This window comes from Chiroxiphia lanceolata, chromosome 3 (genome assembly GCF_009829145.1).
Source record: "Chiroxiphia lanceolata isolate bChiLan1 chromosome 3, bChiLan1.pri, whole genome shotgun sequence".
Taxonomy (NCBI): domain Eukaryota; kingdom Metazoa; phylum Chordata; class Aves; order Passeriformes; family Pipridae; genus Chiroxiphia; species Chiroxiphia lanceolata.
In genome coordinates, this window is record NC_045639.1 from 108,996,471 (window position 1) to 109,140,649 (window position 144,179).

Below are 144,179 nucleotides of genomic sequence, written 5' to 3' on the forward strand. Positions count from 1 at the left end.
AACATATATGTGTCTTTTAAAATGTCTTTTAAAAGGTCATCTAGTGTTAATATGACCATTAAATACAGGGAACAAAGACTCAGTTCTTCAGACACTGACATGTACTAGAACAAACAAAAGGAACACAGAAAACAATAGAATCACTGATTACATACTTAGCCTTAGGAAGGTCAGCAACATAAAAACAAAACAACTTTCATTCCAGAAACTATTTCCAGCTTTATTGGCTTTGGATCATGTAGCTACAGGGGGTTTTTCCTATTGATTTTTGTCTCAGCTTGGGCTGTGGACTAGGAGTCAGATGGCTAACCTGCTAGGCAAACCTATAACTGCACTCTGCACAGTTCCATTCTACATCTTTTCCTAGATGTGAAGGTTAGTGACTATAGAATTTGTTTTCTATTCCTCTGTTCTATGGGACTACCACAGAGCCCTGGGCTGGTAGATTGTTGGTTATTTCTTGGGAAAAGTTTCAAATTTTAATTTCTTTTATTAACCATTTCAATATTTCTTCCTTCTACCTGGCTTGAATACTTATACCCCAATGGGGTCTTTATGGGCTTTGCAGCACCTAGGGCAATACAGCTTTTTGGCAGCTAGTAAGAGCTATGGACTCTCCGCCTGCCTTTCCTTCTGCATGTCATATTAGTATAAGCTAGTGTAATTGACTGTAGCTGGCATATGTTTCCAATGTTGTTTAGTTGGCACAGTGAAGGGACTTCCTGAAGAAAAGCGAATTTTTCCATAGTGTTTTCAAGTCTGCCCATGTAAACTTTTAATTGCCTGGAACCTGTATGTTGGAGCAAGGCTCTGACCAACAGGCAAGCAGATCTCACAGTGTTCTAACAGATGTAGATGAGCAGAGACTGCCAAGTGAGTGTATTTGCATCTATTGAGTTAACTGAAAGCATAATTTTCAGCAGAAAAGGCTATTTACAGTTTACATAGCTGTAGGCTTAGGACAATTTTATTGCCTTTTAGATGATTTTTTTTTTTAAGTCAACACCTCTGTAAACTTTTGGTTAGGTGGTGTCTTAGAGTGGAACAGGGCATTATCATTGAAAAATGCTTTGTTCCTTTTAAATGTGCCTTCCCTCTTTTCTCTCTTTTAATTCAGTATCTGAAACTAACTAAGCCAATCTTCTGCGTTCCTGCCGAGCTTCATCTGACGAGGTCAGCAGTCTTGTTCTCCGCATATTTTTTTGCACAACAGGGGTACTCACAATATAGTGCAACACCCCCAGTAAGAGTGATGCTACATGGATTCCTAAAAAGAAAAGCGTGTGTGACAATTTGGCTTGAATTCTTTGAACACATTGCTGGATTGTTAATGCATGGGAAAAGGGTGGTCGTAGAATCCGTCAGCATTTCACAACTGCTCCTGGTCCCACATTACACTACAGAGTGATTTCTTTAATAAGTCAGAGAGCACATTACAAAGGGTAAATGCATTGAATTGGATTAAAAGCTGCCTTGTAAAGAGGAAGTATTTTGTTCTGGAAAAGAGCGGACAATTCAGGAGGACAACCAGTAGTGTCAGGGTTGCCACAGCAAAGCTTAGTATTAATAACACTGATGATGATGCATATTAATAATAATACTTTGCACTTCTATAGCACTTTGATTTTTTCAGAGTGCTTTAGAAACATCTAATTAATCATTATCTAATTAAGAATGACTTTGAAAGGGGCTGGGGGGCGTGTATGACAATATTTAAAATGTGCCTTTGTTTGATAATGGCACAAAATAGTAGGAGGGCAGCAGCCACAAAGGCACAGAGCACACGCATTCAAAATGTTTTGGATAGATGAGGTTTATGGTCTGATAATTGGCTTATGCAGTTCAGCATAGAGAAGTATAAAGTAATGAGAGAAGGGAGGATCAAAACTATCCACAGAGACTATAGCCTAAAATGAAGCACAATACAAACCAAGAATAGACTTGAACGTGATAATGGATAATGCAGTAAATCCCTTTCTACAGTGTTTGGCAGAAGCGGAAAAGGCCTTGGGATTTACATTGTATATATAATCAGTGTCTTTTTCTGTTAAATAGGGCAGTAACGAGACTACATTAGGAATATTGTGCATTTCTGCTCTTCTCAAGCCAAATTCCCTATGAATTTACCTGCCGCACAGTTCTCATCAGAATTACAGAGGCCATAATTTGACCTCATATTGTTAATGTTGATCTTACTGCTAAAGAAATTCAGGGCCAAGTCTAGATGTCATTTAGCTATAGATCAAGCTCATGGGCAGAGAAACAAGTCAGCATCCGCAGATGCTGATATCAGTGCCCCATTCATCTCCTAACACAGTGAACTGCTGCCTGTTTGGAGGGACTAAAGGAGTTCCTTCACATCACTGCAAATGCAGAATTTTCTTCCTTCTGTAAGATTATGCTGACTGCTAGAAAGGGACATGATCATACATGGAGCCAACACAGTATAAAACCAAGCATGATAGCTGATTCACGACTATGTAACTTGATATTCAAAGTCACTGCAAACCAAATGACACTTAAGTTTGGAAGAGTAGATGACTGCCTCCCTCACTTTCATCTCCCCACACCAAGGTCCCTGAAATCCCTCTGAATATTGCAGGAACATTTGGTATTTGTAGGAGACAGCATATCTAATGAGTATCGGCTGAATCAACTCTACTTATATTATAGGAAGGACATTGCTGATAATAAAAAGGTGCAGCAAAGGCCATGCAAAATGATTATGGGTCTGAGTGCAGAAGTTATGAAGGAAGACTGGTTTATAGTAGAGAAAAAGAGGCTATCTTGGAAGTATATGTGACTCTGAAAGGATCAGATAAATACTAGCAAACTGATTAGAATAGTAATTAATTTCTCTAAAATACCGAAGTTTTTGTTCAACATGTGCAGGGGAAGAAGCTTTCACGAGGAGAAATGTAGACAGAGATGTTGGTGCAAAAGAAACACATAGAAAAAACAGCAATTAAACACAGCGCAAGCATACTCGGGAGAGCAGTCCCACATGAAATGAGCATTGTGACTCAGTTTGATGAAGAAAAAGGATCCAGTTTCTGAGCAAAAAACGCGTGATATGTGCGAGTTTTTCCGTTACACTCTCCAACTATCTCACACTTGTGTAGTTTAATTCCCACTTCTAGTCATGTATGCAATTAAAGAATTTATACCCTGGAGAAAGAGTGGTGTCAGGTGGCTCTACCCACAGCAGAAGTATTGTGTAGATGTAATTGCAGCTACCAAGGGACTCTCATATATCTCAAACTCAGTTTTCCCTCAGCAGGTTACAATTACTCTTATCCTATTTGTACTTCTGCAGGGCATTGGTGGAAGTGGAGTCTTAATGTATCAGGTTACCTGCAATAAATGGTTCTAAGCACTCCAGGTCATATTCAAAACCTTTAGAACAAAAGACCATAAGCCTGAAGAGCTGCCAAAGCCACAGGGAGAGAACAGGGGAGATGAAGGGCATTGTCCAAGTCCTCAAGATGAAGTGCTTCCAGCAAGTTTGAGGAAATAAATCACAGACTATTAGAGAAGAATGCAAAAAAAAAATCTTGAAATTTTGTTTTCAGTCTTATGTGAGATAAAATTAATTCTTAAAGAAGTCTAGTAATCAATTTGACTCTGAGAATGTGAACCTCTGCCAAAAAGACAATGCAACCCAACTCGTGGGCTGAGAAAAATATTGTTTGATAGGAAAAGTAAAAGCAGCCTGTGCAAGCAAAGCAAAACAAGGAATGACTTCTCCCTTCCCATGGACAGACATGGTGTTCAGCCATCCGCAGGACAACAGGGCTCCATTACACATTACGGTGACTTGGGAAAACAAACACCACCACTCTGAATGTTCTTCCTTCTTCCTCCCCTCAGCTTTACACCCTGGGGTCTGGGATATCCCTTGGGTCAGCTGGCATCAGCTGTCCTGGCTGTGTCCCTCCCGGCTCCTTGTGCAACCACAGCTGCCCTTAGCAGGGCAGCCTGAGAAGCAGAGAAGACTTTGATGTTGTGTAAGCACAATTCAGCAATAGATAAAACATTGGTGCATTAACAGGGTTTTAGTCACAGCACCATGAGCTACTATGAAAAAAGTTAATATCCCACCCAAAACCTGTTCATAGCCTCAGTTTCTATGGCCCACGCTTCTTTTAGCTCGTCTTCCCCATTTTCTTTACAAGGTTAGTCAATGTTATTTCCTCTGAATAAAACATAGTTAATTTTTTTTTCCTCAATGAAACTTTATTTAGAAAAAAAGTAATTATAGAAAAATAAAAACAATTTTATAACTCAACATGATTCTATAAATATATTTTAATTTGTATATTTGTATATTTAATCTTTAGGAGTATCCCCCCCCCAAAAAATCCTAGAATCCAAATGTTAATAAAGAGCTAAAACATCCTCTTTGCAAAACATATAGCAAGAAGTGAGAGACAGAAAAAAATTAATGAAAAGTCAGCAAGTTCAAATTCTTTACATTCTTCACATTCTTCTTTCACAGTAAATGGGTAGATTAAAGGAAATTTTTATGCAAGCTTTTTAGAAAAAAAAAACCCTGCTAATGTCAAGTAAATGAATTTGGGGCTGTCAAAGAAAATTTGATAATATGGTTTCTAGATGATTCATTTGTTAATGTGCAAAGTATGAATAGAGTCTCTAACCCAAGTGTGTGTCCACAAATTTGACATGCACCTGGCATCAAAGGACATCCTGACAGAACAACTTAAAGTTCTCATCTCTAAGAATAAAATTAAATTAAATTAAAAAATACATAGCAATTACCACACTGAGAAATTCAGAGGGAGAAAAAAAATGCATTAACTTTTCAACTAGACAAGATCTTAGAAAAATATGACAACTCGTACTGTCTACGATGCAGGCAATGTCATTTATCAAATCCAGGTAAAATGATAGTGAAGGCAAGAATTCAGACTTGCATTTAACTTTGTGTTATTTTATTAGACTTCATCCATTTTGCATTGTTATTGGACCATATCAAAAGCAAATTTAGCATTAAAATTGATTTTTTCTCAACATAAAAAAAAAAAGAGGAGTTTGTAATGAACAGTTCAGGTGTGGAGTCTAATATTACAAAATATGAACTTCCAAGGAAGAATATTTTAATGCAGTTAAAAGTAAAAGCGTCTTTCTCATTATGGCAGACATACAGTGACAGAGGTATTGTATACTGTGCTAACATATTAAAATACAAACCAACTTTTCTGTGTCAGTGGAAAGGTGGAGGTTTAATATGTTTGTCAGCTTAGATACATACACATACATGAAGTGCTTACACCTACAAAAAAAAACTTTTCCCCCCTGTCATTTTCATCTTTTTTTCTTCCTAGTTTCAGTAAAATTAGTCAAGGTCCAGACAATAAACAGCTTAGTTAAAAAAATATGTAGGCCATTAATCTTAAGATTCAGCTAAACCTCTGTGGGCTTTCCTGAATTTCCCAGGAGAATTTTTAAAACCTCACGTTTGTAAGACCTCAAATTCTAACCCTGTTAATTTAAGCCAGTCAGCGAAGAAAAGACATAAATAGTTCACTCCTCCATATCCCTTCTCATCTCTCACACTTAACTGGTCTAACAAAACTGGGGAAGAAAGGCACAGGTAGTATCAGAGGGAAGAAACAGTGGTGTTTTAAAAAGCATTACAGAACGGAAAACATAGTGGTGGAAAATACCTCATAGCCAGAAGACAAGACACAAATATGGCCTTTCAGCAAGAGAGACTGAGGATAAGCCTGCAGACTAGATAAAAACCTTCACCCTAAAACAATGAAGGAAATAGCCTAAGGTGTAGAGAGACAGGAAATATACTGAATTGGTTGGTTGTGAGGTAGCTGTGGTCTGCTGGTGTCAGAAAAGACTTTGTGCCATGTCAACTCCAACAGAGCTTTGCTGCATCATTACTGTAACAAAAGAGATGCATTCACAGAAACTGATATTCAGATGCCTGGCTTACTGGGTGATCAAGAACAAATAGTTAAACTGCAACCTTTGTCATCAATTTTGAACAGTGAGGAAAAAAAAGGTTACGGTTTATGATCTATTAAGAGTGGCATGGTTCAAATATAGAGTAATAGGCTGCTCCTAGTTCTAAACTGTGTTACATAAAACCATAAAAAACAATTTTCTGTCTCTGTTCATTTATATACTAGCATGTGGTCTCTTTATTTGTCTTTCATCATTTTCTGTGTATCATTCTTCTTTTAAAGTGGAAATAAAATCACTGATTTAAGAACCTAACCTTTTACTGAAGACTTGCAGCCCAGAATTCAGCTCTTGAAAAAACTCTAGATTTATACATTTGAGTATGACATGTTTTAAGGGGATTTTAATTTGGTTTCATCATGTGATCTTATTTCACTCTTCACACATATCCTGCATTCCTAGTAGCTGTATGGAGGCAAAGAATGAAATACTGACTCGAGGGAGAAAAAAAGTGTTTTCAGATTATATCTCAAATGAAAAGGAATCAAAGTGACAGATATTGAAGTTGTCATGGAGGCCACAAGCTTCAGAGAAGAACATTTTCACATTAGCAGTGGCCAGAATATGAAAAAAACTCCCAATTACCTTTTGAACTTTTTATACTCAACATTTGTTTTCCTGATGTTCACTGAAATAGACAATTGAGCTGAAATTAGGAAGCTCTTTCAGAAGTTTGACTCCTATAACTGTTTTACATGGCTGTGTTAGTGTCCCTCTGGCTTTCCACTGAATCCCAACAACTTAGTTCCTTTGTTTATAAAATGTTACATGTGCCAAAAGATGCACTGTTTTGTTCTAATGCGACAAGTAGCAAATGACAGTGCTCTGGGGAATTCCAAAGAAAAGGAAAACAAGCACAAAATGCTAATGTGCTTCTACATTGCTTTTCCGGATTAGAGGATCTGCCACAGATATTTTGACTACTATTGCACTGTAGATAATTTTGATAGAATTATATGCTTATAGAATAATTTGATTTGGAGAGGATGTCTGGGGATCTTTGGATCCAACCCCCAGTATAAAACAGGGCGAAATTAGAGTACGTAGAAGAGCACTTCCACCAGCTGAGTATTGAGCATCTCTGAGGGCAGAGATTTCGCAGCATCTTTGGGCATCCTGCTCCAATATTTGCCTATCCTTATGTAAATGTTATTCTTCATAAATCAAATTATCTGTAGTTGCATCTTCCGTCCTGTGCTACTTGTTCTTTTACCACACTCTGAAAGGAACCTGACTCCATCTTCTCTGCGGGTTGTGGAAGACAGCAATTAGATCCCCACCATCCCCTTTAGATTTCTCTTCCCCAGGTTAAGCAAGCCAACTTAATCAGCCTCATTTCCCCTGTCATGTTCCACACCATAATATTCCTAACCATCTTAATGACTCTTCACTAAACAATTTACAGTTTGTTAATATCTCTTTGAGTGGGAGCCCAAAAAGATCATAATCTTTTTTTCATGTGAAATGTTTCATGTGACAAGGCGACAGAGAAGTAAGAAACATCTTCCAAATAGTGGTTCTGTACCAGGCATCTTGACTTCAGGAACAGATTCATAGAAATGTAGAGCTCCCAATTTAAGAAAAAGATAAGCTAAAATGGCATTAGAATGTGCTCTCATTATTGAGGTGAGAGGGAGCAGCCCTCCAACATTACAGTTTTAGCTGCTCAAAGACATGTATGCTGAAAACTTCTGTAATCTTTGATCCAGAAGAGTAGAACAGCAGAGTAACTTAAGTTTTAACAGCTAAATTGAGTAAAGGAATTAAATATTGCCTAAACTGGACCATTTATAAATCTGACCATAGGTGGCATCAACAGAATGAAAGTTAAAACAATCCAAATTCAGAGAGATGCAGTTTCGCAGTTCAGCATGAGAGGTACAGAACTGCATTGTGTTGTGAAACGATGTACAAATGCCTCTTTTTTCTAATAGATAGTCCTACACATCAGGTTTTCTGCAGTAAACAGAGACATTAAATGGGTTAGAGACCAAACGATGCAAGCACTCTGTCAAAAATCATTCTGCTGATGAAACTTCCCAGAAGATGGAGTTTCTGTTTCATTTGAGTGTCAGTAATTTGTTCTGTAATTTCTCATTACAAAAATGCATGAGGTCAGTGCCCAACCATTGTTTTAAGGGAAAATCTTAAAAAAACCCCACCACTTGTTTTCAATTTGCATCAGTATCCAGATTCTGTAGTCTCTACACTGTGTTTATTTTAACCCTACTGACTACTCTGTAGCTTCCAACCACTTGCAGCTAAACACGCTCCTGATTAGATGCTCCACACATTGGCTTCATCTCAACAATGTATTCCTCTGGCTTGCCCTGGGTGTGCATGTGTGGGCAGAGGGGAGGACAGGCAATGAAAATTGGACAGTTTTAACACACCATTAGAGCATCCAAGCCTGAAGTCATAGTGTTTAACACTTGGAATGGGATGGTCGAGTAAAATACTATCATTTTTATCTGGAATCTGGGAATAAAGCCAACCCAGATAAAACAGAAAAAAACCCAAGCCCTAACTAATCCGACAGCTGTGGCAAAGCATATTGATAGCAAATGCCAAGCAGGCCAAAAATTCAAATGCTGTATTGCAAATGGAATATGCTTATACTGCACATTGATGATGTATGTAGGCAGCTGAATAGGTGTGGTGTGTAAATGAGTGGCAGGTACACATTTCAGGGACCACACCTGTAATAACATCACGTTCTCTCAAGGATGCCTGCAAGTACATTACTACAGTTCCAGTTTGGATTTGCAAACTTTTTTGGATATGGGCATTTGAAAGGATTTCCTTGTCTCCTTTATGTGGATAACAAAACTCAAAGGACATGCTTGGAAACCTAGAGGGGGTGTTCCAGATTTCGTGATCAAAAATTGTCATGCTGCTCTTCTACAAGACAGAGTTGCACGGTTCAGGCAATTTTTCAGAAAAGACATTTTATTTGGAATAAGTTCTCTGACACAGAGACTTCTGTATACACTGAAACAACTTCGGAGCTAATGCAAGATAAACAAAGGATATTGGTGTACTCTCTTGCAATATTATGAGATCCTGACACTGCCAACAAGGCAGTCAACACCAGCCCCAGTGGAAGAGAGATCCTTGTGACACTAAGTGTGAGGCTGTAAAGAAAATCTTAGTTTATGATTTGTGGAAGAGAGCCTGGGATTAAGATGCTCTGGTCACACATGGAATGAATAAATTTGAAAGAATAAATGAAACAGGTAAGCCAACTTCAGAGTTCAGCCTATGGTAACTAGTATTTTGACTAACACAGCAGTCTGAGGACTCATAATAAGATAATTTCTCTTCATCAGAAATAAACTGTGCATTTTATTTTCTAAGTGTGAAATCCCAAAAGGGACTCAGATAGGCTTTATATTATTACTTGGGTGAGAAAACTGATATGGGTGTCTTTGGTTTACCTGTAATTGGTTTTAGATATGCTTGTACTTCATCGCACTTAATATATCAGCTTATTCTTTCATTTATAATCTTGTTTTATATAGAGTATGCCAAAACCAGAAAACTAAAAGAGTGGGTTGAATTTGTGTTTGGAATTTCCCCAGATTTCTCTTTCACTGAGAGTTTCATAATGTTATTTCTTTTTAATTATAGTCCAGCAACCACCTCTTAGGACCTAAACCTGTTAAAGTGGAGGTTCTTTCAGCTGAGAGGGGGTATGTAGGCTTGAATATGCCTATTGCAAAGAAATCACTTCATCCAGCCTAGTCACCTACCAATTTCAGATTAATTACCAGTTTGTTCTACTGTCTTGCATGGCAGCTTCCATGTCTCCCTGTGGGGAACTACTCCATCTTTTCATAGTTGTCATTGTTACGTAGACTTTCCTGCCACATATTCTAATTTCTTTTTCCTTTGCATTCCCCAAAAGGACTCACAGCTGTACCTCTGTTTGAATCTCCTTTTGTAGTTTCTTACCCCACATCTGTTTTTTCAGTATTTCTATGAAGCTTGTTCTGTATCCTCTGTGACTTTGACAGTATCACCTCTGCCTGATCTGTCATCCCGAAGCTCACAGCCCTAAAGCATCCCCATACCTTCCACCTTCCAGCCAAATATATGATCCCATCTATAATTATCTCATTTAATGAGGCTTCTGCCAGTTTTCAGTTGATATGGCAATTTCCAAAGGAAAGAGGTTTCAATTAATTTTTTATAGTTTTGTACTTGCTGATCTTATTTATTTTGAAATGTAATTTTAACCAGAAAAATTACATCTGATCCTACTTTGACATCACTGAAGCTTCACCTATTTCATGGATATATTGTGGGCATGAACAGAAACAGCAAAATACATGGTCATTTATTAGGAAGCTCTCTTTTGGCCTGCAGTGAGTCTATTCTGGAGCTGTCTGGAACTGTCTCTGTTCAACAAGGGGCAGCCCCTCTAGTCTCTTCTCACAAAGTCCAACCATGCAGTCTCCCCTCTACCAAAACCTTGCCACAGACAGCTACCACAAGGTCTCATTACAGTGTTGGCAACATTTTGACTGTCAGTAAAACACATGGGGACCCAGGAGGATTCAGTAGGGTGATCCTAGTACTCTAGACCTTCAAGAGATAATCTTTCTAGTTCAAGATGTAAGGAAAGTCAGAACCCATTTTTTTTTCAAAGAGTTATAAAAGATTATGTTTTGTTCTTTTTTGTGTACTCATATTTTCCCTGGAAAACCATAAAGAATGTGATGATGGCACTTGTTTTCCTTTATTTATTTGCAGCATGCAGCATTGTGCACCAATAAAAGTCTGTGCCTGGGCAGCAAAGAGAAGTCTGCCAAGTCCCTGGATGCGATGGCAAAGGATGAGGAGCCCTTCCAAGAGGAAAAAAGATGAAACTGGAAATGGCTGAAGGATAACAGAAAATTTGAGGGATGACAGGGACAAAAAAAGTAACTGAGGCACACCAGGATCTCACCATGGGAGATATTATTGTGGACTTTCAGTACTTAAAGGGGGACTATAAGATAGATGAGGATAAACTTTTTAGCAGGACCCATTGCAAAAGGACAGGGGGTAATGATTTTATACTAAAAGAGGGTAGATTTAGATTAGATACAAGGAAAAAGTATTTTACAATAAGAGCAGTAGAAAATTGGAATAGGTTTCCCAGAGAAGTGGTAGATGCCCCATCTTTGGAAATGTTTAATGTTGAGTTGGGTGAGGCTCTGAGCAACCTGGTCTAGTTGATGTCCCTGCTCATTGCCAGGGGGTTGGACTAGATGATCTTTAAAGGTCCCTTCCAACCCAAACTGTTCTATGATTCTAAGATGAAAGACTTATTTCCTGTTCCGTTGTACTGGATTTATCTGTCAAAACTATGAGGGGTGGCCTCTGTGACAACAGGCCAAGAGGCTGCCTTGTGCTGTACAGCTGGGCCCATCAGCTCTACTAAAGACCCACTGCAGGACACAGATAAGTCTCTTGTGAAGTTTGTAGCATCTCTGTGAAAACATACTTAGGAAGGATAATCAAATGCCAGAGGAAGAGGAAACCTCTGCACTGTGTGAGCAGTGGAGATGGGGAGCAAACAAGCAGCTGGGTAGGTGCTGGACTGCAAGCCAAGTCCAGCCCAGGGGATCTGTAAAACTTTAGAGGAGGTAGCACAGCTTAACATCTTCTTAGCCTTTTCTGGGTTCTTGTTGTTGGCAGATCCATCTTAATGCCTGAGGTTGTATCATGACCAAACAATGTGAACCACTCCTGGCTGCATTTGCACATCTTGATGAAGCCTATGTTTACTCATGAAAAGAGAATCCCTGCTGTGGATAGTTTGAACAGATCTCATAAGGCAAATGGAAGGGCACAGTTTTAAATTGCTATCTCTTTTTTTTATTTCAAATAATTGAAATTCACCTCTTTATTTTATGTCCCATTTGGTTTTAACCCTCAGAGGTAATACCTACTGACACTCATGATCTGAGCCTGACTTTTCTCATTTGTTGACTCAAGTTGCCCATACATGAAAATTTAAGATAATTTGAGGATTTCTAGGGTATCCTGTCTGGTCTTCAGCTGTCAGGCCAGTCTTGTTTCTCTAGGTCTTGTATGTACTTGATGCTGTCCTCATTAAGTCTAGGACATTGCAAAATACACTAGGCACACATATTTGGGAACCAAGCTAAGCTTTGAGTGTCCTTTTTAGGATGGTTCTTCAAATTATATAAATTCACTGTTGAAAGTAGAAGAAAACTGGAAACAAAATAATTTCCAATGATGCAATAATATAGTAGGTCCCAAAACACATTTTATGTCTTGCTATGTATAATTGCATAATACTATGTAAGGTTTCAGTATTCACTTACAAGTTAAACAACCAGGTGCAACCCATTTGACCTCAGGTAGATAACTGCAATGCAGAGAGTTACATTTGGACCACTGCTGTCTGTATCATCAAAGAGGTACATATGCACATTATCCTAATAATATTTAGTCTTCCTAAATATACATTAAACGAGCCTGATGGTCACTGCTGAAAGCAACTATTGCATAATCAACAGATTGACTACAGAGGGAGTAAAGGGAGACAACTGTCAGTATGTAAAGTTAAATGTGGTGAATGCCATATCTAAAGGTTCTGAAAAATGTAAGCTCACTGTCTTAAGAATTTATGCAGATCCAAGTTTCTACAATTGATTTGTTTTAAGAAGGAGGGAAACGCTCACTGACTACGGTTTGTTGCTCTCGTTTGCTCTGCAATTTTCCAAAATGAGAAACAAAATGAGAAAAACAGAGCTTGTCTAGCAGTACTTCATGATCTAATTGAAAGTGTTCAGGGAAGGAATATGATAAATATAGAGAAGCCAACGACCAAGGTGAGTTCCCAAGATAAGACTGAAATATAGAAATTTGAGTCCTTGATATTGAGCTCTGAAAGATGCCAAACATACTTCCAACAGAAAACACCAAGGGATAAGAAGTTACTCAAGATTTTATATTAAAGTTTCAAGAGGTGTCATTTCACTAACACTGGAACATTTTTCATTGACAAGTTGGTGAGAAAAACATTGACTTCTTTTTCTTTTCTTTTCTTTGCTCTGCACTGCTTATGAACATATTACATTGGCCTTTAGGAAAAATAAAGCTATACTTGGGATTTTTTGCTCACTATTTTATTCAGACTTATGCAGAAAAAAAAGTAAAAAATCTACCAAACCATTATATTAAAATAGTTTATAAAGACATAGCACAAGGCATTTGAATATTATGAGAACAATGGACATTTTCTGTATACGTAAAATATTTTTTTAAAAAATCTGAATATTTTGTCTTCAGGCTGATTAGACTTTAGGTTCATTAAAAAAGTAGACAAATACCATATTCAAGATTATTAGTTCTGAATGCAGAAAGCATTTTCTTCTATGCCTATGAGGTACATTGTGGAAATCACAGTTTGATTTGATGAGGAAACTTTCCATTGCTCATTCAACCCTTAGGACAATTTCAGCTTCTCTGCTGCAGTCATTGGCACCTTAAAGGTTTTATTAAATAATTTACTGTTTATACGTGTTTTATCAGACTTGATCAAAACAAACCTAATCCTTGCTCACATTAGCTTTACTGTGTGTCTACATTTGGGTGAAATGCCTTATATCTGCTCCAGAATTTTCTACCTAACAGTATGTAAGCCTGGGAATAAGGAATGCACTGTTTGCAGCAATTTTATATTCAAGAAACTCACCCGCCACACAAGTGACATGTGCCAGTGAATTTAATTCTTTAGATTGCTTAATACAGAAATAATTGTTAGTGTTTTACAGTATTTGGACTGTGACTGGTTATCTACCAGAGGGATTGCTGACTTAAAGTTTACAACCTGCTTTTTCCTACCATGTGATTCATTTAATCATAAACTTAGTATGATTTTTCTGACTCTAGGCACAATACAGCAAAATATGTAAGAACAGATTTAACTGTAAGTATGCAAATGTTTCCACAGACTCCAAGTTAAGCATATATTTAAGTGGTCTGCTGTCTCAGAGCCTAAGTAAATCTTGATTCTTGATCTAAAATTTGCTTTTCATACACATCTGTGAGCTTCAATTCATGCAATTCTTAAAGAATAAAAAGTTCAGCTACAAAAGTTACCAACAAAAGGTAATTCACCATTGTTTGAAATTCACAAATATGTTTGCTAATCATTTTTTCAGTATTTGCCCATGTCTGTTCAAATGTCTGGGTTTTGGCTTTTCATCTATTTCAGGAATATTTTAAGCAAGCTATGCAAAAATCTTTTTTTTTTTTTTGTGTTAGTCTGGCATAATGCAGGAAGGTTGAAGGTTCTTCTTTTCTTTTCCTTTTTTTATTTTGTTATGCCTTCATGTAAGCTGTGGAAAGCTTAAATCACTTAAACTTCCTTCTAGGTGTCTCCGTTTTTCATCTAGGACTCTCTGTTTTTCAAAGAGTTCATTCAGATGTAGCTTATATTTCAGGTGTGTTGTTAGCAAAGATGCCTTTGTTCATATAAATGTCACTGCTTTACTAGATCGGGTAAATCTCTAGCTGTTTATATTTCTTTTAACATGAGTAGCTAGAGGCTTTCCATCCCAACATTACCTAATGAGCTGCTCTGGTTTTTCCTTTTTACTGTGTCCTTACTGAAATACAAGCACCTTCAATATTAATTGAAGAAATGGCATGTGTGTAGAAGCTTACATCACAATTGCAAAGCTTAATTTTTTATGATTTTAAAATAGCCACTCATCCCTGACTTCAGATTAAAATACTAGCATTAAAGGATTTTAGCCTTCAAAGGCGGTATAATTTAATCTAAATATTCTACCAACATATAATGAAACCACTGTAAATACTCTCTGGTGATTGCCCTGTCTTTCCATTTCCAGTGCTGTGTCTGAGGATACATAAAATGACCTCTTACCTGAGAGAGAAATGAAATGCAATGGAAAAACTAACAAATAGGAAGCATTTGTTAATGAACAGGAAAAATGTTCCCTTTATAAATATACAAACTGGCATAAATCACATATCTAATTCTCTTCATTTTTGATTGGAGAACTAATAAACAGAAAAGATCAGTACAAAGTATTTCAAGTTATTGTATGAATAGGTTAACACCAGTACCACCTACTCTCAATAATTAACCTGCAATGGGGTATTTTAAGTTTGCTGCTTTTTCTCTTGATTTACAATGAAAAGTTTTACATTCCAAACATACTGTTAATAAAATAAACAAATATTGAGTACTCCAGAAAGCTATCACAAGGGTTGTCAGCTACACGGAAACCTGTGAGCCTTTATAAATGTCCATCATATGAAATGTGATTGTTCTATTTCTGTTATGCAGAAAGGCCAAAAAAGAGGAACTTCTTTATTTTTCTTAAAACATTCATTGATTTATATACTTCTATCATGACTTTTCTCAGTCCTATTTTCTGACTGCTCTATTTTATTTTATTTTTCACTAATATGACCAGAAGACCGCAGTATCCAGGATGAGGGAAATTATAATTTATACAATGCTGTGAAATTATCTTCAGGACTGTTTTATATCCTAGTCCTTACTATAGGACAACATGTGATATTTTGTTTTGGCTATGCCTTCTCTCAACAGATCTCCCCATGGGGTCTGCAGGAGTTTGTTAACAGAGCCTTCCCCTCCTGTTCTCATTTCAGCAGTTTCAGTCATTTGCTGCTCTCATGTCTCCTTTAGCTATTTATCTTCAGTGAACAGTGAGAGAAGAAGAACAAGGATGGGAAAAAAAGTCCAGCAGCAGCCCCCAGATACAGCCATTCCATCACCTCTGTCCTCCTCTACATGGTGATTGGCCAAAACACTCAACTCACCCGGGGTTTGTCCTACATCTCCCTGCAGTACCTCCGCTGCAGTGACAAGGGAAGGTGCACGGCAACAACAATATGTTGAGCAGGGAGAGGAGGAAGAAGACATCTGGCTTTGAAATATGAGGTGAGAGAAGTGGAGAGAGAGAGCAATGGGGGTTTTGTGAGGTGACGGAAGTCTGACAAGCACATGGAGAAACCACGGTAACAAGATTGTTCCAGGACTCGATGTGAATCACAAAGCTACTGAAATGACAGAAGGTTTATTTGTTTGGGGAGTTAGAGTTTATTTTTAACTCATAATTACTTCAAATTATTCTCTTTTTTCAGTTGGATTTGAAATTTAATTTACATTTGTAATACCTAAACAAACACTCCTGAACATTGAATTCTTCATTTCTTTCCAGTGAAATAATTGCATCACATTCAAGTGTTGTCATTTTACACAGTTCATCTCTTCACTAGCTCATTAATAACTGATATATCAAACTATGCAGAACATGGTGGTTTTCATCAGGAACCTCTATATTCAAGAGTAGGGACAAAGTTTAACTCACCAAATGTTTTGCCTGCCTAAAAGTGGAATACGTGGTCCAAACTAGTCACCGAGGCTCCCTTGAGAGGGTGGATCACCATGAAGCACTTCCACAGGGTGAGACGTCTCATCCTGGATAAAATGATTTGTCCCTTGTTTTCTGCCACTTAAGCAGTTTCTGGCACGTAAGTGCAATTCACCTCTAATGTATTAGGGCTACTTCATTTCCTTGAAAGCCTCCTTCAAGGGGTTTCATAAAAGGCTTGTTGAAATTCCAAATTAGTTATAATAACCACCTTCATGTGCATATGATTTAGTTCAAACACTTGGAAGCCAGAGATGTGTGATTTTCTTTTATGGCAGACGTATTTCTTCAGCTTTACCATTTTATACCAATCAAGGTGTTCTGTAAACAAAATAAATCTTCATTTATAATTCGAATTTTCTTTTCATACTGAAGCAAATCTGAAACTTACAATTTCTAACACTTTTTTAAAAGGTGCTTATAATTTCTCCATCAAACTCCTCAGCTGGAGTTGATTAATTTAATGAGGGATTATGTCTATTTTGACAGCATTTTCTTTAAATTCCTTCAGCATGTCATCTAGTCTTGATACCTTGTCACCCTCCAGCACCTCTCCAGAACTTTAACCACTGCTGCCACTTCCTTTTATTGACTCCAAAAGTTATTTTAGGGTATGTATTTTTCCATCATGCTTAGTGATGAAGACAGTCTGAAAGAAATGTAATTATTTCTTGACAACGCTACCATCTTTAAGCGCATTAATTTATGATAGTGAGTATCAGAGTGGAGTGCAGGTTGAGGAGGAGGAAAGGAAGTGGGAATCCAGATCCATTCCTCTTGAGCATTTGAAGATATGCTGGAACTTCATTGCCAGCAGGTCGAGGGAGGTGATCCTGCACCTCTCCTCAGCCCTGGTGAGGCCACATGTGGAATGTTGTGCCCAGTTCTGGGCTCAGAACAAGAAAGATAAGTAGCTACTGGAGAATGTTCAGTGGAGGATAGCAAAGATGATCAAGGGACTGAAGCATCTCCCATTTTATTATTGGTTTGGAACCAACTCAAGCATGTGTGAGGGGGTAGGGCTCAAGTAGCCCACATGGCAGCCTCATGGGGCAGCCCCGTAGCTGCTGTCAGTCAAAAGGGCAGCCTGGGAGCCTGCTCACCCCATGCCCCCTGCTACCTCTAACCCAGCTTCTGAGTGGCTACACCACCCTTCTCTCCAGCCTGGAGGCATAGGTTGGTCAGTCAGAAGTCCCATCTGGGAGGACTGGACATAGGAACCAAAGCTCATAAGTACAGGAGCACATGGCCTCCATCTCCCTGTCTCTCTCCTGGGACCTGCCTCCACCATGTGAAGCTGGACTTCCATAGGACTCTTCGGTGGTAGGTATTTTTTTTCTTATTCTTCTCTTAATTTTTTTCTTTCTCTTTCTTTACTTCTGTATCTTCTCTTAACATTTTTCTTTCTTTAATCTTTTAATCTCTTTTCTTACTTAATATGTTGGGTAACTTAAAACCAGTGGGTTGGATTTTGCTAAGCTGTGTGGGCTAGCATGTGCTAAGTCGATGCTTTGTGGAGTGCTTTGTTTTGGTTGTATGTTACCCTTTTAAACTTTTGCCAAGATCCTTATTTTCTCCCATATTTCATGAGTAAGAGTATCTCCTGAGAAAATGTGTGCAGGTATTAAAGAACCAGAGGCTCTGCAAAAGTTCAGTGGGTGAATTTTTTGAGCCTTGTATATTTTTAGAAGTAAAAAGCTTGGGTGAGCTTGTGGCTCCAGGGTCTTACGTGAGAGAAGGCTGAGAGACTTGGGCCTGTTCAGCCTCGAGGAGACAACCGAGAGAGGACCTCATCAGTGAATACAAATATCTGAAGTGAAGGTGCCAAGAGAATGGAGACAGGCTCTTCTTGGTGGTGCCAAGCAATACGTGGTTCAAAAGTAGAAAAATTATTTGGGGGGCGGAGGGGCAGTTTAAAGTGCATGGAATAACATGTAGTCTCTGCAGCTGACCAGGACAGTGCCTGTGTGGTCTGTGATGCAGCACAGAGGCATTTTCATAGACTAATGGAATCATAGAATTGTTTGAGTTGGAAGGGACCTTAAAGATCATCTCATTCCAACCCCCCTGCCTTGGACAGAGACACCTTCCACTAGACCAACTTGCTCATACCTCTGTCCAGCCTGGCCTTGAACACTTCAAGGATGGGGCATCCAGAACTTCTCTGGGAAACCTCTTCCAGTGCCTCACCACCCTCACAATAAGGAATTTCTCCCCAATATCTAATCTAAGCCTACCATCTGCCAGTTTAAAGCCATTTCCCCTTGTCCTATCACTACATGCCCTTATCAAAAGTCTCTCTTTAGTTTTATTGTAGGACCCCCTTAGGCAGTGGAAGGCTACTCTAAGGTTTCCAGTTCAGAGTGTTTGCCTGTGCAAAGGCTGTAGGGACAGAGTTGAAAGGCTCTATAAGGTGCAGAGTGCCAAAACTGGATGCTCAAAACATTGCAATAGGCTGTTATTTATGAAGAGGCACAATGTACCAGGATCTGACAAACAAGGGCCGCCTAGGAGTACATTCAATGTGCTAATTTCTGGTTGAGATAAAGAAATATGAAGAACAAAAATCTATTTTTTTTACAGATATTTAAGGGCAATATAGGGGTTTTTATGTCATTGCCACACATCATGAAATTATTTCAAGACTGTGTAATTAGAATCTCCCATGTTGTCATTTATTGTCATTTTCCCTACTGTATTCCTAATTCACACTTCCACAGTTCCTTTGTTATTCTTCATTGTATTTTCTCTCTGATTTTATCAGTAGAACACTCTTGGATTTCAAAGGGGGAGGAGATATACTGTAAAATAGAAATAAACAGTTCAATGGAATATCTCTAATTCAGGATTTATAAATAACAAGACTATGTTTGCATTTGGTATTTTCATGGATAAAAGCAAAATACTGCAAAGGGATTTCCCTCACATTTTTCTAACATGTGCTCAATTAGCCTCATTGATTTAGAGATAAATGTCCAAGAGAAACATCTCTCGTTTTATTCCAGAGTTAAACTGTCAGTCTAAAATACAATCTCTCCACAGTCAGATTAAATTAAAAGATACTACAGCAGTCCCAGAAACTTAAGTAGATTTGAAGCAAAAAGAAAATACAGCATAAGTTAAATTTCATAAAGCTTCATCAGCTCTCAGGATTTTTTTCTTTCTCCTCCTTCTCCTTCTTTAATCCTTACAATAAAGGAGATCCTCTAACTATAGATTTATCACAGATGACAAAATTGTGAAAGACAATCATAATTTCTGACACTTCATTCCCATTCCTTCCTCTTAGACCTAGCATAAAATTTCCAGACAAGTTTTGTAATGACCTAGCAGGTGCTGGTTGTGCAGCTCCAGGTAGTGTCACAATTCAGACCCACAATGTACTGATAGCTTTCCACCAAGAGTTATAACATTACTTTGGTGACTTGCTGTGATTTGCAGTCTGCCATTGCTGTATGTATTTTTACAATAATGCTTCATAAATACACTGCTGCCTCAGCATCTGATAACTGAACCATTCCCCATAGATGCACTATGGAAAATACTTCATGTTTAAATTATTGTGAGATATTGTCCCTTCTTATCTCCCAGATACATTATCCCTACAAATACTATAAATGCTGTAGCAAAAGTTTTATCTGTTCTAATTAGCATGTATGGAGGAATGAAAACCTGCATAATTGCATTTTGTTCCTCCTGAGTATTTAATTCACTATATGTCCACTGGAAAGGAAAAAAAAATCTTTAGCCTGGAAATTATCAGAATGGTGATCAATCAACATTTTTAAAGATTAAAAGTAGGAGTGGGAAGAGCTGGTTAGCCAAGGCAACGTTTAGGAGGATGGAGAACCTTGTATCTGCAGCTTGTGGATTCAAACCCAGTTTGTTAGCGGAATCTGAAATGTTTATCAAAACCACAGCTTGCAATATCAAAAAAATACCTTTTGATCAAATATCCTAACTTTACATAAAAATTACCTCTTTATCCCTGCACTACAAACACCTTTGCTTGATCAAATTCATGTGCCTGAAAAATGCATGAATACATTCAATGGATCAGAGAATCCATCCTTGCCAAAAATATATATATTTTTTTTTTAAGAACCACTGGACCTGTAATATCAGGCATTCTCTTTGCATTGCTGGATTTGTGCAGTGTGGCCCACTTCATGAACTAGACCAGCTACTTTGCCACCTCAGTTTTCAGTCTATTCTATGTTGTCTTAGTTTTTCAATATTCTTGTATAAACAGATACACATCTGCTGCACATAATGTTCTTTCTAGTTCAAGTCTCCCTCACCAGTCCCAATCAGTGTTTCAGTATTTATGCTTAAAGGGTCATGCTACTTTTTTGACAACAGAATGCTGTTCAGTCTTTTGTTGACTACTTTGCTCTCTTGTTTTCTTTTCAGTATCCTTTTTTTCATGACACGAGTTAATTATGGTCAATGCTTTAAGAATGATCAAGAACATGACAGCTACCAAGTGCAACTCATTTCATGAGCTTTCTAATCCATAGGCAATTAAAATCACCCGAGATTTCCCTGACTGGAAGGCCCCTGGGTAATGAGCTTTTTTCACCCACTCATGCTCAGAAATGCTTGTTCATTGGAGATGAACATGGCACCCACCTACCTCAGAGCTAATTTACGTAGGTGGTGAAAGTGTTACTTCAAGTTTAGAAGCAGATACAAGCATTTGTTTTTCCAATACAGCATTTTCACGGCAATGTGTAATGATTTGCTAGTTTTTAATACATCATTTTGCCTCAACAGCTGTTCTTCATATCATAATTTTGCATTTGATTATCCTCCACTTTAAATACCAAATAAAAATAGAAGTTGGTAATAAATCATACTTTTCCAGTATTGCTGAATGATATGGTATAGGCTTGTATTTATCACTTGTATTGCACTAATACAAAGCCACAAAGCCTGGAATCGGGGCCCTTCTGTGCTGGATGCCTGCCATATATTTAATAAAAAAATGTAATTCCCTGCCCCAGAGAGACTACTTTCTAAACATAGAGTTGGATAGAACATGTGGGAAAAACCAAAAGTAGACAAGGCAATAGTGAAACAATCATTTTTCATATTGCAAAATTGGAAGTGTTATACTACACAGCAATTTAAATCTGTTTTCCTGTGTGGCAAAGGTAATCTTTTTTTCTAGTTTCAATAACTATCTTTTTTTCTGTTAGTTAAAAATATTTATATCAATCTTATTTTGTTTGATTTAATAATTTCTAAACCACTTTCACTGAAGTACAAAAGGGTGTTGAGCTTCTTTGTTTATATATGAAACAGCAATAATCACTCTTTGGTATTATTCTAATTAGCTAGATTTTCTCATGGAGGATAATAAATGCATACTAACTCAGGACAATTAGAAAGATGCTAATAAATGCAGCATCATGGTTCCTTGCAGAATGCAAACCCGGCACCAATATGTAACCAAGTTGTTTGCAAAGAAAATTACCACATTTCAGGAGCTAGAACCTAAAGCTCTCATTGGGATGATTTCAGGAGACAGGGACTCATTATGCTTGTCACTCAGTATTCATACAGTTACAATTTTGTCCCTTCAATTGATGCTAAACTGCAGAGAAAAAGAAAGTTATCAATATTTAAAAAAAAAAATAAAAAAAAAGGCAAAGCTGTTGAATCAGGAAATTTGAAAGTGCTGGGACTAATTCATAGCTGGCAAAACACAGCAAAAATCCTTGAGCTGCCGTGGAATTGCAATATCTTCTCTTTGAAATGTATCTGACACTGAATGTAAAATAAACAACTAAAAAATCTGGAAATGAGACAGAAAAATACACATCAGATGATGAGACAGTAGACTGTTTATTTTTTTTCTTTTGCTTCTTCCTCAGATCACCTTTGCTTCCAACAAGCTGTAATGCTGAGGATAGCCCAAGGAGGAAGACAGCAGTGACATTCTGTCCCATACAAGCTCAGTGGTCCCTTCTGCACCTACTTCTTCATCCAGCTCAGCAGGGAGCTGCTGAAAGGTTTGCCCTATCCTCTACAAACATGTAAGGGTCCACTATACAGCCCACAGAATCCAGTAGAAATGCTCCTGCAGGGTTCAATACTCCCTGGATCAGACAATAAGAAATAATCTAAGTACAGATACCTTTTAAAATATAAGAGATTAAATTATTCTATTTGTGTGTGATTCAAAAGAAACCCTATGCCATCAAAAGACGTCTTCTAAATTCAGCATGAATCCTTTTTTCATTTGTCATATCCACAGAGCAAGGACAACAATTCTGCTGGATTTCAAAATTAAGCCTTTGGGACCAAACACTGCTGTCTTTCTCCATGAGAAGTCCCCATGGCTTTCAGTCCATCATCATGTCCAATACCCAAGACAAGCAATTAAGAACGCGAAACAGTTTAAAACTAAGGCACAAGTTATAAAACTGCAGTATACCTTTGAGATCCAGGCAAAATATTTGTTATTGTAACTTTCTCATCTTGCCAAAATATTTGTTATCTCAGAGGCAGCATTTTTCAAATTCGCACTCAATGGTATCCATAAGGTAGTCCCACTGGTGTCAAGCTGGCACCTCAATAACAAATGCAGTAATACTCTGGGAATCCAGAATAGGACTATAATAAACATGTAGTCCCAGAACACAATAAAACCAAGAAGAGCTCCAGGTGGTGCTAAGAAATATGTATTTATGTTACAAATATAAGGCCTGATCCCCTTGTCTTCTCTAAGCTTAAAAAAAAACTCTCAGATTTTTCATTTAATACAGAACATTTCCTAATCACAGTGGTATTTTTTAATTGCAGAAATAATTTGATCCTTATTTTTCGTTATGATCTTATAAATAACAGAGTTCTCAATTTAGCAATTCTTTCTTACACTAAGGAGCTGCCTACCAAAATAATTCCAGTTTTTTTCTGTCAGAGTGCTTACAGATATATGAGTTTGTTAACTTACAGTTTCTAGAGCTGGGGCACATTTTAAATGAAATTGATAAAGGAGAAAATTCCAACTAACCTAATAATGTGAGAGAAACTCTGAATCATAGAGAGGGTAGCTTAGGAGGAGGTAGGAGGTGAGGCAGCCCTGATTTTGCGTGCAGCATATCATCTGAGGTGTCCAAAGCAATCACTGCTATTTTTTGTTTAAAAGCAGCAGTAAAACTCTACTTTCAGAAATGGTCCATGCAAATTTAAGGAAGTGACTTACTTGTTTATTTGCATCACTGGCTAAAGAGCAGATTTCCCTGCAGGCTATAAACCCATACATTTGTGTCCTTCTTAAAATCCCATCACTTTCAGATGGGATTGACAGATCAGCATGGATTAAGTGTCCTTGACTGTCAGAGCAACATGGTCTTCCTCCTCTTGTGTCTCATCTATGGGAAAGGGAAGAAATACATGCAGAAACTAAAGGCACTCTGGAAATTTCCAAAGAAAAAGAGTTCTGGAGTGGCCTCTGTTGTATGCCCTCTCCTTCATTTTGTACCAGCACCGATCAATGGTCTCATTGCCTGCTGTAATTCCCTGCAGTCATTACTTTACAGGTGAGTAATTTATGGCTTCGTAAAGGGCTCTGGGATGTTTGATTATGTCAAAGGTGCTATTGAAGTTCAGATTGTAGTTGTATCCTAAATAGGACAAGATTACCACTGGGATTTATGTCATTACTTTCACTAATTATTTACAACTTGGTGCCAATCACACTATAGATGCACTTGCAGCAAAAGAAGAGATGATTCTGTATAGGTGAATACAAATCCTATGAGGTGGTAAACTGTCCAAAATAGTGCATGGCATTGACCTCCAGTGGCAGAAGCAATGATAGGCAGGACAAGGCAATCCAACATCAAAGACAATAAACTGAGCTCTCAACTGAAAGGGTTAATTTTGTGCTAATTTCTCAGTTGTCATCCGACCCAAGCTCCCTGTCTCATGGCAGTGTGGGATAAGGGATGGGACAGACTATTCCAGAGCCACAGTACCAAAGGGCGACTGGAGAATAACTTAAGAACTGCTGTGTAAATTTTTGCCTATTGGTAAAGTATAGCAACTGTGGGCAGAAGTCTCCTTTTTAAGAAGGGCAGAAATTCCAGCTAAGGCCTCCCAGCTAAAGTGGCAAATAAAAAGAAAATGAGACACGATTATTCCCTACAGGAGGAAAGTTCTTATCCCTGTAGAGTCTTCAGTCAGAGTAGGAAAGCTCATACCACATGGTAATAGTTTTCCAACGTGTCTGTAAGCGGACTGGGTCCCTGGGGATTACAAGTGCAACTACATCCTTCGATCCAGCCCCAGTGACAGAGACAGGGGAAAGCAGTAAAATTTTCTTTTTAGTGGCAGATACTGCAATGATGTAAGAACTTCTTTCCCTCAGAGGGCTCACATTAGCATTTTCTCTCAGTCCTGAGAGTAAATCATACCATTTAGTCACAGTGTACAGCAAGACTCTAACATCCCCTTTCTGAGCTCTCACACCCTCACCTTCACCTTTCCTGTCTGATGAGAGAATCTCAACTTTGTTAAGTGAGCCACAAACACCACTCCACTCTTTTCAGTGGGCCTTCCTGTCTTCTACTGGGCCTACACTACCCCACTTTTATGGAGCTTTTATTTCTCTATCCATAGGAGGGACATAGTACAAATAAGTATCCAGAGGGACTCTCAGCAATAGCACCATCACCGGGGACAGATTCACAAAGTGACTTAAGCATCATGATACCAACACTGTGGTATTTAATAATCAACCACTGTGCTCCAAGACTCAACAGAGCTTAAGAAATATCTTAATCTTCCCTTTCATTATTTAGCTAATAGTCATTTGATATTTGGTAGCTCATGATTTGCTGAAAACAAATCCCTTCAGTGTGGAGGGGAGAGGAATTCTACTTTGTTTATTCTGCATATTGCCTAGCCCCTACTTTCAATTGTGAGAACATGTTTTGAGGGATTAGTTATTGGATTTGGAAGAATTATTAGTTTCCACTTTCTGACTGAAGAAAAGAAAAATCTTCTCGGCTACTAAAAATTAGAGGGTGATGTTGAATGCATAAGGCAGGTCTTCTGTGCCAAAATGTAAGTATAGAGGGTACTGGATATTACATTAAAATCTCTGTGAAGAATCAGATGAGAAGAGCTGGAAAGGAACACATTGGACTTTTGTTAATATTTGTTAAATCTTACTTACTTTCTTAACAATTCATGTCCTCCTGCACATAGGGGACAGGATACCCTTATTTCTGTACAACAATTAGGGAACTATACTTGAGAAGACCGTGGAGTTCCAGGCTGCAATGTGAAATACCTAGACAATGTCCTTGGATGATCAAAGATCCAAAAGCAAAGAATGAAAAACTAAACTTGCCACATGATGACGAATGTGTTTCTAAGACATGCTACAGGTCAGCATCAATGAAATGCAGAGGCAGAGGAAAGCATTCTGTTGTTTTTCCAGACAATGCATTGACCAGTTATGTTTGCCTTGGCCATCAGATCTCAGTACTGATTATTATCTAACTAATAAATATCAGCTTATTTGGGAAAGCGCATGTCCATTGCTAGAAATTATAATTGGATGCACTAATAAACCAGAGGACTGACACTCCTTTCAGAGCTTAGCCAAGTGAAAATCATACACAAAATAAGACAAGAATAAGGGAGACAGAGCTTAAGGAGCCATCAGGACACAGAAAAATGCAGTGGAGCAGAACCATCTTTTCTCGTGAAACAAATCCACACCTGTCAGACAGATTCTGATCAATGCCTGGGTCCACTTTCAAAAGAGTCCTATGATAAGAAAGGTATCTATATCATAGAATCATAGATTATCCTAGAATAAATGACCTACAAGGATCATCAAAGTCCAGTTCCTGGCCCTGCACAGCACTGAGCAAATTTTAAAAAAACTCCTTGTCAGAAAGATATGTTCTTCCTCCTCTACCATGTCATGACTATTGCTACATTTACTGCTTGTTTGTTTGAACAGCAAATTACCAGTATCTACAAGAGAATCAAATATCAAAGATTCATTGCCTCCTTCATTAGTCAGGCATGGGCTGTGTCTACACAATGTTTTCGTGGCAGAAGCCGTGTCAGCGAACTCACCCCCTGAGCCAGCTGTGATTTGGGAGCCAGAAGGCATATTTATCACCCAGTCGAGCCTGAGAGAATGTACCCTGCCTCCTGCAGGACTTATCAGCTTGAGTACACCCCAATCTGAACAACTGTGTCCAGCTACCACCAAGCGCGACCAGAGGCCATCCATGACCTCCTGCAAAATACCCCCCGATGCAACTCCTGAGACCCTTGGACCAAAAGGTAAGAAGTGGGAGGTAACTAAAAGCAGTGCTGCTGGAGGAAAAATTTGGCCAGCTGGAATAGCACTAGGACCTATAAATGTTTTCTAGCTGACCATAGAGTGCTTGTATGGATTTGACAGGGAGACACGGAGGAACGATGCGGGTGCCAAGAAGGCAAGACTGCTGTTTTGATACCACTGCCTATAGGGCAATACCCTAACTGGAAACATCGCTCTCAAATGCTGAAAATAACAGGCTGAAAGGATCTGGAACTCCAGGGATTCTTCTCAGCATCATTTGCTGCCCTGATTAAACCAGATGGACAGCACAGGCAAGTTGTAACTGCAAACGTGTTAAAAGCACTGACATATTCCAACCAGTCCCATAGAGCTGTGCTTATAGAGGAATAATGTTTCATAGTCAAAAAACTGTTTCTCTGCCAGTTTTGGAAGGCTCAGTAACAGCTAGGGAAGAGGTGGAGGTGGCTGTCATTCATTGTTATGATTCAGAGTCACAGAACCTTGAATGATTATAGATTAGCAGAGAAAAATTACTGATGGGCATGTATTTTCACCCAACCTCCCTAAACTCCTCTCTTGAGGATGTAGAAAGAAAGCCTGATTTATGATGGGTGACTTTAACTTAAGGGGTGTTTTCTGGACAACTGGTTCAGTTTGTTACTAAAAACAAAAGGTGGGAGTTATACACCGCAACACAGATATCTAAAATTCAATGGCATTATGTCTAACCTAGGTACCTCAGGGGAGAAATAAACAGTTCTATTAGGCAGTTCAACCCATCCTAAAAGAGATGTAAAAGATAAATCAATGTAATCATCCCCTAGAAGTGCTTATTTCTCTCTGTAAAAAATTTCAGAGTGGTTAGCTGAAATTTAGGTGTTTAAATCTTGTAAAGCTAAAAGGAGAGAGGAACCCCATTTCTGGTTGTTTAAAATTATTCCACCAGTAAATAAAGTTTCTTACTACAAGAATGCCAGTGTTTTAAAATGAGATTTGAAGTAGCAATAAATTACATGTAAGATGGGTAAATGGGAAATAATGAATGGTGAAAAACTAAATATACGTGATGCCTAAGAAAGTTGGTTGAATTAATGTTAGATATAGCTAGGGCTTCGGGAAATGATGATTAGTATTACGAAGAAGGGTGTTATTAGATCAGCTGTAAGTTTTGTTTCAGGGGATGTAGGTGGAAGAATTCTCAACAGTGATATTAGAAAAGTGAAACATTTGTCATAAATACATCTTGATACCTAAAATGAAGAACTGTGATATACCCTTTCCATCTAAACTTCACCTCTATCAAAATAATAGCATAAGATAACATCTGATAAAAATAAAAATTTAAACACATACTTATAATTTAGATCTAAACTTTTTTTAAAAGCTGTGAAGAATGCTTTTAGTTAAATTTTAATTTTTAACAGATCTTAGAAAGCTGGGATACTGAAATGTCTTGGAAAACTACCAAAGTAATTCCAGTATTTAACAAGGGTAAAAGAGATAACCCAGGAACCATTGGAAAAGTTCTCTGATGTGTATTCCAGAAAAAAATAATAGAACAGTTAAATGAGGATTCTATCAACAAATAGTGGCTAAATATACAATTTATACCAGTCAGCATGGTTTTGTAAAAATCTTGTCAAAACAAATGTATTGTTTTTATGCTAGGATTAAAGGCCCTATTGATAAAGGTGAACGTGTTGGCACGGCATTCTTCATTTTTAACAAGGCATTTGACTTAGTGCCATGAAACACTTTGCTTTAAAAACAAACTTGAATTGTGCAGAACTAACAGATTGTACATTAGGTACAATTAAAATATCTCACAGATAGTAGTAATTAAGAATCATTGTAATTAAGAAATCATTGAGAATAAGTGCTTCTACAAGGTTCCCCCAAATAGCCATTGCTCCATATATATAAAGAGCAATGAACTAGAAAGAGCATATGAGCAAAGCATAGCAGGGTAGTAAGCAACAAAGATGAGGCTTTGCTGCAGAACTACCTGAAATGTCTTCTAAAACAGTTAAATTCTAACAAAAATAATTTAAGGACACCCAAATGCAGGTCGATGCATCTGAGGAGCAGAAATACAAATTATATATACAGCAAGAGTCTCTTTTGGAAAGCAGTAGTTCAGAAAAGGACTTGAGATTGACTGTAGTTAATCATCCCAAAATAAGCTCTTAAAGTAGTGTTTTGGCTAAATGGCAAATATGATCCTTGGCTATATAAAAAGTGATAATCAAGTAAAAGCAGGGAAGTGTCACAGCTGTTCTAAAACTGCCACTACAATAGGAAGCCTAGGTCTGGACTCAGATCCTTCAGAAGAACATGAAAAACACAGAGAAAGTTTAAAAAGAACCAAATAAGCAAACGCGGGCCAGAGACTTGAAAACAAATATAAAGACGTGATACTTAAAGAGCTCAACTTAACTTATCGGAGAAGTTTGAAAGCTGACTTGCCCCATGTTTATAGATTCTTGCACACAAAAACCCTATCCAGTAGTATGGTTTTCCAACTTGCGACAAAATCATAATTAGACATAATGACTAGAAGCTGGAGTTAGAAAATTTAACCTTGAAAAAAGACACAACATAGAAAATGAAATTTTATGAGGAGCGGTGCCAGCTCACAATTAGTCTGGGTCGTTAAAGTGGGTTTAGATAGCTTTCTGAAAAAGGTGGTATAATTCTGCTTTTCAGAGAAATTACATCTCCAGTCTGAGGAAGGGTTTAGACTAGACAGTCATAGGCCACCCTTCTGGCCTTGAAATCTGTCAAACCATGAATCTTCTCTACCCTCAATGTTTATGTGCCTTAGGATAACCAGAATTACCTACGTTACTCAGCATAATCACTACCTGGATAGATGTGCACGTAGACAATGACTGTACTCAAATATCATACCTAAGAGTTTCTGCCAGTTCTCCAATGGGATCCAGAAACATTTATTTAAGTAATGCTACACTGGTTAGATGTAGTCTGTTTGCCCTGGATGGAAGGGGAAGTTTGATTTTGTGTCTGTGTGTTTAACAGCAAAACTGTTACCTCTCTTTGTACAGTTCAACAGACTACAAGTCACCTATTTTCTTTGCTCTTCTGCTTATCTTCTAGGGCATTCAGCTCCTTCTGAAAGTCATAGCGCTTTTCAATCATTAGGAAAACATCTATGTGTTTAAGTTTATTTTAAACAAGCACAGCTATGCCAAAGCATCTTTCTCTCACTTGTAGAGTCATCAACTGAGGTTATTACACAAGAACAGTGAACACACAGATGTTGTGTTGCAAAACTTATTGTTCATTTCACCCCCAAGTAGAAATAAAAGTATAGTAAGTTTATTTTTCTGAAATTCTGGAAATGAACTTTTACTGTAATGTCTCAGAACAGGGATTTTTATCTTTGTATCCATCACTACTATAGTGGACATTCAGGCTGAACTGGACTCCAGCAGGCATCTTTGCTGTTTGCAGGCTGTGCCTACAAAGATACCTGTGCAGAACCATTGTTTTCCATGTGCTAGCACAGGCACCTTTGTGGTTGAGATATCCATTTAAATTAGCAGAAAAGAGATGCCACCCGTCATCTCTCAGTTGGCTCTGCAAGAATAATAGGCAATACAACTTTTTTTTGGACACTGTAGTAAGCAGACATGACTCTGGATACACACAGCAGGCAGAAACATTGGGTAGGAAGGTGTCATTTTCAGGCACTGTTCAGTGAAACGCCATCTGTTGCAACATATGCAAGTGCGGTTAAACATCCAGTTACAGGAGGTGAGAAGGGTAATTTTCGACCTGAGAAGTATGGGTTCTGCCTGCTTATCTCCTTTTACCAAGCCTCAGCCATTAGCACCAGAGTTAATCTACTTAAAAAGGAAGAAATGCTACTATTTTTCTGTCTCCCCCTAATGGAAAAGGAGACTCAAATCCCTTGTTCTGTACAGGAATGATGGCATGAGTGGTTTCTAGATGTACATCAAAAAAAGCTAATTTCAAAAGTCCCTAGTAACTGGAAGGATTTGAGAGCAGGAAAAATTCAAAATGAGACTAGAACTAGCAAAAAGAAAATTAATGTATAGAATTTACACATAAAAATTTAATGAGCCCAAGCTTCCAGTTTCCTTTATTTGAATATTTTGACAGATACATTATTAATGCTAACCTTATTTTCCTAGCTGAAAAATTAACATAAACAGAAACACAAAACTTATGATGTGCCAAAAAGAAAAATAAAGTGGAAGAGTTATGGCTTGGAGACCCTTTCTTTGTATGGAAACACTAGACTCTAATTTAGTTTAAAAAAACCAACCAAAAAAACCCCTAGTTTTCTCAGCCTGACAAATCTCCTCCAAAAAAATTATTTCCTCACTGATTACAGAAGCAGACAATTGGTGCCCAAACAATCAAAGAAGGTTGTACTGTGAGCATGTTAATCATAGTGTTTCTTAGCAACCATATTTTATTTACAAGTAACAATACTTCTTCAGAAGCCTGTCACATTTAATGACAAGTATCTGTGGGGGAAGCACTGGAATATGTATGTGCAGCTCCCACCTCTGATAATAAGCAGTTTGTGAGGAGGACAGAGCAATGCTTTTGCCGATAAGTAGGTAATGATGGTAGTAGATGGAGAAATCTCTGAGAAGTGAAGCTGAGGGGCAAGGGCTTGCACAAAACTGGCACTTGTCCTGCTAATCTTCTGCACCAAACCAGAGTGGTGCTTTTACCCCTGTGAGTCCATACGTACCTCTCCCTTAGACTCCTCACTGTGAAATTTTTTTAAATTTTCAAGGTAGCCAGGGACTTTGGGGACCAGAACCTTCTTGTTTATTTGCCCTTGGAGTTCTCAAAGGGCCAGGTTCTGCTCCCAGTACTTTCTCAGCAGCAGGCAGGGTGACAGCTCAATGTCTTCTGTGCTTTCACATCACTGTCAGCAGCAACAATCACTGCTCACAACACCCTGTTAAATATAAAATATAGGGTCTGAAAAAGTCCATTTAACTCTGACTCAGTTTTCTTCTGCAGTTGTAAAACTGTGCCTATTGGTCACCTTCATGTTAAATACCAACACCTTGAGTTCTTTTAGAGAGAGTTTCTAAATAAAAGATGCATTTGTCAGAGAGAGAAATAGAGAAGTTTTTGTTGCTTACTGAGAAGACAATCTGTAGTAAAATTGTACATGGGACAGTAGAGGTGCCAAAGGGCTCCCTTCAGCTTTCTTTGTTTGTGATCAACCATAGTGATAGGAAGGACTGCGTCACCCAGTGAAAGTCACCTCATCTTGTATTGATCTATTGCAATATCCTGTTCATGACCACCACAAGATGTTTCAGAGAAAGCTTTAAGAAAAGATAAAAACAATCTGCTTCCACAAAGATCTCAGCCTAATCCCTTGGAGTTACAGTCAGCCTTAAATCCTTAAGCATGAGCTTTTATTTTTCCTTTCAGAAATGTTGGTAGTATGAGCTTGAATTCTAGATGCCCTTGTTTTCTATCTTTTAAAATTCCAGGAGTTCCACACTCAAACTTTCGGTTGCTTGGTCATTCCCTTCTTTTATCCATTTTGAAATAATCACCTTTACATTTCTACAAATATCTTCTTATTCTTGAGATATGAAGAGCAACAAGCATGTTGAAGAGTTACATGACAGTATATACCATTAACGCATCTGTACCACTAACACTAACACTGAGATACTTTTGCTTGAAGATCTTATGTATGATGGACACAGCAGAAGGACAGCCTGGACATCACCATAACAAGAGTCTTGTAGAGAGAGTTGAACACTTGAGCGTAAGTGGAGTCCTAATAGCTCTTCTGATCACAAAAACCTTTGCAGACTTTCAGAGACACACCACATTTCATAATCTTTTGATGATTTTCGTCTGAACTTGTCATTTTTTTCAGATAGTCTATCCTCTCATGAGAGAATAAAAATAGAAGTAGAAATAAAATTTAGGGATGGATCCAAATCAAAAGAATAGATCTTAATCTGGGAACTCTGCTTCATCCTTATAAGAATTTCCAAAATGACAAGTGCTAGTTCAAACCCACATAAAATCTCTGTGTATTTGGCCTTCTCTAGTAAGCACATTCACATAATTTTAAGCTTTCAGCAACAGCTGGAAAAGGAAAGACATTCCATGTAAAGCATAAGCACTTGTAAAACTGTCTCTGAACCTTTGGCCTGCTTGAATTAGTAAGCACTAATTATAAAAAAGTGTGGTAGCTAAAAGAGTTCTGAGAATTCACTCTTGCAAACCAACATATGGGAACCATTCCTGTGAAAATACTTCAGAATTATATCAGATTATGTCTTTCATTACCAAGAAATGTGTGGCATCAGCAGTGAAGGAAGGAGCAGACAGCAGCAGACGATTTCTGAGGAACCTAACAGTCCTTCTTTGCCTTAGTCCCATCATGGAGCCTCTCATCTCTTCACTCATTCTACAGCTACTGCTGGGAACTCTTTGTGGCTCCATGTGGTGAAACAGAAATTTATGTTCACTGTACTCCCACTGGGGAAAACAAATGGCAAATCTTAACTGTAGATCCCAACAACAGCTAGGCAACAGTCTCTTCAAACAGCTATACAAAGAATTCAGCTATATCTGACCTTCATACACACTATCAAAGAGAAATAACAAAGGCATTTTACCCTCTTCATCACGTACATATCTAAATAGGGACTAATTTGGAACAGGGTTTATTGTCCAGCTGCCACAAACTCACCTTTGGAGGATCCTTGCGGCCACCAGTGCTCCTGCACTATTTCAGAACAATGGCAACACCTGGTAGGGGTTATTGTTTTCTCTCAAACAGTTTATTTGGCTGTTAGTGGTTTTGCTATAGTAAAATAACCAAATTAAAAAAAAAAAAAACCACCAACATTTCAAAGTAGTGATAGTGAGTGCTATTGCCAATGAAATTCAGAAAACATATTGAACAAACCTGGCCGTGGAACATTTTAATAAAATTGAAAGCATCAGGAAGCTTTGAAGTCTTCTAAGCATGCAGCAAAGTCAGTTATTTACTATTCCAGCATCAAAAGAAAGATCCACCAATACACTGCACAGACATCAGGGAGAAAGGCTGTCATGGTCTTTGTTTGCAGTTTGCTTGTTTTTCTTAAAATCTGAGCTAAAGGAAGAATCATGACTCTATGACATAGTACAGCCTCATGTTTATTCCTAGTATTTTTGCTTTGAAGATCACTAGGGAACAGGAGTTCTTACATTGACTGCAGTCATACATGAGGTTAATATCTTCCTGTTTTTACAAAAACAGGAGGAGTAACATGACCACAAATGGTAAGAAGTCTAACAAATATCTTTTTGGTGTTTCATTGTACATTGACTTTTCAAAATGTCAGCTCTGATTTGAACGTAAGCAACAGCTTTAATAAAAATAATTTATCCTCTAAAAGACCATTAAATGTTTCTACAGAAGAATCTAATCTGCAGAAATCCCTAGGGTTTGAAGTTCACAGTCATTTCAGTAGAAGTCACAGTTGTTCAACCCTTGGGAGAGTCAGAATACTTATAGAGGTGTCTGAATAAATGTGTTGCTTCATCAACCATTGACCAACAGCAAATATAGAATCAACTTGTTTAGGTTGGAAAAGACCCTCAAGATCAAGTTTAACCACTAACCCAGCACTGCCAAGTCCACCACTAAACCATGCCTCTAAGTGCCACATGTAGAAATCTTTTAATATCTCCAGAAATGGTGACTCCAGCACTTCCCTGGGCAGCCTGTTTCAGTGCTTGACAACCCTTTCAGCAATGAAATTTTTCCTAATGTCCAATCTAAGCCTCCCCTTGGACAAGTTGAGGCTATTTCTTCTCCTCCTAAGCTTGCAAATCGAGAGAAGAGCCCCACCTGGTTACAACATCACCTCGGGTAGTTGTGAAGAGCAAAAAGGTGTTCACAGAGCTTCCTTTTCTCCAGACTAAGCACCCCCAGTTCCCTCAGCTTCTTCTCATCTGACTTGTGCTCCAGACCCCTCACCAGCTCCTTTGCCCTTCTGCAGACACAGCCCAGCACCTCAATGTCTTTCTTGCATTGAGGTACCCAGAACTGAATAAAGGATTGGAGGTGAGGCCTCGACAGTCACTCCTCCCTCAACAGGGAGACAGTCACTGCCCTGGTCCTGCTGCCACACTATTGCTGACACAGGCCAGGTGCCATTGGCCTTCTTGGCCACCTGGGTGCACTGCTGGCTCCTATTCAGCTGCTGTTGACCAGCACCTCCAAGTCCTTTTCTGCTGGGCTGCTTTCCAGCCCCTCTGCCCTCAGCCTCTGCCCCCAGTGCTGCTGGGGGTTGTTGTGACCCAAGTGCAGGACCCAGCACTTTGCCTTTTGAACCTCATACAACTGTCCTTGGCCCATCAATCCAACCTGTCCAGATTCCTTTGTAGATCCTTCAGCAGATCAACACTCACACCCAGCTTGATGTTGTCCATATATATGTTAAACATATATTTTTAATTACTGTTATCACTTAGAAATAGTACTCATCACTGTTAGAGAGGAGTCACTGAAATTGTGCTCATTCTGCCTGGATGTGCCAGAGACCTGCAGGGGAGAGGGGATGGTGCAGTAAGAACAAAGGGAGACAGCTTCCTGTTATACCTTTTTTCCCTGTACCGGTTCTAGATAGACAACAAAATTACACAAACATAGAAAGGTTAGAAGGCACTTGAAGGGATTATATAGTTCATTTTTCTTCCTATAACAAGGAACTACTGAAGCTGTCATATTCCCAAACTATCTTATCCATGTTTGCTGAGCCTGTTCTTTAATACTTCTAGTGATGAGCAAAATATTCTTAAGCAACCACAATGCCTACCAATTCCCATCAGGAGAAAAATCATTCCTAAAATTTTAAGTAAACATCTCTGTCTGCAGCTTGAGTTTTATTTCTTACCTTACTCTTCATGGCTATAGGAAACATTCTTTTTAAAGCTTTTTTATATATGTATACACTGATGTAACCTCTCCTTTCTATCTTATGTCTTCCAGGGGGACCAGACACCCTGTTCTTTGTAGATCTCCGGACTTTACTCATAGCCTCCCTTTGTACTCCCTCCAGCTGATTCACATCTCAAAAACAGCAACAATGTTGTGAAGAAGAATTACATTACAAATTTTGTGGACTATGCTGCTGTTTATAAACCCCAGTGTGATGTTTGACCTCTGTGCAGCAGTGTGGTGGGTAGACTCTGGCTGAATGCCAGGTGCCCACCAAAGCCACTCTGTCACTCCTCTACTCAGCTGGGCAAGGGAGAGAAAATATAATGAAAGGCTCATGGATCTAGACAAGGGCAGGGAGGAATCACTCACCAGTAACTGTCATGGGCAAAACAGACTCTACTTGGGGAAATAAGTTTAATTTACTACCAATCAAATCCAAGTAGGGTAATTAGAAATAAAGCCAAATCTTAAAACACCTTCCCTCACCACTCCCTTCTTTCCAGGCTCAGCTGCACTTCCCATTCCTCTGCCTTTTCACTGCTGACATCACAGGGGGATGGGAATGGAGGCTGTGGTCAGTTCATTACACGTTGACTCTGTGGCTCCTTCCTCTTCAGGGGGAGGTCTCCTCACACTCTTCACCTGCTCCAGTGTGGGGTCCCTCCCACGTGAGACAGTCTTCCATGAACTTCTCCAACATGAGTCCTTCCCACAGGTTATAGCTCTTCACAAGCTGCTCTGACATCGGTACCTCCCACAGGATGCAGTTCCTCCAGGAACAAACTGCTCCAGCGTGGGTTCCCCACAGGGTCACAAGTCCTACCATCAAATCTGCTCAAGTGTGGGCTCCTCTCTCCATGGGGAAATAGGTCCTGCCAGGAGCCAGCTCCAGCAGGGGCTTCTGACAGGTTCACGACCTGCTTTAAGCTGGATCTCTGCTCCCAAATGGACTTCCCTGGACTGCAGGGAGACAGCTGCCTCACCATGTTCTGCACCACAGGCTGCAGGGGAGTCTCTGCTGCGGCACCTGGAGCACATCCTGCTCCTCATATTGCACTGACCTGTGTGTCTGCAGAGCTGTTGCTCTCACATGTTCTCAATCCTCTCTCAAGCTGCAGCTACACATTATTCCAGAGGCACTACCAGCTTCTAGAAGCTTCTCACAAAAGTCATTTCCGTATCCCTCCCCACCCCACCTGCCAAAATCTTGCAATGCAAAACCAATGTAAACAGCGTAATACTCTTAACCTACATTCATTGTGTGACCCACTGTAACATCAAATACTTTTTTGCAAGACTGTTTCCTTTCTTATCTTTTTTTTCTAATTGTATTTTCTCAACTGTTTATCCCTGGCTAAGTACAGAACCATGCCTTTTTTTAATTAAATTCTAGGTTCTTTCAAGACTATTTCTCTAAATTGTTGTGATCATTTTGAATTAATTCTTATCTTTCAATCTGTTTGCTGCCTCTTTCAGATTCATTTCATTTGCAGATTTAATAAGCATATTCTAACAACGTGGTATTGGATTATAATGAAAACATAGAACATACTAAGTCTAGGATAGATCCTTGATTCATCACAGCAGTTTGACAGCAAAGCACTGGCAACTGCTTTGAATATGGCATCCACAGAAACTTTTGTCCCCACTTTACAGTAACCCCAACTTGCTCGTGTGAGACCTATAAGCAAAGCCTAGCTATGTGATCTCTATACCCTTAAGGTATGTTACTTCACATAAAAAGACTTTTGATTGATCTGATATGTTTTAATCCTGACAAATGAGTTAGCACTCACTGCATACTGCCAACGAGTTTGCTACTTACTCGTCTGGTGTTCTTTTAGGTGCCCTACAAAAGTACTGTTGGACTTTTTTATTTAGTATGTTCCCATGAAAGAAATTGGCCCATCAATCTGTAATCTTCCCTTTTGCCTTATTTTCTTTTACGTTGTCTTATGTTTGCCCTTTTTCAGTCTTCCAGAACTTGATCCATCTCCACACATTCCCAAATTGTACTGAGAGACTGTTGGGATTGCTTCAGCTAGGGTTTTCACAAACCTGAGGATTTCATCAAGGTTGGAGAATGAGAAATATCTGTATAGTCAAAGCAGGTGTTTCTTTCTTCCTCCTCTTTGTCACTGATGTTAATTGTAATAGTTTGAACACCGCTGCCTTCATAACATGCAGCACTGCAGAGCCATTACACAGTCCCTGCAGCCCTCTCCTGGGAGAGGCAAGAGATGGTGAAACTAAGCTCCCCACAAAGCTTCTGAAGTAAGCACGTAGAAAATCTGCCTCAGCTCTTTCAGCTTCCAAGGTACCAAAATTATCACAAATCAGACTCCAACAATAATATTCAACCCAAGAAGATATTTAAAGAAGTGGGAATTATATTTTCCTCGCATTTTCCCTCCCACTCAGAATCATAGAATGGTTTAGGTTTGAAAGGACCATAAAGACCACCCAGTTCCAACTCCCTGCAACTGGCAGGGACACCTTACATTAGACTAGGCTGCTCCAAGCCCCATTCAGCCTGACTTTGGGCACTCCCAGGGATGGTACATCCACTATAGAATGTGAAATAACAATGAAGGTTAGCTAGCCTTTTAGCTCACGTGGAAAAATTAGGCAGTGCTGAAGGCTTGTAACTCAAGTTTTTTGATAAATTTGTTCAGTTTCCATGTAAAAATATCCAAAAATTACATATAAAATGTCTAATTTAAAAGCTAGAATATATTTAAAAATCAAATGTTCCAAACATTGGGACAATTAGACTCATGATTTTTTATGCAATTTTTGTTTGTGCATAAGGATGATTATCTTTAGAATGCAATGATTTTTTGGAAGACCTCATCCTCATTGATTGTGGAAGAGATAAGCAATACCTCCAAATACCATGGTAAATCTGGAAGAACTTAACTATTTTGATCTAAATATTTTATAACATATTTTTGAAAATATAAAAATTACATTTTGATCCCATCTATAGGAAAGAATTGCACATTCTTTGTGTTTAAGTTTGGTAGACATACTCCATTTACATATGGGAAAAATTCCCATTGTCTTTAATAAAGGTAAAGCACACATGTTTTAAAAGACAAAGCAATCTCATTTGTTGCCAAAAGGCCTGACAGCAGGTGGGAAGGCACAAACGTGTTCTTCAGCTACATCCAGCTTCAAATTTTCATAATATTATGAAAAGACAGTAAATGGAGTGTGTTTAAATCATTTACTTCACTAATCAGTGAGCCAAAGGACTCACTAGAATTCTTTCAGCCAGCCTAAAAAGTCAAATAGCAATTCTATAACTATGAATAAAGACCTGTGAAATGCAGCCAAATAAACTGCAGATTTTGTGAAGAACAGTCTGAGACACATCTGAAAAAAAGTAAAAATCTAACTAGACATGGAAGTTTAAGGGCTTAATGTACATGGATGTATCATCAAATAAATAATTATATTGAAATATTTTAAATCAAAATATAGTCATTATAGAACTCAGATTCCTACATTCAGAACACAATGAAAAAATTTATCATTTCATAACTTGTTGAGGTACCTAGAGTGTTTACAAAAAAATATTTCCTTTTAACTTGAAGTTCTGTGGCTGGGCAGATGTTTTGCAAAACTGAAGCAGGAGTTCAGAGATCCTTCTGAATGGCAGCACAGCACTCAGGGGATCAGTCACTCCTCCAAGTTTTGTATCATCGATGTACTGTGGAGGCACTCTATCCCTTCATCCAAGTCATTGATGAATTAGGTAAACTGTACAAAACATAGTATCAACCCTTTGGGGACACCACACCCTTTACTGGTTTTCATTAACTGGTTTAGGTGTCCCAGTGTTCCCAACCTTAGGCCATCCCTGTCTTGGCTTCCTAGCTTTTTCCCATTTAATCAATATGATGCAATGTCTGCCTTACAGGAGAAACAAAGAGAAAAAGATTAAAAAAGAAAAAAAACAAGGCAAACCTAGTGGACAGGTTCAAGTACTGTCATGTGGCCTCCAGGCATGTCAAGTGTCAGTGCTGTCCCTGATATGGCCTTTGTCAACTCATTATCCCCCTGACAATGCCTGGCCATCAATCAGGAGTTCTTCCAGACCAAAGATGGTCCCAATAGGTAGTTTGAAAGTAGAAATCTTGTAATATGGACTGAAAAGTAACATGAGTGTTAAAGTGTGTTTATCTAAGCAAAATCATCTGTTCCGTGTCATCGTGGACAGAGGATGGCCTCTAACCTGGTCCCTGGTACAGCCTAGGGGGACATGGCCACTCTGAGTATCATGACATCTAATCCACTTCTTCATCCAAGCCCTAAGTAAGCATTTGATCAGATTTCTGTGAAATAATGCTTAACACCATGTATTCATACCTGCAGAAAATTCTGAATTTTCTGTGGCAGTGTAACAAAATCACAAGAAATGTACCATAAAACCCTATTGTGCTTTGCTTCATAGGAAACATACAATTAATTCCTCTGGCAAAAGAAGGGGGTGTAAGAAACTTGTCAAATTTGCTTTCTTACTGTCTCTCATTTTTTGGGTTCAGTACAGTCAGACAGACTTCATAACAGGAAGAAATCTCTTCATTCCTTTCTGTTGTGCATGTTCATGATGTGGAATGATGGGGAGGTTTCTTTACACTCTACAACTGAAACTACGAAAAGGTCATTCCATGTATAACAATACATCAGGAAGACATGATAGTGGCTGGCAAAAATTTAAAAATCACATATGCGGAAATCTTTTATGGAATATGCAGAGGTATTTGCTTTGGCAGCAGACACACTCTTTCATACCTTGAATTTTCCTCATCTGATCCTTGTCCTTTCAGAAGAATCCGTAGCTCAGCAGTGACATTTGTAGAGTTCCAAAGCAGAGTAAGTATCTATTCAATACCATCAAAGGAACTGATAAAGAATAGGGAACTTCAGGGTGTTTTAAAAAATGATTTTACTTGCTTTTCCTTATCTGGTTTTTTTTTTCTAATTAAGATTTTATTGAGTTTTCCATAAAGGAAGACTATAACCCATCAGCAAAATTATTATCATATGAATTTTACTTTAGTAATTTACTTGAGCCAATTCATTTCTTTTTCTAACAGGCCAAGTAGCTCTAACTTCAGGTGCAGTCAATCACATCTTTGGGAACATTAGGCAGAGGAAGCAAAAAATGAGAAGCACCAGAATAAATTAGATAAAAATCCTAAACAAAAGACTGAAAAGAAGGCTAAATCCAGTTTACCAGCAAAATTTGATGTGCTATGTACATGAAAATTTGGAACATTAGAAGAATTCATGAGTCAGCCATTCAAGGAGTCAGAAAGCTAAGGAGTTTATTCTCACATGAGACCCCAGAAAAAAGAAATTAGTCTGCGAAAGCAATTCCAGAAAGCCAGACATACCTTAAAACATTTTCAGCCAACCCATCAGCGTCTCTTAAGAAATAGGAATGGTTTTTCCAGAGATAAAGGCTGACTGACATGCTGGCCAGGTATCCATGTGCCTCCCCATCACCTACCCCCCTGGAGAACACTCACAGCCTGTGGTCTCTTTGCCACTGCAGTAGAGTTCAACACTCTATGCAGAGTTCCACCCCAGCACTGCAAAGGCTGAGCCAGCTTGGGCAGGTATATTTCTGCACGTTGAATGGCATGACTTCATTCAAAGGAACCCCTTCTGCCACTCACAGCTGCTCTCAATGCCACCAAGGTTTTGTTGATAAAAGTAAATGAAAGGAGATGTTCAAATACATTTTTTAGAAGGAAGTATTCCCAACTGAGAAACAAGATGTCACAAGAAACCAGGAATGAGGTGGCAACCTGTCCCAGGCCCAGAATAGGAACTGGGAGATGTTGCTTTCTCTGTGTCCAGCTGCACAAAATAAATGTCACCTCAGCCCAAGTCCCAGTGTCTCTGAGTGGCAATTATCTGGCTAAATGTCTAGGCTCAGCCCTTTCTTATCAGGGAATAGGATGATCTCTGGTGCCCTGCTCTAGATGTCTCCTTGGGTATGAGATGAATTGTACATTTGAGAGTGCTTATTTCTTTCTGTTAATTATAAAGAGATCTTAAGGTAAATAATTAAGATGTATCTGTCAACAGCAAACACTTCAACATAGCTGAGAGGAATGTATGCTATATGTCCACAACACAAAAAACTACTGCAATTAATGCCAGTTGGAGAGAGAGGGTTTATCAGTCCTGACAAGGAGCCACTCTTAATTTTTCTCATCTTCCTTAGAAAAAAGAAAACTCTGTGAGGAATTTTACAGTGATGACCATCCAACATCAGGCCATGCTGGCAGTTTTCTTGTAAAGAGTTTTAAATTTAATACTTTTCACATGAAAATATTTTTATATATCTGTGTGTGCATACATTAAAAATTAAATATAATTAAAAATTAATAATGAAAAATAAATGAAGGTATTCCTTGATCTAAAGTTTAGCAACCTGCATTTGGGGAATATTTATTATTTTCTGGAATGCATAAGAATTTAGATTTGACTGAAAACGAACAATAACAGAGCAAAATAAGGGTTTTAATTAATCACTGAGTGCTTGTCATTTTGACAACTAAAGAATCAGGAAGCTGCAAAGAACCAAAGTGAGACAACATCAATCATCTGGCTACAATAAATAATTTAATAAAAAAAATCACTGAGTACTATGAGGTCTAAGGATATATAATAAAACAAGAAAAGTAAAACAGGACCATCAGATAGACTATGTACAGCTGACCCTATTTATGTTAATATTACACAACAGCCATGATCTCCATCACGTATTTTGCTATGCAAAATAAAACACCATATTCATTTACCTGGGAGATGAACAACACAGTGTTATAGAAAGAATAGAACAGATTTGCAATTACATTAATATATTATTTTATCATGTTTTCTATGAAGTTAATTAGTCACATCAGCAAACAGAAAAAAAAACCCACGCAAATAATTTAGTTGCCATCATACAGCATCACAGGTCCAGCACCCATCTAACAGAACCTGCAATCAACCAAACCCAACCACAGGGAGCACAGACAAAATTAAGAGTTAACAAGTAGCAAGCAATGAACACAGTGAGGAACAACTCTGCATCAGTGCCTCACACTAGATCGTTTTCTGAAAGCTTCACCTCAATGTTCAGCAGTGGTCAGAATGACAAACAGACCATTAAAATTAACAGCATAAGGCAGAGGATACAATGGAAAACAACATTATGCCAATGTGGAAACCCACTGTGTGGATAAGAACCTTTCCATATGCAGCTGTAATGGGGTAGCATTACAAGGCAATGCTGGGGCAGCTGAGCCTCTAGTCTGACATGGTGGAGCAATTTTTGTGGTTTTGCCTTCTGTAAGATTTATTTGACAGAATGTGGACTTAAAGTAGAGGTAAACTGCATATGTTTTATTTCATATCTAAGGGCTTATGGGACATGATTGTGTCAGGATGAAAACTTGAATGAAAAAGCCAGATAATATTCTCTCTCCTTTCCTAAAAATAAATATATTCCCCCCTCTCCCCGGCTAGAAGGTGCTCACACAATATCATTTCCTCTCTCCTTTCCTTAGGGGTCAAACAGACTCAAATCTAACTATGCAGATAAAAAGTCCCATCACTTTTCCAAAACACCACAGGACAAGGACACTGCCAATAACACTGCAGTACTTCAAGGAAGACTCAAGCAAGACAGTGGAGAAGCAAGACAAACTTCCATTAAGTGGTTTTATGGAGTGCTGGGAAGATCTTGATACATTTTCCTCCGTGAGGAGGTTTCACAATAAAATGCTGAAATCATCAAAAAGTATAGTGTGCTGCAATCCCAGTCAGCCAACGGCCTTCTCCACAAGAGCTCTTCTCTAGGAGTTCAAACACAGCCACCAGCAAGCTTTCAGTAGGTTGCAACATCTGCTGCTCTCGATTTCTGCTCCAAGTCTGCAGGTGAACTGGCAGCTGGTCTGGCATGGCAGGTAGAAGGGGATGGCCATGAAGGAGGAGTTCTCCTACCCCAGCTGGCTCCTCTAGAGTTGGTGTTAGCAGAGCCCCCATACCTGCAGGGATCTTTCTGAAATGAGTATAGCACACCTTCTCCATCTAATCCAGACTATTCTTTTCTTCTTTTTTTCCCCTTTAACTTGCGGTCCCTTTTCATTTAAACAGTGTGGGATGCAACACACCTCCTGACTTTTCTGAGGGTTTCTGGGAGATGGTGTGTGATGGGTCTGTGACAAAGGGAGGCTGCAGAGCCAGACTGGGGAGCAGAGCACATGCCCTGAACCATGGCAAGGGATGGCATGGACTGGGAGAGAGGGAGGGAGCCATGGGTGCCAGCACCACAGCTGAGTGGCACAGAGTGAGCTGTCATTCCTGGCAGAGATCACAGGTGGGCACAATAAAATGCTCTGTTAAAAGATTTTCTCAGCTAATTGTTGTTTTGTTTCAGCTAATGACACCTCCTCAAAGTGCAGCCTCCCTGCCTTCCCACCCAGCAGCACTCAGGAATCCCTCACTGCAACGCACTGAGAGCACTGCATGGATTCACTCGTTTGGCTGCCTGCTCATATGTCAAACACTGTGGTCAATTAATCATTTCAACCACTCTTCACTTTACAAAAGAACATAATAGACTCCTAAAAATGAGAGATGAAGAAGGCTAGCCGTACTGTCCAATCCCTCCCCCCACCAGAATCTTCTCAGGAAATATTTCTCCAGTCTATTTTTCTTACCTATTTTTTGATGTCCCGAGTTTAGGCCAACAATTCTTCTTCCAGTTCTTCCACTTTGTTAATGACGGGATGATGGATAATAGATTTTGTTTCTGTAACCTCTCCACTTTCTTCAGGGGGACTTTTTGCAGTAATCCCATCAGGATTTCTTTTAATCTTATGTTCAAGCTTTGGCAGTAGGGAAGAGCAACTCATCTCACCCGTATTCTCATGCCACGTTAAACATGAAATGCTTCAGCAGTTTAGTTTCCCCACACAGCTTTCAGCTGCCCTCAGTGCTGCATGGGAAGAACTAAGCCCTCAGGGTGAGGAGTTATTTCTTTTCCTTACCACGCTAACCCCAGGCTCTTCCAAAGCAGAGAGTCTGTTGTCACTGGTGCCCAAGTATGACAAATTATGTGTAGATAATTTTGTGATATACCCATCTATCTCCCTAAGTGTGGTGAGACCACCAAAGGAAAGCACAGGTGATGGACCTGAAAGATATTGAAAGTTATGCCTACTTTTTCATATAATCCCTACGAAAGAGATTATTTTAGAGGTTCGTAAGGTAAAACTCCAATCTCTGTTCCCCACCCCTTTTTTGTGTATTTATTGCCTGGTTAATAAAATGATCATGAGCTTTCATATGGCTGAGAGCACATTTACATACACAGAATATTATTAAAGACTGTGTTTCTCCCTCCCTGCAGCATGCAAAAATCAGTAGCTGCTTAACAACCATTCCTATTCCAGGAAAAACCCGTATTCAAGAGAAATGCCTCTCTACACTAATGAGAAAGTGTGCAATTTTTTAAACTGGTATTTTCAGATTAGTTAAATGGGTTTAGGTAACTTATCCCTCTTGATTCTCAGGAATAGCTGCATCTCACACCTAATAGCTACCCCAAACCACCTACACCTCGAGCACTCTATGGCAAAAACCCACATGATTTGGCTTTCTCAGAGGATGGCACAAAGTAGTTGCCACCTCCTTTCTCAGCTTCTCCCCACATCATTTTACTGATATACTTTTTTCCATTTTGTTTTATGAATGGAATAACTGCATACACAATAGAAATTATAGAAAGTTTTCAGAGCAGCGGTGGGCCTACAGCTCCACATCCTACCAGTACGGTTCACAAACTGGTGTAGGACTTCCCATTCATGATCAGTGACAGCACATTATTAAGAAATCCTAGTTTCAGTTTCCTTCAGTCTGGCCCATCTGGAATTGAACTAGTCCAAAGGAGGTCAGTAAGATGATCAGAGGGCTAGAGAACCTCTCCTTTGAGAAAAGGCTGAGAGAGTTTAGGTTGATCAGTCTGGAGAACAGAAGGCTCCAAGAGATCTTACAGTTCCTTCTAGCACCTAAAGGGGCTACAAGAAAGCTGGAGAGGGAGTTTTTACAAGGATATGTAGTAAAACAACAAGGAGGAATGGATTTAAACTGAATAAGGGTAGATTTAGATTAGATATTAGGAAGTAATTATTTACAATGAGGGTCATGGGGCACTGGACCATGTTCCTTGGAAAAGCTGAGGATGCATCAACCCTGAAAGTGTTCAAGGCCAGGTTGAATGACAGTCTGAGCAACCTGGTCCAGTGGAAGGTGTCCCTGCCTATGGCAGGGAGATTGGAACCTGATGATGTTTAAGGTCCCTTCCATCCCAAACCATTCTGTGACTCTTTGAGTTCCCCCTGCATTACCATTTACTCCAGTTACAAAAAGTCTGAGTTCAAGAAAAATGTTTCATTTTAATAAATTTTAATTTTAACTTATGTCAGGTGATCTGTGTGTTAGTTGGTTTTTTTTAAGTTAGCTGATAAATATTTGAGTAAATTGCATATTGTTATATTGTAACATTTAATTTTTAATTATACCATCTAGGTTATATTGCCATTATTATAAAACTGCAACATTATAAATTATAAAAGTTAAAATTAAGTGTATGTCCTTAAAAATATCCTACTAAATATTTTTCCAGCAAAGGCTTTCAATACATCATCACCTACTAGTCTAAGTGCATTTTAACAAAGACCCCTTCAAAACCCAGATAACCAAGGAAACTGCATTTCAGATAAACAACCGCTCTCCGCATTCCCATCTGGCATAAATCTTAATATCCCAGAAATGTCTTTCACTGTAAATGTATAAACAATGGACCACCGCAAAAATGTAAGTAAGACAAAAGAGTCGAACTTGGATGCCTTAAGTTTAATATCAGCATCCTGATTTAAGTAAATGGACCATAATACTCAGAGGTACTGAGTGCAGCTCCTACTGCCTGCTACCAGCAGAGAGAGAGGCAAGGACAGGAACTGAAGGGGAGAAAGAAGAGACAGGTATATGAGTTTTACAAAGAGAGGTTGGATTTATGAACACAGTTATTACAGTATAGTAAATAAGGCCCTACTGTGTGATTTTTTTGTCTGTACAATCTAGTTGTCCTCTTAAAATGTGCTAAATATAGAGTAAATGTACCAGCAAAGAGAAAATGAATTGATAGGCAAATAAGCACAGCAGTAGCTTGCAAGGAATGTAAAAAATAAAACTCTTTAAGAGCTCTTGAAAACATATTGCTATTTATTTCTCACTCTGAAGCCTGCCTGGGAACCACTCGCTCAGCTCACGAGGGATCAGAAGGGAAGAGGTGCAAAGGGGATCATGCAATTTTTGTCAGCCCAGCATCAGCATGAGTGTTCCCTGAATTGCAGCCGAGCAGAGATCTGACTTCAACCTAGTCTCCCACTGGCATTCAGCCAGCTCCAGGCTGGATTTGCCGACTGTAACCCCAGGCACGCAGATGACTTTGTACCGCAGAACAGTGTGAAGTGACCTGAGTGCAAACAAGACAAACCAGTAGGAGAAGGGCTCCTGCACCTCTGCAGGAGGGCTTGGCTAACAGTGGCAAGGTGCTGATTTGACATACATTGATTTATTTTTATTTATCTTACCACATTTACTGCGCTCACCCACCAAAGGGGATGCCGGTTTTATCAGTCAAACAGCCTTTCCTCTCACTTTGCAGAAGGATATTGTAACAAGAACCTGGAGTGCCCATGTCGCCTACTCCTAGTCAGCTCAGATCGCTGGGTAGGACAGCAGGATTTTGAGTCAGTACCTAGGAGGGAACGGAGTTCATGTGCCAAGTCGCTCAGCCTCCCTAAAGTCTGGTAGGTCTTAGGGCTGAAGTAGTGGTGAAGTTTAAGACAGATGGCATGAGCTAAGTTAAGTACCACCTGTAAATTCTTATCACTGTGCTCACTTTTCAGGACCTGTATTGCTTCCCAGCAGTCGAGTAACTTACACATTGTATCACTTACAAAGGAAAACAGGAGTTCCTGAGTTATTTGTGCTCAGAAGCTCCTGGAAAGAAAATAGAATATTTATTGAAAATCTTTGAAAATCTCAAACTAAAAATTCGTTCCATCTCATCCACAAAAAAAACCATTATTTTCAAACTTCAGAGGATGTAATAAAAATTCACATTTAAAACTCAATTCTTAACCTCCTCTGAACTTGGACTCAAACTTTCCAGATCAAATACAGATCAGAGTGCTAGAGATAATTGTCCACAGTGTACTAGCATTAATTGATGCTGATGACTAACAAACTAACATGAGGGAATATATTTGCTAGGACACTTTAAGGTAGCTTTAATTTCCACCACTTGAGTTAAACAGCCCTGAAGTTCCTCAGTCTCCAGAGCTATAAATCTGGTGCCAGAAGAGTTCCTTTTCTGCTTTCATTTATAAAATGAAGATGTATTTCTTTTCTTATTCATGCAGTGATTCCTTGCCACCTACATAAGCCATTAGTACAAATGACAGTGGCAACACGTCACCACAATTTAGAAAGGTAGAGATCACAGTTCTCCTGAGATGATATTCACAGCTATGAAAGCCCTTCAGCTATCAATAACAAAGAAAGAAAACAGTGAGATTCTGTAATCATACTCAGAAAACCAAGGAGCAGCCCCTTTTGCAAATCAATGCCACATAACCAGTCAAGAGTCATTTGCATGTAATCCTATTCTTCCCAAGCCCACAGAAGTCCAAGGGAAATACATCAGAACAGTCAGGGTCTCTTCTGCAGTACATCTAACACTTATGATTCTCAAAGTGTACCTGTGAAAATAAATTCCATTACCATAAGGTAAACAAAATGTAATTGCACTGGCCAATTATAGCATCATACAACACCACAACTTTTCATTTTTATCCTTCTTATTAGAGCTATTTCCAAAAGACTCCTGCTCACCTTCTGTCCTCCAGCCCAGTTCCTATTATTATTATTTATGAATCATACTGCGGTAGCAGAGATACAGGATAATACTCAAACCGTTTCTGCTTTTCAATTATGAATGTGTGTCACTTTTGCCAATAAGAAAGGCATTTGTGTAACTAGCTCCTGGAACCAGGAATTGCTGCTCAGGCTTATAATGAACTTGGTGCTCTAAGACACCAGAAGGAGAGCTGCAGTCCAACAGCTCTTTGAAGCAACCCAGACATACACAGTATGTGCAGGGCACAAGATGCACGGGAAAGGTCAATGAAAGTAGGACACCTTGTTCTCAGATTGATGGGCCTTCAAGGAGCTGTGGGCAATGGCAAGGATTGCTGTGCTGCCAGTAAGCTGCACACAGAGATTCGCCTTCAAAGTAGAGGTATTTCTGCAGCTTCTCCTTGCTGATTTTTTTCCTTCTTGTACTTTTCTTGGTCCTTGGTCAGTGACAAACAAGACCAATGATGCTGCTTTCAATACACACATGGAGAAGCCCCAGTGCCTGAAGCATTTCTATAATAATGTAATCAAAGTTGAGGGCGAGAGAGTGTAAGAGGGTATGCCAACTCAGCACTTCAGTGAGCACACTGACATCTTCTATAGAGAGGAAGCAGGATCATAAGGGTATATAAGGACTTCAGAACTTGAATGCCAGGGTTCCCAGATTTTTGCTTGCATAAAAGATGATGATAATATCACCACTAACCTAAGCATGCTGGTTTTGTTTGGGGTAGAGTTAATTTTCTTCACAGTGACTAGTATGGGACTGTGTTTTGGATTTGTGCTGAACAAAGTGTTGATAGTATAGAGATGTTTTCCTTGTTTGCTGAGCAGTGCTTACTCAGAGCCAAGGCCTCTTCTGCTTTTCCTACTGCCCCTGGTGAGGAGACTGTGGTTGAGACAAAGCCAGGACAGCTGACCCCAACCGGCCAAACGGATATTCCAAAACATATGATATTAACCTCAGTATATAAAGTGGAGGGAAGAAGGAGGAAAAGTGGGGGGGGGGGGGGGGGTAACATGTTTGTGATGGTGTTTGTCTTCCCAAGTGACCATTATGCATGATGGAGCCCTGCTCTCCTGTAGGTGACTGAACACCTGCCTGCTCATGGGAAGGGGTGAATTAATTTCCTTGCTTTGCTTTGCTTGCTTGCATAGCTTTTGCTTTCCCTATTAAATTGTCTTTATCTCAACCCACGAGTTTTTCTAACTTTTACCCTTCCAATTCTCTCCCTGAACCCACTGGTGGGGGAGTGAGCGAGCAGCTGCGTGGTTGCTGGCTGGGGTTAAACCATGACACTTTCTTTTAGAAAGCCATATAGTGAACAAAAAAACTCCCCTGAAGTGATACCATAAAAGGGCTTTACTTTTATGAGGCCTGGGTAAACAGGAAAACATATTTAGAAGTGCTACAAAGATATGCAAAGACAAATTACAGCAAAGGAAATTCTGATTATCCATTAATTCTTTCTCCATGAGAGAGTCAAACACTGGAACAAGTGTCCCAGAGAAGCTGGAAAAGCCTCATCTTTGTAGACAGTCGAAAATCAGCAGGACACAGCCCTGAGCAACCTGATCTAAGCTGGCCCTGATTTGAGCACGTAGGTGAGAGCATGGAATTTACAGTGATCTGTTCCAACGTAAATCGTGCTGCAGTCCTGAAGTCCAGTTGTAAAAGTATATCATGGAAACATTTTCCTGCAGCTCACTAATCCACCACAATGAGACCCTTACAGAAAGGTCAGGTGCAGGTGTACTGCCACAAAAAGTGTCTTCTGTCTTTGATTTCCAGGAAGGTCCTAGTCCAGCTCTCCAGAGTAACAACATTGCCTTTAAAAAGTCCAGTGCATGGAACATCATTTTTTTGCAGGTGTTTGAGCCATTCCTGCAATCTGTGACCCAAGAGAGGAACAGCACACCACAGGGTTTGATGCTCTAAACAGGAAATATAATCCAGAACCAAAACATAATTTGAAGTGCATCAAGGACTTGTGGCACAATTTTTAATCCTATTTTCCATCTGGGGTACATAACCTCTGAATTATAAGCAGCAGATGACAGTAATGTCATCTCTGGTTTGAACAGGGTCAAGATGGGGTGGATAAACTCAGGCATCACTTAGGGGCTAATTTATACTTTTGGTTAGCTATAAGGGGTAATGCATTCCTCTAACACTTCAGCACAGCCCTTCAAAGGCACTTTAGGTGCAGATGGGTGCCAGGGACCTAAATCATCTAGGCAGCTGGAGGAAATCACCTCACCCTTAGGCACCATAATGCTTCCTTTATGGGCAACCTCACAGGCACTCTGAATCCCAAAGGGCTTGTAAGATAAATAATGCCAAAGCCTTTATTTGGCATTTTTGGGGAAGGGGAGAAGAGGATGAGGATTAAAATTAAGAAAACTAAATAAATAAAGGCTTGAGAATATAGATAGAAGTAGGAACAACAGCAAGAAATTAAACAAAGGGAAAATTAAGATGAATATCAGAGAAAATTCAATAGTGGGAACTACTAGCTTGTGTCACATAGCCTCCTATGGGAATGATCTACTGCTTCCAATATTTAAAACTAGATTGGACAAAGTAATATCATTCAGGGAACAGTCCTATACTAAAAAAAGAACAGATTGCTTTGTCTGACATGTCTTTTGTATGTCTAATTTTGGTGGGTATTTGATAGCATTGTGTATGACTCAGGATCCCTTTTCAAGTCAAAAAATGTCTGTCACTGGCTTTTTATTCACTTATTCATTATCATTTTGTTCACCTCAAGCCTTCTGAAAGCATTAACTACCCAAATGAAAACACACAGTTTGTATTTACAGGTCTGACATTTCAATAACTATCTGTAAATATTAGTTATTTCACACACTGCTTCTCTTCATTTGATTACAAGTAAGAACAATTCCCTTAAAAACATTTAATATCTATATTTTAGTGTAACACCATAAAGAAAAGGTAAGGAGAGAGAGAAAATTACCTTCAGTGACAAGTAATTCACTGGCTACTTGCCTGGAATTCACATGCTACTTTTCATAGTTTTCATTTTAAACTCACAGTAAACTGCACATCTTTTCCTTGGAAAGTTGAGTTTAAATAGGAGAGGTGATGAGAGGTAATCAATTTTATTGTGACATTAAAAAATAACAACAGAGATGTTTAGAAAAAAAATCAGCCTTGAAAATATGAGTGGCTGAATATTTTGGTGTATTACTTTGTAAGTTATGTGACATTGCAATGTTGGTGCAGTGTTTCTTTCTTTTCTTCATCCCTCTCCTCTCTCCCTCCTTCAAGTGGAATAACAACTCAATAGAATTTAAAGACCTTTTCTTGTGCTGTAAGAATGGCATGCTGAAGAGGAACAGATTTCCTTGACAATCACAACTCCACAGAGGAGGCTTTCACAAGTAACACAGAAAAAGTGGAAATTTTTCCATACAGGGAAACAGAAACACACTTAATGGCTCCCTGAGCTTGCTTCGGTTTGCACCAGCACCACCCCTGAGCTGGTTACACAGGTGATAGCACGGCCCACCCTTTCCTTATCCTGCACCAACGCAAAGCAACAAGGCATGTCCTGCAGGAGCTGGATGCCAGCAAGGCAGATCAGGCCAAAGTATTCCTGAACCTCCCTGCAGCTGCTCCCTGGTGCCATCGACCCTGTGGAGCTCTCACACTTAAGGCAGATAGAGCTTAGGATGGTACAAGCTCCAGAGATGAAAACAGATCCTGGGAGCTCCACAACAAGAAATTGGTAACAACAGGGTAAATTAACTTTTATCATTCCTATTACAAGGACAGGAAGACAAAAAAAATTTGTTTTTCTAACCTGGAAACACGTGATGCTGTTCTGTTTCACTTAGAGTTTCTATGTCTCCTTCCAACTCTTTCTGTTCCACTGCCAGGCAGAGAGAGAAAGATCACTAATGAACCACAGCTTCTGTTCAGGTCATTAGCTGTACCAGAGAGAAAGTTAATGAACCCTAGTATATAAAGACAAAATCAGGTTTTCTTTAATAGTTTCCATACCAAGAGCATCATTTTCTGTTAGTGTAATCCCTGGATGATTTAGTTTGAGTCCTTTTTTTTTATTTTTTTTGCACTCTCCAGCCTAGTTTTGGAAGAACAACGTGACACAGAACATCTGGTCGTTAAGTGCGTACAGATGATATTCAGATGCTGTGGAGCAAGCATCAGAGGTAGTCAGAGAAGGAGGGAAAGGTAAGCCACCTTGTACAAGAAAGACTCTGGGGTACATCAGAAATAAAAAACGGTAACTTACTGAAGCATTGTCCTGCAGACTAACTCCAACAACAACAACAAAAAAATTCAACATCCACTGAGACCCTGCCATTTGCTGAGACCATGACTTTCCCTTGCTTGCCTTTCCCCCGTTGTACACAAACATTCAGACACGGAAGACTTGTGCACCCTTATGCTTTACCTGAGTGACTGAAAGACTTCAGTGTACTTATCTCTCATAGTTACCCATGGGGATAAGAAAGTGCTATTTCTGTTCTATGGTGATATTTATGGCTTCCCAAACAAACCATGGTCAGGCAGGATGTATTTTCTCCTAGCTCTCCAGCACCCTAAGCAGACAAACAGTCATTCTTTTCTTCACAGCTCCATCAGGATCAATAGAGGGTACTGCATCCCAGAAGAACCTACCCACTCCTAGAAATGCTTTTCTTTTGATAGAAATGTGCTTGAGAAGTTACACAAATCAAAGTTGTGGTGATAAGGCAGTGAAAGAGAAGACAAAACACCTATAAAAGTCCTATGAAAGTATGTGTACATTAAATCAAAGCCTAGGAACGTGGGGTAACTGTACCAATGAACCCCTTTCTTTATCTGACAACTCTTGTATCAGTAGTCCTACTGGGGCACCATTTGGACTCTTCCCCATATCATGGTTACGAACCCTATGTCACTTTTTACATTTATTCATGGACCAGTTTTGTGTGATTTACATTCCCCACTAAAACCAGCCAGGCTGTATGAGGAAATGAGGTGCCATATAATGTAAGAAATGTGGATGGACATTATTCAGTATATTCTACTTCCATTTAAATTTTCGGATTCTTGTATATTCTATTCTCAGGAAACTCCTTCCTACAGCACATTTTGTAGGCGAATAGAAGATAACAACAGACATTCTCATTCAAATGAAACTTTCTCAATCTTTTAAATAGATGCTGATTGGAAAGTAAATTACACCACAATAACCCTCAAGTCCACAGTAATGTGTAGATTAAGCACACTGTCCACAAATCCTAATCTCCTGTTACCTGTGTTTCACATCTACATCTACCAACACTGAACAGTGGGGAGGTTGCATTCAGTTTTGTATCAAATATGGAACCAGATTCACTCTTGCAGCCTTCATCTTTGTGCTGAAGAAATGGATGCAGCCCAGCAAGGATAAATGCTGAATCCATCCTCCAGTTTTCCCTCATTAGTGAATAGCTTTAAATTATGGAAAAAAATCGGTGTGTTTCCAAACTTGTTCCAGCCCTGAAATGCAGCAGCCCCACTCATAGGCCAATGGGAATTGTGAAGAAGAAAATCTGGTTTCCTTTTTCCTTTATTTCCTGACCATTTGCTTCTCAGCTACTTCTGATAATAATGAGCAAAAAGATCAGCAAAGGCTTGGAAAAGCCTAGCTGATGCTGTTTGCATGCAAGCATCCTTCCACTAGCATTACTTTTCCATCAGTATTTCTCTAGAGTAGCTAAGCATGGTATTTTTATCCAAAGGCAATTTACTGGCATAGAAAAAGTACAGCAGACAATGCATTCCTACTCTATTATGCATGAACAGCCGGTATGTACTCAACTTTCCTCCCCATCTTATTTATCGCACTGTCATTAAACCTGTGTCGCTATTACTGTTCTCTAATACACGTCACAAAAACGTGTCCTTATCAGGTCTTCTCTCTCATCTGCTGATCTAATAATATACTGCCTCAACATTGGGGTGATTTTAACACAAATAAATAAATGAAAAAAGGTTCAGGCACAATATACTCAGAAAAGTAGTGTTCGTGCTTCAGCATAAACAAAAGCCTTCTTTTTTTTTTTCAAGTCATCTTAATGGTTCAGCACTGCTGACAGAATCATTCAGTGATGCCCAAGCAAGGGAGATGCAACCTAATTAAAACTTGTGGTTACGGAGGCCTGGTTGGCAAATATTTGTGAATATTTATGGAGTTTTAGCAAAAACTGCCGTACTGGATTATTTTGAGTCACAAGGAAGTGGGCTATGCTTAGAGTAGCTCTCTGAGAGCAGTATCCCTGGGCTCTGTCTGACCCGATATCCTAAAAGTGACAGGGAGTCTCTCCAAGACACCAAAATTCAGCTGAGCAGACAGTGGTGTCACCAGGTTGGTCAGTGGTGGTGGTTTTGGCTGAGGCCAGCATACAGCCTCCCAAACAGAGCCTGACAGAAACAGGAAAAACCACTCCTGATGTGCAGCCCAGATGCAAATCCTCCTGTTTCAGAGGTAGACTGAGTTCAACAGCACTTGCGCCCATTTGGCCTCTGCACCTGAGAACAGTCCCAGGCGTGTTTAATTTATTTATATAAATAATGTCGAGCAGTCTCCACTCCGGTCTTGTCAGATAAGATGGTGGTTGTCAGACTTACCTGAATTTGCTTCAAAAAAATCACTTAGTGTCAGGGCTGCTTAACCACCAAAATGGTATCGGGCATCTGAAAACCAAAAGGACACAGGGTTCTGGTGATGTATTTAAACAGGGCTCACCACGCTGTTTTATCATTGTGTCGTTTGTCAAAGCGGAAGGGGAAGCCTGTGAAAAATCATTAGAATGAGCAACGAGGATGAATAAATTAAGTAAATTATCATGAACAAGGCAGCTCATAATCCAATTGGAGAAGGTGATTATATATCATACTGAGCAAACTAGAAAACACAGGCAGGAAGGATCCATAGTGGAAACACAAACTCCTCTGATTAAAAAAAATAATTGTGGGCAGAAAAATGAATTCAGAACAGCATTTTATTGGCAGAAGTTGCCTCAGCTAAGCACTAATAGATCTAATCAGTGCAGGGGATGAGGACAGGCACTGTGTTGTTATTTCGCAGAATGGTGAAGGCATCGTAAACAAGGGGAGTGATATTTTTCACCTTGTTAAGCACCTTAACAAGCTACCTGATTATATACTGTACCTTTGTAAAGCAGAAGATAGGGAGACAGTCTAGTAGGGGACAAAAACTAGTGGAGGTTGTATTAACTTTAATGATGTTTGCAGGTGTGCGGTAAAAGTGCCAACTGACTGCTTTTCAAACAGGAACTCTGGTTCTAGTTACAAAAGTGACACTCTTAAACTTTTGAGGCACTAGATGAATTACACCTCTAGAGCAATATATTATATCAGTAAAAATGGGAATTTCCATTCAGAATGTGACTTTGCTATACCTACTGAACACCAGTTTGATTTCTGCTGGACTTCATTTTTCCAAAAGTTACATTTATTTTAACATTTCATAACTACATGAAGAGTCCTGACTCAGTCATCAGCATAGATGATGTTGGAATCTCATGATTACTGAAAATATTAATTCATATGACTACTAGTAAGTCTACTGATATTAATAACCATGAAAATCAGCATCATTACCATCATGACAGCATTCAAATGCCAGTGGCAATAGAGCTGCAGTCTGCTCTACATTGTTTAAGGGGTGTTTAAAAAGACTGTCCCATCCTTAGCTGCTCTCTGTCTAACAGAAAAGGTAACAATAAAGATGAGTCATCTTTTTATTTTCATTGTTTGGCCAGAAGACCTGTTCAGGTGATGCTAAGATGGTTTATACATATAAGACTACATGTGTATAGTAAGATTGGAGGTATATATATGTATATTTATGTATATTTGTATATATATGTGTGTGTTTATTATTCAACCCCTGCAATAGGGTCCAATTCCACTGAACATCTGTATATTGTCACAATTCTGCAGTCTGAGCTCCACTGGACCTCATTCAGTCTATGGATTTCATACAGCCCTTGGTACTCATGTAAAGACATTCCTACCTAACTTCCCTGGACGTAGCAGTAAGAGCAAAATATACATCTGAGGTGTTTTATATGAGATGGGTGACATCACAGAAAAGTGAGGTCGTTCAGTCTCAGTCAGGCACCCTACTAAGTAGTGGCTTTTTAAAATTCCTGAATCATGACAAGGTCCATATTTTTTATCAGAAGCCAGAGCCAAATTCTCAAGGGGATTGCAGCCAGGAACTTCTGTTGGATTCAGAAGGAAGTGTGTTTGTTGGGTGAGGATTTGGCTTTATATATTAAAGATATAATAATATTTAGCTGAAACGGTTTCACAAATCTTGAAATGTTTCCAGCCATAAGCTCTCTAAAATCATGAGTCAAGCAATGAAAACCATGAAATTGGCTTTAAAATTATGTCTCATTTTTTGCAACTTAGTAAACATAGTTGTCTTCCTTCCCTTATCAGTTCCTTAAAAGGAGCAACATTATAAATATGCTGCATTTTAAAATTGCATCTGAGTCTCTCATACAACCTTTTGTTCCTCTGTCTATAAGAAAAAGCATTATAATAATCAGTAAAATCTCAGTTTACCCAAAAAAAAGACAGAGTACTGCCTGTGGGGATCAGCCCTACTCTGTGCTATATGCTAAATTGTTCACAGACATTTTTGGGGAGAGTATATTTGAAGTAGCATTAACTGATTCAAAATTTAGTATTTGAACGAAGCACATAAGCCCTAAGTCCTGATGGATATACCACTTTAAACTACTTTCTCAAGTAGTCCTTTTGGCTACTTCTGTACAAGTAATCAAGGGACGTTCAGAATTTCAGTCCAAGCGTTGTTCTCTACCTTCCATGATGCTTGACAAGTATCTCACATCTTGCCATGGCCTTGGCCCATGCCAACTAAACACTCTTACAAACAATTTCTGAGTATAGTCTGGGGAATAGCATAGACCAGGAATGATTCCTAACAGACAGATAGGGCATAGCCCAACTCCTTTTTCTGATAAGATTTTTCTCAGTGTGAACATGAGTCAGACCAAGCCAATAGGTCTGCAAGTCACAATTTGTGTTGTGTTTTCTTTAGCACTCTATTTATAGTCATTGAGGCAAATAAACTGTCCAGTGGAACAGTCTAATTCTAAACAGACATTTTAGTATTGACATAACAATGTACCCCAATGCTAGAGCACTAAACAATACCCTTATATATCAATAAAGATTCTTATTTTTGGCATCTTTTACAGTAGTTAGTATAAAAATCATCTGCTTCCAATTTATTCCAACATTTCTGTGAATGAATTTTCATGGATATGAAAGTCACACTGGAGACGAGCTCTGCCTGAGTGCCTGCAATTTTCTGCTTCTTCGATCCTCAGTTCTTCAGTTTTCAAAAAAATCTTGTAACCATTATCCAGTGGTGTGGAGAGTCCACCATCTTCCTGGATAATGTCCTCCCACATTTAGCGTATCTTTGCAGATAAGACATGTCCTCCTAAGGACTCTTGCTGCAATTCACAGTCATTAGTTCTCATTTTACCTACTGTGGACACAGAGAACTGTTTATTTAATTTCATCTTTGCAGCTACCTTTTATGTATTGAAAGGTTGTTTTCAGATCATCTCTTTAGCCTCTATTAGTCTTTTCAAGATAAGTCAAACCTATTTTTCCAAGATTGCAGGTTTATTTTAAAATTTTCATTTCTTTCTTCTGGATATTCTTTAATAGATCCACATCTTGCCTGAAGAGTGGTGTTCTGTCGAAAGCTTATCAGCCCTGAGGAGAAGATTACAGCTTGGACACAATATTCCCATTTATAGAGCTCAGAGTAATAGTTGCTTTACTGTAGCAAGTTAAACTTTCCCCACTGAATTATTTACATGATAATTTTATTTACAATAAATAAATATTTTTTGCTGGTTATTTTCTTGGTTAGTTATTTTCCCCTGCTTGTGTAGTAAAGTTTCTGATTTTGTCCCTGCCTACATTGCTATTGCATTTGCTCTTAATAATTGAGGAAATTTTTTGCTTCTGTTTGATGCCTGCTAAATGTTTATGTTTTGAAAGACATAATTTTGCGAAGTCACTATCCCTACCCTTCAGTGATACTGTTCTTGATGAGATAATTATTTCATTAAAATGCTTCCAGATGAATTTTTTTATTATGCTTACTTTCCAGCAGGCTATTCTGAACAATCAACTGAATACTTCTTTCCTGGAAACCTTATTTTATCACTCTCCCACCTTGTACTCCTGTGAATCAAGAATTTAGTGTTTAATGTTTTGGTCACCCGGGTTGCCTTCTACTTTCCTTTCCCCAACTAGTTCTTTTTCATCAATTAGGATCTGATCTACAGGAGTCTTTCTCCTTCTGCTTTCTCTGCTATTAGTATCAACTGTTGTCACCAATAAATTTGAACAAGCCTTTGTCTTTTTACGTTCCTGTATTGACTGATGCGTAGGTAGTTTAAGTACCCCATCAATACTAATTATTGTGCACAAGTCAAGTCTATGAGTTAGAAGCTCAGGTCTCAGGTTTTGTTCTGGCACACAGCTTGCTTCCAGAAACATCAGAGCCCAGTGGCAGCTGGATACTGCCTGTCATCCCAAAAGAGAGTCACTAAGTACTCTCTTCTTTGTTTTCTCTAGGTAAAGGTGAACTCCCAAGACTTTGAGGCATCAGACATTCTTCTTCGTTTGTATGAGTTCCCTTGTAAAAGTAAAAGCATAAGTGGGAACAGAGCATGGTGCACTGACATTTTCATTGGAAGTATCTCTGCCGGATGCTTACTGGGGTGTTTCAGGAAGAGGAGAGTACAAAGGAGTGAAAGGTATAAAGGTAATGGAAGAGGAATTTGGTAATGGAAGAAGAAACAGAAAACAGAAGAGGGACAAAAAAAAAGGATTAAGCTTTTGCCTCCAGTTTCCTCCCTTTTTGTATGGGCATATTTCCTCCCTTTTTGTATGGGCACACCACTGATACCTCAGTCCTGCAGCTTTCAAAGAGTTTGTACCAACGTTCTTTCGAGAGTCCTAGAAATAAGTAATTTCTCTCCTTCATTCTTTTTCCACAGCCCTCAGATAAATTAAGCTATGCATCTGTTAGTATTTTTAAATGATTTGGCATCCATAAACATCTGAGTCTGAATCCTCACTTACCAGCTTGCTGCAGTCTCAATAGTCTGACATATGGCTGGACAGGAGTCCTTAACAAAAAGAGGCTAAAATTAATATAAATATAATTTTGTTGCAGAGTATTGTGCATTGTGTGTGGAGTTGAAGAAACAAGCCAACGAGAGGTCATCCATACCAAATAATCTGTGTAGGCTTGCATATATTGCCTGAAAATTATGCAGACACATAGGAAACAGTGCCTAAAAGGTCATTGTATATATTTTTGTGCAGAATTTTTACAGGACGCTGGTTGCAAACATGTGACTGCAAGTTGATCCAATGTGTATGGCAAGAATGAGAAGGATCGTATGGTTTGTTTCTCTTGTCCTTAAAATGCAATTATTTTAATTAATTACAGTATTGTAATTCCTCCAGAGGAATATAAACAATGTGAAAGAAATAAGTAGAGTATATCTATGCCAAATGGAAAACAGGAAAGACTAAAAATGCACAGAAGGGAAATTTAAGCACAGAAAAACAGAGTTGACAATGAGAAAGGAAGGCAGCAAAGGGAGAAAAAATATTTTTGGTTAAAATAGTTCTATCTTTCTAGTGTCAGCATCTCACATCTGCTGTCATACAGTAATGAGAGCTTAGTCCACTGTAATGCTGACCCAGCCATAGGTGGATGATTTGTAATGAAATTGTATCTGCATATGGAAAGGTGTCACAGCTATCAGCTAAATCTTCAAGGTAAAACAATTTAGGAACCTGAACTTCAAGAAATTAAGATATCCACCCTGTAATTAACTGTAGGACTGACTAAAATGAAACAGAAAAATATATTTTAAGCCTCATCCATCCCAGCACAGAAATTCCATAGTTGCCTATTTTGAAGTTTGAGCTCTACTGTCCCAAGATTGATGTGGGAAAAAGATAGCTCACAGATATCCATCTTAGTAAATGATGGAGCAGAATCCACCATATCCCCTGATGGTGGTTTTCTTTCTCTTCTATTTGATAGGCTCATTATTGACCAAGCTGTAAATCTTGGTGGGTTTTTCCAAACATGAGCACCAATAAAGTCTACAAATTGGCACTTTTCCTTGCACTTGTTCCTGTCAGGGGCACAGAAAAATCTAGCAAACTGGTGTAGAGACAAGAATATTTTATTCAAGACGTGACCTGTTCCAAACAGAATGTAAATGCCTTTTGGGAACATCTGCAGTAGAATTTCATCCACTCAATGAGATTTGGGAAGCAGTTTGGACATGTTAGCTCTAAACAGTCTAAAACACTGGAGCAGGGCAGTGGGCTAACTCAGCCTTATCACGTCCAGTACACACGCCCACACGTGTAGACCTCTCCTAAGCAGCTCACTGCTCAAAGTTATTGGTCCAGCTCTGTGGAGTCAATAAGCAAAAATGCTCCAGTTATAGGTAGCTCACGCTCTACATATGAGTGTTAAACAATTTCTCCATGTTTTTTAATTCTCAGAGAATATTGTCATTTAAGAAACTAAAAATAACCTAAGTGGAGTCCATAAAGCCCAGGTGAGAATTCCAGGTATATCCAAGTTTCATGATTACTTGTGACAATTGGAAAATGCCAAGTTCTAGATCAAGAATCATAAAGTATTCACTTTTCAAAAAATTAACACAGAATTATGGCATGATGTGACATCTGTAGGGCTGAAAATTCCAGGCCTTGTATAGCAAAGAATTCCTTGTTTGCTCCAGAGGAAAAATAGTATTGAACTATATCTACACTAGTAAACTGATCAGTGGCATGGATTGTTCCTGGAATTTCTAATGCAGACTGTTAAATTGCTACAATAGTCCCTGGGATATTATGGCTTGTGGACAACTAACCAAACTCTTAAAAAATTTGCAGATGCAAACTGGCAGTGCGCTGGGTTTGGGAATGAGTTCCAACAGATAAGGTGGATGTCACCACCCTGTTTTGGAGGCTAAGAGGATGTAATGACACAAATGCTGCTGATGCAAGCCAGCTGGCCATCCAGTGAAAGAACAGGCCCACATGCACTTTCTGGAATAGAGGCAGCTGTGGATAGATTTTCCCACTGATCTAGATGCTAAAGCAGGAGGCAACTCAAAATTTGCCAGTGTGCAGGATGATGTTTGAAGATTATTTGTTTTTATATCCTTGCTTAAAAAAACACAAGGCGTCCAGCCAAGGAGCAGGAAAATATTTGTCACCGTAGCACAAAAACAGTGAATATAAACCAAGGAAGAGTTGATGAGTTTGTCAATAGTCCATTACCTGGGAAATTTTTGTCTAACTGATTCAGCAAATATTTACCACAAATTTCCTGTGTATCTTTCTCCTCTGATTTCAAGTTTCTTCCCTGTTTTATCTCCTTTCCTAACTTCCAAATAATTTTCTACCACTGGACTCCATTCTGTTTCCTAGCCTCCCTCCAATCCTCTCTCCAGAGGATGTAAGAGAGAAAGAGATGTTGGGGTATAATGGGAGACAGAGTAAGGAGCAGCAACAGGTGAAAGAGAGAAAGGGGGACTGGAAGGGGAAGTAGAAAGGGGAAATCTCATTTTTTGACCAGTCTTAGTTTTAAGGTGTTTAAAAGTGAGCAGTGAAATGATTTTGCAGATGTGGCCAGGAACATTTGATCTTACATGCAGGAAAAGGAACAGAGTTGTAATTGAAAGAATGGAAGTAGTGGACAAGTGTTAGACCCCTGGCAGAAATTTTATATATTCAACCAGAAGGATTTACAGGAAGCCTTTTAGGTTTTCTTGGGATCTGCCAACCAACTTTACAGTCCCAAGAGGTTACTTTTAAATTGCTTGCTATCCAGTGATGTAGTGTCTTTACAGTTTCTTCTAACTGGGAAGTAAATACTGCAATGGAAAGTATTGGTCTGAATGAAGTAACCACTGTTGACCTTTTTATTACTCCTATAGTTAGATAGCACATCCCTATTTGTAGTATCTGCAATGCTTTGATACAGTACAGCAAAATGAAAGTAACATGAGAAGGGGAGTAAATCTACACTACCTGCTGTGAGTTACTGGAATGGAAAGAAAACCCTCTTCATCTCCTTTCCTCCCAAAGCGTGTGCATCTTCTCATTCATGTAACACATGACTCTGAACTCTGCTCTCACCTCACCAGAAGCACAGCCTGTTTCAGGCAGCAGGAAATGACTTTTGCAACCCTCTCTAAGCGTTGGCAGATCCTTTGTCAAACACCACATGAAAAAAATGCTGTTACTGTAAAGGACACGCATAAAACAATTACCATTAAAACAGCCATTTCCCTTTCTTTCTTTCTTTCTTTCTTTTCTTTTTTCTTTTAATTCCTAAAACTGAAAATCACAGACATTCAGGGAGTTCAGTTTGTCATTATGAGGTTTGCCCATATCACAGGATGAAATACAGAAGTGAAAAGACAAAAGTGGATAACCTTTCCCTCATTAGGAAATACCAAGCTCTGTCTACACTCAAAGATGCTTTCCTGCAGAACAGGACACCCAGAAGATTGACATCCTTTACTAAATAAGTAACTGGTAATTGGCCAAAATTAAAGTAAAATATTCTGTAGAAACTCAGTATTTAAAAATGGAAGCAAAAGAAATGTTCAATATGCAAATGGACTTTTGTGGAGGAGTATCAGCAAGTCTGTGAACCCCACTTCAGAGTTCATTATTCAGGAGAAAAGTTATGTCTAAAACTAGGTCTATGAGCAACTGAATAAAGTTCAGGGATGATCTTTTTTTCATTGAAACTACCTCATTTACAGAAATGAAAACTATGACCTTGATGTAACTGGCCTCTGAATAAATAATCTGAGTAAAATTCTCAAGTGTTCTTAAAAGTTTTAGGCATCAATTTTCTATTGACTCTCAGATAACATTTCAGTTCTTTTGGAAGTTTTAACCATGATAACAAACAAATATAATGACTAAAACCAGTATCTGCCCAATTTTAGGATTACTGTGAGGTGAGTGAAACTCATTAGGCAAATAAGGATTTTTCAAACTGCTAAGTAATATACCCTCTGGCAACACATTCATTAAGAAAGTGGTAGGGGAGGACAGTGTGTGTAATGGGTAATAAGTGACTATTCATTATACTAAACACATAAAGTTTTATTTATACTTCAAGTTGCAGGAATAAATACCTACACTTTTTGGGATAGTTCTTGCCTACTCACCCCCTCCTGAAGTGTTCTTTATAGATAAATGTTTCTATACCATTTCAAGCAGTGTCATGTGGAGACATTCGTGTGAACTGTGAAATAAACAGCAGCAGTTTTGCTGTACTAGTGCAGGGTTAATTAGTGCATGCAGAGCACTGTGCTAATGGCATTAATATCTTTGTACAGCTTTGGTGTTGGAAGTAGCATATTCTCACCTAGCTTGGGTTCTCCGTATATCCTGCCTAAAGAAAGTAGTCAGAGTGAGCTGGATAAACACAGGTGTCATGCATAAGATGTATTACGTGCTGCTTTCATTCTATTCACTTCCCATGGACAAAGGCTGCAATCCTGCACCCAGTTTCACAAAGAAGGTTTGAGGGAGAGAAGAGAAAAAAATAAAGCTGGAAAGCAAGATTGTTGAAGCCAACCAGAAATTATTTTACTTAATTAATACAAAGCAGAGACTGCTGAAGGTAGAAATGATAAGTTTTAGACTATGTAAACAGATGGTTCAAAAAAGAAACTAATCAGATGATTTCCATGTCTACTAGAAATATGACAAGAATTAATTGATTTAAGTAGCAGTAAGGGGCATAAGATATTAGAAAGAACTCTCTAACTGAAAGAATAGTTACATACTTTATCTATTATTGAAGGCAGCCCTCAACTCACCATTGCTAAAACAAACTAAATAAACATCCATCAGTGCCGATTAAGGAGCAGATGGCTTGGTACTGGGCCGAAATAGTCTAACAAGGTAATACACGTACGTTCTGATATTGAACAAAATGCTTTTGAACAGGAGGAATGAAGCACTGACTTCCCTGAATCAACAGAAAAACTGCTGGCTCCAAATCCTGACCAGCTTAACAGAAATAATTGCACGGAAGGTTCTGTGTAGTTGCCACAGATAGAAAAATGCCATTGCAACTTATTAATGAAGCTCCTTTTCCAGCACTTATATAAGGAGTTTTTTTCTGTGAAACAACTGGAAAGCCTCAGTGAGCTTTGGATGTTGATATCATAGGTCTTGGATCCTAGACACCACTGATGACCTGTGTTTGGCATTTTTAACAGGGAGAGAACTTGCAAGCGAAACAGGAACAGTTGTGAAAATAAGCAAACAGCTGAGTTTTAGCATTTCAAAAACAACTGCGTTTTTTTCCCTTTTTGATTAGCTGAATTAATTTTCCTCCACATCACAAGCACATTTATAACCCAATCAATCTCTGTCTCACATATAGCAGAAATTTTGGAAGAACACACATGCTAACGGCTCCAAATATGCTGTCTACATTGCTCTTGCCAAATTCATGCATGTGTACAAGAAGGCTTTTTGTTCTGCATAGATTAACACATTAGTATACTGATGGTGGCCCATTTATTAACCCATGTGGCCATTTTTTATATATATCCACGTATGCTATGATTTTAGGATTATTGCTGTGACTCGAAGATCTGATGCTCAGGACAATCAACAGCTAACATCTCTTGAGTCCAGATCCATGAGCATCAGGGGGATAACAACTTAATGTAGAAGATAAATTAGTCACAAGCAGTTTTCATTCCATCTAATCATGGATGAAATACATAGACTATGTCTATAGGCTACATAGATGACAAACAAATCTAATGACACCTTCAAAAACAGTAGTGCCAACTTCTGTAAGTATTTAGTTAGTTTTAGAGGGACACCAAACTGTTAAAAGTACTACTCTGGGAAAATAAAGTAATCCCAGATCATCACTGAAAGAGTCAGGCTGCATTAATATAAATGTAATATGAATATATAAATGTTCTCTTATTTGAAAGGCCAAAAGCAAGAGCAAAACATTGTATGGTTTCCACTAAGACTTAAACTTTATGTTAAGAAATATGAGTCATCAGCACTTGAATCTGAACTCCAATAATTAATGATACACTAGTTTTAATTTCATGTAAAGACTTTTCCAAGAAGCAAGTTGCTGAAATTATGAGGAAAGGTCATCTTCATGCACATATACCAACATCTGAGCTGAAATCAGTTCAGGTAGGACTGAAAATTGGATCTTAACTTTAAACTTGGGTATAAGAACTGACAAGCTTACCTTTGACCATTAATAATTCTCCTTCTTTGTTTCTTATTTTTTAATGTGTTTGTATTCACTTTCCTACTTAAACATGCCCTGTCTCACTTTCTTTTCCCTTTCTCTCATTTTCCCAATTTCCCTTTCCTCTATGTTTTGTTTACATTCCCTTATTCGTCCTTCATTACCTTAGTCCTTCTCATTTCAAAAGTGTACTCCATTTTACACTTATATCATTATGTAAACCAGACCACTAAGCAGGACACTGGGCTGGAAATACAACATGGAAATCCCTGATAAGGCAGGCTAGAATGAACATTTGTATTACATTAATGGATTTTTTTATATTATAATAAGAAAAATATCTTCTTGAGTTACTGAATACAATGCACAATATTTTGCTAATATACTACGGTGGTCACTAATCCGATGTGAAGGTCATATACACTTCATCTATTAGCTTTTACTATTGCTTTCTGTAATAAATTGATAACCCAGCTTCTGAACCAACCTTTACCATCCTTATTCAGTTTATACTCTAATTGAGGATATTTTTGAACAAGTAAAAAAAATTAAATAAAAGAAAGGGAAAAGAGAAAGACAAGTTAATGCTGATGAGAGTATTTTTTCCCCTGTGTCTATGCAGTCTGATGCATTGCAAAGTATTTGTATAGGATTGAAAATCCTATTGTTTTTTCAGGTATTGAAATTTGCTATATCATTTTTCAAGGGGTTTAAAATTGCATTTTTAAATTAAAAAATAGAACCAATAAAAATGAATTTCAGCTGTACAACTGTCAAAGAGACATTGTATAATCCAGGATAGTCAGGAATAATAACAATCTTGGAACGTATGCTCATCTTCAATTTGGAAAACTGTCTGAAATTAAATGCTTTAAAAGCAGAATTCTAACCTAGTTTTATCATTCTGAAGTTCACTGTTCTCCTTTATAATATCAACATTTCTAGATATTTTCTACTATGAAAATAATTTCCATGCAAGAATAATGTTGAGTTTAAGCAATGGTTAAGGAACCTGACAGAACAATTGCCTTTAGTGAAATTATACTTTATTCACTATTGGTCCCATTTTGTTCAATGTTGGATAATGACGGATGCCCAACTCTTCTCAAAAAACATACATAGGCTGTTTCCAAAGAATAAACATTTAGGTACCATCCTTATTACCAACGCTCTGAGAAATTAACTGCTGCTGTTGTAGTATAGAAAATATTTTTCAAAGTTTTGCTTTTGCCCTTTACTTCAAAAATACTTTAAGTCTTACAGCAATGTTTCTTTTCAAGGCCTTGTTATTACTTTTGTATCTCAAAAGAGGTGTTGAAGAAACTGAGGGTTTGTGTGCTGAATTACTTTGGACCCACAAAAGGTCTGAAAGCACCAACATATAATGTTGAAGTACTGTAATGCAGCACATGACATTTAGGACCACGAAGTTTAGAGAACAGGGTATCCAACTTAATCTGAAAGCCATGAAATCATGCAATATGCATTTTCAAGGCTATCATAATTCAAGTTGCAAAAAAATAAAATATGCAACCTGCATTCAACAAAGATACAGCCAGGCTATGTCACCCACGCTGCTTTGTCTAAGTCACCTAAACAAAGAAGAGGTATTAGTTTTCATCCATTTGGAGTTCAGTAAAATACTGACATCATGTGTAAATGTGATAAATACAGTAAATACATAAATAGAGTCATATGAAGAAGTATTAATGATGGAGTCATCAACGTCCAGGAGCTGAACTTTGATGATCCCTGTGGGTCCCTTCCAACTCAGGATATTCTATGATTCTATGGGTAGGAAGATGGGAATTAGTACTGTAACTGTGAGGTGAGCAAAGAATTGGCTAGTAGAGAAGTACTGAAAGTATTGAAATGGAAAAAAAGGGAGGTAACAAATGGTTGGCCTTGGATCAATGTTGTTAATTTTTCGTGTAAATAACCTTGGATTATAAAACAAAAAGTATTCTTTAGATGGAAAGCTAAAAGACATTGTCAATACTGAAGAGGATTAGCGTATTTCACAGAAAGAACTGCATGGCCCTGAAGATGGGAGTCAGCATAATCAAGTTAAATTAAATTTAAAATAAAAAGAGTAAGGTCATCAGGGACTATGAATGAGAATTTCTTCTATTGACTAGGACCTTGTCAAGAAGTGACTGGGAAGAGAGAGACACAGGTGTACAAGACGCTCACAGGATGACTACAAGCTAGCAAGGGATGGCAAGCGTGGAAAAACTCAAATGCCATGGTGCAATATATCAGTTAAAGTATTTCCAGCTGAGATAAAAAAGAATAAATTCTGCTATACTAAGCCTTGATGAGACTTAATTTGTAATAGTGTGTACAGTTCTGGTCATTTATTTTCAAGGAAGATATGAAATGGAACAGGCATAGAGAAGGATCATTGTCATTATCCATTGAGTGGAACCAAGAACTTATCAGACAAGAGAAGAATTCACCTTGTAACCCAAAGGGATGTGATTGGTGCTTGTACATGAACCAGTGTACAAATATGGGAGATAAACGACTTATTTAAATTCAAGGAGAGTGTTTTACACAGTAATAAATGGTCATAACCTGGGTGTTATTGCAGTAAGATACAAAACAAAGCAGATTCTGAAATAATTTTCAAAGTAAAAGTACCAGGGATAAAAAGTGCAACCACTATTAATATACTGTTTGAAATATTTAAGACAGTAAATATAGGGCACTGCATCCATAACGTCAGGGGATTGCATTTGAAGACCAAGAAACAATTTCTAGTTCTGTATTTCCAGGACCAGTCTTTAGCCCTTTCCAAGGATTCCAATACTCCTTATGAAGGCATGAAATTTTCAATTTTGGATATGATTTTTTTAACTTACAAAAGTAAGAAGAGAGAAAATCAGTATGACAAGCGCAGACCACTTTCTAAACAATGCTTAGGCTGTATAAATTGTTCAAATTGTCTAAACCACCCTGTCATTGTGCACCATGATCTCTGAAGTTTTATGGCAATCTTCAAGAGGTTCCCTCTTTTTCAGGATTATGGCAACTACACTCATCCAGACCTCACTGCAATCCACAGAAGTCTTTCATATTTCAGAAAGTTTTGAACCGGGCTATACATATATCTTTCTATAAATATGTTTATTTAAAATCAGAAAAAATAATTCAGTCAAAATTTAAGTTCATGAAAGAAACAGAGAGATCATAACTGTGCATTTCCTTAACTGTATTTTAACTCAAGCAAATTAAAGCTAAGTATTCCAACATCTCATTCATGGAGAAAATCTTATTCACAAGGCTGCTTTATTCATGATGAAGTCTTGCACATATTCAAATTCATCACAATTTTCTTAGTCTGAGGTTCTTATTTTCATGGAATAAATTCATAATTAACATTTCAACAGAGGGACATCTGTTGACACACTAGAAAAGTATTACAGCTAAGAAGGATTTAAGAACAAATGCGGATATTTTTAAGTGGAAGTAGCTCTTTATTCCCTCCAAAACAATATTCACTCTATCAGAAAGTTACAGTGTATGGACACACATAATCTCTCAACATATACACACATAAACACATTAAAAAAAAAAAGTAAAATAGACTTTTGACCATTAGAAACACTTGTGAAGTAGTAAATGAAGAAATAGGTACAAAAAGTTTGGTAAATACAAGTAATAGGTAGTCATGTTGTGTTTGGAGCTGCAGGCATGGGCAAAGATGATTAACCTGTCTCAGTGCCTTACCTCCAGGGGCCTCTTTCAGTGTCAATTATTTTCTTGTTTCAGACCAGCTAACACAGACTCATAGAATTATAAAATACCAGATTGGAAGAGTATCTCGAGGATCACAGAGTCACAGAATATGTTGAGTTGGAAGGGACCCATAAGGATCACTGAGTCCAACCCTTAGCCCTGCACAGGGCTATCCCCAAGGGTCACACCATGTGTGATCGTCCAGTCCATCCTTTCTTAGCAAGAGCACAGTAAAAAGGAGTCCCTTTGATTTGAAAATAAGTTATTACATATTCATCTCATCTGAGTATGTGCTTTAGACAAGAAATATGTTGTTTCTCTCCTAGACAAATTTTAGCCACAGATTGTTACAGTGCAAAACACTGCCTGGATACTAGCTTATCACTGTTGGAGGCTGAAAGATTATTATAATCTTCTACCAGAGCATTGCCAGAAAGGTCAAGTAGTTAAACAGTTACCTCCCCTCACTGTTAGAAAAGGCTGGATGACAATAGCATAAACTGTCAAAGGGAAGTTTCTAACAGTCTTCAATGTAAAAATTAAGCTAGACCCTAACACTACAATGAAGACATTACAAATGAAACAATGGTGTCTCCTTCAGCATTCCACTCACAGTTCTCATATCCATCTCTGAATGTGTATTTAACACAGTTGTAGAGGCCATGGAAATAAAATAAAAATTATAATTAAAAAATAAACTAAACACCAACTTCCCACTCACACCTCCCTCCTCAAAAAAAAAAAAAGAAAAAAAAAGAAAAAAACAACCTTAAAACGCCTGATTAGAAAAGGGAGGGGAAATGAAGTTTAGTAAAAATTATATCGTTTCTGAAACAAGGATCCTTGCATAAGTGCTTGAAATGCCTGTAAAATATATTCAGGCCCTAATCAGAATTAAAACACTGCTCTCATATTATCTAGGCCCATTTAAACAGAAACCCACTTATAATAACGCAGTACTCCTCTAAGTGTTAGAAGTAATGATTTGGCAAACTTAAGAAGCCAGAAGATAGAACACTAGGCTTAGGACTGCCAGATTTATGACAGTGTTATTACTGCTGACAGATCACTTTTCTTTTTAGACTGCAGCATGTACCAGGTGAAACTGAAGTATTCCAACAGTTGACTCTGCCTGAGTGTTGTACAGATATTAGTAAATGACAATAATTTATCAGGAAACATTCCAGGTCTCTGCTGAATCAGGACTCTGTCATACTACAAGACCTTCATATCAGTGTTGTTCACCTGGTGAATTATAAGGTCTAAATCCTGATCATCTGAGGTCTGCAAAGAAGTCATCAACATTCTTGTGTCTATCTTTAGCATTTAGGTCAAACTGCAACTGGGATAGTTACACTGTGAAGTACATCTTGTTATTGGCTATTAGTAAAATTTTCTATATTCGTTAACAATCGGCCATTTTGTGTTCAGTTTGCTTGTGTCTATTTTTCTCTCAGTCAAAAATAGGGCTTATTCTAACATAAAGTATTAATTTATTCCCTGAGTATGAAAGCATATAAATGCATTTATTTATTAGTGTATTTTTAGTTGGATTTATCTTAACTGATTACCTTGTTCACTGTCATCATTGCAATGTGTCACAACACTCAGGTTCTTGCAGTTCTGTTTTCACAACTATGCAACTTTCTTCCTGAAAATCTGCAAAAAAAAGGAAGAAGAGGTAAACACTAGAAAAAAAAATTAAATGACAGAACAGTGGCAAACTCAATGACCTAACTCTTAATTCTGGTCTACTGTATGTGGAATATCCTCCATAAGAACACTTTGATGCACGATGAGATATGGCTTGCACACATGTGAGCCTATTTACAGCAACAGAGTGATGCAAGTCCAGTGAATATTGCAATAATAGCTTTTGCCTCTGTCTGAAACGTAAATTCACCTCTGAACACCCAAATCTGTGTACATACCTCCCTGCAGCATCAAAGCCAGGGTGAAACCTAGTACAAAGCACAAGTCATAGATGGGAAACCTAAGTGTATTCCATGGATGTCAACTTCCATGTGCTCTGGTTGGGTGTTCATTTGAACAACCAGTGAGAATCTGCCTTTCATCCCAGAGTGAGCTCATGAATCTGCCTGTTTTCCTAACAGCTATGCCTGGTTTTCCCTCCTTTATGCCTGAATGGCACTGACACATTTTACAGTTGCAGTTGCACACGTATCCCATTAGACAGGTGGCACTAATTAAATATTGGACATCACAGTTATCCATTTAGGAACAAATATAATTATGATCTATCTGCTGGTGCACAAAAGCAGGAGTCTCTTGAAACTAAATTGAGGCAGGTGTATTTTAAAGGAAACTGCAAATAACTTATCAGAGGCTCTTCCTCTCTAAAGCAGTCCTCAGTGAGATTCAAAAATTGAATAAATGAGATCTAGCTCACCAGGTGGGTTTTTGCAGGCTGTGATGTTGGTTCTTACAGTTCTAAAAAGGAAGTGATAAGCCTTCTGTATTGAATGTGAGTGCTCTACAGACAGGAGGATAGAGAACTGAAAAGAGAAATCCCCACAGTGAGGGATTTGCGAGATTTGGCAGAAAATCTGCATCACAATACTGTGCTATTTCCCACAAGGAAGGAGCCCAGACAATTTCTCAAGAGGAAGGCAATATTCCACCATTGCTACTTTACAAGTGACAGACAGGAGACAAATCGGGTACCAGCGCAGACAGGTATCTTCTTTATTGTGTTCCTTGACACAGAAAAATTTGAAAGGTCTAAGACACCAATTTCAGCCCCATTTCACTTAAGGTTTATATGCAGAATAAAACTGCAAGTTCGAGGTATCTTGGAAAAATCCATAGGGTGAACAGAGATCACTTATTTTCAGAGCTTTCTAGCCGCTTGCCAGACTTGCAAGCTTAGCAGAAGTCTGTAGAAGCAAAAAAAACCATAAAGCCATCACAAAAGGCTGTATTTTGGGACTTACAAATGGAAGCTGAGATATTTTAACTATTCAATTAACTGGGGCTATAGGATTTGCTTTGTGAGCATTTTATTTCTTAATCTACACTGCCCTTCTCTAACCTCTGAATAACTTTTTACTCTCCTCCTTTTTATCTGTCACTACCTTAAAAGAGGAAGCAGAACACTGTGTGAGTCGCAGGACCACCTCTGTTGCCACTGAAAGCCATTACAGCTGGTGAAAGCATTAGAAATTCAGAAGTAAATTGCAAAGTCAGTTTGGAGCACAGTGAAGCATTTAGTTGCAACTCAGTTGGGCGTAAAAAAAAAAAGAAGTCACACTCCAAAAGAAACAGAGAGCTTTCTCTGCTTGAAATTATTGAATAATTTATTTGAAACACAAATCAAACTATTAGAATGAAGGTGATGGTCTTTAGACAGAGGTCACGCGGAAAAGTGCAGGGCCAATAACCACTTTTTTTCTCTTTCATTGGCTATCAAAATACTTGGTTCTTTTAAGGGAGAAACCAGCCACAATCAATCATTTTTATATCCCTTTCATTGTAGATTATGTCTAATCAGTGTAATAGGATTTGAAAAACGCTATCACATAGAAGCTACAAGTCATGCAAAATATCTCTTAAATAATGAAGCCAAAATGAAGACGTATCACGTAAGTCCATTGAAAACTCCATTTCCATGGAATGCTGTGTGAAAAGCAAGTTTTATAGTACACATTTGGCTTTACTACACAAAGAGCTGCCTGACAGAGCCCAGAGCAGTGAAGCCACTGTGCATGAGGCAACACACATCTCTAAAGTAAATGATTATCTTTCAAACACTCAGCCCAGATCATTTGCAAAGGTAGTTTCTGTTGGAACTCGTTAATCCCCCAGGCAGGATCTAAACACATTGTAGAGCCAAGGGCTCATGAAGAGAAACAGCTCTCCCCATTCTTCGTTCAGCAAAGTGATGCTCTCAGGTTGTGTCTCTCCTCCTCCTTCTCTCATGTCCATTGTGTTCTTCTCTACTACCTTAACTAGTAAATGCTTCTTCTCCACTCTCAGCAACCCCTTCCACAGGGATTAAACCTCACTTACTCACTGTGCAGAACAAAATACGTCATTTACCTCTCAAGCCTATATATATATATACTTTCTTCATCACTATTTTTGATAGCTATCCAAAGAGCTACAGATCACACAATTACCATGGCAGATTCCTTAGCCCTAGCCAGAGAAAGATTTAAAGTCCTTAATCTGCTGCTTGTCTTTGGTAATCCTTTGTTATTAGCCTTGGGAAGGATCCTTATCAGTCAGCAATCTGATTTAGCTCCCATTCCCAACTTGTTTGGGTGTTTTTCACCTTGGGGGAAAGAATTGCTTGAAGTTGTTAAGCTTCTTTTATAGAGGGTTAATAAACATTTGGATGTCTGTCGTTCCCTTTGAAAAATCTGCTGTGAATCAACACGATCCTGTTCTTGTGTAAAGCACCAAGGTCTCTCATCACAGCAAGAATCATAGTTCTTGCACCTTTTTTTTTTTCACAGAGCAGAGAGAAAATCTTGCACTTCCTTTTAGTTTTTGCTTGATGAACAGCATAATTTTCTCACTGGTTTCCAAAAATCAAAGCCCAAAATTTTTGAAATACTAATATAACAGAATGTAGGCATTATATACTCAGATACATAAATTCCGCTTTACTGTCTGTAATCTGGCATTTGAGATTAACTCTTTGTAGTATCACAAGCCAGACTTTCATATAGTCAGGAATTTTCAAAGCATTATAAAGGATTAGTTCATGCAAATTTCTGATAAGGACGTCTTAATAATTCTGAGAAAAGAACATATTAGCTTCAGTAAAACAAATATTTAAGGCAACCCTAAAACCTCGTAACCAGTCTGAAACACAGTAAACAGCATCTGTACATTAAACAAACACTATCAAAAAGTAAATCTTCTATCCGTGACAGACTTCTACATCTCGTTGGTATTATGTATATTCAAAGGCAAGGCTTCCAAACAACACATACCTATAATTTGAGACATGCACCCATTCCCTTCTGAGCCAAAAGTGACAGTAATATGCAGCATGTACCCCTTGTTCCCCTCAAAGTTTGAGGAGAATTGCAACATTTCTGTGCTTTCCTATCCTAACTGTGAAAAAGGAATATGACACAGGTCTGTGGTTAAGACGAGATCAGTCCTCAGCTTTCAGCAAAACATTTCCAAGCACTGTTCCTCTCCACAGGCACATCTCACCCCGTGTTGGGGAGACAATTAGGTCCCACAGCTGCTTTCACATCTTAATTTGTAAGTTTGTACCCTGACTGACTCAGCTGATAGAGGATGAGTAGGTATGATTTGCCAGGGACATGCCTCCCAATAAAACCTTATCAATAAATCTGTTAAGAATGCATGATAATTGAAATGTTTTCTTTCTGGTGTTTCAGAATGTTCCTAGTTGAGTTGCCATGTCCTGCTTTTTGCTAAGGTAACCATATATATAGTATTGCTAATAATACCTGCCTTCTCTTCCTCTGTCTCTGTTCTGGGATATGCTCCACCTAACCAGGAGTTTTCAGTAGTTCAGGAAACCAAAGTTTACCTGCTGAGAATATCCTTTTCTAAAGACTTCCTTTGTGGACATCCACAGAAAACACAGTAACACAGTTTTACAGCTGAAAGTGATATAACTCCCTTTGAAGAGGTCTGCATTTTGTTTCATGTTGCTAGTTCTCAGAAAGCAATTTGACTTCCTTGCAGAAATAGCCATTTTAAAGATTCCTTGCTCTTTGATACTATTATGAACTTATTAATTAGTCTACTCTTGAGTCAATTTTCAGCAGTTGTAAACTGGATCAAGACCCATGGGATAAAACAACTAGATAAATATTGAGCCAGTGGGGCAACATTTTAATGCCTGTACTTGGACTTTTTTTTCCAAAAGAAACCTTCTGAGACTTCAGTAGTCTTTTTATGGGTTAAGGTGCTACTCAGTGAAAGTAAAATGATCAATACTGGACTCTCAGATACCATGAGCTAGTACTTTATGAGACTGGAATTATTTATGTGTATTCTAAACATTTCTAAGTCTGTACATAGCTAGTTATTGCTGACATGCTTAGGAATTTTCACAGTGGATAAAAACCAAAGACCCTCTAGCCCAATATTTACCCTTCACTGATAAGAAGTATAAGAAGCTTCAGAAATCTGCAAAAACCCAGATGGGCAAACCAGGAAGAAATCTCAAGAGACCATTTCATTCATTCAAACCTTTCTGTTTGCAAAATACAGATGAGAGAGTCTCTCTTTCACAAAGTCAATCTGATTTTCATTGCTGACAGAGATAAATTTAAAAATTTCAAATGTCAGATTTAATATTCCTTGAAGATACTTAGCACTTTTGTTATATTAGTGTGCTCTGGACTTCTTGGTTCTCTAGATTTGGCTAGACTTCCCTTGAAGATCACCTCTTTATACTTCCTTCTGAAAATATCCATTGAATATTTCAGTTGGTCTTTATTATAATAAAGATAGCTGTGATAGCTTTGTTCTTTGCCTGTTAAGCATGTTCATTAATCAACAGTTCTTATTTAAAATAAAAAATACTTTATCCTGAAACCTTATGGTTATGGTCTCCTAGCAACAGAATTTCCTCTTAAGAAGCCACTTGTCTTTCAAAGGGTCCATGCCTGGAATATATTTGACAGCACTTTTCAAAAAAATTTAATCAACTCATTTCTTCATATGAGTTAAATAATTTTTTTTTCATAGAGATGGCAACAGTATCAAATGCTACAATTTTAAATCATTGTTAAAAAGAGATCACAACAAGTAAGTTCACTGTCCATAAAAATAGCAACTAACTATTATTAATGCTTATTATGAGTGTTGCTGTCACACACCAAGATATCAATGGGCAAAGTTCTGTAAAAACAGAAAATGAATGTACTCCCCTCATGCAGCTTATAGATTTTCATGGTTTCTTTCCATGTTTCTGAAGCATAAGGAAAAGGAAGTAGTCTCTGGTTTCAATTAAGGAAGTCTACTTGTTTACAAGGTCTCTGATCCTTACAAATAATTCTAATGCATTTATGATGAGTAAAATCTAATTTATTGAACAGATACTCAAGATCACTTCAAATAGTCATGCTAAATGCAAATGCCAGACTTGAAAACCTGAGACTACACTGTTCTGCAGTCACAGCTTTATTGTTCTCCCCCTGACTCATTTCCGTTAATATTTTCTGGTGCTAGTTGTTGGCTTATAAAGGGATCATTTGTCATGGTTCCTCACAATAGCAAGGTACAGACCTCACCATAATAGGAGATCACTTCCTGTTCTGTCCACCTGAAAAATCCCAAACTCCTACAGAGTATGTCAAGATAGCAATCTGAGAGAAGAAAAACCACCTGCAAAGAAGCAGGTTTAGAACATCACTGGAAGGGTTAATAGAATAGGAAAACATACCTTGGGGATGGGTGGTGGTAGCCAGAACATTAGTGTGGGGTATGAGCAGTGATGACAGGGAATGGTCCTGGTGAAAATGAAAAACATTGCTTTTCCAACAGCAACTCCATAAAGAGACAACTGTGCTAGTGAGTCCAAAGAAGGCAATCTAAATTAAACAAAATGCCATCTCAAAACCCAGGTGTATCATCATCCTCAGTGACATAAATGCCTGAATAGACTGGTGTAAGTTTTCTCCCTCCTAACTCTTTCACAATCCTGCACTAAAATTTAACAGAAAGGAACTACTGTGTATGAAATGCAGAAGACTGTACCAAACACTTCTCAGCTGATCTGCTCACTGCATTGACCTGGATGTCAAGAGTCTCCAAAATCAGCAGTATCAGAGGAAGCCAGTCCCATAAGTTGCTGCTGCTATTTCAAGCAGCAGTCCCCAAAGCTTGGGACCCTTTTACTTCCTGGTCCACTTCAGTCTACCCGGGAACCTGTTGAGAAGAAGACATTTTGTACAAAATCCTCTTGGAGCAGCCGAAACTTGGTGTCACCTCATCACTTTTCTGTCTTTCCTCACCATTTCGTGCTGATGGCTACCCAGAAGCTTTCTTCGTCACTGAAAATTTATCCTTATGAAATGCCTATCAGAAACCCACTTACAGTGATACTAGCAGCTAGACAGTACTCTATTTTTGTTATGTTTACATACAAAAACATCTCTATGAAAGGCTTGAGGGGTCTGTACAATTTGTTAAGCTTAAAATAACATAATGATCACTATACAAGGCCATTAAATATTCATATTCAGGAAGAACATTAACTGAGCCAGCAACATTAAATAACAATGTGCAGGTGACAAATTACCAATCAATATATCAAAGCATTTTAAAAGCACGTTCACCACCTTCAGAAACATGCTCTTATTCAAAAAATACTTTCAATAAATTACACCACTAATTAATTTTCCTTTAGTAGATTTTCATGAATTTCTACACCATCAGAGTGTGCACTAATTCATCTATATGACCTTACTACAATTAGTTTTATTCACCGATGTTTAATATATTGCTATATTTTGTCTGAAACAGATTTAGTGGGTAATATTTTCAAACCAGGGTTATATCTTTTTGAAGGTCTGCTCTATTGGCAGAATCCTTCAAACCCATACAGTATTATCTACTAGGGAAATTAGGAATGATCCCAAGAAAACCAGGAAAGTTGAAGCTAGTTAAACCATTTTCCCATGTGCCTCTATTTGGGCAGAAGGATTGAGGGGTGAAGGGGAAGGAGGAAGAAGGAGGGTGTTTGTTTCTTTTCTTGATTCACAGTTAGAGGCAAGTTTTTTACATCCAAGAAATGTATTTCTAGCCTAGTTCCTTGTCTCCAGTCCTGACTAGAGTCCCTGGTGCAGGTGACCACCTCCAGCATGACATCCTGCTGATATTTATCGTAAAATTAAGTGCTATCTTGTAAACTGGACCAGCAGTGCCAGCCAACAATGAAATCTCCACCATTGCTGCTGCCAGCTTGGGCTGGATTCTTATTGCCCTGGAAAAAGTAAAGAGGAGAGATGTGATATTGTTTTCCCTAATGATAAATCAAGCAACTGGTGGAAAGACTATGGAACATGATAAAAAGATACAACATCGCATAGATTTTACTGTAAATTTTTCTTGGAGATGAGAGAAGTGAATTCATTGTTTGTATAAACTGCTAGATTAAAAGTCAAAGAAACTGGACTTTACTCATTCTTTCTAAACTGAGCAATGAAGAGACAGTACTTGCCTCTTCCTCTATCCTTCCCTCTATCTCACTTTTGCTCCCAGTCTACCCTGTATGGACCCTTTATTGAATTGCCACCATCATTCAGGCCTCTTACTCATTTCAGGCCTCTTCACTGACGCCAATTACAACTGATGACAGGTTATGATCTGGACACTCCTGTGCCAGAAAATCATCTTGGTTTACTGTCCTGTTGAGTGGTCACACAATTTTGAAGTATTTAATTGACATTTAAAGTGTCCTTCACATGGAATTTCACGCTCCATCCCAGATTCCCCACATGTTATTTCTAATAAGCAGGTAAAGATTCATTGTGACAGAGGTCCAAGATAATCACCCTAAGAGCCAGGTACTATGGAAAAATATCAGAAACGCTCACATGTGTTCACTGATGGGAACACAGAAACATTTAATTGGGAAAAAGATCTGCTTGTTTGATTTTTTTGTTAGTATTTTTGGTTGCACAATTAAAGATTTTACTTGCTTCAGCAGTTTTCCCTGCTGATTTGTGGGGGCTCACGGAGACTTTGCTGCCTCAGCAACACCTGGGATCAGAGGTAAAGCTGTTTTAAACTACTTGGCCTATAGGAAAACAATTTGAGCATTGAAGCTGAAATTGCACTAAATTTTCTCAGCTGTCTGTAACCACACAGATTGACTGTATATGGGCTACACTGTAGGGAGAGAAGAGGGGAAAAAAAAACAAACACAGAGAGTGCATTTTTATATGTTTCTGACTGAAGGGTGCACACAGTTGATTTTAAAAAGGCTGTAACAAGCTATATATTGCCAAATATCAGGCTGAATGTTTTTGTTGTTATTTTTCTTTTCCCAATTCTCACCATACTGATTAAGGCCAGTCTGATATCTTTTATTCCCACTGATTAGTATCTCCCTTCATGATTACTCCTATCTAGATTACATGGCTGCTCAAGGACTCTCATATTCTCCAGAATGAGTAAAGCAGTTCAATTTGTCTCTGAGGCACTCAGAAGCGAAAGGACAAAGGTAAATATCTTCCTGTGCAGCAGAATGGGAATGACCTGTTCAGATAAAAGCTTATGTCACCCTTCATCTGTTTGCTGTACAGGGGAGTCAGATTTGCCTTCCCTTGGGCAGCCCATATGAAATGTTTTATCTCTTGTGAGAAACTGAAGGGCCAGTTCCTTGAATCAGGTGTGAGGATTTAAGAGTTTTTTCTAATCCATTAAACCATGGGCATGTCCTCCTGGTGGTGGTCATAGACCTGTACTTGTTCAGAACAGAAGGCTACAGGGCCTCCAACCCCAAGCCATACTCCTCAAGATTTTCCTTAAATAACAGCAGGGGTTCACATCACTTATTTTATGTATGGATATCCCCTCTGACCTCCCCAAATAGTCGACTGAAACTTAGCATAAAGTTCTAGAGCACATATTTGGGTTGCTTATGCAACACACCCTCTGGAACAGGAGCAAATCCCTCTCAGTTGAACAAAAACATTGACACTGGTCACTTAAATTAGATGCCTGAGACAGATGATATGTAGTACCACCAAAGATGGTACAAATACCTACACAAAGTTTCCAAAACCTTAGGTTTGTACCATATCCTTTCTGGGAAATGTGTGATACTGAAAAAGAATTTGTAAGATTAAGAGTGTGGATAGTGCAACACAGAACTACGTAAACCCAAGGCAGTAGCCACTTCCTCATATACGAAGTTTCACTGAAGTCATACATGTTACAAATAAGTGCTTTAGTAATTTGAGTTTGACTGTACAGACGGGTACAGATGACCCTAAAAAAGGGTTTATGTGCACAAAACTGAAAGATTAAAGGTCCACCTCCTGCAGTTACTACTGCACTACTCCTTTGCCTGAACACATTTAGGAGAGAATGGCATTACAGTCTCATCCAACACATGCACAAAACATGAACTATGAAGTTTGTGCATCTATAGTTATAAAAAGTTCAATTTTATGAAGAAAACTTATTTACCAATTTTTAACTCACAGTGTAGTTTTGAGGAATAGTCACTTCTTCTTTCATGTTTGCAAAATCATGATTAGTCCTGGAAGGACGGGTTGGAACAGACTACTTATGTACCATTAAGAAACTACCATTTGAAAATCTGGGAATCATCCAAAGAAATCAGCTGGAAACATGTTCAAAGACAGATGTGATTATTCCCATAAAAAGATGATTCTTCTGAAATTCCCCAAAATTTTTTAGTTGTATGTATATGGGTTCAAGTGACGGCTTTACTAATTGTTTCAAAGTAGACAAATCATATAGGGCTTAAGAAGTTCCACGAACTTAAAATACCTAGAGGTTGGTTGAGAAACACAGAAAAATAACAGACAGCTTTGACCTCTTCTCTCCTTTCTTTTCTGTGTGGAAACACTCCTGTGATAAACCTAAATCTATTTCTTGAATAGTGAAGATTAAAACTGACCCTCTCCTTGCATAAAGGTATTGTTTCTCTTTAACTTCCTTTCTAAGAGGAGGATTTCAGTAAATAATTCCACCACTGGAATACCTAAAATTCATTTGCATGCATAGCCCAGGAAAGCAAAAGAATCCTATCAAACCTCCTGCATACGTTCTGAGTAAAGTAACCTCTAGCTCAGCACAGCATGCACACTTTTAGCCCATAACATAATGGTTTTGCTGAGTAGCTGCTGTGAATAAACATGTATAAGCTAAAAAATATACTCTTAAATACACTATCAATAAAATATACTTAATATATAAATGTATTTGGGTAAGAAAAAAAAATTGACACATGGTGTGACAACATAATACCAAAAAATATATTCAAGCAAGGAAAAAAAAAAGGAAAAAAAGAAAAATTGTCCTTTATTAAGAGAAAGCCCTTCCAGCAAGAAATCTACACAGAGGGAAAATAAATAAATAAATAAATCGAAGCTTTCTTTCCTGAACTATAGGGCACTCCGGCTCTTCAATCAGTACTGAAGATTTGAGACCTGTTTGAGACTTTTTAAGAACTGGCTTAATGTCCAAAAGATAATGTAGTTCCACATACATAGTGGTCTCTGGTGCAGCTCTTAATTTCATGAATAGATCGTGTCCAGCAACATTTAACTTTCACAGAATATTAAAACAGGTCAAATAAAACAAGTTCATCCACACCTTTGAAATCCATCCTCCACTGATCTGCATTTTCTCACATGAAGCATTGGTAGATTCCTCTGAAGCTACAGGCAACCTTCAGATTGGCAAAGCTTTAAGGGAGCACATGCTGTTGCAATCCTCTTCTAGAGGAAGATAGGGGGCAATAATACCCTTTTCCTGAATTTTTGATCATTATTGCCTCTAATATTTCAAAGGTAGCTTCCTTCTCACAATGCAGAACACCCATTTCTACTTCAAGACTACATGCACCAGGTCTGATGTTTTTAAACAAGATCGAGTTACCCAAGCATTAAATAGCTGAAACAATTTTCTTAACAGCTGAAAAACACTTGGCTAACTCAAAAATAGCTGAACCAATTTTCTCCAAACTTTCCAGTGCAGTACACCTTTGGACTAACACTATACCTTCTAAATTTTCCCCTTCACATGCATCTTTGCTTTTACCCACTGACTAACAATATAAAACACAGATTAAAGATCCAATCCTGCACATACACAAGTACATGATTAAAATCACTTGTAGAATATTGAGTCAATGTTAGCAGGGTCAATCCCTAAGAATGTTTGTACCATTTCAACTTCATAACAGTGTTGTATCAACACTGCGGCTCATAAATATGCAATAAGATAAAGTCCACTATATTTTATAAGGCTGTAACTTTTCATGGCATTCTCATATTACTCTCAGTAACACTCTGGGGCAAACCTAGTTGGTTGAATTTTCAGAGATTGCTTTCTAAATCTGCTCATGGCTGCTATTTCACATCAGTTGTGCATGTAAATTGGAAATGTTTTTATGGGAACAAATCATGTGACAAGTATGAATCAAAATGGGACAAATTTTGCATGCAATCATGCTCTGAAATGAACAAAAATGCTCACAAGTCAAACAATAACATTCACCATTTTTAAGTATAAGGAAACTTTAATCCATAGGCTGTCAAGCTTTCTTCCAAATCAGAGCAGGTATCATTCCCAATTCATGTTCTTTATTGTGATAAGTGAACAATGTTCCCCTGTACATTTCCCTCACTCTAAAAAGCATAGTCATCTACTGTGTGCACATCCAGTAGTGCAAAACATAAGTAGACCCTCACACCTTAATCAATCTCTGCTGCAGTTCAACACGTATTAGACATTTATTAAAGTCAGAACATATGTATTATTCTATAAGAATTTAGTTTGAAAGTCATTATTTTGTTTTCTTGTACTCCTCGTGAGTTGCACCCAGCTTCTAAGAACAACATAAGTTCATTTAGTAATCAAGTCAGTACAGCACATCTGTTATTCTCAAAACAGAGTGTTAGCACTGGAAAGCTCTAACACATGTGAAAATTAATCACAACTTCCCGTGTTGTTCTTTCTTTTGCTTGGCCAAGCGCAGAATGTCCAGTAAAGTGGATTACATCTTGAACAGCAGTAGAATATACAATAAACTGGTCCTTCTTCACCTATAAGAAAACTCCCAATTACACTGACTCCACCAATGAATTTTTCTTCATAATGAACATTAGCTCACCCCTGCTGTTTTAAGATCATAAAATCATAGAATGGTCTGGGCTGGAAGGGACCTTCCAGATCATCTAGTTCCACTGCCTCTGCCATGAGGTCTCTCCACGTGCTCTCAAAACTTCTCACAGAAGCCACTTCTTTAGCTCTCCCCTGACCAAAACCTTGACACTCAAACTCAAGTCTTAAGACAAACCCAAATATATTCATCCCTTCTTTTTTTCTAGGCCGTACCTGCAGGCTTCCAATCCCTCCTGTAATGCATCCAGTTGACCCAACTCTTGTTTTTAACTTCAGTGTTTGAACTGGACAAGGTCTCTTGTCTAAAGTTTAATAGGCTCCAGGAGAGTCAAAGAATCATGTCACACTGTTTCTGAGCTGTGTTTTAGCTTGCACATTTTTTCAGAACATGCAATAATATTAAAATGCACCTTAAGCCCTCAATCCTTTCCCATGTTATGTAGATCTGCTACCAAGAAGCACTTCTTCCCAGTCAGTACACATCAGGTTTTGTGCAACCAAGTTTTCCTGTGTGCAGGACTTTGCATTTATTCAACAAGATCCATTTTTCTGTACTTTGTCCAGGTTTGCCAGTATCCTTTTCATTTGTAAGCCTGTCCTGTAGCATAATACCATCTGAAAAATTTAAAAAGGTTACCTTCTACTCCACCATACAACTTATTAATGAAAATATAGTATTTGAGCAAGACAGCCCCCTATCATTGCAAAATAATTTTAACAATAAATCTAACTAATTCTTCTTGTGCAGCCTCAGTATTAGAAAGCTTCTTTCTTCAGGTAATGAGAGATAGAAGCCAAAATTAGAGTCATATAGGCATACACAGGTGGGCTTCTCGTCAAACAAAGACACAATAGTTTAAAAGCATCAAGAGGCAGCATAAGCTCACCACATGGGAAGTCATTTTTTCCTATTTTATTCTATTCAAACTGCACAGAATCAAAACATGTTAAAGTATATCCCAAAGCAGATCTTGTATGATGGTGAGTCAGTCAGTGTTATATTCATTATTGGACTGAAATTACTTGAAACAGAATGTGCTTTTGAAGAGAGCAAAAAGAATAGGAAAAGGAAATGAATGATTCAATATATTATCTCCTCAGGCTGTAATATACAAAGCTGGCAGCTTCAGCTTTACCAGCACTTTAATTTCAAGAGACAAAGGTCTCATTTCTATTATTATTCTACTCACTGAAATTTACATTTTAACCAAGAAAGACCCTCTATGCCAGCTTATGTCAGAAGTCACCAATTTATATCTATTTAAAAAAAAAAAAAAGGGAAGCATTAAGAATAATAGTTGAAATTCTGGCCCAGCTCAAGTCAATGGACTCTATGGTCTCAATTCCAACAAAATGCACACAAGGTGATTTGGTATTCTGTGTTACACAATTAGACCAATTAAATTCTTCTGTTCTGCTAACAGCAGTTAATTTTCTAATGAATACGTAGAGGTAGAGCTACAGAAATACATATACATATACTGCTTATCCATTTATATGTAATTCGTGATTATTTTAATACCTTTTTCCCAACTGCTACATTCTTATCAGCTATTTCATATTAATATCTTTTTCTCTTAGTATAGACAATTATTTAAATAGGACCTCTAGTGGCATAAGGCAAATATGAAAGAACATTTAGCATTAGTGGCAGTATCTGAAAGAATATCTGATCTTCATCCCTCAGGTTCCCCTATAGCTGAGATTTAGAAAGTGACACAACAACATCTTTTGCAACAACATCTCTTCACAATATCATAATATGTACAAATCTTTGTAGCTTTTCTGAACAAGAAGATGCTGTCCAGACTGCATATCAGAAGTTGAAGTACCTATAAATTGGATAAGACAGTGAAATGCTACTAGTGAAGATGGAAGCAATTGTAGGTTTGCATCCTAAGGTCTTAATGAGATGATCTCTTTTTACCAGGCATGGAAATAGGAAGATGCTACCAAGCAACAGGAGTATTCTGCACCTTCACATAGGAAATCAACAGATACATGGTCCATATCACATCAAAGAAGCCCAACTGCAGATTTAGTGAGCATTATCTGAAAGCTGTTGAAATTTTTGCAGCTTTCCTTGTAGAATCATAGAATCACTGAATGGTTTGAGTTGGGAGGGAGCCTAAAGATCAGCTCATTCCAACACCCCGGCCATGGGCAGGGACACCTCTCACTAGACCAAGTTGCTCCAAGCCCTGTCCAACCTGGCCTTGAACAATTTCATTATAAGCACAAATTCTTCTGTAGCTCATGCAAATCTGCAGTCATCTCCTTCTGTATCAGTAATCACATTCCCATTCCAATCTCCTTCTTTAACTGTGAAACCACTGTAGCAGAGTTTGCATATCTTAAGCTCTTCTCCTTAGAGTACCACACTGAAATATGGATCTTTAATTCACGTTTTACAGATGAAAATTGAGAACAAAGTTGAAGACATTTACCTGGTGTCCAAAATCAAAATATTCCACTGTCTTTTGGAGAATACACTAAATCTATGTCATAGAAGTTCCTACATCAGTGCTTTCCTTACATCACTCACACGATATAAGTGCGATCACTGGTATGCATCTGCAATTCTCCATTTCTTCAGGAAAAGCCATCACCTGGAAGAAGATTTGGCTCTCTAAATGTATAAATCTGTCTCCCATTCAGCTGGAGATAAAACAGAGGTGCCAGTTAAGGGTAAAATCTGGTATTTCCATTGTGGGCTGAGAAAAACATTTCAAAAGTTAGTAGAAGACTAAGCAAGTCTGCAAAGCAAGCATAAGGTTTTGTGATAGTGCAAAGCTGTCCCATGCTTAAGGGTACTTGAGAAGGCAGGAATCTTTCCAGAACTGAATAGAAAGTAGGTGAAACATCCTCTCCCCTTCTCCTAAATTAGCATCAGTGCTCTTGGTGTAGTCATACAGCCCCTGATAACTGCTTTTGGCAATCCTAAAATTCAGGGAGTAAGAGTATTACTTTGGCAGGTGAAAAAACATGCAACCATATTCCAGTACTGTAGAGAGAGTCCTACGACAAAACTGGGCATTGGATGCATATTCTGGCTTATGTCAAAAGCTGAGATTTAAGAAACATGTGAGAAGGTGAAGCTAGCACTGAAACTACTCTTAACATTGGGATCTCTTGAAACCTAGCTCCAGGTCAAACTTGTATGGAACAAAATCCAAGCCTAATAATTTGATGTCTGAGTAACTTTTGTGATGTAATTAATCATTTGGTTCTGTCTGTGGCTCAAACACAGCACAGTATCAGCGTATTGTAAACATCTGTGCTGTTACTCTTGACATCCACTCAGGCCCCTAACAAGGATCATATCAGGTTGGCTAACTCAACTTTAATAGAAGTATTGCATTAAAAAAAACTAATAGGACATAAAATCCTCATTGTTCATCCTAACCAAATATAATGCATCATGTTTGCATTTTATGCATTTGTGATAACTGGCCTGAGTAACAGATGAGGAAAATGAGCTATGTGCAGTTTATTCATATTGAAGTTTACATTATTAATAATAATAATACTCTGCATATAAATCTGTTTTGATTCAGGGTTTTTTCATAGGGAGACCTGAATATTGCTTTAAGACATTTTCTCAGTAGCCCTACAGAAATTGTTAATTATTTCAATGCCCAAAATTACATTTATAATCTTTATACATAAGTAACACGGTTTCGAATTTGCACAGGCAAAACTACTGACATTATATCTGTGGAAGGATCTATCTTTTATGTGTGTTTATATGATGGTTAGAACAATCCAATATGAAATAAAAGCACTCAAATTATTATTATTGTTGTTATTATAGGTCAAGATTTTAATTAACTTCTGTATGGGGCTGGCTAGAGCTCAACTGCCTTTGAAATATAAGCCCACTTTTATAACAATGCAGACAAACAAGTTCAGGTTGCTATGTCTGAAGATGATGCTCCCAGTTTCACACAGCTTATGACTTAGTTATGGCCTGAATTTTCAAAAGAGTCTAAAAAAGTCACGCTTCTTAATCCTATCACATTTTAATAGATTTGGGAACATATAGCCTTGTGTGCAGGCAAGGTAATACTATGAAGGTTGGAAAAGCAAAGAGTCTAGTTGCCTTCAATGTGATATAAATGTGCTATTGCTAATAACTAAGTGAGAGGCACTCACACAATCTGAAAAACTGCTTAGTTGCAAATATGACTAAGCAAGCTATTCAGCAAGAGAGACTGGGATCTGACTTAGCCAGAGAAAATGTGTCTCACAGAGAAGAAGGTATTAGTTGAGAAACAGGCAAATACAGAATTCAAAGTTATATGGCCTAGCATACAAACAGAAGAGAGAAAATCAATAATTATTAGCTCTGAGTGCTAAATGCTTCAGCATTTAAATGAAGTAATTAAATAATCATAGAATGCAGGACAGCCACATGATAAAATGCTGATAATTGAAGCATTACCATGTGGTCAAATATATAAAACCAGTGAAAGCTGTGAGTACAGAAGTTTGCAGTCACCGGACTTGGCTTTGGGGACATCTGGACTTCATGCACCAAACAGCTCACCTCTAGTTCATAGACCTATACTTACTGCCTCCAGCCTCAAGTGTAGTCTGATACCTCATATTGGTCTATCTTTTGGGGCTCATTCTGCAGCCTCATTCTGCTACTGCCTGCTTAAGCATGTCCTTTAAGGCACATGAATCCCACACGGATCCAAAGTCTTTGTGGGGGCAACACACCTTGACCTGTTTAACACATTTTACTGCTTGGCAGGCTTCACAGGGAAACAAATGAAAGATGGATGAGTTTAGCTTTAAGGTAAGTATCTGTGAGTAGTAGAAGAAGTCGTCAGATCCAAGACACTGGAAGTGCTAAAACATATATATAAATATATATATATAAAGGAAATTCTATCTTATTCTTAACAGCCTGCTGTCTATCAATACTAGAGCATCTCAGCTGAAATACAGAATTTCAGAATCCTGCATTTATAGCAACCCTGACTCAGACTATAGATATACTTCTATCTTAATACACTAGTCCTAGTAGTCTTAATCTATTGCAAAACAAATGAAGAATCAATTACTTGTCTGGAGTGACTGACCTCTTTGTTATTGAAAGACTCTGGGTTTCCCACTCCTCGCCTTTGTATCACATATTTTTGGCAAGAAATGCTTTTATTCTAGCTCCAGCCAACTCATCTCAGTCCATGCTACCTAATACACATTGTAAAAAACTTTTCTGTTTTTGTAATGTGCCATATGGTATCCATCACAAAAGTGAAGCAGGATGATGCAGGCAGGGTGGTGAACCTGCAGCTTTACTATAGGGATTTGATCAAGACCAAAGCACTTTGGAGCACATTACCAAAAAGACTCTAGCCACAAGAATAAAATATTTCCCAAGGGAGAACTTAAAGAGCAAGAGTCCTTCCTTCAGCATCTCCTAATCTTTATTCCCAGCTGAGTCCATCCAGAATTGCTAAGGATGAATTTCCCACTGTATTAAAGGCCCTGTGTTACAAATGCTTCCTGTCAACAGATTACCTTTCACCAATCCCTTTCCTTATGTATTTCTTCCCCATCTTTCTCAAAAGAGGAGGAACTGAGAGAATGAACAGGAACATAACTTAGCTACTTCTTTCCTCTTTAGCTCTAGACAAAATGGCTAGGAAAAGCACAATGACAAGGAAAAGCAGTGCATTTTTCAGTGACTACTACCACCCTGCACCATTAAGACATCTTTGTCTAATAATACTGAAAGCAATTGACCATGAAAATGCTACTCAAATCTTGTACTCAAGGAGAATGCATTGTTTTAGTGAGCAAGTTATGCACGAAGAGACATAGATTCTGTGGAAGTTATATTAGTGTGAGATATGAGTCCAAAGCAAAATAAGAACGCTTAGAGAACTATGACTTTATTTTCACTGGTTTCTACAACCTAACTTCAGTAAATCAACAGCAGAAAAAAAGCTACTTCAAATTATTATCTTTCAAAAAATTAATATAAGAACATTTTTATCGTTTTTTCCCCCCTTTGTATTTAACTGGCTCCACATATCTCACCAGGTTTGCCTTTGTGGAACCCCCTGTATCTATGCTGATATATTTGACTTTGATTAGACCAAAAGTGGAAATTATGCACTGATAGGAAATCATGTATTTTGCAAATAATACCCTAGCAATATATATCTTCAGAGTGCAGTGCAACTCAATTATAAAGACCTAGATATAGGTCTTTATAATCTGATAACTGCAGCAGTTATCAGATGTGCTCAGCAGGTTGTTAGGGGGGTCTTAATTGAAGTTATGTGGGAAATTTTAATTGATAGACGCATTTTAAGCAGACTGACAAGGTAGCTGCAAGACTCAGGTGACTCCATTCAATCCTGAAAGGTTTGAACCCCAGTACTCATATGACTTTTGCTGCAGAAAAATGTTTTCTAAACTATCAGAAAGTCTTTGCTCTCACTACATATTTTTTGCTCACTCACAGTAACTATTATGGTCCTCAGGGGAGAAAAATGGAAGGGATATGGTGTAAGTCAGATATAATGTCAGGACCAAGGGAACCAATGTCTGCACCAGCACAGGGACAAGATTAAAAGTCTCTGAGGATTAAATCTGGAATCAAGAGTAAGAAAACCAAGAGGCAAAACAGAGGTATACATTGACTTTAACCAGCCGGTGACAGTTTTTATTTTTATGTAATGTGGCTCCCAGTCAGGCTTCTGCAAACCCAAAGCTGGTCTGGGTTTTCAAGTCTGTAGCTGTCAAGGGAAGTGTTACTGCCAACCTTCATGGTAGCCACAATGCAACCACAGAGAAAAAGCTTTCTATGAGTATACCAGTTGAAATAATCTACATTTCTTTGTTCTTCCTGTTACCCATGCTGTATTTTCCTTGGAATGCATGTCAATGTGGCATGAGAGGGAGTGCTCTGTCCAACCAGGGAACAATATCTCTGAGGCACCCAGCCCCCACAGTGCCCTCCAGAGTGCTCCTCATTCAGTTGACTTGTCATTCAGAAGCTTCTCTGTCTGAAGAGCTGTGAATCAGCCCTGCAGCATAAGCCAAATTTCCCCTCATTCATAGAGATCCTCAGAATTTTCAATAGTCAAACAGAACAAAGATCTTTCACATTTACACTTTGATGGCCTTTCACATTTGAAATATGATGGCACCACCCTACCAAAGACCTAGTCCCCAGAGGACATCTGTGTGTTTATCTCAGTGGACAGAAATGCAACTATACAGTATTTGCAACATTTCCCAAAATCTACACTTATAGATATAGATTGCTGCCTGAAAAATTGTAGAAAGACTATAAAACCGTGCAAGATTAATGTTAAAAAATCTGAAAGCACAATAGCAATCTGAGGAAGGTGAAGAGGAAGTAAAACTCCTGCCTCAGAAATTAAGTGTCTCAGAAGTCATCACCTGAGGGGTGGTAACACTTTCTCCCTCAGAAGACAGAGGAGAAGGAAAGAAACAGAAGGAAGGAAAATTGTTTTAGCATCTGCATCTAGGGATATCATGACAGAGGGCAATGGCAAGATAATTAACATTTAACAGGTGACCATGGCCGTTGGCACCAGCCAAACAAGAACACTACCTAATACCTTTTCCCAGTGTGCCCACACTCATCGCATGGCTAAGCAGGGCAGATGCCTGAAAGGGCAGATTCCCAGTCCATTCCTCTCAGGAGTGCTTTAATCAGGATGCTTTCAACAGCTAAACCAGAAATGTATCTATGTTCCTTCTCTGTCAATTACTGCAGGAAACCTGACACACGTCACTGTCTAAAGGTGATATGTTTAATCTCAGCAGGTTCTGAGATGGTCCCAGAAAATAAGCAGGTACTCTATGAAACTGTTTTCTTAACTGTGATTTACAAATAATGAGGTGAGAGTCCTCTAAGAGTAGCTGCCCTTCCTGCTCAAACTCTCTCTGGGTTATTAGTCTCCTCATGGAGCAGGCAGTCCCTGGGGTGCTCTTATATATACCCCTAGATTTCAGGGCCTACCCATAACCTGGATAACCTGCCTCAATACTCAACACATCTTGCTTGCAGGTGCTATTCATAAATAATTTTCACACACAGCAACAGAAAAGTATTTGTGTATTTATATTATGGCCTATTTTATGTTACTGCCTAGAAGTGTGTATCTGGTTTTGGGGCTCACCGTATTCTACAAAGGACTATATCAGACCTTTTTCTCCTTTGCTGTAGTCCTGGAAGGTGGAATCTCAGATTGTCATAACTTTTACATCCTAGAAAAAACATATTCTTAAAGGAAAATATCACATATGTGGGAGATAGTGTAAGGAGAATACAGGCTGGAGCAGAGATTTACCTCTGGAATATGAGGAGTCATGCAGCAGGGGAAGCGTGAGTTGACTATGGAAGCTGGTGAACAGTCCAGTCTGACCTTTAATCTGAACTCAGTAGTGCCACAGTCTGTTCTCCTCTCCTTGGGCAGGAGCAGCAGCTGCAGAATGAACCTGCAAAGGTAGAGAAAAGTGTGATGTTTAGAATTAGTGTATGATATTTCACAGTTATATATGTTGTTTTGCATTTACATATGATGTTTTTGTTTACATCTGATGTTTCCTTACTGACACAGGGCCAGGATATGACTAAGATGAGGGGGTTGAGTCCACCATCAGCAAATTTGCAGATGGCACCAAGTTGGACAGGAGTGTCGATCACCTGGAAGACAGGAGGGCTCTGCAGAGGGACCTGGACAAGCTGGAGAGATGGTCTGATTCTAACAGGATGAGGTTCAACAAGGTCAAGTGCCGGGTCCTCCACTTTGGCCACAACAACCCCATGCAGTGCTACAGGATGGGGGCTGGAGAGCAGCCAGGCAGAAAGGGATCTGGGAGTTTGGATTGACAGGAAGCTGAACAGGAGCCAGCAGTGTGCCCAGGTGGCCAAGAAAGCCAAAGGCATCCTGGCCTGGATCAGGAACAGTGTGGCCAACAGGTCCAGGGAAGTGATTCTTCCCCTGTACTCAGCACTGGTGAGGCCACACCTCGAGTACCAGTTCTGGGCCCCTCAGTTCAGGAAGGATATTGAGGTGCTGGAACAGGTCCAGAGAAGAGCAACAAGGCTGGTGAAGGGACTTGAGCACAAGTCCTGTGAGGAGAGGCTGAGGGAACTGGGGTTGTTCAGTCTGGAAAAGAGGAGGCTCAGGGGAGACCTCATCACTCTCTACAGCTCCCTGAAAGGAGGTTGTAGCCAGATGGGGGTTGGTCTTTTCTCCCAGGCAGCTATCAGTAAGACAAAAGGGCATGGTCTTAAGCTCTGCCAGGGGAGGTTTAGGTTAGATATTAGGAAGAAATTCTGTACAGAGAGGGTAATCAGGCATTGGAATGGGCTGCCCAGGGAAGTGGTGGATTCTCCATCCCTGAAGGTTTTTAAATGAGACTGAGTGCGGCACTTAGTGCCATGGTCTAGTAATCACGGTGGTGTTGGATCAAGGGTTGGACTTGATCTCAGAGGTCCCTTCCAACCTGGCTGATTCTATGATTCTATGATTCTAAGTGTCTGGTGTGTATCCTTAGATAGTACGTGAAAGGGATTTTAACAAGAGATCTCTGAATGCCTCATTGTCCCACAAATAAATTGTGAAAAGCAAAACAGGTAGCACGCAGCAGCACTCTCCATACCTGTGTCAAACCAGACAAACAAGCAGGGCCAGAGGATTTTGAGTCAACTAAGGGTACATGTAGAAGAAATGTGGTTATTACAGCAGAACCACAGCATCACAGCAGCAGAGGATAGTGCACTGCACTACCAATATTCCCAAAGAAGGAAGGAATCATTCCTCTTCAGATTATAGTAATTATCTTCCCTCTTGCATGTTCTGGTACTGTCCTAAATGTCGCATGTGGCAATAACACAGATTTACCAGACAATATATTTACACATCATGCTACTACTTACAGTGAGTTGTCATGAGCAACTTGTGACACTACCATGGCTTGTCATCATATCTCTTGTGCTATGTCTCAACAAGAGCCTGGCATAATTTCCTTCCAGAAGGCAGCATTTATATGATGAGCTGAGCTGGGGCACCGACAATACCAACAGTACAACCATCTTGACAGTGTTTTTAACAGCTCAGCATAGTTGTGCCTGGAGCCATCCATCATCACCCTGAGATGAGATCTCATCACCTGGTGGCTTTTTACAGGCAAGCTCAAGGGAAAAAAGGAGCATTGGTGGGTAAGAACTTCAGTGTAGAGCTATACTGTGGTTCATTGTTATGGATAGAACAGAAAGGTCAGTGGCAAGTTGACAAAAGAGCTTTACCGGCAGATTTACTGAGTTTGTGAGAGGGGGGTGAGGACTAGATAAAACTAGGGCCTTTGTAAGAAATTATATGGTCTGAAACCTGGAAGTATTCCAGCTGAGAGAAGTCTCATTAAATGTTTGACAGAAGAATTCTAGAAGACTTTACAATTAGTGTGGGTATAAGAAAGCACTACCTTGTGTTTTTAAATAATATTGTAAACTGTTTACAAAACTTACATGTTTAGCAAGAAATTTTTCATCAATCTATCTGAAAGTGTCTCAAAACATGTACCCTTTGTTTAGGTTTTGTATGTAATAGACACAGTCTTTATTCCTTGAAATGTTTGTTAAGAAGACAGAAATTCTTGTTTGTTGCTTTAGAATGACCATAAGCAGAAGATGAAACACAAAACTGTAATACCGTCTTTCTGACAGCTTCTCTAATAGTGTGATAATAGCATAAAAATCACAGCCAATTCAGGCTAAAAAGCAGTAGTATGTGAGCTGTGGAGAGAGTTAACCAAAGGCTGATAGGAAGATTTGAGACAGGAGAAAAGAAAGAAACTCAAGGATTTGCCTGACATTCTGAGGTGCCTTCCTGCAATATAGCATTTGCAAAAGACCATTTGTCTGTGACTGCAGGAGGAAAGTATTCCTTAAAACTCAGGATCTAGGGCTGTCAGTCTCCCTTTTTGATGCCTGTAGCTCAATAAGAGACATCCGCCAACCTCCCGGTTCCTGCAGATGGTACCTTCATACAGTGTTTTATCTCTAAAGGTCTGCCACTCACATAAGTTTAGTGACAAAGTCAAAATTCATTCAGCAAAGCAATCTTCTCCAAGTTTTCTCTTCTCCCTATCTTTCTTTCATTTCTTATTCCATAGAAATGCAGTTTCCTTTGAATCATCACTTGCACCAGTCTTGTCTTTGGGAATTAGACACTGAAATACAACTATAAAATGACAAGTTATCCAAGAGTTCTTGCTATTGAGAGAATTTCCTTGGTAATTAGAACATTATTAAGGTTCTCGCAACTGAACTGCAAGAAATATTAATCTTTCCTACATTCCACCATGCCCAGGATCTTCAGAATTTTTTAGTATTGGATACAAATGACACATTAAATCCCACTTCATTTTTATTGTCATAGACCAATGTCAAATTCTTTGTCTGTCTTTTACCTCTTACTATTAAGAGCAAATAAAACAAGTTTCCATAATCCCTTTGTGCCTGAAAAAATGTCTGCCTTTCTTTATGCAGACTTTTCTTCTTCAACAGGTTTTTAAAAAAAAAAAGGCACAAAAAAACCCGCAAAGACCAAACCAAACACAAATGAACCACGAAAGACTCCCAAAACACCAAGACATAAACTTGATGTTGAGGAATTAGAAAGTAATCTAAAAAGACTTGATGGGATTCTCAAAATTTATAGAAACAGAAGGGTGAATTTTGGCTTTTTTAAAATATAAAAAAATATAAAAGATTTTCTTGTTACATAAAATCTCCTAGTAAACCAAAAGATTCCAGATGTTTTGTTTCTGTATTTAGCACACAAAGTATGACAGATAATATTTTGCAGACTAACTTCTAAGATACTGTCCTGTGGCTACCATTTCATTTTAGTGTACACTTGACCTTACTTGTCTTAGTCATTACGCTGATAATTTTGCCCAACATCCCTACATTCTTTTGCCCCATTCTGCCACTGCTGTTGACATACTTTACAGGTGACTCTCAGTTTTTCCTTTCCATCCTCCAGTGTCAAAGGGAATGATGTCATCAGCACGACAGCTGTCCCTTCCCATCTGGAATTCATAAATGGATAATATTCTATTTCCACAAAAATAGTTCAGTGCTGCCTGATTGCTTGGGTTTGTATGAAAGTCAGATGGTTTTGCCTCCACACACATTCCAATGGCCTCTGATTATTTCCATAAAGTCAGCCCTGTGAAATGTCCTTCCCCAACCCTGACTGCAGGAAATGTAAACTGCAGTGTTCTACCAGCTTCTTGGTGTTTTCCTCTTAGGTTGGATGAAGTGCTAATAGCTTGGTTTTATGAAGTGAAGAGTTTGAATTGTTTGTCTGCATCAGTATTGAAATGACAACAATGGCCATGGATTTGACTCTGTTTTTGCATTGTACTTGGCTGTCAAACTTCTGGGAAGGGCACAACTCTAAAGCAAGGTAATGATTGCCCAACCTGTCAACCTGTACTTGGCAAAAGCTAGGGCTGACTACTTTTGTTTTATTTTAAAATATGCAGACATTCTACTTTTTATGCAAAATCAGTTTTTGTTATATTTTATTGTAGTCAACTGCGGTTTGAAGTGGGGGGGAATTGTATCCACAGCTTGGGGGTATTTCAGATTTACCATCTTTCTCTATAATGATTTACATCACTCACGATTTCTACAGCAGAGGTGGAAAGCAGGCTAAAAACCTGTGCATATATTTATCATCTTTGAGACTACCAGAGACTCTGAAGTTAAGCCCATGTGCAAGAAGAGGCACAAAGTTGGCTTTTTTTGACACCTTACTGAATTTCAGTTTTTTTCTTTTACTAGTGGAAACACACAGCTCTCAAAAAGACCATGAAAAAAGTGTCATTGTTTGCTAACATTATCCACAACTTCAGCAAAGAGGGCAGAATTCAACAAGCTGTGAGACTATATCAGACCACATTAGTCTCCTGCAATGAATGGCAGCCCTTCCAAAACAGAGACAAATACAGTTGGTAGAGCAAGGTGAGAAAAATCTTATGCTGTCATTGCCTTTCGCCATCACATCTTTCAAAAACAAAACTTCCACACAGAAAGTTGTAATGTGCTGAAATAAAGCTGGTAGTTTGTATAAATATATATATAAGAATTACAAGACAAGAAAAATCTGAAATAAGACCCCAGAGAAATACAGTGCATAGCACAATCATAATTTTAAACAGATGAGGAACTACTTGCATTTTTAAAAGCTATGTTGAATCAGAGCCTGAGTTATTATGAGAATTGGATGGAAATGTACTCCATATTTTACAGGGCTTTGAATGAACTTAGACACAGTTCATAAGCTGCCTCACTTAGGTGTTAAAAATTGTTCTTCCACATCTGTATTTCTCCCAAAGGAAACAGCAAAGTCAATGGCTTTCTTGTACTTTTTCTCTCCCAAATGATTGAGGCAACAGAGTAGGATTTAACAGATAAGCACTTATTTAATATTTTTATCTCCCTAAATGAGCAGCTAAATTTGGTATAAAATGACCTATCCCTTTTCTCTGTGCTTGTAATGCTTGTTTATAAAATGATGCCAAATTGTCTGCCCTTGAGCAATATTATTTTCATGCATGTAAAAAAAAAAAAAAAGTCATAGGCAGCAGCAGTGAAAGATTCCACAGAGGTCTCCACCAAAATGCTGTAATATTGACAGAAAGGAACAATTTACATGGATAGAGGCATAATATGTTTTCCAGACCAGCTGCAACTACGTTTTTTTTTTCTGTTATGAGGCCTTTCTGCCAATTGTCAGGCTAATTTCAACACTTCAGAAAACATCAGGTCATAACAAGCTTAAGTTATTTCTGACTTGAACAGAACTAGTAGCTGCAGCTGAGGCCACATCTAGATGAGGTTAATAGCTTCTGTACTCAAAAGTTTCAGAACCAGTCCAGGTAACCTGATTTAAAATAAAAATTTGCACCCAGTATTCCCTTGCACTCCAAGGAGGATGTGGTAAGAACATGCTGACTGGCAGTTCCCACCTTTTAATGCCCTGTCATGTTTTGTAGCCCAGATTCAGCCAAGGAGAGGTAAGAAAAGGACCTCAAATACCCGGGAATGCTTGCTCTTCTCACTGATGGCTCAGAACAATTTTCACTCTGTCCCTGTTGGGGAAATGAGGAAGACAGGTCTTCCCTCTTTTGAACTATTTAAAGTATAAAGAAAAAAAATTTTGATTTGGATATTATATGATTTTAACATTCAAATTAATTTTATTATTTGCAATACTAATACTAAGATTTTTGGCTATGTCTGCATATGTATGCCCATGTAAATACACTCCATATAGATAAAAGGGGCTTCAGGCACAAGTATTTCAGGAGATTATGAAAATGTCCCATTACTCCATAACATAAACAGATATGGATATTTGTCATAAAAGCTTGTATGTTCAAAAGGTACAAATTATTTTTTTTACCATAACTCCTCCTGCATACATGTGACCACTTAACCTTTTCAGTCTCTTCCTCAGAAGATGCCTGAAAGCATCAAAGACTCCCAAGCAGATGGCACAAGTATTCCAGAAGAAGATACTCTGCTTTTTTCAAAAAATTAATAACATATTGAGCTTTATTTTATTATCACAAGAGAATTACGTATTTCCATTTGAAGCAGATGCTGCACCTTCTCAGTTTGCAGTCCTCTCTCACTGTTGGTGTAACTCACCCAACCAGTTAAACACTAGCTACAGTTTTTCTTTACAAGTGCTGAGAAAACTAATTAAACCTGATGAAAGCAATCAGTCCGTAAGCATGAGAATGTTCCCTTTTTTCCCTTTCTGAATATAGGTATAAAGTTACCAACCCTCGGTGGTGGCAAGGCACTCAAACATTGTGCTAATGTACAAATTAAACAAGACATGAGCTCTAGATTAAAAATCTCAAGTGCCAATTCCAAGCCAATACCACAGACCAGCCAATTTTCAATTTCTGTCATAAAAGCTTTCTATTTCCTCTTAAACTTTTATTACAAGTTGTGAAATCAGTACTATGTAGAGGTTAAACCTTTTCACTTGAATACAGTGCCTCCAAGATTAAATTATGTTAATTTAACACAAAAAGTTAGCCGTTGAAAAAGAGCAATATATCCTAATTTTTTTCATATATTTTAGGACTAGATTTTCAAACTCTGTATTTGAGGTGTATTAACAAGTAGTTGAGCAGGGGAAAATGCCAGTGTGGAACTTTATATTTTGTTCAGCATGGCTATGCATCTATGTAACTGTAATGACACTTTTAGGAGCCCATATTGTCTCAATCAGGAAAAATTGTCTCATCCTTCTTTATGAACTTGAAAATACTATGGACTTTTGCTAGAAACCATTGATCTACTGTATCAGTCACTTGTCCAAATCACCATGGTTGAATATTTTTTTGGTTCAAAAGATATAAAAATTGTGATTACAGTTTGTTTCAAAATTTTAGGTTTAAATTACAATGAAAAAACATTCTGTGATTTGATTCACCATAGTGCTCATATAAAACAGGGCACCCTTTCCATATGTTTAATTCCTCACCTTCAAAAAAAAAAAATCCATCTTCAGAACAAAGAATATCCAGGCTGATTGCACTAATTGATTTCCTCGGAGCAAGTGATTGCATAGCACAGCGAGCTGCTAAGTAAAGAATCAGGAAAAAAAAAAAAACCAAAGCCATGTGCTTTAGTTACAAAAGCTGATTTATGGAAGCAACTTTCCAAGTCTCTTGTTGCTGCGTAACGTTCCAGGCGTATCAGGAAAATTCAGCATCTGTGCTGCCTGATGGTTTTTTTGCTGGTTCGACACATCCTAATGTGTGCTGGTGACTGTGATGGAACACTGGAACATCAGAGGAACATCGCTCCAAGGAATGTCGCAGGCTGGATACCGCAGTGAAAAAACAGCAGGGGGACAGATGGAATGAAAATCATGAAAACTTTAAAAAGTGGTGACAGCTTAGCACATTCCTCTGAAGATCAGACCACAATGGGGCAGGTGTTGCATTATAATTCATGTCTGTGTGTTGTTGGGGTACACTTTGAGTCTGATCTTCCATCAAGACGGAGTATGAGAACTCAGATCCTAGGGTACTGGTAATTCCAATGAAATTTGGTAAAGACTTTCCATTGCATAGGTTTCATTCTTAATGTTTAGGCTCTTTTGTCTTTAGAGATTTATTTAGAGCTTTCAAAACCATTCTCTTTGCTTATTATAACTAGTTCTATGCTGTTGACTAAAATTGCTAAGTGCGGTACATTACATAATAAATAAACTCTATAGCATCATTATAGAAAGAAAGTGTCCCTTTCATGAGGGACTGTGCACTTTTAAGGGACTGTGCTTTCCCACTCCTGTAAAAATGAAGAATGGGAACAGGAACTGCTGCAGGATACTTCCAAGGCTCTGTAAGCTGCAGCACTGCTCCTGGACTACCAAGATTTTTTGGCACAATTATCTAAATCTGTCAAAGGTATTCTGTGATTCTATGGTTTTATTGTAGAAGACAATGGCACTCATGTCAATCATAGCAATTAATCACATTTTTCTAGAGTTGCAGCTCGGAGTCATCCACTGCCAGGTTATAAATCTGAAGGTGGTGAGTAGTTCTTTGGTCATCAAAGAAATGTCAAGAACAGATATGTTGTATCTTATGCAAAAAAACTCTATTACCGTGTTTGATTTCACAAAATTCAGTAAGTGTATCTGATTCTTGCAGTATACCAGGTTTCTTGTAACATTCAAAGATTCATAATTTAAGGTTCAACTTACATGTAAAGACTCTATTAAGAATCTCTTGTGGCACTGAGATAACAACTGAAATTACCAGAAAACCATATAATTTTCATTTAGTTGCTTCTAGATTAATCATATGTAAATAAGCTAAATAAAATTAGGAGGAAATTTTTTTTTTTAATGAAACGTATCTTGGGGTCTTCTTTAGTGCTCTGGACATGACGGGATATGAGTGGACTGAGTTTTCCGGGGAAAATTCCTAGGATCTTTCTCATAATCCCAGATAAAGAATAAATAAGAAGCTAAGTAAAGATTTTTGCTAAATTGTACACATAGATTCAAACTCATCCCACCTAGAAGCAGGCTCACAGCAGAGCTGGGGAGGGAGGAGCCTTCTTGTTGTAGGCTGCTTTTAAGGTCAGTATAAAGCAACTTCTCCAGAGAGCAATTTGTCTCGTCTGAGATCTGGTTCATACCTGAGGTATCAGCTGCTCTTCCTTAAGAGTCAAAGAGATAAAGCAGATATGTCTAGAACAAGCTTAAGATTAAGCAAGATAAATCTAGTGCCTAAATGAACAGTGTCTAAAATCACATACATCTGATTTTCCAATAACTTTAGCTTTCTTACTGACAGCAATGAGCACCCAAAATTAACAGATATGAGATCCAAATTCAAGTCTTTATTTCACTGACTAAAGGTAAATCTATAAAACTGATGCAACTGAGTAAATTTCAGACACTTTTCAGGGAAGTATCTTCAAAGAAACCATTTTTTGTTTTTTATTGGAAGGAATCAAAGATTTAAGTCTTGTTAAGAGTGATAGAATTTGCAGACACATTCATATTAATTTAGTTTCATGTCTTTAAAAAAGAAAGAGATCAAAACACTTGAAATTCTAGTAGCTTGTCAGAAAAATGTACCATTGGCTGGGTCACATCTCCTGCTATCATTAAGCAGAATGTCATGGGCAGATCACTTTGAAACGGTAATAAACCACTCCCGCAAAGCTTAGGAAACTGAGAAATGAAAAAATGTTTCAGGACAAATGAGAATTCAAGATTATAATGGACCTAATTCTCTCACATATAATTTACCAAAATTCTCATCACAACATTACTAATTCAAAGGCTTTGTAAATAACTTGACATCTGGAAAAGATGAACAACAAGAGGAAAATGGCCTTTTCACTTTAATGCTCAATGAAGTAATTACGGTTGAGAAAAAGAAGATGAGTTCTCACTGGCAGATAAGTCAAATAATTATGGTGAGTACGATAGGTGAAAGAGAGTCACTGAAACAAAGAGCAGGAAACTGCACAAACAGATAAATTCAGATTTGAAGTTCAATGAGGAAGAAGATTCAATTTATTCATTTGGAAAATTACTCCACCAATGTTTTGAATACATGTAGTTAAAATATTTTTATTTTTAAAAAAATAATTGAGTGAATTAAGTGTGTCTTGAATGAAATGGAACACCAAATACAAGAACATACTACACTATTGAGAGCACACAATTGTTGGATTTTTGACTCACTAGAAATAAACAAGACCTTGAGGTGACATCAGGTAAGAAGCTTTTCTAATTCGGTATAATTCAGTCCCTGTCTGGTTTAATAGCAAGATTTTGAAGTATTTGGATTGCTTTCCTTCAGATCAGTAGATCTAATTAACCATTGTTCCCCACTAAATTTGAACATTGATTAAATTTTTCCCCTCCCAATATGTAGACATTCTGAATAGTCTATGGTTTCACGAAAACAAAGCCAAAGGGAACAATCAGGTCACCTAATCTCACTTCAGGTCTCTCAAAGAAATTTATATTTCATCTCAATACTCTACATATTTAATTGCAATGAATGTTTCAGTCATCAAAAACCTGAGAGGTATAACAGTATAGAGATCAAGGTGGACAGGGTCCACATGAAAGAAGAAAACTGATTGTATGTCAGCTAAAGGGATATATCTTCAGGTGAGGAAGAAAAAGAAAAGCAAAAAGCCCTTTCAGAATAATCAAGGACAAAATTTTTTCTCAACTACACATCTGAAAACAAATATGACTCTAAGTGTGTGAGAAAATAAACCACTCAGACACCTGTGAGAATTCTGTGTACCAAATCAGCGACCTATCCAATACCCAGCTGCTGCTTATTTCTGTTACTTCTGAGGGGAAAAAAAAAAAGGAAAAAAAAAAGAAAAAAAGACTAAAAACTTGGCAGCAGGGGAAAAATTCCTCCTTGACTCTTACAGATAATCATGTAAAGTCCAAAAGCCATTAGCTTTGATTGTAATCATTGGCTTAATATAATTCTACACAGGCCTAGAATAAAAGCATGATCAGGGAATGCAAATCCTTCTCCCAGCTGTCACTCACCCAGGCCAAAGAACTTCTTCACACTGCCTGAGAAAAACATATTTTTCAGAAAGACATTTAGTTTTGTGTTAGAAACACCTAAGGTTTCTTCCCTGTTATCTTTGTATTCTACCAATCTATCACACATTTCATGTCATACACTAGATAACTAGATAACATGGAATAAATGATGTTAAACAGCCTTTTAGGAAAAGGCTGTATTTTGGGGCAATTCCAATGAAAACTCCTCTCATAAATATCTTCCTAATAGCTACTGCATTGTTAGATTTCAGTGAGACAGAGTTTAACTGAGCTCCTATGCACCCTTATTACTACCACATAATGTAAGCCTTTGAGTCAAAATATCATGAAGTTTAATCAAATGCCTTTGAGAAAAGATATTTCAGGTATGATTGAAGACCATTTAAAAACATTACCAAGACTACCTCTGTATCTTCCTGTAGAGTCACATTGCCAGCTTTTTTGTATAAATGGCTGCAAGAAATGTTTATAAAAGGGGCATCTCTGTTTCTCTTTCCTCCAATCTTCCGGAACAAACTGTTAGATTTTATCTATAAAGCTGACCTACTTGGGTAGATAGTCTACTGACCACCTGGAGTAAAGAAGCCTGATGAGAAAAAAGAAGGGCTGCAGGACAGCAAGGTGGTCAGATGAGTATAGGAGTGGGAGAAAAAATCAGTGTGACATCATGTAGCAGTCAGCACGAGTTAAACCTAATAAGCAGAACTGTTAAAATAGCACTTTAATCAAATTTTTGTTTTAGTAGGAACAAAGTTTAGCCTAACTTTTGTTTAAGCAGAAGCAGATGAAATAATACCAACCTCTTGCACCTCAGAACAGAATGAACTTTGAATAGTGCACTCAAGGAAGCAGCCAAACCTTGCAAGCAACCTGAGGATAGTCCAGAAGGGCAACCACGTTCAGAACAAGCAGGTTAGGAGCACTAACAACAATGAAATCAGCCATTTTCTGATAGCAAATCACAGAACATCAGTGGATGTCAGCAGAAAGGTATTTTTACCCTAATTAAGAATATTGGACCTATGAACCAGAGAGACCATGAGTGGCTCCGTGACACTGGAGTGGGGATTCAGGATTGTTTTACCAGCTCCAGGAGGAGAGAGGGATCTGAAGATACACCAAAGGACCTGCAACTCTCTTCTAGGATGTTGCATAGCACAGTTGGAACTACTTTAACCCCCCCTGGATTGCATTACCTCTTCCACATCACAGGGAAGATGTGTAATTACTAAAATTGCTTATCTCTATGATTAAAGTGTTTTGATTAAACTTTTCTGAAAGTGGGGCATCCATAATTGTTCCCACCTGAGGAGCTGAGACCATATTCAGCCCCTGTCCCAAAAGGGACTCCACCTTCTTATTGACATGGAATTTTCAGGAAGATGAAATCAAATCTAGATGTCCACACTTGTTTATTTTCCCTAGATATAGAGAGAAATGAGCTAAAAGACATTTCTACAGCAAAATTTGTCTCATCCTATAATAAATGGTTAAAATAGATTACATAAATCACCACATACAGTGACAATTCCCTTCCACTGCCTGTGAAAGGAGCCTGGGGTGTTGAGTACAAACAGACATATCCATACTTTCAGCCATCCAAAGTTACGTGAGATTACTCTCAACCTGACTATCGTTGAGATTTCTTTCCTCCCAGGTGTAGTTGAAATTGTCCAGGAAGCCCAGTTTAATACCTACACACATACACATGAACATGTAAGTATTGCTTCCTTAGGAAAACAGGTTAAAAATAGGAGGCAATAAATCAGTGATGAACTGTGTTCATTTCTTATTCTGTGTCCCATTATTTCTTTATGGTCTCTGAGGCTGCATGGGCTAGAAATCCACAGAACTGAAACATTATCCTGCATATTGTTGAATGTTATATTATTTAAAGATAATTATGAAAATATTTGGAGCCTGTGATCATTTATTTCTGTATGAGGAACAATTACATGATGACAGCTTCTGTTGAACAGACTATACTATACTGTAGCTTGATAAATCTTTTGTTTGCATGTAATAAAAAAAGCAACAGTAATTTACTGAATATATGTGAGCTCTTGTGAGTCTTGAGATTCCCTTCATAGTTACTTATTCATTCATATTTTCAAGCCAGCCTCATATTTGGGAAGTAGAAAAGCCCAGTCTCAAAAAATAATTCACACCATTTTAGTAATTAGTGGGATCTAGATGGAATTACACCTACTTCAAGGTTAGTCTACACTGTAAATTTGATTAAAATATTTTTTAGTGTAAATGAGAATCTGATTCAAAGTGTTTCATTTCTAGATTTTTTTTTTCTGGAGTTCTTCAAGGACACCTTTCTTCTGGCATTTAAGTCTCTTACTGATGTTATATATCCCAGAATAGTGAGCTTTATCTCTTCAGGAAGCTGAAAACCTATGACCTCTTCTTGAATAATTTCCCAGGTGGTAGCATTTAATTTTTAATTATTTCTAAGTTTATTCTGGCATTTTCATGTCCTGCAACAAAGCATCTTTTACTTTCACTGTTCTTTCTAGTTTGTCACAAGCCACTTTCATTACTGGGGTTAAAAGCAGCAGTTGCCAGTACTTTACCTCACCCAACACAGACAAAGAAAAATGTCTGAATAGAAGTCTTCAGAGACAGGCACCTCCAGAAGGTGATTCATCTGCCCTATCTTAGATACCTCTCTTAGGGGAAGATGAATAGACTTTTGACTAGGATTCTGTCAGTGAGAAGTTTCATATAAATATCTTTCAGAAGTGTTTTTAACAGAATATTTTTTTTTTATCTAAGGAATATAAATTGCTTCTATTCCTACCAGCTGATGTATCTGGCTGGCTAAGAAAAGTGAGTTTGCTTATCTCACTCTGGCAACCACTGTATTCAAATGCTACCACTGCCATTGAATCATACTACCCCTTTCTTGTTAGCATTGTATAGGAAAAAAAAAAGAGAGAATGGAATAATAAATATCCTACCATCATCTGGTACTCTCTCCATGTCAACAAAGAAGGAGGTTGACTGGACAATTATGGGAAACTACTGCTGTGTGAAATATATATCTTAATTTTAGTCATCTAAAAATAAGGAATCTGCTTAAAACTAGCTATCCAAGTTGCTTGTATGCTCGTTGAAGGCAGACTTGAGGATCATTTTTCCTGGCTTGAGACACCTGTTTTTCAATGAGTCATCTTACATAGGCAGTAGCCTGGACAGCTAGGTGCAATATAAACTGATTTCAAAAAATTAAAGTCAGTTCAAAGCAATGCCTTGCAAAATTTACTAACCATTCCACGGATTTATGGAGACCCAAACAAGAAATGCATCCTGATAATATTCAAGTTATGGGAGGACAAGAATAAAATCAGTGAAATGGATGCTTAAATCTGAGGTACCTTGCTGAGATTAACTAGTCAGCCACTGCCTTAGGGAATGGGACTGGGCAGGTTTACTGCGAGCTTGGAAGGAGACTTGCCAACAGCAGAGGTGTATCTTCTGTAGCTTTCACATTCTTTTACTTGTTCCACTTTGGAGGCAAAATCCTTCTCTTAGAAACACACACACAAAAGATCTTCTCATCATTCCATGAACTTTTAACTCCAGTGATTTATATTGACAAATCTGGCTCCTCAAGGGCTAACAATTGTTTAAAATGAGAAACAGAGTCCGCATAATTATAAGACTATCTACTGACCCCAGCAGTCAGAATATTTATGAGAAATTAAACCACTGAGAGAGAGGGAGGAAAAATCAGAAATTAAACAGTGAACCCTGAAGTCAGGTCCAGTATTTGTGTGGGCTTACTGTGCTAATGAGTGTTTGGCCATGAGGACTGACGATAAGTGTTCCCAGACTTGCACAGCCCAGAAAAAACTTGACAGATTTTCTGTGAGTCTCCCCAAATAGGTTGACAGAAAATGCTAAGCAAGTACAAACAGGTAGCTTTTCAGCTACTGCTTACTGGGTGTAGCTCTGATGGTCTCCCTGGATAGTTGTTTCTGCTTTATGTTAGGATCTATATTCAGAACAAATACCTCTGCACAGGGACAGCAGATGCTCCTCATCCAATACATAGAGCAAGCCATGAAGAGACCAACCACCTGGCCACAGTCAATGGCAGTGACTGGCAACACCAAAAAGGGTCCTGGATCAGTTTGCACTAGACTGGAGCTGCCCCAGGGGCTCATCTTGTTTGGCCAGGAGCCAATACTAGCAAAAGGGTGGAGAAGCTCTGTGACAGTTAAAAGGGGAAGGACTGAAGTGAAGAAAAGTAGTTTCCCAGGTTATTTAGACTTTGTTCACGGGGACACAGTAAAGACTACAGCAAACAGTTGACAGAAATTCCCAGCAAGCAAAACCACTTTATTTCACAGAGCCTAAAGGGCCATTCCTCACAGTAATGTATCTCAAATTTCTTTCCACGTTATCTCATGTGGACCTCCTGAAAATGTCTTAACACAGCATGAGAGAGTGTAACGTATTACTGTGTGACACTTCTGAGCAAAGTGGAATACATAAACATTTTTTAAAATATCATCTCTGCTACCAGAAAGACCTTGAAGAATCAACCTTCATTTCTGATCTGTGCATAATTCTCAACCACAACTTAAGTTTAATCAACCTCATAACTTCTTCAGTTTCCTTCCACAGAGACAACCCAAAGCATAAACATAAAGCACCTCCTCCTGCTTTTTTCTCCTCAAGGGTGTCTTTACATGTGAGCAGACATTACATGCTCAGCTCCATGAAAAGTACTAGAATTAGATTTCTACAATATTTTTATGTCTGAATCTGCCTTTGAATTCTGAAAGGTCCTGTGTTTTTATTTTTATCAGTATATTAGAAACTTTTTGTGTTGGCTATGTTAATCTAATTTAATTCCCATCATAGTCATTGCTCCATAGTGACAATCAGTGTCTAACTGAAGGCAATAATTTTTAATTCATTACATGTGTTCTTTTAACTTGTGTATATGTATTGCTAACTTTCCTTTTTGACTGTTTCTCAAGAGCAAAAAATTAAATCATCAGTGCTACATGCATAAAATGTTTTTATATGGTTTTATATTTCAGATTAATTTGCAAGTCAGAAGTTTCCAGTACATTGTGCTAAACAACACTATGTATTTATCTTGACAAATGATGCAGGAAAAACTAATAACAATGAGGCATATTGAAAGCTTTTCATCCAAAAATCCCGGGACACACGACAAACTTTACATGCTGATTATAGTCTACACTCAGTATTGTTCAAGCTTTTCATTGGCTTTAAAGTGTATAAATGTAAATAGAAAGCCATGCACAGATAACATCACCCGTTGATATTCAGCTAGGTCTGGGGTAGGAAGTGCAAACAAGAAAGGAATTTCTCCTCACAGTGCAACACAGAGCATGAAGAATATTATGTGCAGAGAACAGTGGGGCAGCAGCTATAATTACCCAGTGTAAACCACAAGTTGTTCTCTCACTTTCTTCTCAGCAGCGTTCTGAGTAAGAACCAAATAAAACAAAGCAAGTAGGAAGAGAAAAATGCTTACAGGTGATCTGACTTTGTTTTTTTACCTAAGTTATTTTAGGGTAAGAGCAGAGTGAACTGTGGCCTAAAAGCTGGGGTTCTCTTTCTGTGTCAGTATATTGTTAATTTGGAGACATATTTAAAAGGATGAAGAGACTTCCCTTCATATTTTCTGTCTTATTGAACTCTTCCTCTCCTATGCCTACATGGGTTATTAGCAATTTAGGCTGAACCGAAACCCAAGGTTTTTCCAGATCACCATGAGCTGAAAAGCCCATGTGGCTTTTATCTGTGTGCTGACTGTGTGAAATTGAAAAGGTTTGCTGTATTTGATAATGTTGTTTTTCTTCTAACGATTCTTGAACCCGTAGGAGTAACTCAACCAGGTCAGACTAAAGTTCACATTTGCCCGGTATCCTGCTCTCAATTCCGTCTCCCTAAATATGTAATGCTGGCAAAAAGGGCTGCAGGAAAAAGAGGTCCTGCAGGAAGACAGAATTGTGTTTGTAGTCATTACAAAGCAGTAGTCAGCACAACCCAAGCAGTCACTTTGCCTGGCACTGGAACCCTTGTGAAGTCAAGGTGTTGAAGCCCAGAGAAGTTAGGATGAGCCTGTCCAGTTTTTGGAAGGTACCTACAAATTTCAGCCGCTTCCCTCTCACATTTCTTCTGCTGCATCCCATGAAACAGATTCTTCCTCTCCAGTGCTCAATATATCCAAATATAATCAACAGCTGGTTAAATTATATTATGCAACTTTATTAAATATAATGTGCTGAATGAGTAGAACAAACTCACAGTGGAATGGGTCACATCTGTGGGATATTTTCTCAAGTGCTGCAATTACCATGATTAGGATGGGTTATGGTGAGGCAAAAGAGGTAGAAGAGAGTGATGTTTATGAATACCTGGCTTGTGAATATATAGCTTCCTGGAGGAAGCCCTTGACCTTCCTCTTGACCTTCTAAAAAGAGTAATGTGGATATAGCTACTCACCCTCTAGTGAACAGAATGACACTGGACATAAAAGCACAGAACCCACGATAACGTGTAGATATGCATGTAAAATTTATTCTATTTAAGCTCAGCTATTTAGCAGAGAAATCTGAAAATCTGGGCGGCCAGGGTGAAGTTAATCAATTGAGAGTACAAACCGCAGAAACAAAAACAGGAGATGGGGAATTAGAACCTAATTTTAAAAATTCCTGTATGATTGGAGTTTCATTTTATTTGAGGCTCTGTAATTTTTGGGTTTTGGAAAGAGGGGGAAATTAAAAAAGCAGAAGAAAATTAATGTGACTAAAGTTAAGTTACTTCACCTACAGTTATTTAGCTTTTCAATTTCTTCCCCCTATCTACTTCATTGACCAATAAATGAGGAATTTTTGGGCACTAAACAGACAGAACCTTTAAAAGAATCCAAAACCGTTGGGATCTTTACACAAGGTAATGCTCTCAAGGGGAAACAAACATCTCCAGTCAGATGGCTGGTCAATGCCTGAATGGTGATGAGGGACTTTTGAGGGTCCTTGCAATGGCACCTTCAGCTGTTCAGAGTGAAAATCTCTAAACCTCTGTTCTTATACTCAATTCTTACACGCACCCCACCTGTGGTTCTACTACATAGAAACTACACAGAAAGAGTCTCTTATCTATCTTTACCATACTCAAAAGACTTTCCCACCTGACCATTTTGGCACTCGCTGAAGGAGTTTGTACTGACTATTTGAAATGACTTATTGATGTTCAATTTGATCAATTCTGCAGCAGGAATCAACTGAAGAAGCTTCAGAAAGGACTAGATTCTCCCCTCTTGATGTTAATCAACATATTTTAGCATAGGGATTGGTCCAAGCACAGTTGGAGCTGCCGGGAAAGCTTCAAGACAAGCTGAAATTCCCACCTGGAGAGTTCCTGTGCCAGATAATCAGATGCTTTTATGGTGAAGCAGGCTAGGGGTTAAGTTCACCTTGTCTCAAGTCTCTCCACTGATTCAGATCAGTCTATTATCTAATCTATGCAGCTAGCTGAGGAAGGAGTTCCTGGGACGCCCAGGGAACTCATGTCTAAGATGCACTAGATTTGCACAGACAGATCTGAGCTGCGCCATGGTTGTGCAGTGAACTTGAGCTTCGTACTTATAGCCAAAATTACGCAGTTCTTGTCACACAACTCTTCAAAAAATGTAGAAAAAAAAGTTTTTGTCCTTTCCTCAAGGAGATATTCTATTTCAAAACATGAGGGTGAAGCATTTCTCCACGTTTAATTTTCTACATTCCTTTCAGCTAAAGGCTGAAAGTGAATTCTATCTGGTTAGCTGAATATTTCAGTCTCTCACAAATAATATTTTTCAGCAGATTTACTTCTCATTGAAAAACTCTAGTCTGGAATTACTTTACTTTGTCTTATTATCCAAAACTGTCTGTGAAGTAGATCATGTGCTGTTGGTCTGTTTCTCAAAAGTCAGGAAGTACAGTGTTTTAAATAAAGTATTCAGCTGTCATCTCTACTTCAAAAATTTATGGTGTGGATTGTTTTTCTAGCCGCATTGTTTCACTGCACCAGACTTACCAAAGGAATATCTAAAGCATATAACCAAACTTTCCTGTATATTTATACTTCAGGAAGCTGCTGAAGATACTCTAACAGTGCTATTAGGATTCTGACTCTAGTAAAGCTCTGTGTAAATACTGTGGGTTTTTTGGTTTGAGCAACTGTCTGTTTTGTTCACAGTCAGAGCACAGTTTCACTTGCCGTATTAATATTTTTTTATCACTTCATTTGTTATAATTTTTTGTTCTTGTCATTTAAAGATTTTCACTATCCTAATTTTATCAGTTATTATAACCTCAACATTTGGCCTCAAGCATTCAAGTGAATGAAATGGTTCACTTCTCCTCAGCACTGTGCTCATGCACAACGTCTGTGACTGGAAAGGTAGATACTCTTCATCTGTCTAGAGGTTTCAAGCAGGGACAACATTTTACTGAAACTTCACTTCTTGTTCCTGCTCCAGGCAGAGCATCATTCATCCAGGGAAGGAAGATAGGATGCTCTCCCATTGTCATGTGTAAAGTTGTTCAAAAGGTTTATGCAGATACACACCCTGGAAACAGAGATGTCCACTGGCTGCCTTCCACCTCTCTTCCATAGGTGCTTTCCAAGCAAAAATCCACAAGTCAGCTCTTAAGATTCCTTAACCCATTTCCATTAAAAAAAAAAAAAATTAAAAAAAGGAGGTTTTTTCCCACTACTTAAGGTAATACGACTTTGTGCAACCAAAATGGGTGATGAAGTGCTCACAGAATCAGTTCTGCTGGAAAATAAGAGCAAGTCAGCACTGATGCACATTAATCTCCTCATAAGCAGAGCTGGGCTGAGCTGTGCTCTGCAGAACCCCATCCACAAAATTAGCCATGCTCTGCTATACACTGATATAGAGGAATTTCAGTTTACTTTTGTATTATTATGAAACCAGTAAAATCCATGACTGTGAAAACATGAGAGAGTGAAATGTGGGACATTGCAAAGATAAACACCTGAAATTACAGCTCTGAGAATATGGCTTTTCCCTTACTTTCCAAAAGAATGTTAAGTCTGAAACCTAACTACCTCCTTTTCAATGGGGGCATTGTTAGCTATTTTACTGCTAAGCATTGTAACAAATCCAGCCAAGTTTTGTGCTGAAATTCCAGAGATGTTCAAAATCATCCGTGTCCTGCGATGGCTGTTAAGGGAAAACTATCAAGCTATGGGAGTCTGCATTATATCCTCGGCATGAAAAAAAATGGGAAATGGGCTGAGCAAAAAATAATAGAGTTCTCCAAGAAAGCAGATGATATTATAGAATTGTGCCTGCAAGTAGTATTCTTCTTACATAAGTTACTGCAACTTGAACTTAAATTCAGTTCCTGTTAAATCGTCTCAAATTTCTTTACCAGCATAAAAAAACTCAGGTATCCTACCGCAGTCCCTGGCTCTAGTTGATCAGAGAGTACACAAGGAGATGATCTCACACCAGCACTGACAGCAGCTACCTCTCCTTGCTCAGTTCACATCCCCAGGATTTGCACCAACATCTAATTTTGGGGAGAATGAATCTTGCTGTTTTAAAATAAATACAATATGTTGGAACCAATGGCAAAACATCACACAGAAGCAGTCAGTAGCTGGACTTTTTGGTCTACTGATCAAGCTACCACTCCACTCTACATCGTTCAAAGACAGTATAGAATAAAAAGGATTGAGGACTTTATATTTGCCAACTGTAAATACATTATTTATTAGGGAAGTTCTTTAAAACTGAGCTAATAATCACTTGCCTGCTGGACAGATGCTTTTTCATGCTTCTAGAGAAAATGAAAAAGATCTTTCTGCATACAGAAATATAATATAAACTGCTCTGATAGTAACTGCTTTTTCAATTAAAGCCAGTTCCATACTGTTTATATTAGCACAAGCCCATTTTACTTGTTCATTCAGCCTGCTGGCTTAATGAAAGTAGCATCTACACCACAGTGGGAATGGTCTGGAAAAATCAATTTCTGAGCAGCAAGTAAGTATGTAGTGGAGTTACAGCTTACAGGTTTCAGAGACAACACGAAACATTGTGTTTTGGAAAACTCAATGGGAAGGCAAAACAACCCAGGACCAGTGATTTTCTGATAAAACCACCTTAATTGTATAAATGTTGCCCTTGGAGGTTGTGGGAGGAAAAAATTTGGTTTTAACTGGGAGAAGCTGAGCAAGCTAGTGAGTAAAATCTAAATGAGTTGTCCTAGGCTGTGTTAATGCTGCTCTGAGTTACGACCTTGGAAATGAGAGACCCCTCATGAATACACCATGAAATAACCTAGTAGCCATTATGTCTTTTCTCCTTCCTTCTCAAATGAATGTCCCTTAATAGAGAGCTCAAGGCTCATTCTGTTTATAGGAAATGACTTTCACATACAGCACAAGAAGATGTTCTCTCTAAATTGCTGAAACAGATGTAGGAACAAGCTGAACAGTTGCAGATCCATGTTAAACCATTATGAGTGACTACAAACAAATTACCAGCAACTTATTTAAAGCATTAGAAAAGCTATTTACTTTGATTTATAAGAATATAAGACCAAGTGTTTTTCATATGAACCTTATATAACCTAGACCGTGTCTGGGGAACAGGAGAGGTATAAGGGTATGGAAATACATGAGCAAGCAGAAAAAAAAAATGATTTTAAAGAAAATATTTGACTTGTTAATGAGTCCCTGTCACTTGATCTCTTCTTAGGCCAGATTCTTGCTCACCATCAGAACTAGTTTTGGATTTCCATGCATTTTCAAGAGCAGCTTTATTACACCCCACTTCTGTGTGTACTACTCTGCCCTTATGCAAAAGTATTTACAAAGAATTATTCTATTAAAATACATTCTGATTTCATAAGGGAGAATCATCCATCAGTCACTATGCTTACCTATGCTACCTAGAATAAAGCAAAGCTTTAGCAAACAGGATAACGTGGTTTTACTGTTTCTTCACTATATGCAATCTTAAAGTATTTGCTGCAGTTTAAGTACTCTTCCAGCACAAGTTTACAGAAATCAATGTATTTAGAAGACTGAATAAATTAATTTTCTTTAAACAAAAACTGAGAACGTTTACAAAATTTGCAGTAAGGACAAAAGTTTTATATCATTATAATATCCATAACGTAACAATAGCATTATATTTGTTGACATTCTCTTTAAAATTTTCTTCCTACTTTAGCCCTTCTTACAAAATTCTGGGGATTACATTTCTCATCCTTGGACTCATCAGGCAAGGTTTAGTTGTGTGTAAAGTGGGAGGGTTTTATAGCAGGTGACAATCTATGATTTCTGAAAAGTATAAATCTTAGAAAGACTCTGCCTCTAATCATAGTCTGAAAAGAAAAATATCAAAATTGTCGGAGTCTAATCTTTGGGGTTTGAATGTGGTTAGCAAAATAAAAGTTTCTAGAATGCAAAAAGGAGCCTGATTAGCACAATTTAAAGGTGAGAGAAGCAAGAAGTATTCTAGTCCAGCCACCTTTTTTCTCAGAAAAGAGAATTGAAGCCAAAAAACAATGTCTTCATAGTCTATGGTCACAACTATTTTGTTTATTTTATTTATATCATGTGGCACTTTTTGAGATGCTCCCAAACAAGTTATATGAAGACATGCTCTAAAGTCAGAGAAAGAGGGCTTTGAAGGGAACCTTGCTATCAACTGTTCCAGCGCCTTTCAACTTTTTAGCTCACATTTTATTTTGTGCCTCATTTCAAGTGTGTGACTCCAGGGACAGCGAGGCACTTCATGCCTCATTTGCTGCAGTAACGCTTTCACCACAAAGGAACATATCTCTGGCTGAGAATTTTGTCTTATCCAGCACTGGTCCAAAGTCAGGATCTGCTATATCTAAATCATTCTAGACAGAGACTTGTTCTATCATTACAGTGACATGCTTTTCTCTAATGTCTTACCTCAATAGCCCATGCTATATTTTAAGCTGTTATTTCCTGTCATGTCTGTAGACACAAGGAACTGATTATTTCTTTCTTTTTGCTGGCAATCCTAAAGAGCACTGTTACCACGTCCTCATCAGTATTCTCATCTTCAGGCTTAGCAAAACAAATTCCTCCAATCTCACCTTAAAGATCATGTTTTCTACATCTGTGGATTACCGGCACTCTTTCTACTGGGCTCCCTCCAGTTTCCCCATCTGTTACAGTGCACTACTTAAAACTGGGAACAGGACAAGGTCTTATGAATGCTGAGTAAAGCAGAAGGAGCAAAACTTACAGCTCGTCTGCCATTTACCCTAGTATGTGGTTTACTTTTCACAGCTTGGGATTCTTCACTCACATTCAGTCAGTGATTCAGCGGTGTCTGTTTAACTTCTGCTTTGCCAAGAGCACTCTCTTTCTTATATGTGTGCAATTAATTATTCCTCAGGATAGTGTTCTGCACCTCTCCTCACCGAGAGATTTTTCCCACACATCTTTTCTTCAGCTTGTCAAGACAAACATGAATCTTTTCTAACCTTGCTTTCAGTCTTTCAGTTTTCTCTTCCCAAGAGCTTGGAATCCCCTTCCAGGTTTGCTAATGTCTACAGATATTACAGCTCTGCTCCCTGTTCCACCTTCCAAGGTGATTAATGAAACTATTCCATACACTCCATGCCAGGAGAATCCCTACAACAAGCAATCTTTAGTGGTGGTCTGAAAAATAAAAGCTAGACACGATCCCAGTATGGGGGGACTGGAATAGTTTATTGAACACGAGAACACGATTTTAAAGGTATCTGAGGTTGGACATGTTAATGAAGGGGACGAGTTATGTTAATTATGGAATTACACAAGTTTTTACTGTAATTTCTAAATAATTAATTTTTCTTCTAGTAGGATTACATGGGGGATAGAGGGATTACAGGGGTTTAGACATGGTCTGATACAATCATCTCAAAAGTCCTTTCTGATTTCTGCTGGAGCCAGGCTTGATCCATAAGGTAGAACTTTAACAGGTCTTGTGAGAAGGGTCCAGCTCCTTCAGATCACGAGGTTTTTGTCAGCCCTTGTTTTCCTTTGCTGAAAGCTGGGTTTGGGCTCCCACAATCTTTCTTTCACTTTGAGAATGGGCCCTTAATCCCTTCATTTATTTTTTATCCCTAGCAGTTTTACACTCACCTTATGATGGATTTAGAAGCCCCATTTGCTACTAAGAGTGTCCTGTTAGACTAGATCAGTATTTTATGAGTCGAGTTATATAACACTTCTTCTCCTAGTTACTGTTTTTTCCTAATTATAGGTGCAAATTAGTCCTGTCTGACATAATTTGATCTTCTCAAGTTATACTGACCTGGTGCTTATCATATTGTTATATATTAGATTCCTAGTTCTATTAGTATTTGATCTTCTCAAGTTGTACTGACCTGGTGCTTATCATATTGTTATATCTTAAATTCCAAGTTCTATTAGTTGCACCAGCATCTTTCTGTAATGGATGATCATCTGACTGACCTATAATTTACCCATCCTCTAGCAGTTCTCAGAGGTCAGAGAACTGCAGCCACTTCATTAGGTCTTGCATGGAGGATTTAACCAAGAACAACTGATCTAACTTGAGCAGCCTCTAAACTGTCCTTTTCCATTCCCACACAAGTTCTTCCCCTTAGCTACTCTTAATCTACCAGCCATTTCATCATCTCTAATTTTCTTCATGGAGACTGATATAAAAACTAAGTCTTTATATTAAAGTTTGCTATTATCTGCCTCTATCAACTGGTATCCAATATTTATGGCGTTCCTCACTTCTGCAGAAGATTCAGGTCTTGAAAAGCAAACTGACAGATTGATATTTCAATCTGTCTTGAGAAGATGCACATTGTTTGGATATGGAAAAGTTACTTAGACAACTTTGAAGACACTATAGGAATAAATACACTAGAAAGGCTGAACAAGACCTCTCAAACATAAACCCTGCAGCCAGGGAAAGGAAAAACTTTGTAATATCTTTTAATAGGAACAGCATTGAAGACAGTTTCCTTGTAGAATAGCCTACACAATTGGCTGGGAATCACCAGTGCAGATAAATAATGTAGATTTATTACTTGGCTCATAATTCAAGTAGAATAAACTGAATTACAAAATTAATGTCTCAAAAGACTTTTCTCTACCAAACTGTTGTAAATTCAGAGCATGTACTCCAAGGAATAAAGTGCATTTATGGTTGATAGAACATGGCTTACAGCTTTGAAGGTATGAGAAGGTGAAGAAACTGTTAATGCAATTCTCTGCACTCTGAAAAAATAGCCATGCAGAATAAACAGTCATAAATGTCAGAAATTCATCTGTCTCCTGAGATAAAAATACTGATCATGGTAATAGGAGCATTATGGAAGACGCAAGGTAGAGGATGACAGAAGAGAAATTAATCAGTCCATTATTGTCATTGGCTTAAGAACCAAAGAGCTACTGCAACTTCTACAGATAAAGAACGTTGGAAAAGCATCCTTTGAGGGCAGCTATCTGCAACTGAGATCCGAGCTGCAGAAGAGAGAAAGACATTTAGAATGAAAAATCACATTCCCATATCAGACAAGTTTTCATTCTTTCTGGATCCAAGTAAACACTGCTGCCAAATGGCTTGAAGTAAGAGGCAAATATCCAAATGTTTAAATCAAAGCACCTTTATCTTAGCTTTTCACCAATACAATGTGATGTAACTTTCACAGGGACACAATTCTGATTTATTCCTAACATATATATCTGTGATTGAAGTAACTTTCAGAAAGAGTTTAGAAGTACCAAAGAGAACTTGGAGATGAAATTCCTGCTTTCAGTAGAAATTCAGGTAAACAGGAGATTGCATTTTATGTATTTTTAGTGAAACTTCCACTCCAAAATTTCTAACATGAAGCAGGCACCCTGAGGTCACTGGTATTTGTCTAAGAGCAATGATGACAACTCAGTAAGAAATTTTAATCTTTTGGCTGGATTGGAGCCACCCAGCTGCCCACTCCTAAGGCTGGACTCAGCCTCCTCGTGCACAGCTGCGCGCCCAGAACCTGCCTGTGCGCACACATCCTTTTGGGGAGAGAAATGACTGGCACACAGGGGAGTCTCACCAGTAGCATCTGCTCACAAATTTGCAAAGTTTGGATAGCTCAGATTTCAAGCCATGAGACAAGTTGCTCTAAGGAGAAGGTAAACTGCACTCACCCAAATTAATTCAAATATAAGAAAGTGATATTTCCCTAAGGGAAGGTGATCATAACAGCTACCGTAATTAAAATTCTTTAGAGCTGAGGTGACAATAACTGACCAAGCAAAGCAAGCTGACATGCATCAGAAGTATTGTTTTTAAGAAATCCCTCATCTCTGCCTTGATTAGATGTCAGCAAACACTTTTGATAGTAATTTTTCAGCAGCACAGGAACACAGTCAATGGCTGTTCTCAATCCACCAGAGAATTAATCTATTTCTAGAAAGGAAAAGAGAGGGGGGAAAAAAGGAAAAAACTCCAAAACAAACCAGCAATCCTCCACTTCAAGGATATATGGGCTTCCCTAGGAAGTTTGCTTGAGTGAATACGTTAGAGTCATTGCATGCACCAGAGAGCAACATTGAATAGCAGGTAAACAGGGAAGACCTCATCCTCTCTCCAGAATAAGCAGCCTCCCCCTGACTGCCAACAACGTGATCCCTGCCATTAGGAGTTGAAAAGGCTGAACCGTGCTGCCAGTAAGTGAGAACTTAAACGTGTTACCAGTATATGACTCCATTAGCAGCAGTGGATATGCTTCTATTTAATGCCTCCACTTGAACCAAATGGGTGTCTGCAAATTCCCATACTTTATGCCCCAAACTGCTGCACAAGGTTTGGGTTCAGATAACTCATTGACTTGTGTAGGTTTGCACCAGCTCTACACCAGCCTGCTCAGGACAATAACATTAAAAGCCATTTGTGGCTGCAGTCACTTGCTGCAGAGGTTCAAGAAATTTTGATGAAAACTTGCCCCTAGGCAAAGACTACACAAGTGTTGAAATACAGAGGTGAAGAAAACACTTGATAGGCTTTCGACAAAGCATCCTGTTAGGGTCTAATACACATTACTCTGCACTGAGGAAAAAGAAGATCTGATTTTTGGGATTGGTTTGTTGGTTGGGTTTTTTTTTGTTTGTTTGGGGAGTAAAATAAAATAAAACAAAATACAAAAAGTCATATCATAAGAAATACGATTTTTAAAAAAATTAAAAGATATTTCAGATGATGAATACCATTTAGTTTGGGTTGGTGCTTTACTCCTTGATTTGAAGTAAATTTAAATGACCAAAGTTTGCTACTTTTCCAACTGAAATGTTGCTTTGAAATGGAAAATCACTTTTTTTTTCAATGTTGAAATATTTTCACACTTTAAAAAATTGTTTTAACATTTTAGCTGAGCTTAAATTTTCAAATACCTCTGTGTGGTCCAAGAATTATTTACGTAGAATGGCACAACTTCGACAGGAGAAAATTGTCCATTTGCATTAGTTTGCCTTATATATGTTGTCAGGGCACTAAGAGGCACTTTGTGCAAGGAGAGGAGTCTCAGGATGATGGGATTATACCACAACTCAAGCAAAGAGCAGTTTGTATAAACAGCAGATGCTGACCTTTCCACTCAGTGAGAGGGGGGATTCATCTCCATCTCAGCTGGTCACTCTGGCTCCATTCATAGTCAATGGAGACAAATGAGTAGTTTTAGCACAGAATTCACGAAATCTCTTTCCAACACCCACATTAGGATGAGATGAAATGCATCTTAAATCAGGCTGCTTTTCCCCACAACCGTAAAAAAAATGTGAGGGTAAGCTGTAGGTCAGATGTAGACATCTACATTTAGCCTGATGAATCCCACCCATCAAAGCTCAGTGAAATCACTATGACTGTCTACTGAGTTCACTGGGCACGAACAGGAATCAGTCCCTGTTAAGGAAGCATTCAGCTACATTAATTACTCACAAATCATAAGTGCATTTATTTTGTTTTGCTTTTAATACCAGTTCAATAAGTCTTGCATATTGGTAATTGCATAGCATTGCTTCTTAATGGCATTTGCATAGACGTAATATTTAAACAGCCATTTGTAAGAGATCAAACACCTTTTCAACTGAAAAATCAAATCATTTTTATGTTGTTGGCTGTGAGGAGTCTACAGGTCTGTAGACAGCCAATTCAGCCCATGATTTCAACTAGTGGTGCAGCAGACCTTAAAAGTGGGGGTGGCTGTAAAAATAACACAAATTTTCTGTTTTGCAAAGCATTTCAGAAGCAATTTCACTACTAACACTCAATTTTTTTGTTTTTCCCCAGAGCTCCAACAACTCTCCCACACAGAAATAATTATCAGCTGGAAGCACTTTCTGGCTTTTACCATTCCAAATGAACTTGACAAGCAATTTCCAAAGGACTGTCTGTGCTGCTGTATTTCCCTAGGCTATGTTTTAAAAGTATGATCCCCTTTACTGCCTTTTGAGAGAGTTTAAGCAACTTTACCGTTCACCTTAGGGAATATTAGTGGACACTTTGTGAACAGAACAAGAAGCGATACCAACCCTTTCTACAGGAATTCTCATTACTTCACCCACTCATTAGAACAGTGAAACAGAGGTATCCGAGAAAGTTCACTTAGATAATTATTGATTTAGGTTAACGAGATTGTATTTGTTTCCCAGATGTTACTTAAAATATTATTGGCATGGTGAGATTAACATAAATATATATATACATATAAACATATATTTATATATAGAACATAATTTATTGCAAAGCTCCCTGTGCCACAAATGACACCCTTCACTTCCTTTTCAGTTAGTTTATACAAATACAAAGTAAAAATAAAGTCATGTGACATAAGTGATCAGACTATCCAAGTTAAAGATGTCAAATACCTAAAAGTACATGTGATTTGAACAGTTCAGAGGTAAACCTATAAGCTCATATATGTTCACATGAAACCTTCACTAAATATTTTCAATTAATAAAAAACTGTATTTTGACCCGTTCAAATGTAAGAATTAAAAGCCTAAACTTGCACCATGAATTGCTTCCTGAGAACAGCTCAAGGCAGGTAAGCATGAACGGTGCTTGGATTTGCTCCATGGGCACATCTGTATATAACAAAGAAAAGAGTAATTTCTTCTAATAAATAATTGGAGAAAATAATAATTATACTGAAAATGTATGTATAATGACAGTGTATTCCAAGTGTCATATCTAATTACATATACCTTTATGCATAGGCATATATATATATGTATTTGTATATATATATTTCACATACACCTGTGAAATACATTGGTTTCAGTTATCAAAAATACACGGAGGAAGTCAACTGATAAAGGAAGTTGATCTGGCCAAAGCCAAAAAGCAGCAGCTAAGTGAGGATGAGAATTCAGACCTTATAGGTGAAGTCCTCATCCAAACTGATATGGACAACAATATTTCTGTTGAAAATGCTTTATATGTTACTGCTACCTTAAACTAAAACTGTTCCTGGAGAGCATCTAATAAGGGCTGATCACCCCATGCCATTAAACTCTCTTACTTTCCAAAACAGGACAGCAAAACCCATACCATGAGGGGAATATTGTTTGCCCTGTTCTAAAAACTTTGACCATATAATTGTCAACAAAAACAATAGCTGATCAGGCCAAATATGGGTGGCCAGGGACCATTTAACAGCATGTATAAGCAAGTGCAGTGTTCAGGGTACTACCTGACAGTGCTTAACTAGCTAGTAAACAAATAATCAGTAGAGTCAGACTACAGCTCCATGAGTTCCAGCCTTGAACTCAGCCTCCAACCATCCTGCTCTGCCTTATTTCTGTATGTTATCCCACATCCAAGAGTTGTTGTTTGCTTCCATTTGACCCACAGAGAATGTTTTTGCTATAGCTGCCTCCAGGAGGGGTAGTCCCTTCACTCAAGCAACAGAGGTTCTGTCTTTTGCATTTGGTATCTGAAGCACACTCTCCAGTGATGACCCAGATATCAGGGTTACATAGAGATTGTGCTTCCATGCCAAGCTAGGCACCCTACGGAGACATCATTTGTTTCCCCAGGCAAGAAAGTATTAAACATATAAACGAAAAGTGCCTTCAATTGAAAAGACATTTCACACTTTTCCCAAGTGTGTGAGGGACACAACTCACAGAAACATAATTTAATAGGATTTTTAATGAGTCCTATGATAAATGTTTTATGGCCAAAAAAAGAAAGTAAAAGCCCATTGTACTTTCCGAAGAGGCCAAAGAAAATGTGAGTTCCCAAATTAATTCATAGGTCTCCCTTGAAGAGCAATCCTTAATGCCCTCTATTAAATTACATCTCTTTATTTTGAGAAAATGGATTTACTTATTCCTTCGCTAGAAACCTGAGAATAACATCACCAATCACTTTGTGTGACATCTACTTGCCAGCGACATTGGGTTATACAGTGACTGACAACTGAGACTTCTGCTATACCTAGGAAGAGCTTAATAAAATTGACTTAACAGATATTTTTTATTATTCCCAAGAACAGAGTTGATAATGAGATTTTTTAACTAACCACACTTCACTTGAAAAGTTATGAAGAGATCAATTTTTTTCCCATTAGCCTCACCCTCATCAATGGCTCAGCTGAGGTCAACTAGCCCTTCGTTTGTAGTTAATTGTACACAACCTTAGTCTACTGATTTTTCTTTATCAAAGCTTAAAAGAAGAAAAATCAATGGCCTTTATTTCAAATTCAAAGGAAAGTAATTTAAATTAAAAACTCATCTCACTTAAAAGACATCACGAATATGTTTGGGAGAGTATACCTTAGTCTGGCATAAGGCATAACTCGGTGCAAAAGCCATAATCTGAGTGGTGCTGACCATTTGGAAATCCCACAGTACAAAATCTTAGTTCTCTAAGAATATTATTGCTAATTTCAATGAGATCTGAATATCATCTTTGAATTTTATCTGGAGATGTTAGAACTCAGTAGTGGTTTCTATTGATGTAGAAGTATCCGGAAGACATATTCCAAAACTTAAAATACTTCAAATTGTGATTACTTCATTGTCCTTTGTAGTGATGTATGAGATACGAAGTGTGTGTTGCACCCACCTGCATTCCCTTACCTGCCAGCAACTCGCCATTACCACAATGCAAATTGTGACTTTTAATAGAAATGTGTATGTGCGTGCTGAGTTCCATGACACATCATTCTCAGGCACTCTCTCTTTCTATCACGTATGTGGAGCCATCAATATATGACATGCCAGCATAGAAATAAAGTATTAAAAAAACATTTTAATAACATTAAAATAAGGATCGCCTTCTTCTGGGAAGCTAACTATAATGTTACACTGTTGCTGGATGGGTTCCAAGGGAATTTACCTCTCTAGACAGATTTGTTAGCCATTAGTTGATTATAGATATTGTAATTCAAGTCACATTCATCCTTCCAAACTTCTGGCACTCAGATGAGGCATGTCTCTCTCAGGATATCCCTCTGTGGTCCACAGCAACTTAAAAGTGAAATCTGAATCTCTGTTCTGTGGGATCAGCCCTATATCCTTTCCATTGACCATAACCAAAACCTAGGATGGTCTAGTAGGGTTTCTAAGGAGTCATCAAAGGTTAAATTGGAAGAATCTGGATCTCTATATACTGGATGGCTCTGAAAGGAGCACAGATGCTTCTTGTCTAATGTAACATTGGGTATCAGTGCTAACACAGCAGCATCATACCAACAGCGGAACATAAGTATTTCCACCAGGCACTTTTTACTGGCCCAGGTGTACTCCCTCATTCTCTCTATGGAGACACAGAGACACTAGTTCAAACAGCCTTCTACTCCTCCTTCATAGAATCATAGAATCATTAAGGTTGGAAAAGACCTTTAAGATCATCAAGTTCAACCATCAGCCCATCACCACCAGTATTAAACCATATCCTCAAGTGCCACATCCACAAGTTTTTTGGACACTTCCAGGGGTTGTGACTCCCTATTTCCCTGAGCAGCCTGTTTCAATGCTTTTCAACCCTCTCTGTGAAGAAATTTTCCCTAATATCCAATTTAAACCTCCCCTGACACAACTTGAGGCTATTTCCCCAGATGAAGGAACTAATACAGGATTTTAGATTTGTATTCCTGGAATTGCAGTTAGACTTGTAAGTTCAGCTTGAGCATCTTTGCAGATCTAGCCAAAGGGTGTATTCTTTTAATGTCTGCATCAACTGAATTCAAATAAAACTAAGACTCAGGGGTTCTTCCTCTGGATTTTTACTCAACTGTGTCCATTTAAGCTCACACACCGTATCTGTAAGATACTTTCAGGCTTCAAAAGATGCCAAAAATCTAGCTGATAATTTGCACAAGAAAGGTCTATAAGAGCTGTATGTAATAAGGACAATCCAGATACAAAAAACAAAGCAAAAATTTTGGCAGAGAAATTAATAACTGGTATAACTCTTCAAAAATGCCTAAGGCTTTTTAGGACCTCAAGTCCTTTTCCACAGTTTGTCCTTTAAATTTTCTGCATGCATTATTACTAAAAGGGATATATTACAGAGAGGACTTAGCTAGTCATAATACCAATACATTCCTTTGGCCACAGTGAACAGTAATCTCTTTTTTATGAATGGATGTCAAGTAGATATTTATTTTTGTTAAACGGACAAGCCTTTTTAGTATTTTTTATTTGGAAAGGTATTTTGGTCTGATTATAGTCTTTTGTATTAATATTCTCTTCAAAATATTCAAACTTTACAGTGCCAATTCTCCTGAAACACAGCAAGGATGACCATCAGGCCAGGTATCATCAACAACTTGCAATGAATGGATGGATCTGGGCTCAATTTTTTATACCAGTCCCAGGAAGGATTGTCCCTACTAAAAATAATTTAAGTTCCAAAGTTCCCACCCATAGATTTATTTAGATTTTCCTATGCTTCCACTGAAATCAATACTAATTACAAACTTACATGACCTTGTAGGTCTCATCTCAGGTAGTTACAGTGTTGTATCAGGAGTCAGACACTAATGTAAAAATGTACAGAAATTATCAGTTCCTATCTAACTGATCTTATCTTACCCTATGTTAGGAAGTTTTTTTTTCCTCAGTTTCAGCTCATTTTGTAATGCAAGATTAATTACTTCTAGCCCAAATATTGCCAATAATAATATCAGAACTTTTTTAGAAATGGGTGGATGGATGAATATTGGATCATTTCTTAATGTACTACAAGTACATTGAATACTTAGGGATTTGTTTAACCTCAGATGATCATTACATGAATAAAGTAGATTTTGTGGAGATAATTAATCAGCTTTAGGAAAAAAAGCTTGCACCTTTATTTATTAGCTTACTAGAAAGAGCCAATGAAGCATGAATTGATTACCTGGAATACATTATCTTTTCCAGATGCTGACAACTATGGTTCCTTCTTCCTTTCTGCAGTTAAGTAAAATCATGACTTCTCTTGTTTGGACTAGAAGGGCATTGAATTTGCATTTCAAATTCATACAAAAATCAATACAACCAAGGGACTTACTAAGTCTGTATCTCAAATTTATATAATCTGGCTGTAGTTTGCAATAGAGGGATCTCCAGTACTAGAACAAGACTACGCTAAAAGAACTTTGACCTAGAAAATAATTCTTGATAAATTAACTGAATTTCCCCTACATTCCAGGATCCATGAGAAAATATTTGAAGTAAACTAGAATCCAAGAAGATACATGGATTTGTCAAAATATTAATTTCCCTAACCTACAAATTTAAAATCTGTCAAATAAAAGCATGACCATGAGCATATCTCTCCCTGGCCTATGATTGATTAGCCTTACAGTGAAATACACCCAAGTTGTCAAGCCTTATGTTTGTCTGTGAATACATTTGCTCTTGGAACAGAGTATTTTGAAATAACTCTTATGGGACAGATCCAAATCCCACAATCTTTTCATTTGTTTCAATATAATAATCTCTATACTTTTACTCACCAATAATCAACGTAGCACTTTCTGCTGAAACAGCTGCGGCGAGGAGGCACAAAGGCAGGTCTGACATAAATAAGAAGTAAAAGTGAGGTACAAGTTTGTGCTCCACACAAACAGCAGGTTGCAAAAATCACGTGGACCTCAGTCCCTGTATGAATGAAGGCATAACACAGACATTTATCCCAAGATCCACAGTCAGTAACAGCATTTTTTTGTTCCAAGAGCCAAAGAAAACTCCTGTAAAGCACAGCCCTTAGAGTAGCGCTGGCTGCGGAGGATGGGGAGAAGAAAATGGAGTAATCAGGGGACTGAAAACATCGATCCCCCTTCTTTCCTCAATAAATATGCGTGTGCGGTATGTTGTAATCATACAGTGAACTAGTCATTTTACAAAAGGTCTAAAATATTCTGTCATTTCATGAAATGCCTGTTTCAATTCCAGATATGACTAAAATTTTCAATTATTTCAGAAAACTACCAGATATCACAGATATACACTGTGGGAAATGCCTAAAGCTAGTTTCTCTTGGATCATGGGACAAGGGTAACAATGTTTCTATCACATTTAGTTTTAAAGCTGTATACTCATATTTGTGCCTAAATGACATACCAATACACATCACACAGCTAACACTTATTTTCAAAATTGAGACTATTTCAGAAAGTAATTTTTTTTTCTTTCCATTTTACAAAATAAATGCTTTCAAAAAACACCCTAAAACAGATTACAGGGGCTCAAGGAGGAGAGGAAGGAGGGTGGGAACTGCTGTAGAGGTTGCTGAAGGCATTGCCCCTTCAGTGATAACCTGACAGCTTAACCCTTGCTAGTGCTAGGACTTACAACTCGCACTTACCTGCTAAGGAAAGGCTCCCAGTCAGCAGTATGTGAACGAACAACCCACAAGAGCTGTGAATAACCCACAGATGATGTGCTGGACTCCAACAATGAGCACTGACAGTCCATCCCAGCTGCAAAACCTCTGAAGAGTGCTGCTATTATGGCAGAGGACTCACTGCCTGCCAAATTAAGGGAAGATCTATTTGCAACAGGAGTGGAAGGAAAACAGGTGCAGATCCAGTAACAAGTCCACCAAGAGCAATGCAGATGACTGAGGCTTTCTGGCCTTATGATTCCTTTTTTATCATTATTTATTTTTAATTGATTATAGACAGGAGATAGAGTCATAGGGGTAGCTTCAGATGTGACCTGAGACCCTGTTGCGTGCCTGGAAGGGAGAGAGTGAGTTGGTTTTATCCAGGTCAATATTACCCTACCACAAATGCATAGAATCCTAGAATCATTAAAGCTGGGAAAGATCATCAAGTCCAACCATTAACCCAACACTGCCAAGTCCATCATTAAACCATGTCCCTAAGTACCACATCTATATGTATTTTAATACCTCTAGGGATGGTGACTCCACTATTTCCCTGGGCAGCCTGTTCCAATGCTTGACAACTCTTTCAGCAAAGAAATGTTCCCAATATCCAACCTAAACCTCCCAGTATCCAATCTAAAGGGGAGCTTGAGGCCATTTCCTCTCATCCTGACGCTTGTTACTTGGGAGAAGTTGTCAATATCCACCTGGCTACAACTTCTTTCCAGGTAGCTATAGAGAACGAGAAGGTCCCCCCTGAACATCCTTTTCTCCAGGCTGAACCCCCTCAGCTCCCTCAGCCACTTTTCATCAGACTTGTGCTTCAGACCCTTCACCAGCTTCATTGCCCTTCTGCGGACTCAGTTTCCCAGAGTCACTCACGGGCCAGTCATTCCTGGAATATTTGAATCCTAATATGTCCTGTTTATCTGAAACTGAAGATGAACCCTCTAATCTCCTGAAGCACCTCTAGATATAAGCAGGATTTTTGTGCCATGTGGGAGCCAAACAAAAGAGACTTCCACACGAAGAACAACAGTTTCTCCTTCACACTCCAGTGAATAACTTAAAAGAAATAGCCTATGAAGAATACAGATATTAAAAGGAGACAACCTACTTGGAGACATTTTGAGCGTAAGAAAGTTCCCAGAAGGAGAGTCAATGAAAGGTCATGTTGTCCCACGACTAGGGAGTTTCCAAAGGACTGAAAAATGCATGACTGCTCTTTTGCTTTGTATCACTGCTGTTGTTTATTAATTCCCTGAATAGTAAGAAGTGGCTAGAGACGTTATTTCCCACATAACCGCAGTGTGAAAGCACATGGATAATGCCAGGATTCACCTTCTGTCAGTTTATAAAACCAAGTGAAATGGGCATATGATCGAGAACACCTGTAATGCCAGTCAGTTGGCAAAAATGCCTGAAACCTTTAATTATTTCATGAAAGGACTGATTTCACAAGATGACAATAATAAGCACAGACACATAGAGGCATACATAGATTTTAAAGCACTGCAGTGTATACTTACCTGTACATATTTGCACGCCAAACTAAACACACAGAAGCCAGTTGTTAAAGGAAATGGTTATTTCCCAGTGCCACCAGCTGTCTCCTGCCTCTGCAATGATGACTCAGTACAAACCAATGACCCTTGTGCTATAGAGAACAGTTTGTCTTTTTGAAGTTTGATTTGTCAGCAAGGATAATACTGCCTTAGCTTTTGCACTGTCCTCCACCATGTTCCTATAGGGCTCCCCAACACCTGGAGAGCAATGAATCAAAATCATTCAGATTCCTGTTCCAGTCCCAGCCGTGGCTGCACATCATATAAAATGACTCTTTGGTTGTTGTTGTTCTTTAAAATGTCATTTTCTACAACAAGAAAAAAAAGTTTCTGAAATTTTCAATTCATTTTTCCACTTCTTTCCTAAACTAACTTGGCAGTCCCAGATTTCTCATCTCATGCTTCACAAATTAAATACAACGAAAAGACAAGAGCTTTTCATTTTAGGAGGGTGAAATCATTTATGCTTTTATTTATTATTTTATTTTATTTTCACTTCAGTCACAACTTTTTACATTTCTACTTCTTGCATTGTAGGCTAAAAGAGATAATCTAAGATGACTCTGTGGTTCTCCCAAGCCACAGCCTGTCAGATTGCTGAATTATCGGTACCTAGTCAAGCAACACAATAGAAACAGATCTCATGCCAATTTCCCCCTTCTTGGTAACCATTTTGCAGTCACTGGAGGAAAATGCACAGTCCAATCTCTCTTTGCATGATCAAAGTTAGTTCAACTCTATAGCTTAGCAGATGCCCTTGGGCAGCAGGTGGTCCAATCAATTATAGCAGAGAAACCAATAAGTTCAGTATCAACCTGGATACCCTCTAACTTGTTAAAAGAACACATTCTTCTTTTCTCCTATTTTAATGAATTTTCAGACTGCCAACCTTCTTTAAAAATAGTCTCGAAGAAAATACAGCAATGAAATTGCTTTTTAAAAAATTTTTTTTAGAAATCTAACATCAGTTGTTGTCATCTGGACACAAAATGTGGGATAAAAAATGTGCTGAAAATATCTAAATACCGTGCACATTTACATCTGTGTTTTCATGCTATTCCAACTGGAGCTATTCTGAATCATACCAACAGAAAATCCTTCCAGGTTAGTTATGTCAACACAAATCAGAATGGAGTATAACCCGTGCTGTCAAAAGCACTTAGAAGCACCCTAATGATGTTGACCACAAAATTAATGTCACATAACTACATGGAAAAGCCACAAGTCCTTAATGCATTGTTGAGATTTTGGTGGGGTTTTTCCTATTGAGAAATGAAACAACTGTTGACCAATATTTTAACAATATACATCTGCTTTACAATATAACTATGATTCATACTCACTTTGCTACTAACCTCAGAGTATCTATTAACAGTCGTGCCCCTGGGCAAAAGTGATGCTTTATGTTTAATGAATTGGACAGAAAGCCCAGCCATCAGCATTCCATCCCCAGTTCCACAAGACTTTCTTTGTGGACTTAGCAGGATTCATATTTTCTATGTTCTTCAGCTATCCCACATGTGAAGCCAGGAAAACAGTCTTTCCCTCACTCACCAGAAAATTGTGTAGCTTAACTTATGATTAGTCACTTGTTTTAAGGTGACTGGCTGAAAAGGAATGTATATGTAAATTATTTCCTATCTGGTTTAAGGCTGCTGATGCTGAAAAACGTAGTGCAACAGACACAGATGAATATAGATATTTTTCTGTGTATGGCATTACAAAATCCAAGTTCCAGCAGCTACAAGAATTAGCAGAAACAATGACAGGTGGTCTGCATTTTCTTCATCAAGATAAGGGTTGTATGTTACAGTCTAATCAATAATAGAGCCATGCTACCAAAAATAAGCTAGAAAATCCTTTAAGAAAGCAAAGAGATGGAGTCTTAGGGCTCTATGCTACCACAATTTAACTTCACTGTATTTTGGATTTTGGCATACTTTAAGCAAAAAGAAACCACCAAAAAGCCCCACATTTCCCCATTCAGATAAAGCCTACAGTCAGCTATTTCCAAAATCCCCATTGTCAAGGAGGATGGCAGCAGATTTCTGTGGAGTGACAGGTTTAACAAATCACCTGATAATGGAGTGTAACCTGCTAGGAAGAACAAATTGAAGCATAAAAATGGAGTCTGCAAACATGTTGCTTTCTTCCTCAATGGATAGCTTTCCTAGAGCATTCAGGGATTATGCATTTACTTGTTGGCAAAAATAAGTTGCTGCTTTTCACTCCTTTTAGCTTTGCACAGCCAGCACATAAAAAGAATGGGAATGAATCTATTAGTACTTGTGCATCATAAATGCATTTATGTACAGAGTTTCTCATGCTTTCAAGACAACAGAGTTTCGTGATTAAATACAAAAGTAACACTGCGGAGGAAGAGAAGTCAGACACGCAACTGCCTTGCACTTTTCCTCCACTCCATGAAAACAGTATAATAAACACTCCCAAGGCAGAATTCCCCACGGGTATGCATAGGTCAGTTTACAGCCCGTTTACAGCCACTTTTCATGCAGGTATAAATGACTGCATAACATTAAGGTAGTGCTTAACACACTGTGTTGCTATTATATAATGTGTACTCCAGTGCTGTTATTAGTTTTGATGATGCTCGAGAAACAAAGGAACCAGCTTTGTTCTGAAAACTCAAGCAGAATGCTTGTGCCTAGTGGAAGCAAGGGAGGCAAGATAAATGCTGAGCTCTGTGATGTATCTAAAGACTTGTTTTCCTGGAACAGTTGCTTCTGAAGTATTTAATTGCATTTCTTGAGCATCATCAGCACCCAAGAACAGTGTCACTGTGCACTTGAAACAAAACAGCCCCACAGCACTGGACAGCAGGGCATGCTTTACCCTCACAAGTGAGCATTTCAGGCGATCCAAAACTGGATTGTCCAAGGGAAAGGGGACGTTGCCCGCTGGTAACATTTGTTATGTTCCCCCACAGCAGTGGGTTAGTGCTGCTTTAGGTTCTCTCATAGAACAAGCAGCAATATTATGAGATATTTGAGGCTGGAAAAGCCTTCAGGCCCCTGGGACCAAACCCTAAATGGCTTTTTATATTGTAGACAGTTTTCAAAAAGACCTTTGTGCCCTGTATATAGAGTAACCTGTAGGGAAAGGTATTGAAATAAAGGATCTAAATTGCAGAGGCCATTCATGCCAAAGGAGGGATTTCCCTTCTGTTTCAGAGGCTGTTCAGCACCGTGGTGTTAGAGTGGAGATCTGGTTAGCAGCAGATGAGTCTCTGCCATGAAATTATGAGTCATATGGCGGTATTCTTCTTCTACTCAGCCACAGAGGATGGCACATCAGAGTCAACTTCTTCCTCAGATCTACATACATGTAGACCAATATCCTTCTCAGTCCAAAGGGCAGAATTTAGCTCTCTTTTGTATTATCTCATATTTATAATTAAAATATCAGCAAATCTTTGTGTAAGATTTTCACCGAGTACAGGGTGTAGTCGCTGCGACCACAAAGATACACACACACTTAACCTGCAATGTCATTCTGAAAGTCGAGAACTGTGCTTTTCATCCTAACTGTGGATGTCTTCCTCCATGAAAGAAGATGTTAGAAATTCTCCAAACTCCCTAGAATATGATCCTGGCTTTGAGAAATTGCTACAGGGCAATTCAGAACAAACTCTGTAAGTAGTTCAGTCGCCTGATCACAAGTGCCTCGGGGAGTCTGGGGCAGTCTGGCAGGGTGACAGAAATACCAGAGGACCAAAGTCAGAGACTTTTATGACCAACAGGACAACTCAGCAGAGAAACAGCCAGAGTACAGGTTAGATATTCTTTCATCTAAAAACACACCTGTGTTCAGGCAGTTGAATCGCATTAGGTCAATCTTCGTACTGATTTCTTCACTGAATTAGGTGCCTGGGAATTTATTTGGAGTGGGAGGTAGTCTACTAAAATAAGAATTCACAGGTATTTTCAAAAAGACAAGTGAATATTGCTGAAAAACACACTCAGTAATCTTTGGCTGTACCATTAGTTGTCCATACAGCTCCAAAAATATTGGCCAGTCTGAAACTTCTCACAAAGAAAGTAAAAATCCATTTTTTTATATGGTGAGAAAGCACTGCATTTCCATTCTGCGGTTTTATATAAGAATAAAAATAAATAATAACTAATATTATCTCTATATCTATTGTTCCAGCTTTATATCAATGTTACTATAGATAAAAATACATTAGTATAAAACCCCTAGGTACAGAAGTTCTAGGCAATGTGGTATTCATCACTATCATGTACTTCAAAGCAGATGGGCAGAAATTCACCAGTGGGACAGTTTAAAGAGAGCCTCTCAGCTTATCATTTTCCCCTTCAGACACATGGCAATATGAAAGATCAAAACAGGGAACTCTGAAGAATGCAAACCTTCAGAAAGCTACACCAAAGGAGAAGGTGAAATATAATGTGATTTACCATTACGGCCACAAAGTCAGAAAGTACTAAGAGAGAGAACAAAGCTGAGTGTTTAACAGTATCAGATAAGTAGTGGAGGTAAGGGGGGGAGAAAGCACCTTTTAAATTACCCTTATCCAGATGTAATCAGATTTCTGCAGAAAACATGGAGCTGAACCTAGTTCAGTTACAGCACTGAAATTACAGTAAATGGGGTTACTAAAGTTCTTTTCTTTTGAAGACTAGTAGAAATGTTCCCTGGAGCATGGAAATTCTGCACTGATGGGGGGTTTATTAGTACATGGATGGATGCTTGGATGTAAAACCCGATCAGTAAGTTTGTACTTAGGGAACAAGGATGATTATTTGGCCTAATAAGGGTGAGAGATTTTAGGACTGGGCTTAGTGTCCTGATTTTAAGACAGATTGATGCAGACTTCAAGATTTTCCACTATGTCAAAGAAATGAAAAAGGCTATGGCCCTCTAAAAATAAATGTGCAGTATGGTGTTGATCCCTTTCCATAGAAATCTTCAGATAGTAGCATTTTTCATGATTTAGGAAATTCAGCGGAAAAATTATGTCTGCAATTACATAAGTCTGTGCTATTTTGACTTTAGCCTAGTTTCATTATATTTTAGGTTTTAACCCAAATCGTCATAGGTTTTAATGACTTTAACAGAGATCCTTCTAATTTAAACCAGTGTCAGCAAGAGCTAAATCAGGTGCTTTGTGCTCATACGACTAAAAATAGATTTCACAGAGCCATTCAAACATCTTACCTTTACAACTGAGAAGGAGTAAAGTCAACAGCTTGTGCCTAATAGGAATGCAAGAGAAATTAATTCATTGGAAAAACATTCTTCACCCCATGTTGGATGACTGCTCACAAAAAAAAGTATGTCTGCTTCTTGCTTTCTAATACCTCAGTTGCTACAAATGAAACAGGGAGACAAGCAGAGTTAGAAAGGCTGTTTATCATATTGTGAAGTCTGGCCACATGAAAGATATTGCCCATGATATAGGATTAGAAAAGTGGTACACCTTTGATACAACTATGATAAAAATCCACCGGCTGTATTTGTGCCAGAATTACTATTTTCAAAGAAAACTAAGAGGCTTCAAAGCCATCAGCTCATGGATAGAAAAATCACTGTGTCCAGTTAGGCAAAGAATGAACATCTCTCACTTGGTGAGCTGTTGCATTTGCTTGTCTCTGTTCCCATCCACTGCTGACCCACGAGTTTTGATGTTTATCCAAACAGAGTAGAGCAGCTCTGTTTTCTGCTCACCTGAAACACCCAGTTGTTTCTGTAATCTCAACACACTTTTCATGCCTGAATTTTTTGCAAGGAAAGCAAAGTAGAACACAACACACATAAATATAAGACAAAGTCCTACCTGCATCTTCAGCTGACAGCATCATTTCTGTAAATTCTGCAGATCTTACTTGAGTGCAAAGATTGTTAGTTGGGATCTAATCCTGCTGTAACCCACAGCTGATAGCTGACTACCAGCAAAATTCCCAACTTGTACCCAATTGTGTCATAAGGCAAAGAGATAACCTATCTGTGGGAAACTGTAAATCAGGATCTATCTGAAACACCTCTCTCCTCTCTGAAGGCTAAATCAGCACAGGAAAGCTGCCCTATACCTGAAACGATAAAAACAAGTTTTCAAAGGCATCTAAATTACTTAGGTTTAGCTTTCTGCCATATTCAAACGTGACATAAACTGGAGCAATTTAATAAGCCACTAAGCCTTAGCATTCATTTTACACCTCCCCCCCCCAACCAAGAGTTGTGATACTATCAGCTGAGAATGGACAGACAAAGTGCTCCTGCTCCCTTTCAAAGCAAAAATAGAACTGCTTTAACCACCCTCCAGCCATGTATGCAGCTTCCAAGTGTTAACCCAGATCCATTTCCTGGCATTTGTTCCTGACATATTTCCAACCCATTAGGGACAGAAGAGTTATTTTATTCAGATTTTTTTAGTCCTATTTCAGAAAGGCAACCACAGGATTATTCCATGTGCACAGCATCTGATGTGGCACTGCCTCACATGGTGGTTCCTATTCATTGTCGTGATCACAGTCTCCAAGTTTTCACCTTCTATAAGGACATAGTGCCACCAGAGACTTATGTAGCTATCATGCTTCAAAAAAGCCCCAGTACTATAACATCAGTGGGCAGCCACAGTAAAAGTTCCCTGCAGAAGCAGTGTTAAGTAGTCTGGTTTCTGCCCACAGTTTGAGCATGATCTTAATATTATGAAGTGGTGAGGACATATGTCATATGCCATACTGTAGTCAATGTAAAATGTAACAGCATCTGAAAATGGCTTGAAGTATAGTATGTGGAGAGGAAGCAGCTAGCATTATTAAATAGTGCTGAAAAGTGGAACGAAACTGAATATTCATGTTTCTAACTGTTTGCGTTGATGAACAATTACTGTGTGCATGTTATGCAATCTTGGTGCAGTAGCATTGCAGAAAAAAACTTGCAATAAATTTGGAGAAAGCCCTATAAATCTCCAAAGTTGAAACTGTCCTTAATCTAATACAAATGAACTCAAATTCAACTCTCCACGTGACAATTCATAGAAGAATAACAATGATATACGGCTTAATATGATGGTGCAAAACAATTCTCTGGGGTATCCCAAGCTGACCCAGTGGTCTTTGGCCCAGGGAAACAGAAATCAAGTTTGATCCTCCAAAGGTGCTAGAATGATGTTGTTATTCCAGCAGTAATGTCTCAATAACATGTTAGCCTTTCTGAAGTACCTCTCTGCACATACATGATGCTGTGCATTTGTTTCTAAATACTTTTTACCCTTTTATAATACTGAATATTACAATAAAACTCTTAACATATTAATTCTTTTTTAAGCCCCCAATTTCAAGTTTGCAGACACTCCTTCCAGCACTTCAGCCTTGTAGGACAGTCTAGGCCCATGACTTATCTTGCTTTGTTGCTCATACAAGAAACAGCGCACATTTGTACTAAAGAGGTGTCTCAGCATCCAGGTCTGCAACAACCTGTATCAACTTGTAACACATTTAGTGCAATATCCAAAGGCAGACTAAGAAAAAAAACCCTTTCTATTTCTCAACTGCTTCTTCCCTGAGGCAAGCAGGAGTTAGCAGTGCACTTCAAACTACAGATGGTGCCAGAATGACACCACCCAGTGCAGGAAAAAAGCATGTTTAGTCTGTGTAAAAGGTAACAGGACCATATCTACTGCATGCACAGAGGAGCCAGTTCTAGTTCTTGGAGCACTAGTTAGGGACTTAAGTTCTTTTGAATTGATTATCCTTAAATCCTTGATATTCCATACACTCACTGTGGAAACTTTTGTTAGTCTCTTAGGGTTCCCTGTGGAAACCTTTATAAGTCAATTAGGATAAGCTCCAACCTAGATCAGATATCTAGTTTAATGCAGGTCTTAAAAATGTCAGCTGTTGGTAGGAGCAAAAGGGATCCAGGTGGGAGTATGATCCCTGTAGAGCAAATTCTAGGCAATCCAGGAACTGGAATAGGGCTTTTGTCATGGTTTAAACCCAGACAGCAACTCGGACCCCCACAGCTACTTGTTCACTCCTCAGCAGTGGGTTGGAGGAAAGAACTGGAAGGATAAAATTGAGAAAACTCATGGATTCAGATAAATACAGTTTACTAGGCAAAGCAAAAGCCACATACACAAGCAAATAAAAAAAAAAAAAAGAATTCATTCACCACTTCCCATGGACAGGTAGGTGTTCAGCCATTCTTTGGACAGCAGGGCCCCATCGCACATAATGGTGACTTGGGAAGGCAAACACCATCACGCTGAACGTTCCCCCCTTCTTTCTTCTTCCTCCACCTTCATCTACTGAGCATGATGCCATATGGTATAAGATAACCCTTGGGTCAGTTGGGGTCAGCTGTCCCGGCTGTGTCCTCTCCCAAATCCCTGTGCACCTCCAGCCTCCTTGCTGGAGGGGTGAGGAGCAGAAAATGCTGTGCAAGCCCTGATCAGCAATAATGAAAACATCCCTGTGTGATCAACACTGTTTTCTGCAAAAATCCAACACACAGACCCATACCAGCTACTGCGAAGAAAATTAACTCTATCCCAGTCAAAACCAGCACAGCTTTATGTTCAGGTCAAAATCCATTTCACTGGGATTAGGTACTGAAAATTTGTGTTCTATGTTTGAGTCGGTCACCATAGGCTCCCTGTTTACTGAATTCACCCAGACTGAGTGTTATCAACATTTGTCTGTACAAAACATTGTGGTGCATTTTTAAATACCAAACAAATGTTTAAACATCACCATCTGGTTGTAGATATATCAATACAAACAACTAAACATGATACAACTAAGTAAGTGTATTAATCAGTGGCTGCTGATTAATTCCCACACAATTTCCCTGCTTCCCTACTGTTCAGTTATTCCTGTGTCTATTGAGACCCAGACTCCTCCACTCTGGGGTGCTTCCATATGTGCAGGTGCCTCAACACACACACACAAACCCAAACACACATGCACGTACATCTAATTAGCGCTTGACACAGTGGGATTCCAGTTCTCACCAAGACCTTCAATTTACCCCTATTATAAGTTATGAATAATGAAAATAATGAAAATAATAGAAAATCCAAGAACAGAAAAAAGGCCATGGGATGACCAAATGCAGTATTCCTGAAGCTCTAATCAGACCCCAATAGCTTCACTGCACACTGTGTCTGTCAGACTGCGCTGCCTCTCACTTCAGTTATGACAAGGTTGAGTGTGCAAAGTTGGATGAATATACAAAACCATTTTGTCTTTCTGCAGCTCTGTTGGTTGGCTCAGCCATACTGCACTGAACACTGTAATCCTACAAGCCACCATCTCTCAAAGAAAAACAAAACAAAACAAAAAACCCAAACAAACAACCCCCCCCCACAAAACAAACAAACAAAAAAAGTATTTTGTAGTGCCAAGAACCAAGTGACTCAAAGAAAAACACTTCTTTTAGTGGTTTCATTACACGTATTTCCTCCCATGACATCTTTTTTTAGTGGAGTGGAGCATCCAGATTTCAAAGGATGAGTTTCTCATTATCTCATCCAAATCTGAGAAAGAGGGGAAGATAAAGCAGAAGTCAGCTGGAGAGATGTGTTCTTCTCATTATCCTCAACTGCCCTTTACTATTTTGTTCCTCATCCTCCAAACCCTCTGTCAGCTGACACTCCTGTTTTGGCAGAGAAGTTGCCTGTGTAAAGATCAATAACTGAAACTGAATCTCTCCCTAAATTTCGCTGTTATAACCTATTTGTTACAGGATTAAAAAAGACATCTTTTTCACATAAATCTGACAGCCACAAACTGTATGGATGTTTCTCCTCTGCAGCTTCTTGAAATATCTTCCATGTGAACTGTAGGAGAAACAATAGCCAGTAATACTTTGATAATTGTGGGATATTTCCATGCAGTGTATGTCTGAAATAGATATAAAGCCACAGTCTCTTCCATAAACAGTAATAGGAAAAGTATTTTATCTAATGCGAAGTGAAATGGCCAAGAACAAGAGCAAAAAAATATGTCTGCACCACCCCTTCATTCTCGTACTGATGAAAAATCTCATATAAGCACAAAAGAGGTTTCTATGGTTTACTGTGTGCACATTTGAATTTGGCTCTCAATGGGAATTAAAATTTCCAAATTCAAATGTCAGAATCATCATTCAAATACCTGAAGTTAGGCAACTTGTATGGCTAATTTTTCATCTTTCCTATATAGTCTATGATGACACAGGTGTTTTCATTGTAATGATATCAGTGTTCTAAATACACAGCAACTACTGAGTTCTTGAAAAAGTTCATCCAAAATCCTTTTGAAAAAGATTTCTTCATGAATATAAATATAAATAGACTTCATTCTGGCAGCAAAACTTGATAGATGCTACAATGTAGGTGAAATTTTCCTTTCTGAGAGAAGTCCTACAGTGATAACCAAATTTTTCAGATTCTCTAACTTCTGCTCTTAAAATGGAAGTGTTTTCTGCAGTATCATTTCCAAGAAAAGTGAACCAATTATATTTGACACATCTCGCTTTCCAGCTTGCTCTTCTTTTCTTGAAGATTCATGAAAAGGAGGTATGTGCTACACAATACTTTTCCCCACTAACTGACTGCACTTTCTAATCGAACATGGGATGGATGCTCTCAGGTGGTCAGATTGATTCCTCTGAACCACTGCAAAACAGCAGCACTGTAACTCCCCCCAAAAAAGAATGAATGACAAAGTGGATACAAATGGCATCTAAAAGTAGTCTGCCCTGTCCAGTGCCACCTAATAGTGAATGGAAACAAGCAAAAAGAAAGAGAAATCAGCTAGATAACCTGATCTGGCACATGGAAGTAAACCAATTTGATCCTGACCCCTGCACATGTACTTCATGACAAGGAATGGAAACCCATTACCTCAAATGTAAATGTCTGCCCTGCAGATGACAATGACAACACTCTAAGCTTCTCTTTTACTCATCAAAGCATTTTAAATATGTTAAGATATTTCCTCAACAAGCAACACTTCCATACTGGAGCCTCATATCACCACTACTTCAAAGCAGAGGGTTTTGAAGCATGTTCTTGGCTCTCACTGGGAGAAATCTCTCATGTAACAAGGATGCAAGGTGCAGTTGCAGCAGGTGTCTACACTGCATCATATCTATTCAAATGAATTCAACACCCACTGAATTACTTTGCATATTAAGTGAACAAGGTTGTCAGTTTCATTTGCCTTTAACTTTCTCCTGAAGATGATCTAGGGCATTTTCTCTGTCCCCTTTTACAGGAGCACCATGTGGATGCAAGGTGTTTGGTGCCTTCTCTACACTTCAAGGATGAAAAGAGGAGGCTCTGCAGTCTCTTTGTTTGAAGAAGGTTAAGCAATATTCCCTCTGTGCACCTCTCAGTCAGTTAAGTTGCTCTCCTCTAAGCCACTCCAAAGAACATGCCAGTAGCTAATGGAAAGCAGTGTTCAGATTCTCTTGGGATTGTCTCTCCAGTGTTACTTCCACAGAGGTCCATGTCTCATCCAAGGAGTCAATACAGCCAATACAGTTTGGCCGATCACATAACATGGCAGCACCAATCACTCAGTGCCCCTGAAATTCACAATACTTGCATGAAGGTTTGTATGATGTGTGCACAGGGGCTAATGGTTTCTCATACTTTCAGAGGCTGATTTTTAAAATGCTTTAGTAAGACCCCAACTCTGGAATCAATCATAGAATCATAGTGACATAGAATCATAGAACTGTAGAATCATAGAATCACAGAATGGTTTGGGTTGGAAGTGATTTTAAAGATTATCTAGTTCCAACTCCTCTGCCATGGGCAGGGTCATCAGGGAATCTCTTGATCCATTGGAGAAAAAATGCGAAGAAGGAAATGAGTTTGTTGCTTGTCATTGTTTAACCTTGGTAGTCTCACTCCCCCACAGTGGGATGACGGAGAGAATCAGAAGGGTAGAAGTGAGAAAGCTCATGGGTTGAGAAGAAGTCAGTTTTATAAATAAGAACAAACAATCAAATAGAGAAGAAAAAAAAAAAAAAACCTAAGAAAAACAAGTGATGCGAAACCCCCCACATTGCTCACCAGCAATCAACAGTCAGTTCACCTCACCTCTCTCAAATGTCTACTCATCCTCCACTCTGCTTCTTCTTGGTGAGTCCAAGAGTAAGCTAGAAAACCAACTTAGGCTTAACTCCTAGGTTTTGGACAGCTGAAGATAAATGACTGAAATCCCAACCACATCCTGGAAACACCATGGGAAAGAGCCATCAAAAACAGTGGTCTGGAATGGTCTGGAACAGAAGCCTTTCTGTGTCACTTATGGGCACTGGAGTCCACTGTCTCCACTTTGGAAACTGATTTCCAAATGGTGCATACACACCCAGCTCCTTTGCCACTTTCCCAGGCAGCAGCACCCTTTTCCAGGATCTTTATCCTGTGCATTTTACATGACAACTGGCGGGGAGGAAAAAAGTATTATTTGGGGGGTAAAAAAAAGTAATAACCTTTATTTAAAATTAAATATTTTGAAGAGTTAGCAGGAGCCTTTTGGCTGAATCCTGGCAGTAGAGACTCTCTTGTGAATTTTGGAATATAAGTGTCTTTGCCAAGTATACAAATGACCTTTGGTTCTGCAAGAAAACACCTATGGGTTTCACTTTAATGTTTGTCTGGCCACTATAATTAGACTACAGGTGTGATGATGCACACACATAAAGGACATAGATCAGTATATGCACACTGAACTGCTCCCTATATAATACTGTTTTGCTGCACTTTCAGCTTCTAACCTAACAGAGAAATTGAGAACTTGACTTTCAGCTGCATGGAAAAATAGACCAAATATCATTCTTTTAAGGAATGAATAAGAGAAGTGTACAAAATTCAAGGAAACTGTATTTGATTAATGTATTCTGAGAAATTCATTGTTGATGTAGGTTAGGTAAGATGGTCTATAGATTCTAGAGGAAGAGATTTGAATACACTATTAAATACAAATCAGATAACTTAAAAAATCAATTTTGTTCAAGGGAAAAAGTTCTCTCAAGCCAAAAGAGACTCAACTAATTATATCAAGAAAGTGCATGTAATGCACTGTATATGCACTACTATAGATTTTTTGTCTTTTCACAGAAACAGGCAGGTAGAAAACTATGGGAGATGAACACAGCCCAGCTCAAAAGTGAATTTTATGGCCTTTTGCAGATATATGACCCTGATCTAAACTGGGGTTTGATCAATTTCCATATTGTCATCATTCACCAAAGAAGATGAGAGTAACTATAACTCATAAGCAGAGCCCAAAGCAGAAAACTATCTCTTATCAGATGGAACAGGGAAAGCTTAAAAGTGGAACCTGATCCTGGAATGAGAAATCCTATGAATGCACTTAAGCCTTAATATTAGGTACATTTATTTAAGATATTGAACTTCACATTTTCTTAAATGTGTCAATCCAATTTAAAGCACACATTTTGAGTCTGAGTTCAGCTGAACCCATTCCTTACTCTCATATAACATCATAAGGGACAAACAGGATATTCACCCCAGAATACTTTTCCAACACCCTCAATCCCAACAAAACATCCAACAAAATAAAATGAAGACAAAGCATTACTAACTTTATAGTTCTTCCAAGATCTCATTGCCACTAATTATCAACACAGGTCTCATTAAGGAAGTCATCTACACCTCTGTGTCATTAAGGATTTAATAAATATGACACTCATAGATGGGAGTCTGAAAGGTGCAACAAAGGTCCTGATTTTCATAGGATCAGTGTCTGTGAACTGCAGGTGGTCCTGCAGCCTATATCCTACACTTCATCTTGGCCATAAGCACCTCATTGCATTGCTCATTATACCTGGAAAATAGATGGTCTTTTGAAATCACCAAGGAATCTCTCAGTTCCATAAAACTTCCAAGTTTGTTGATTGTTCACTGATTTCAAGCACCAAAAATGTTAAAGACTGAAAATTCAGTTCTGGGTCTGGAGCACGACCCATATCCTAGTCTCCCCTTCAACATCTGCCCTGCAAAGTACAAATAAGAACCTAAAATCTATCATTTACTACAGAGTGCAGACCTTAGAAGTCTAAGGAAAAGGAGTCCTGAAATGTCATAAATACAGAGTTCATTTATTAAGAGGGGGAGAAAAAGTGGGTATAAAGTCTTCAGCTATCTCCCTCGTTGGTATAAAAGTGGTACTTTGAATGAATAGTGTCTGCTATGAATTCTATGTAGCAGACATATTGATCCATCTTGCTATTGCTATATAATAATATTTCAAATCCTTTTATTTCCTTCTTAGGATTCCACCCTACATATAAGAGAATATACCCCTAAGGACTGGACAACACCTGGTGTATATACAGGGATGAATCACAAGATGGATATAAAGAAAGAAAGATCTAAAATCCCTTGACAAAGTAGCTGTTTCAATCCTTTAAGAAGCCTACTGAAAGTTGATCTTAAATGTGATTTCAGGAGCCAAAAACTTCTCTACACGATTTGTTTTCTTTACAAAAGAAAAATTTTTCTTCAAAACTAGAGCTGCCATGTGGATCCCCACTGCAGTGTAGCTATTTTCTTTCAAGTTATGGTTGCTTCTTAATGTTGTAATTAAGTTTGAATAATGCTGCCACAGTAAATCATGCACTTTACATGATTACTGTACAGAATGTAAAAGGGAAATAAAGTATGATGTGAGCTTTGTTAAACTTAAAATACACTTGACAATCACTGAACTTAATTAGATACATTTGTCTCCTGAAAAAGTTGCTGTACTAGAGGTGATGTTCACCTTTCCAAGGAAAATAATCCTCTCCCAGAGCCAAAAGTATATATCCCACCCCTCTTTATTATTATTATTACAGTAACACTTCTGTATGAAGCATCAGTAACCCAGCAGCCAGGGGCCATTTTTCTACTCCCAACTCTGTCAACGATCTGCTCTGTATTTTTAGGTTGGTTATACCAGCTCAGTGCCTCTGTTTCCAGATCTGTTGCTTGTAAGTCTTTTCCTTTTGGAAGTTATTATAATACTATGTACAGCATAATAGCTAATAATAATTACTGTCATATACATAATTATATTATGTGCCATGTAGAGAATAATAGTTATAGTAAGAAATCCCTAATACTTTAAGGAAATTAACATTTTGTCGTTATAAACTAACCTAGATTTACAATTCCCCTGGTTTCATGAGATTCCTTTAATAATTTTAAATAGTGTTTTCTTTTTCTCTCTCTTTTTACATTCACAAGAGATGGGAATATGTACAAAGCTTATACAATATTGTCCTTTTGTACAGCTTGGCAGAGCTCCATTTTTTTCCATGGGGTTGCATCAACTTACATCAGATGAGAATCAAGTTTTTGTTTTCCTCTACCTTTTAGACACTGATTTATTTTAAGCACCCATAGTGATAAAACAGAAAGACTCATTCATTATGGCTTCATATCTGTGAAACTTGTTATTCTTCAGGGGGAACTACAGAGAGGAAGTTCTGGTTTGGGTACCTACCAACACAGTAATGAAGAGTAAGGTAGTGGATTTGAGCATGATGCAATTGCCTACACTTCACACAGCTAAGAAAAATAGGCATGTATTTTTCTCTCCCCCAAGACCAATTCTACTGAAAGGGCACCAGGTGTACAATTAAAACAACTTGAAATCTCTTTTAGGTCACACTGTCCAAAGTAGCAAAGCTGTGTGCTCCACCTTGTCTTCAACATATGCCTCTCCATCAAGATTACAAGGTGGCATAGAGTTGGTGATCCCACCTGCTCCAGCCAAGGGTTATCCTGGATCAATGAGAATCTTCCTT